The sequence below is a fragment of the Bufo gargarizans genome, chromosome 4 (assembly GCF_014858855.1).
Source record: "Bufo gargarizans isolate SCDJY-AF-19 chromosome 4, ASM1485885v1, whole genome shotgun sequence".
NCBI lineage: Eukaryota > Metazoa > Chordata > Amphibia > Anura > Bufonidae > Bufo > Bufo gargarizans.
The window spans coordinates 333239696-333383874 of record NC_058083.1 but is presented as its reverse complement, the minus strand read 5'-3'; the positions used below and the strand labels follow the sequence as shown (position 1 = coordinate 333383874).

The following is a 144179-nucleotide window of genomic DNA, read 5'->3' as shown; positions in this document are numbered from 1 at the left end:
CCTCGATCGCCCTCGGCAGGGACACCTCCGGGCTAGACATAAATAGTATCAGGTCATCCGCATACAGTCCTATTCTCTCCTCCCTGCTTCCCATTGACACCCCTGCGTACACTGGGTCCTGCCTAATTCTGATTGCCAGGTGTTCTATCGCTATTGCAAACAAAAGAGGTGAGAGCGGACAACCCTGCCTGGTTCCTCTATGTAGAGAGATCTTTTCTGAGTGTGAGCCATTGAGCTGGATGCTTGCAGAGGGGTTATTATAGAGTATAGTGATCCATTTAATAAAATTAGGGCCAAATCCAAAGCTCCTCAGTACAGCTACCAAGAAGGGCCATTCTAGGGAGTCAAAAGCTTTGGCCGTGTCCAGTGAGGCTAAGGCCCACCTTTCACTCCCTGCAGAGCCTATTTGCGCAACCACCTGCGTTCTCCTGATGTTATCCGAAGTGGACCTTCCCGGCATAAATCCTGATTGGTCAGAGTGAATCACAGATGTTATCGCCTTATTCAGTCTGTTAGCTAATATCCTAGTCAGGATTTTATAATCCAAGTTCAGGAGCGAGATTGGACGATAAGATCCACAGTCCAGCGGGTCCTTGCCAGGTTTCAAAATCAAAACAATGGAAGCATCGTACATTGAATCTGGCAATGATCCGCCGGAGTGCGCAGCCCCATATAACCTCAATAACTTTGGCGCCAGTTCCTCCTTATACCTAGAGTACACTTCCACCGGATTGCCATCAGGGCCCGGAGCCTTCCCAGAGGGAAGGTCCGAGATGGCTCCCTCCACTTCCTCCAAAGTGATGTCCTCTTCCATAATACCCCTATCCAGATCACTAAGTCGGGGATAGGAGACCTCAGTAAGGTAAGCCTCCAAGTCCTGCTCAGTATAATTTGCCGCAGACTTATATAGGTCCGCATAGAAAGCGTGGAGACATTTTAATATATCATGGACCGTTTCCACTATGCGACCATCAGTCTCCCGAAGATGAAGTACTGGTGGAGCCATAGTGTTAGCCCGTGCTATATGAGCCAGTAATTTCCCTGCCTGATTGCCTGTCTCAAACGCCTGCTGCTTAAGGAAACAGAGTTTACTCTTGCTTTTCTCTTCCAATTGCATAGTATATTGTCTACCTTTGGTCATCCACTCCACTCTATGCTCCTCCGTGGGTGACTCAACTAATACCCTCTCTGCTTCCTTACAGCTTGCAAGTAATTCCCCCTCTTTACGCTGCGCTGCTCTCTTGACATATGAAATGGAAGACTTGAGGCAACCTCTGAGATACGCCTTCAATGTCTCCCAAAGTATTAAGGGATCAGTGGAAGCATCCTGGACCTCAAAAAACATCTTTAGCTGATCAGGGACTCTGTCTGATGAGCCAAATAGAGTGAGCCAAAAAGGGTGGATGCGCATTTTACTGCCTAATCCAGGAGAGTTAGAGGGTTCCAGCTCAGCCAGTACCGGGGCATGATCAGAGGGACCCTGCGGACCATGTCGAATGTCTACCAGGTCAGTGTAGGCTGCGGGGTTCACCACTCATCCCCAGTCTATCATTCCTACATCTAAATCTATCCATGTCCTCGCTCACGACCTGATTAAAATCTCCCATACATAAAAATCGAGCATTGGGGTATTGAGTCACAAAGCCCACAACTGACTGCAACAGAGAGACAGAGGCAGGGGGTGAATTATACAGGTTGATAATTACATAAGGGACACAGTCGACATGGGCAAATAAGAAAATGTATTGACCTCCTGGGTCAATCATGGAGTGGTGGACCTCGCATCTCAAACTCCTATGAAACAGGAGCACTACTCCCCTAGAATGTGTGCTACCATAGGCGTTAAATAGGTGCTGGGCCCAGGGTTTTTTAAGCCTATGCCCCGTTTCCGGGGTGAGATGGGTCTCCTGAAGTCCCAGAATGTGAGGACTAAAAGAACGCACCTGAGAGAACACTGCAATCCTCTTCTTTGGGTCTCCCAGTCCCCTGACATTTCACGACATAACTCTCAGGGGGGCCATAAGGACGCATAACCCCTCATACAATCCGTGCCTCAACATTGTGTGCATCTTAATACGCCAATACAGCAACCTTACTGCAATAAGGTGATAGACATCTGGCCATACTTGATACGAGTATTCATGAGCGTGCAATAAAAGAACACATAACAATAACATGAAAGACCTGAGTGTGTCAGGTACTGGACCAGCTAACTGAGTGGTCCGAAACTCGGGGACCTGCATGGCGTAGATGGTTGGTAATACCACACAGGTGATGCCCCAACCCTCGTTACAACATAATCATGAAAACCGCCGCCATTTGCTTAATGGAGCGAAGCTCGATAACTCAGTGTCCTGCTATGCAGCCATAGAGCCCCCCATTTAGAAGGGTTGCCAGCTTTTAAGGTCCAGAAACGTCATGGACTGCATAACACTTCACGGGAGCAGGATGACTCGCAGAAACGTCATTAAGCGCTATTAATGCCCCTCTCAAATGGGGAAACAGGTAATACTTGCTGTGTTAACGGGGGCCAACTCAACGTAGGGGCGGATGTGCAGCCGCTCTCGAGACCCAGTCCTCAGCCTCTTTGAGATCGTTGAAGAAAACATTGTCTTGTCACCATCTATCACTCTAAGGCGAGCTGGGTAGGCCATAGAGTCCTGCAGATTCAGCTCCCGGAGACGTCGCTTGACTGCCACGAACGTAGCCCTTCTCTTCTGGAGATCGGCCGAGAAATCCGGAAAAAGGGAGATCCTTGCGTTGTCGTGCCTGATGTCTTGCTTGTGCCTGGCTTGACTAAGGAGTAGATCACGATCCCTCCAGTTCAGGAGACGCGCCAGAAGTGGCCTCGGAATAGCTCCTGGTGGCGGAGGTCTAGCAGGGACACGGTGTGCCCTCTCCACTGCATAGGCCGGAGTGAATGGTGCTTCAGGAAACTGCTCCTTGAACCAGACCTCCAGGAACGCTGCCGGATCTCTACCCTCAGCCTTCTCAGGTAGGCCCAGAATCCTCACGTTATTGCGGCGCGATCTATTTTCTAAGTCGTCGCATTTCTGCTGCCATTGACCCACCGATCTCTCCAGGTCTTGCACTCTCCCCTCAATCGGTCTAGTCAAGTCCTCCAGGGCCGAAACGCGATCCTCAGTTGTTTTGACCTGATCCTGCAGCTGCTGCATGTAATGGCGGAGTAAACTGACATCTACTCTCACCTCCTCCAGCTTCCCGGTCAGCGAGGACTGGCACGATGAAATCGCCACTAGTAGCTGATCATATGCTGCCTTGAGGGTAAACTCAGGCTCGGTGGGTTCCTCCGCCTCTGCATGCTGAGCGGCCTGGCCATTCTGGGCCTCAGACCTGGCGAATTCTTTTAGCCTCTCTGCTGGAGTCTGAGCTTTGCTAGGCCCCATCATCGGTGTGCGGGGTCTTCTCCTGCGTTTTCACACTGTCCACTTTGTGCCTGGGGTCGGCAGTTTGTCAGGATGGAGCAGGATTATAGAGGGTAAGCGGAGCTGCTCTCAAACGCGTGCTCTCATGCCGGCAGTTGGCCACGCCCCCAATGCAACTCCTTTTAAGTTGCATTACTGAAATAAATGAACTTTTGTACGATATTCAAATTTTTTACGTTTCACCTGTATAAGCTAACTATCTAATGTAATTGGATAAGGAATAGGATCCAGATGAAAGCTGCTCTCTCTCTCTCTCTCAGAACTCCCAAAAAACTGAAATGGCTGCTGGGGAGGTTCTTATATAGTAAGGGGTAGGTAACTTTCCTATTGGTGGCTAGGGATGTTGCTAAGCTCAGACAAAGACGTTGGAGCCCTCTCATTGGCCCACAAGCAAGAAGCAGGGAGGGATCATGGGTTCAGTTAAAAAAAATCTAGAATATTCGCGAATACGAAAATATAGCACTATATTCTAAATCTTAGCAAATTCTTGAAGTGGCAATATTCCCATTTAAAATTCACAATTCGAATATTCGCGCCCAACACTGGTCCCCATACAGATTCCTTATTTCTGGGCAGCAGATCCCTGTTTACAGAGCATAATCTGCTGCCCAGAGACAATAATTTAGGTGTCAGCATCAATGATGCTTTCATCCGATGATCAAGCTTTTATGGCAAGAGAGAAAAGGGAGAGGCGCTCATAGGGTAGTAGGCGATGATACGCAGATAGACGTGATGGATTGAATGTGCTCACCTTTGAGTGTTGTGCAGGTGTAAACGCACAACAGGTTTAGACACACGATAGGTCGGGAGGGTGGGGGAGGTCCGTGCTGCCGATACCCGTTCAATCCCTTTGGATGGAGTTGCCAAAAACTCCTTGGGATTGTTAAGGGCGAGAAGAGTGATTTGTGTCTGAAAACACACGATAGGGTACCTCTTTGGCGCACAGGGACGACCACAGTTTCAAGGTTTTTTGGTATAAATAGTATTTATTGTTCAGTTGACAACGCGTTTCGGCGTTTATAACTCCTTTATCAAGTCTAAAGTGAAACAACAGAAAGAAAAAGGGGGAAGAGTTGCCGAAGTCAATAAAACAACAGAAACTCCACAAAAAGGGCCCCCACACGGTTGGGGGGAGGAAATATATATCTATGGAAAAAATACATATATATGCGCATAAAATTCAGTGAATAAATCAATTGATTAAAATTACAGCATATAAAAGTATAAAAATATATATATATATATGTGTATAAAAAAAATATATATATATATTGCACGTTGAATTTTTAACATTCTGGATAGTTGGTGGAACTAGTGCTAGCCCAAACGTGAACGCAAAGACAGTTTCTGACCACTTATATTGGCAAGGGTTTAGTGTACTCCAAACTGTCTGATTTAGACGCTGTTTAAGTGAGGTATATATATATATATGTGTACATACGCACGAGAATGGTGTGAGGGATGTATAACGTTAGACCGTAGTATACAATATGCATTGGTATTATACTGATGTAGTACGTGGTGCTTGTGTGGTGTGATATGGCGACATAAAACGGAGTGTGGTGGATAGATGTCGGTATTATTAGAATGGTGATGTTGGGTGGTCTAGTCTCTGCTTATAATTGATCCTATTGTTTTTATTGGGGAAAAGGAGGGAAGTATAGGGTTTACCTTAGGGGCGCCAACAGCAAGGGGCAACAGGCAGAAGGTGGCCGGGTGGCTATAGGAGAAAGAAGGATGAGTAAATGAATAAAAGGATGATAACACAATTGAATAAAATAATTGAATAAAACAGCCCAATGTCTGGATGTATAAGGATAAGCTGCAGAGGGAAGCGACAATGTGGCTCAAAAGAGCTGTTGGACGGCTTATTAAATGATGGAGTCAAAAATAGAGCATATTCCCCCTTCCCCCCTCTCTTTTTTCTTACTTACACTCTTATCCTTTTTTCTTATTTCTCTTACAATCCTATTTCTTTTGTTCGCTCAAACATTATTTGACATTCTGTTTATGGCTGGTCTGAGAATGTCAATAGCGCACCGGAGTAAACAAGAAAAGAACATACATCCTTTCCTCATCCGGACTATAATTCTCAATAGCCAAGTTGTTATACAATTGGTCACATGTATGTAATCTATGCAACTCTAATTATCTACTATTGTATGATGTATGTACCTAAGCCATAACTGCTTACTTTGTTATGTCAATCCAATGTAATTTGGCTACTTGATTATATGAAAATGTGAAAATAAAGAATTGATAAAAATAAAAAAAAATAGAGTATATGAATAAAGAGGCCCAAAGTATAAGTATAAGTGTTTAGGTATAAATAATGAGGGGAGTTGAGGAGAACCTGTAGAGGAAAAAAAGACATTGAAGTTCTATAGGGCTATTGTATGGCTTACCTGGGGACTCCTTCTGTAGTATGCTGATGCTGCATCTGGCGTCGCTTCACCATGTGTCTGGGAGCACGCGCTTTTGAAGTTTGGGGGGGCGGGGACTGGGTCAGTGACGTCACTGGGGGGAAGCCTCTATGGGCGGCGCTGTTCGGCTGGTGCGCTGGAGGTCGGGGGGGATCCTCCTGCTGCAGTGATATTGTGCCAATCGGGCGCTCAGGCTGGTGATCCGGGGGGTGGCACTAAGTTGGATACGGCAGGCCGAACATGGGGTGGATCAGGCTGATATATTGATAGTGTAGTGTAGGTGTGTGTATATGTTTTGATGGCTGGTGCAGCGCAGCTGGTTGTAAGGGAAAAGGGAGAGCGGGGGCTGGGGGAATATGGTGAGACTGGATGACAGATGGAGGAGGAATATGGGATGGGTAAATGGGTGAATGGACAGATGAATGTATAGATAAATATAGAAATATAAAAAAAAAGGGAAATATAAAATAAAAAAAAATAGAAATGAAAGTGAAATTCTAATTAATATACATATAAATAGATGTAAATACATATATAAATATAAGTAAAAATAAATAAATATAATAAAGAAAAAATAATAATGAAAAAAAAAAAAAATAAATAAAAATAAATATAAATGTAAAAATAAATAAAGGGATGAATGAGTGAATGAAAAAATGAGTGAATAAAAGAGTAAGGTGAACTTTCATTATGCTGGGAATAGATATAAAGTGGTGTGTGGGCGCGTATGAGGGAGAGGGAATTGTGGGACTTGTGGGAATTGATGGTGAGGGTGGCGCATATTGGAGCTGTTGAGGAATAACTACATGAATTGGGAGATTAGAAGCAGTTGGTCTCTAGACATTCATTTAGACCATATGGTTCGATGGTTTGGAGTTTGAAAATCCAATACATTTCTTTTCTCCTCAATTTTTTGTAACGGTTCCCATCAGTAGCTGGGATTGCTTCAATGGGTAACAGGGAGAGTTCCCCTGGATCTTTATTGTGTGCCTGGATGAAGTGCCAGGAGACTCCGTGTTTGAGAAAGCCGTTTGTGATATTCCAGCGGTGTTTGTTCATCCTCTCTCTTAGGGTGAGGGTGGTGCGGCCAATATATTGCAGTCCACACATGCACTCCAGTAGATAAATGACAAATGTTGATAAGCAATTCAAAAAATGTTTTGTTTCGAAGTTTTCTCCTGTTACGTTACTAAAGAACTTCGTAATTTGGGTTGAAATGTTGAGGCAGCACTTGCATCTGCCATGTCCGCATTTGTAACTGCCAACCACCTTGGGAAATAGACTCAAAATAGGAGGGGGGTCTTTCTTTAGAGGGCGCAAACGGCTGGGGGCAATAAGGTTCTTAATTGTTTGTGCTCTTCTGAAGGTTATGTGTGGCTCCGGTTGTATGTGTTTTATTAGAAAAGGATCCGCTTGTAATATCTGCCAATGTTTCTTAAATATGTTTCTCAGAATGTTATGGTTGGTGTTGAATGTGGTTATGAAGGAGGTTTTATACTTCTTGGTGATGTCTGGGTCAGTTTGCTTCATCGCCGGTTGTTTACTTCCTGATGGTAGGCAGTCTTCCCGAGTGTGTTCTTGTGCCTGCCGTAGAGCTGCCTTAACGACAGCACCTGGGTACATTTTTATTATAAAATCTTTTTTCAATAACCTTGCTTTGTCTTTTGAAATCTTCGTCCTTTGTGCAGTTCCGGCGAATGCGCTTAAACTGGCTGAAGGGGATGTTGTTTTTCCACTTTTTGTGGTGGGCGCTCCGGTAGCCTAGATAGCTGTTGCTGTCTATTTTGTTAAAAAAGGTCTTAGTTTCAATGACGTTATTTGTGGTGGAAAGGACTAAGTCCAGGTATTCGATAGATCTCATGGAGTAGTTGGCTGTAAAGGCGAGGTTGAAGTTGTTGTTATTCAGATGGGCGGTGAAGTCGATGACCTCATCCAGGCTGCCATCCCAGATTAGTAGTAGATCATCAATGTAGCGTTTATAGAAAACTATTTTGTTTTTCCATGGGTGTTCATTGTAAATGAGTTGCTCCTCGAAAATCCCCATATATAAATTCGCAAAACTAGGCGCGAATCGCGTCCCCATTGCCGTCCCCCTTGTTTGCTTGTAGATTTTGTTATCGAAAGTGAAGATGTTATGGTTCAGAATAAAATCAATGCCGTCCAGAATAAGTTGTCCTTGTGAAGCCGGGAGGTTCACATCTTGTTGTAAGAAGTGTCATATAGCATCTATCTCTTTTGTATGTGGGATGTTTGAATATAGTGAGGCCACATCGAGTGTGGCCCAGATGTAGGATTTCTTCCAATCTACCTTGTTAAGGAGGGTGATTAGGGTGGCAGAGTCCTTAAGGTAGGATGGTAACTGGACCACATATTTCTGTAAAAAAATATCTATATAATGGGATAAATTGCATGTTAATGAGGAGATTCCAGAAATAATAGGTCTCCCTGGTGGGTTATTGATTGCTTTGTGCACTTTGGGTAAGTGGTAGAATAATGCTAAGTTAGGATGATCTATGGTAATGTATTCCTTCTCCTTTTTACTAAGTATTTTCTGGGATTCGGCTGTTTCCAGAAGGGTCATTAATTTTCTGATGTCATCTTTTAGGGGGTTTACTAAGTACGACCGGTTAATCACCACCAGAATACTTCAATATGAGAAAGAAATAATAGTAATCAAATTCACCAAACTTGAACGCGATAGGACTGATTTCAGCACCAACAATGTCAAATACTGGCTAGACGGAGTGGACAATCTGTCCTTGCCCAATCCAGATAACCATCAAGGCACAACACCGCTAACATCCACAACAAGTAGTACCATCAGTGGCCCCTCCCGCCAACACCAACAGTCTACCGGGCAACCAGAGGCCACTAATTTCCAAAATCACCTACCTTACCCATCGTTTAGATCTCACGACCAACATCCCACCAGAAAATGATACCAAAGAAACAGGTTTCACAATAGCTCTAGACCCAAACCACTCAAACCAAACAATAAACCCAACAACACCGCCGGAAGGGCCTACACCCCTCCCAAGTTACCGTCCCTACATTCTGCTCCCAACCACCATTCCCACCCCTTACCCCCCAGCAAGACCAGTCGTCATGAACCTAAACACCCCATCCCTTCCACCACTCAGAACCATACAGTAAAAGTCTCTTTGGACCCAGGTCCCAAACCATCTGTCAAATGGTCAGGTCCCTATGATTGCGGTCCTACATCTCCCCTGAATATACACCACTTATCCAACAATCGTCTTCAATTTCCCCCCACCACCTTCTGTTCTCCCTCATCCAGCGCGTCCCTCCCCCCCACCTCCATCACCCAACTCCGAACATACGATCCAGATCCAAAACTATTCAGCTCTTTCTGAAGACTCTCTCATCACTATCCATAACAACAGCATCCTGGTCACCACTGAACCCTCAAACCATCAGCCGAACGATTCTATAATTACTGTCCATCACACTAGTAATCAGGACCTCAATGATTCAATCAATCATCATTCGTCTTTTTTTCCCCTCCCCGGGACCCTGACCCCGGAAGCAACATATGCCTTGCGGCATCCTTCTGGGACCACGATGATAACAGATTTCTTCAGGGCAGTCCCAAACAGGGGAACAAAAGACAAACAGACCTAGAAGAGGACGAGGAGGAGGAAGACCCTCAACAACAAAAAGAAAAGAGACCCGGGACCTCCAAAAAACAGAACACAAACCGTTTGAGCCCCAAAAGAAACAAGATGAAACATCAGTGAGAATCTTCAACCTTTCCTCACACAAATTGAATGAAGCCGAAATGAGTCTCCTACAAAAAGGACTGTCATTCTGTCCTAGTGGTAAGTTTAACGAATTCGACCTTTTCGTCGCCCTCAATGCCTATATCCGGAAACTAACACTGGCAAGGCATTTCGAAATACAGACCCTAAACAACTGAACAACCAACTACCAATATCACTCCATCTGATGAGACCACACAAGTCATCGATACAGGACTAAAACCCAAGTCCACCTTCAATCCAATATATCATAGGGGGATCCATATTGAAACCTTTTCCGCCCTTGTGACAAAGGATCTCAGAGCCATCAATAAAGATTTGAAAGTCCCGAACAACCTAAACAAAAAAGAAAAAACTGCCCTTAAAGAACTCATGGATAACCATTCCATTGTTATCAGAAATGCCGATAAGGGAGGCGGCATCGTGATCCAAGACTGTGATGACTATCTGGCGGAAGCACACAGAATCCTAGGTGATAAAGAATACTACCAGATCCTACCTGAAAACCCCCTAAAAGATGACATCAGAAAATTAATAACCCTTCTGGAAACAGCCAAATCCCAGAAAATACTTAGTAAAAAGGAGAAGGAATACATTACCATAGATCTTCCTAACTTAGCATTATTCTACCACTTACCCAAAGTGCACAAAGCAATCAATAACCCACCAGGGAGACCTATTATTTCTGGAATCTCCTCATTAACATGCAATTTATCCCATTATATAGATATTTTTTTACAGAAATATGTGGTCCAGTTACCATCCTACCTTAAGGACTCTGCCACCCTAATCACCCTTAACAAGGTAGATTGGAAGAAATCCTACATCTGGGCCACACTCGATGTGGCCTCACTATATTCAAACATCCCACATACAAAAGGGATAGATGCTATACGACACTTCTTACAACAAGATGTGAACCTCCCGGCTTCACAAGGACAACTTATTCTGGACGGCATTGATTTTATTCTGAACCATAACATCTTCACTTTCGATAACAAAATCTACAAGCAAACAAGGGGGACCGCAATGGGGACGCGATTCGCGCCTAGTTTTGCGAATTTATATATGGGGATTTTCGAGGAGCAACTCATTTACAATGAACACCCATGGAAAAACAAAATAGTTTTCTATAAACGCTACATTGATGATCTACTACTAATCTGGGATGGCAGCCTGGATGAGGTCATCGACTTCACCGCCCATCTGAATAACAACAACTTCAACCTCGCCTTTACAGCCAACTACTCCGTGAGATCTATCGAATACCTGGACTTAGTCCTTTCCACCACAAATAACATCATTGAAACTAAGACCTTTTTTAAAAAAGTAGACGGCAACAGCTATCTAGACTACCGGAGCGCCCACCACAAAAAGTGGAAAAACAACATCCCCTTCAGCCAGTTTAAGCGCATTCGCCGGAACTGCACAAAGGACGAAGACTTCAAAAGACAAAGCAAGGTTATTGAAAAAAGATTTTATAATAAAGGGTACCCAGGTGCTGTCGTTAAGGCAGCTCTACGGCAGGCACAAGAACACACTGAGGAAGACTGCCTACCATCAGGAAGTAAACAACCGGCGATGAAGCAAACTGACCCAGACATCACCAAGAAGTATAAAACCTCCTTCATAACCACATTCAACACCAACCATAACATTCTGAGAAACATATTTAAGAAACATTGGCAGATATTACAAGCGGATCCTTTTCTAATAAAACACATACAACCGGAGCCACACATAACCTTCAGAAGAGCACAGACAATTAAGAACCTTATTGCCCCCAGCCGTTTGCGCCCTCTAAGGAAAGACCCCCCTCCTATTTTGAGTCTATTTCCCAAGGTGGTTGGCAGATGCAAGTGCTGCCTCAACATTTCAACCCAAATTACGAAGTTCTTTAGTAACGTAACAGGAGAAAACTTCGAAATAAAACATTTTTTGAATTGCTTATCAACATTTGTCATTTATCTACTGGAGTGCATGTGTGGACTGCAATATATTGGCCGCACCACCCTCACCCTAAGAGAGAGGATGAACAAACACCGCTGGAATATCACAAACGGCTTTCTCAAACACGGAGTCTCCTGGCACTTCATCCAGGCACACAATAAAGATCCAGGGGAACTCTCCCTGTTACCCATTGAAGCAATCCCAGCTACTGATGGGAACCGTTACAAAAAATTGAGGAGAAAAGAAATGTATTGGATTTTCAAACTCCAAACCATCGAACCATATGGTTTAAATGAATGTCTAGAGACCAACTGCTTCTAATCTCCCAATTCACGTAGTTATTCCTCAACAGCTCCAATATGCGCCACCCTCACCATCCCCCTGTCCCACAATTCCCTCTCCCTCATACACGCCCACACACCACTTCATATCTATTCCCAGCATAATAAAAGTTCACCTTACTCTTTTATTCACTCATTTTTTCATTCACTCATTCATCCCTTTATTTTTACATTTATATTTATTTTTATTATTTATTATTATTATTATTATTTTTTTTCATTATTATTTTTTCTTTATTATATTTATTTATATTTATATATGTATTTACATCTATTTATATGTATATTCATTTGAATTTCACTTTAATTTCAATTTTTATTTTTATTTTCATTTTCTCATTTTATTTTTGTTTTTATATTTCCCTTTTTTTTATATTTCTATATTTATCTATACATTCATCTGTCCATTCACCCATTTACCCATTCCATATTCCTCCTCCATCTGTCATCCAGTCTCACCATATTCCCCCAGCCCCCCCCCCCTCCCTTTTCACTTACAACCAGCTGCGCTGCACCAGCCATCAAAACATATACACACACCTACACTACACTATCAATGTATCAGCCTGATCCACCCCATGTTCGGCCTGCCGTATCCAACTTAGTGCCACCCCCGGAGCATAGAACAATAACCCGATAGAACTTCAATGTCTCTTTTTCCTCTACAGGTTCTCCTCAACGCCCCTCATTATTTATACCTAAACACTATACTTTGGGCCTCTTTATTCATATACTCTATTTTTGACTCCATCATTTAATAAGCCGTCCAACAGCTCTTTTGAGCCACATTGTCGCTTCCCTCTGTAGCTTATCCTTATACATCCAGACATTGGGCTTTTTTATTCAATTATTTTATTCAATTGTCTTATTATCATCCTTTTATTCATTTAATCATCCTTCTTCCTCCTATAGCCACCCGGCCACCTTCTGCCTGTTGCCCCTTGCTGTTGGCGCCCCTAAGGTAATCCCTATACCTCCCTCCTGTTCCCCAATAAAAACAATAGGATCAATTATAAGCAGAGACTAGACCACCCAACATCACCATTCTAATAATACCGACATCTATCCACCACACTCCGTTTTATGTCGCCATATCACACCACACAAGCACCACGTACTACATCAGTATAATACCAATGCATATTGTATACTACGGTCTAACATTATACATCCCTCACACCATTCTCGTGCGTATGTACACATATATATATATATACCTCACTTAAACAACGTCTAAATCAAACAGTTTGAAGTACACTAAACCCTTGCCAATATAAGTGGTCAGAAACTGTCTTTGCGTTCATGTTTGGGCTAGCACTAGTTCCACCAACTATCCAGAATGTTAAAAATTCAACGTGCAATATATATATATATATATATATAAAGTATAAAAATCTACCGGCAGCACCACCTATGGAAAAATTGGGTGCAGAGTCCAAGGATGGCAACTGGAGCTTACCCACAATAGACAATGGAAAAAATTGGACAGCACTCCAGACGGTATCTTCGGTAAAGCAGATAAAGTTTAATCACCCATGTGGTGGCAGCAAAAAAGCAACGTTTCGGCTCTACATGAGCCTTTCTCAAGCCAGAAAGAAAGGCTCATGTAGAGCCGAAACGTTGCTTTTTTGCTGCCACCACATGGGTGATTAAACTTTATCTGCTTTACCGAAGATACCGTCTGGAGTGCTGTCCAATTTTTTCCATTATATATATATATATATATATTTTACACACACACACATATATATATATATATATTTTATATGCTGCAATTTTTATCAATTGATTTATTCACTACAACTAAATTTTATGCGCAAATATATATATATATATATATATATATATGTATTTTTTCCATAGATATATATTTCCTCCCCCCAACCGTGTGGGGCCCTTTTTCTGGAGTTTCTGTTGTTTTATTGACTTCGGCAACTCTTCCCCCTTTTTTCTTTTTGTTGTTTCACTTTAGACTTGATAAAGGAGTTATAAACTCTGAAACGCGCTGTCAACTGAACAATAAATACTATTTATACCAAAAAACTTTGAAACTGTGGTCGTCCCTGTGCACCAAAGAGGTACCCTATCGTGTGTTTTCAGACACAAATCACTCTTCTCGATGAACAAGCTTGTGATTGTTGCCACCTTTACATTGGCTATTTATGGGGAATGAGCTGTCTTTCTTAAAAATCGTCCCAATTATCATCCTGTATAAAGGGATCTTATTCAGGTTGTTATGTTAGGAGGACGTCGAGCAAAAGGTAGGGGTCCCAAGTTAGAGGTCAGTCTTGATATGCATTAATTATCCACACCATGCTAAACTTTTTCACACCAATATAGAATGAAGTGAATACTCATGCTGTGTTATTGTGAAGTTTTAGCGCCATATCGTTTTTAAGAGGTGTACAAATGTAATCTCAAGGATATTAAATACATTTCATTGTTTAGTGAAGCTATGTTTAAACAAAGGGTGTGAGCTATCACCAGGCAAGAATTATTTAATTCCTTGAATATAAAAATGAGTCATGCAATGATCCTTTCCAAGTCTTGCAGAAGGATCTTCAGGATCTTATTGCAAAGACTCTAATAATGACAGTAAGTAGCTACAGTCTAAAGTATGGAAAAATTTTATTTAGTATAATCCCTATTTCCCAGTTTTATTGTTTGTATGTGAAATGTTGCGTTGCTATACCTGTTTTTGTTTGCTTCCTGCATGCTAGCTTTATGAATGTGCACCTGTGACTATGGATGTGCTAGTCTAAACTTTCTTGTAGTATATATTGAGGGTAGCTGCCTTTTTTAGATTGCATTGCACCCGCTGGGAATACTCGCTCGTGTGAAAGGGGCCTTAGTGTTAGGGACCAATCTGCAGAAGCCACCTTGACGCCTGGTAGATGGGTCTGACACACGTTTGATCAAAAATGTGCACAAAGAGCTTCTATTTTTTTCATTTATAGTAGGTATAATACCACTTTAATTTAGTATAATCCCTATTTCCCAGTTTTATTGTTTGTACGTGAAATGTTGTGCTGCCATACTCGTTTTTGTTTACTTCCTTAAAGTTTAGAAAAGAACATAAGTGTTCAGTAAGTGACTGCTTGGAAAAAACAATGAACGTCTTGGGGACTAAATAAATACATGTATTTGATCACAGATTAGCTTAATGATACCCCAGACAGAATTTAATAAAATTCTATATCACAGGTCTGCAAAAAGGTCTGCAAATTATTTTTTTCAAGAGCTGCTTTGGTTATTCCACGTAATCTTTATGTTTTTTAGTCAAAAAAAGAATATAGGCGTGCTCAAACCCTGACACACCAAGCACGGACCATGCCAAGAACCACAGCGTTGCTTGAGTAAAAAGAGAAAAAGGTCCAGCTCGGCTAAAATGTTACCTTTATTTTTCAGTGCAGATAAAAGCCAGTTACAGTCCAGTCTGGACTGTAACTGGCTTTAATCTGCACTGAAAAAAAAAAGGTAACATTTTAACCGAGCTGGACCTTTTTCTCTTTTTACTTATGTTTTTTAGTGCGCCGAATCCGAAAATGACCTCCATTTTGTCATAGGACATCATGTTTCCCGAAAATTTAGGTAACTATGTTAAAAATAAGGCAATACCTCAAAATAAATTGAAATAGACTTATAAAATTAAAGTTTTATTAAATTTTTTTAATGAAAATACTTTTTTTTACTGAAATGAGCTCACCTACACACACTAAACTCAATTATTCTTCCCTGTGAGGCTCCTTTTGGTGCATTTACGCTTGTGAGTAGCATCTGGAATGTCTCTCTGAAGCATCCAACAGTAGTCTGCCATCATTGTAATGCTCTATTTACCCTGGTATCTCCTTTCCATCTCTTTAATGTCTTTGTGGAATAGTTCACCTTGTTCCTCACTCAGAGCTCCCAAATTTTCAGGAAAGCAGTCAAGGTGGGACTGGAGGAAATGCACTTTCAAACTCATCAGACAACTTAAAGCTTGAAATGCTTTCAGCATTTGTCCGACGATCTTTTTGTAGTGAGGATCTTTGTTATTGCCCAAAAATTTCTGTACGACTTATTTAAATGCAATCCACCCTTCTTTTTTAAGGATCCGTCATGGTATTGACAAACTCTTGATTAACCTCTAAGCCAGGGATGTCAAACTCGTGGCCCTCCAGCTGTTGCAAAACTACAACTCCCATCATGCCTGGGCATACTACAGCTATCAGGGAATGATGGGAGTTGTAGTTTTGCAACATCTGGAGGGCCATGAGTTTGACATCCATGCTCTAAGCCTTCTAATGTCTGGTCCGACAAACACACCTTCCTTTAATTTTGGCTCCGACAGGCCTGGAAGCTTGGTGACCAAGTATTTGAATCATTCTCCATATACCCAGCTTGTTGCCCGAGCAGCATGCACAAGACCTTAAAGTCCCCACACACCTGCCAACCATGGTCTTCATATTTAAGTTTATGAAGAACCAATTCCAAGTTCTTGTAGGTTTCTTTCAGGTGTACGGAATGACATACAGGTATGGAAGCGTAAAAACCACCGTTGTGGAGTAAAACTGCTTTAAGACTTTTTTGAAGAATCTATAAAAAGACGCCATTGCTCTGAATCATATTGGATTTTAAATTGACCCATCAGACCTTCGATATCGATGCAATAAACCAACTTGTCTTTCTGGGCGAAGTAAGGAACAAACTCCTTTTCACGATGTCTGAACCATGAAGATGACACTCCTGGCAACAATAAATTCCTGCTTTTCAGCCTTGATCCAAGTAACTCAGCGGCATCTTTGGGAAGATTCAAGTCTCTTACCAAATCAATAATCTCCTCCTGAGAAAACAATTTTGGTCTTGCATCATCTTCAAAGTCCAATTCTTCAGGAAAGATTAACCCCTTCTACCATTAGAAGCACAGACTCAGGGCTGAGGCTTACACATACAGCATGCTTCTGAGTATCTCAGTAGTCAGACATGTCTCTCAGAGCAGCACTTGTATTCGCACCCTTTGCAGGGGGGAGGGGCAGAGATTGTTTACCTGCAAATAATAACAAAGGGCCAAGAAGAGAACTAGGGAAATGAGGAAATAGAATTGGTTTTCCCTAAAACTTGCTTAGCTTATGTATATATTGCTGACCATCAGACTTACAGTGCTATATTTTTTTTACATAACTCGGACAACCCCTTTAAGGTGTTTTTGACATTTTATATCTTAAATGCACTTATGTGAATTAATCAATAGTAATTTGGACTTTAAATTTGGTGAAAAAGCCATAATATAAAAAAAATCCAAAATATTTTTTTTTAAATAAATTTGAAGACAATTTTGCATTTCTGGGCAAATCATGACGTCTAGGAGTTTTTTCAATATTTTATTTGTTTTCAGCGCACTAAAATACATAGAAATTAGATGAAAATAATAAAACAGCTTTTTAGTCGCAGACCTGTGATAATTATTGAAAATATTTAGGAATATTAGTTAGGAAAAGCGATAAATTAACAGAGAATAGTGTATCCATTAGTAATCATAGTGATGAGAGAAATTACACAGATTCCTATGACGAAAAGTGCTACATCTCTCTGAATTTTTGGTAACATCCTGCACACCAAAAGAGGTTTTCTGGGTTCCTATAATGGGCTCCTAATATTCATACCCATGCTGTGCCAGATGCCAACACTGCGGGGACTGGAACATGGATATAGCAGAGGCAGCACGGAAGGCATAAGTGACAGGGAGCAGATAAGTATGAATCTTCTAAGTATTTAGAAAGTCAGGCTGCAGGCCCTTGCTAAAACCTCATTAATACCAGAGAACATCTTTAAGGTGGCTATACATTGGTCTAAAGTTGTTTACTTTTTCAGCCAAAACAATAACTCGTTAAAACAAATGAAACAATAAACAATGTGTAGTTGTTGCTGACCAATGACATTGTCTAGTAAGAGTCCTTTGTCTAGTTTTACTGAACATGTATGGCTAGTTTGAATAACTGTTTTAGCAAATCTGGACTAAAATTTGTATGGATACATCAGTGTAATGATTGTTCAACATAGTTCAACCATCAACCTACTTCTGACTAATGTTTATGCTACCTTTACTCTAGTTTTACAGCTGATGCATCTGCTCCAGACAATACAAGAAAGCTAGAAAGTGAAAGATAAATTTACAGAGCAAGTGAAATGAAACTATCAAAGAGTAAATCCTGAAATATCACAGTTATTTGAAACCCGATCCAGCATTTATAGCTTTTGCTTTCAGACCACAAACTATCATGCTTTAAAAGAATTGTGTACAAATGTTGATTTCACATTTGCATGCATCTTCCCTGAATTTCTTGTATACAAATCACATGTAAAAGATATCTAATGGTAGTAGCAGGTGTCGCTAAGATCTGCAAATGATCGAATTTTCAATCACCTAGATCCAATCTGTGGCATGTGGGAGGGGCATAAAAGCGGGATTTAAAGCAACGTTTTTTGGTCACATGAAATCTAAAAAATGATATCAAGTCACATCCAAGACGAATGTGCAATGCCTCCTATTCATTGACATGCTAGTTATCCCCAGTTGTCACAAACTATGGGGGACAGAATCCTTGAACTGAGAGACCTTGGTTTATAACTTGAGTAGATTGCTACATGCCTAGGCCGAAATGTCAGAACTGCTTTTCCTGGTGGTTAGGAGAACAATGATGAACAGGAATGATATCAAGAGGTGCACAGAGGCAAAGCTCTGCATGAACGGACCGTCTGATTAGAAGAATGGTGCATAGTGATCTATTCTGTAATGCTAGTGAAATTGGATGTCACATCCCAAGTCTAGGGCGTCAAAAAGTGTCTACACAAACAACCATCAGGAAGTGTTTGCATGACACTAGGCTATGAGCCAGACTTCCAACTACAGGTATTCCACTTTTGTTTCGGATGCATTGACTGTAATGGCAGGCAAACCTGAAAAACCTTCAGGTCATATGTGCAGCCACCAAATACTTACTAGCGGTGCACAATTAGTCCCACAACATGGACAGTGACATACCAGAGGGGGATCATTGGTAAAAACTCCCACAAAAAATATGCATTTTAATCAGGGGCCATTTTTATGCATCTTAAACTCTCAAAAATGTGCCCTGCTGGAGCCTAGAGAATTTTTATTTTAGGCCACGGGAGTACAGGTGCCACAAATTAGGCCTTCACCTGACATAAAAGAACTTGTGATGATGTGGCTGGAGGTACATTATGCGGTAACTGGATATAAATTTTACTCTAGGCCACTGGAGTACAGGCCCCCAAAATTAGGCATTCACCTGGCAGAAAAGAACTTGTGATTATGTGGCTGGAGGTACATTAGGCGGTCACTGGCTAAAAATATTACTGTAGGCCAGTACAGGCCCTAGAAATTAGGCATTCATCTGATAGAAAATAAACTGTGATGATGTGGCCGGAGGTACATTAGGCAATCACTGGATAAACATTTTTACTGTAGGCCACTGGAGTACCATTCTTTATTCTGGGTAGTGGCGGATATGTGTGGGCTGGCATGGGAAAATTCAATTACTCGTGGTCATCACAGGTGTTGAATTCCTCCGAGATCCATGCCTCATTCATTTTTAGAAATGTGAGGTAGTCCACACTGTCGTGAGCTAGTTGAGTGCGCTTATCGGTCACGATCCCCCCTGCTGCGCTGATAACCCTTTCGGACAGGACACTTGGCGAGGGGCAAGCCAAGAGTTCCATGGGAAATTGTGCCAGCTTTGGCCACAGGTCAAGCTTGCACACCCAGTAGTCCAGGGGTTCCTCGCTTCTCAGAGCGTCAACATCAGCCGTTAACCCGATGAAGAAGGACACCTGTCGGCCTAGGCGTTCCCTGAGGCTGGATCCAGAGGGCGGCTTTCGATGGGTTGGCTGCAAGAATGATCTCATATCTGAAGTGGCCAACGCATTTTCAAACCGCCCACTTCTTGCAGGCGCGGTAGGATTGGTACCCGTACCTATTTCGCTGTGGGTGGAAATTCCTCTGCCAGCGCCCGCAACAGCAGAATGCAGCGTCTCTCGCAGCAAGGCCGGGAAATGCTGCATTCTGGCAGCCCTCTGTGATGCTGGTAACATGTCTGCCATTTTGTGTTTGTACAGGGGTTCTAAGTACGTTGCCACCCAGTACTAGTCCTTGCCCTTTATGCTTTTTATACGGGGGACCCTCTTCAATCATTAAAGCATGAAGGCCCCTATTTGCACTAAATTGGAAGCGGTGGAGCACCCTGGCTCCTGCTCATCGCCCAAGAGAATGTCGTCGTCAGTCTCCTCCCCCAGGCACGGACAACACCAGGGATCCCCAAAAAGTCCCCCCCAAAGCCTGCTCTTCTTGCTCCTCCTCCTCCCCCCAGCCGCCATCTTCCTCTGACTCCTCTTCAGACTCCAGACCGCAAAGGAAACGTGAGTGTAGTGTATGGTGAACCGATGGGGGTAGTAGTATTACTCACTGTTCTGTAGCTCCCTGGGTCGGCATGCAGTAAAGGTAAGGATGGCACAAAATCCCTCGGGGCACTCTCTATTTGTCCAGGGATCCCCAGCCAGATGTTAGTTGAGGTGCCCTTAATGGTGTAAGGTGCTTTGGGTGCCTTGGTGGCAGAATCCACTCCCTGGTGTTTGTGACGCCAGCACCGCAAGGTGCATTAAGAGATGGTATGGAATAAGGAGAGAATCAGGAGTTGAACCAACAAGAAATTGACTTGAAATATTTGCCTTGAGGTAAGTAGCATCCACACAAATAATGCCTTGGTACATAGGATGGAGGTAAGCTGCAACTCCAGACAACAGGCACAGTGGGACAGTGGTAAACTGCAGGTTCCAACTAACTTTGAGAGAGGGTGATACAGTACTTTCCTTATCTTGCTCAACTTTCTCTGAGAGAACCTTATTGCGGATGCAAAAAGGGGGGACAGGGTGTCATGAGCCCTCAATTGCATGTGCAATTAGGCAGTTGTTATGTTGGATTACTTACCTGGGTTACAGATGCCATGGTGCAGTCTGAGATCCTCGAGTTGGTGGAGAAGAATCTGATTGGAGATTGGCGTAACGGTCAGCACGAGTTACCTGTTAAAAAGAGAAGTAGCGGTTAATTGAGGGGCATTCCAATAAGGCACACTGAAGAATCCAGATCTATGCCAGTCAAGCCATAGAGGAATTACTAAAACCACTAATAGAAAAAGCATCCACACAAGGAGGGGAAGATTGGTTACGCTCCTGCCTACAAAGGGACAGTGAAGCCAGCGCTCTATTAATTCAGTCTGCACTGCTCATATTACTGAGAGTGCAGAGCTGGAAAGGAGGGCCGAGATTATTGCGATACCAGACGTCGGCGAAGCTCCTCCTCCATCACCACCCAAAAAGAGAGTCTGCAAAGCGGACTTTCTCTCCATCCCAGCCTAATATTAAACACAGACAAAAGAATTTTGCCGCTGTGTCACACAGCGTGAGAAGAGACCAACAACATTGGCACCATACTTACCAATGATCTGCAGAGCGAACGTCTGCAAGACAGCACGCACCGGCAACAGTTAAAACAACTGTCAACTTTCAGGAGGGTGAGCAACATTATGCTGCTTTAGGCAGTGAATGTCCATTACAGGGCACTGACAACACAATTAGTCACAACAACAACCAAACTGAACATATTACCCAAGATAACATACAGCTATTTATGGCATTTATGACTTCATGAATCTGCTTGGTCTTCAACTGGGAGTGTTTCTGGGTCTGATTGCCAGATATTCCCTGAATCTTCTAAGGTTCCTAAAGAAATTTATTTTACCATCATTAGAAGGGGGCAGTGGCATTAAAGAAATATCCTTAAAGGAATCCATGCCCTGTCAGATATCCCCATTGGGTTTTCATTTGAACAAACAAACAAAATAAAAAATATGGAGTAAGGAATATGTGGACATTTTTTCACTCCTACCCTCTTCCAAAGAAACACTAAAATTGGAAAAAAAGGAAGATGATGAGAGGAGGAAAGGTCCACAAAAATTAATACTAAATTGGATTCAGGCTTTTTGCATTTATTCTGTAGTCTTGGGCGAAAAACATCCTGAACAATGCAGTGACCTATTTCACCAAATTTTGGAGGCTCTGCATGGCGCATCTACGACGAATCTTTCTGCCAAAAACTTGTGGTTTATCCAAACTTGAATTGGGGTTATAAAGATGTGGGATTGTGGTTAAACCTCATGTTGCCACAAATGAACCATCATTATCGTCCGTAATTACGCAGAAAAAGTTTGTTTCGCATTCAATGAGTCATCTTGCAAATGGCAGGCAAACTGCAAATACAGACATGAATGCACATTTTGTGCTGGGAACCACCCAGCCACAAGGTGTTTCAAATGGTTTGGAAACATTAACAAAGAATCCATTAGAGGCAGTGACTCCATTGAATCTGCCAAGGCTAAATTAATGCTTAAAAACGTATCCAGACAAGGAGAAGGCTCTAGTACTAATAGAAGAATTCTCAAAAGGTTTCTATGCTCCAGCTTTCAGAGGTTCAGGTTGTTCAATAGTTAATAATTTAAAATCCGTTTATCTAAATAAAACAGTTGTTATAGAAAAAATAAATAAAAACATTCCTGAGTATAGGGTTGCTGAGCCATTTTATTCACCCCCTTTTGAAAATTTCAGGATTTCTCCTTTAGATTTAGTACGCAAAGCGTCACCTATGGGTTATTCTCTATCTTGCTACTATTTTGAAGCATTCTCAACATTTCTTCAATGGATGGTAGAAAATCATTATAAAGGAGGATTCATGCTACATTATTTGGACGATTTTCTATTCATTGGAGAAGAAAAATCAGATGATTGTATTAATTTATTATAAACATTCAGGAATATTGAGAGATACTTCTAAATACCTCTAGCAGAAGAGAAAACAGTTTATCCAACTAATTATATCAAATTCCTAGTCATTGACATAGATACAATCAATATGGAATTCAGAATTCCTCAAGAGAAAATTGACACTACAAAAATTATATTAAATAATCATTTAAAAAATAGTAAAACTACTTTAAAAATATTACAGTCAGCACTAGTTTCATTGAATTTAATTTCAAGAGTAATCCCCATGGGGAGAATTTTCTCTAAACGCTTATATGCAGCTACTGCAGGTAAGAAAATGCCTCATGATCATATTCGCTTAAATAGTCAATTGAAAGCTGATATTTCTATGTGGTTAGGTTTCTTGGACAATTTCCATGGCAGATCATTGTGGCAAGAGGAATTTGTCGATTCTAATTCTCTGAACTTGCATACTGACGCTGCTGCATCGATAGGTTACGGTGCTATTTACAACAGACAATCGTTGGCCGAGAAATGGCCTGTAGAATGGTTAGATAAACCGTTTATGAAAAACATATATATTTTTTTTTATCTTCCCAGTATTGGTTTCACTAATGATATGGAAAGAACAGATTAAAAGCAAACGCATATTATTACTTTCAAACAAAGGTGTAGTGTTCGCAATAAATTGTTTATCAGCTAAATCTGAAGGAGTTATTAATATACTGAGACAAATTGTCTTATTATGTTTAGTTAATAACATATGGATTAAAGCAAAATTTGTAGAAGGAAAATCAAACATAATTGCGGATTTTCTATCTCGACAGAAATTTTCACTGTTCAGAAAAGTAGTTCCAGACGCCGAAAGATGAGGAATTCCATGTCCATCAGAGTTATGATGGTCCGTCCGTTAATTGGTCCGTCCGTCATCAGCAAATTAATAAGTAAAGCGTTAGCTCCGAATACATGGGCTGCTTACACAGCTGCATGGAAAATGTGGAATACTTTTTGTTCAATGCATGATTACAAAGGCTTTGACAAGAACCTTATGCCAGCCATACAATTTATTAACAATCTTTTAGGAATGGGCAAGAGAGGAGTTTACATCCAAAAAATCTTGACGGGAATATATTTTTTTCAAAAGCTGTTGGATGTGCCCTCCTTCTCCAATATTTTTTTATTAAAACAAATAGTTAAAGGGATTCTGTCACCTCCCCTAAGCCAAAAAACGATTTTAAAGCAGCCATGAAGCACAGCTTACCTGGATTAGGCTGTGCTCTTTTATCTTGAAATCCGTCCAGCAGTTACTGCAAAAAACGACTTTGATTGATATGTAAATGTGTCCTGAAGGTGCCCAGAGGGGCGTTTTTTTCTTCTTAGAGAGCCCAGTACCGCCCCTCTTTCAGTGCCCAGCCCGCCTTCCTTGTACTGTCTAACCGCCGCCTCCAGCCTGCCACAGCCTCTCCTCCCTCTCCTCCCCCTCCCTCACGCCGAACGAACTCTCGCACAGGCGCAGTACCCACTGAGGGCTGCGCCTGTGCGATCAGCAGGAGACTGAGGGCAGCAGCTTCATCTTCGTCACTGGGCATGCGCCGAGCCCAGTGACGTCCGATGCTCGCTCTTCCCTCAGTCAGCAGGGAAGAGCGAGCATCGGACGTCACTGGGCTCGGCGCATGCCCAGTGATGAAGATGAAGCTGCCTGCCCTCAGTCTCCTGATGATCGCACAGGCGCAGCCCTCAGTGGGTACTGCGCCTGTGCAAGAGTTCGTTCGGCGTGAGGGAGGGGGAGGAGAGGCTGTGGCAGGCTGGAGGCGGCGGTTAGACAGTACAAGGAAGGCGGGCTGGGCACTGAAAGAGGGGCGGTACTGGGCTCTCTAAGAAGAAAAAAACGCCCCTCTGGGCACCTTCAGGACACATTTACATATCAATCAAAGTCGTTTTTTGCAGTAACTGCTGGACGGATTTCAAGATAAAAGAGCACAGCCTAATCCAGGTAAGCTGTGCTTCATGGCTGCTTTAAAATCGTTTTTTGGCTTAGGGGAGGTGACAGAATCCCTTTAAAGGAGCAACCAAAGTCACCCCTAGAACAAGACCTTTATCATTAGAATAGTTATTAAAATTCACAGAATACTTACCATTCATCTGTTCTTCCAGTTATGAAGCTTCGCTATTTAAAACAGCGTTCTTGATAACGTTCTTTGGTGCACTCCGCATAAGTGAAATCACAGCTAAAAACAGGATATCGGAGGAGCCATTACTATTGGAATTATATTATATTCAAATAAAATATGCATTCACATAAAAAGATCAAAAACTGATCAATCTGGTAAAGGAACCTAGATCAGTCTTAACAGGATTCCCAATTTGAAACTATGCCCAGTCACAGCATTAAAAGAATGGGTTAAAATTAGACACAAATCACAGGGCCCTTTATTTATGCACCAAAAAGGATCCTCTTTGACTAAATATTAAATCAATTTCATGCTCTCAAAATGTAAAAACCATTTCAAGCTAGAGGAAGAAAACATTTTAGCTCACTCATTTCGTATAGGTGCAGCTACTCATGCACATAGGATCGGACTTCATAAAAAAAGTTATTAAAAAGATTGGCAGATGGAATTCGGACATGTATAAAATATACATCAGACCTGATTTATTGTATTAATTTTCTTTCAGACTTGAAGATTATTTGTATTTTGGGGTCCGAAATTATCTCGGCAGCGTGTAACCGCTCAACATTCAGGTTTAATTCGGATAACATTGGTTTCAGTAACAAGTTAATTGTATTTTGGAGAGGCATCAAGGACACGCAAGTAAAAGACATATACGATTTATGTTCACATTTCAAAAGGATTTGGCCACTACCGAATTTAGTAATCTTTCATGTAGGTTCCAACTATTTAGGTAAAATCAAAACGCATTTAGTTATTAATGAGTTAAAAATCACTTTAATAAATATTCAAAAATGTCTCCCTAAGGCAAGATTAGCCTACTCTGAAATTATTCCAAATTGGGATTGGAACACTTCTAATTTAAAATGTATGGATAAAATTAGAATTAGAGTAAACAAGAATATTGAAAAGTACATGAGAGACCACAATGGGTTGTCTTATAGACACTGCGAATCGGAAGGACTTGTGTCGGGCTTATATGCCAGTGAAAAACAAGCCCCGTCAGATATAGGCCTGGACATTTTTAATGTCGGATTGCAGAACTTGGTGGAATGTGGCTGCGGTGTAGGCTAGTATTATTAGCCTTTAGGGCGTTGGGGTAATAGTCGCTATAGGAGCGGACTAAATATGGATTGTCATGTTATGGTTAGTAAAGTGTTGGATAATTACAGAATTAATGGTATTAGTTGATAATATTAATTGACATAAGTTTTAATAACATAAAACACCATGGCCAATTATTTCCATTAAAGATTATCAATAAACAATAAAAGTTTAATAAGTAAGTTGGTGGTCTGGTCTTATTTTATTCCCTATCGAGGTATATAAAGATAGGTTAATGTGACACCATGAAACTTCAGCCTTTTGGCACTTTGGATCTTCAGAACTAGCACTTGACAACCAACAGGGCGGTCTCCCTAGTGGCAGGCAAAAACCTCTGCTCCATTATTTTAACAGGTTGCTTCAATGTTATAAGTCCATTTTGTCTCTGACTCCAGAAAAGTGGCACTACAAAAAGAAGGGATCCAGTAGTCATAAGATGACATATACAGAAGTTTGAAGTGTTCCCTTTTCACACGTAGTGGGACACTGCACAAGCTCTATTGGGAGCAGTACGTATGATGATGTCTTTAAAGTGTCGTGGACTATGTCAGTGCCATTTAATGGGCATCTGTCAGCAGATTTGTACCTATGAAACTGGTTGACCTGTTGGTCTGTGTTGGTCCCATGTACATATGAGCCCACATTGCTGAGAAAAATTATATTTAAATATATGCAAATGAGCTTCTAGGAGCTATGGGGGGCGGGGGTGGCTGGACATCGCTACTGCAGAGAAAGCTGAGCTCATTGCTCCTAGAGGGCCATTTGCAAATATTAAAACGTCATTTTATTAGCACTGAAGTGAGTAAAAATAAATAAAAAGTATATCAGTTTCAATTTTGAATAATAAAAAAGCTATTTTCCAAAGTGAGAAATTTTGCTTTAGGGATCAATACCCCAAACCATCCCGAAATAGTTAGAGGTTTCCAACTAAAATGTGACAGATACCATATATTATGAATTCAGAAGTAGAGTAGTAGCATAATTTGTAAGGATGAAAAAGATGTCTGCCTATCCAGTTCAGCTTGTTATTCTGCAAAGCTGATCCAGAGGAGAGCAAACAAACCTCACATGTAGAAGCCAATTTCCCTCATCCTGATTCTAAATCTGGCAATCAGAATAACTCAGCAAGCAAGCAACCTTTTCCACAAATGTAATTGTGACGCACGGCAACGGCCATGGGTCCTCTTTTAGTGATGTAGTAGATGGTACCCAGGTGTAGGGTGGCCTAAATGTCCCTTAATGTTGGTGCACGAGTTACGGTGCCCCTAACTGGATACGCTGGAACCCAGGCGCTGTCGTCCAAAGCAGAGCAAATAGGCAAATAGCCCATCATACACGGTGGTACAGGCAATCCCTGGACGAGTGGCTCCGGGTGAGGCTTGGTACCGAAGCGCAGCATTCCATCCTGACTCCTGTAGACGCCTCACTCTCCCCACAGTGGCTGGATCTTCTGGCCAGCACTCCGGTGCTGACACTGCGATGGGGGGCTTCTCCAAAAGGACAACGGCTACAGCGAAGGGCCCCTGGGGGCCTACCATAGGGGTGTATTCCACCCAATCTCATTTATACAGGCTGTGCTTTGCCTGTGGCAGGTAATGGCGTTTCACGGAGCACCGTCACACAAAGAACTCCTGCCCAGTCCTCTCATCTATGAGTAAGTGGGTGCCTCGCTGAACTGAAAACCAAACCACTGACCCAGTTCTCTGCTCCAGAAGGGGATTTCGGGGCTGCTGTCGGTCCCATACTCGAATGGCCCAGTCTTCTATTGCCCGTTTGCAATCCCACTTGTCTCGGGTGGAGGCACCATTGGGTTAAGGCCTTCGTAAGGGCTTCTCCTCCCGGGCGGTGGAGTGGTTACTCCTGTCGTCCCCCGTCCCCCCGGTGGCACGGGGAATGCGGGTAACTCCTTCCCGGAGCGTCGCTGTAGATCTCCTGCGGGGTGTCCTGTACTTCGGGCAGCTCACTTCCCTAACACATACTGCCCCAGTCTGGCTACCAAGGATGCCCCATCTTACTTCCTCTCATGCTGGTACAGACTGGTAACAAAGGCGGGGCTTCAGGGGATGAGTCTCCACTTCCCTTCTCTTCACTGTGATGTAGCTCCTTGTGGGCAGGGCTGGATTTTCCCACTTTAGATAGGGGCGTTCCTTGCTTCTGGGCTGGTAGAAGAAGCTGCGTCATCACCATTAAAGTGGGCTAATTAACCCTTCGGAAGCCAGCGCGCACAGTTTTGCGCCTGCCACTCTGCAGCAAATTTCATTTTTTCAAAGTCATTTTTAAGTTTTTTTTTGTAAATCCTATAGGCTGTATAATGCAAGGGCACACAGATTTATCCTGTTCGGATCCTGTTTTATAAGCTCTGTGGTACAAGGACATACACGTGAATCCTGTTCGTGACGCTAAATGCTGCGGACGGCAACGGCCATGGGTCCCTTAAAACAAATGTTTTTCGTGACGCCAGTTGCAGTGAAGCAATGAGGGCACAGGCCCCTTTTTAGTGATGTAGTAGATGGTACCCAGGTGTAGGAATGCCAGAGTGGTGTAGGGTGGCCTAAATGTCCCTTAATGTTGGTGCACATGTCACGGTGCTCCTACCTGGATATGCTTAAACCCAGGCGTTGTCGTACGAAGCAGAGAAAATAGGGGGAATAATCGAGAGATTTGAAGAAATAAATTGAGTCCAGGCCTTGTGATGAAGCTCAATAACAACTTTACTTGAATAAATGTTTCTCCAACAGTTTCAGGCTTTGTCTTGGTTCCCAGCAGGCGTTAGCATTAACTCTGGCAGGCAAACAAACTCAACTCTGCTACATCTGTTGCTCTATGGCTCTCCTGTGCTGACAAGCTTACTGTATAACTTTGCTTCTTTCTTTATGCTGCAAATTCTCTCTGCAGTCTGTCTCTTATACGGGGAATCTATACCTCTTGGTTTCAGAGGCTTCGGGCTTTGGCCTCTGTGTACAGCAGAGCTGAAGGTGCTCTAGCTGGCTTAGGCAGGACACGTCCAGCAGGGACGTGTATCTGCTTCCTTCTCCAAGCAGGGGGTACTCTCCACTGACCTCTAACTAACTAAACTCCTCCTTAGAGGGAAAGAAGAGAATGGAAAGAAGGTTCTATCCTCTGAAAATGGAGCTCTGCCATGCTTGCTGCCACCTTCTAGTGAACCAGGTACATTACATGAACATTAACAGTAACATAGGAATAGCAATGCACATTGTATAGGAAGTGCAATAAATAAATAAGATGACACTGTGTTAGCCCATAGAAGACAGTAGCAGGGTGCGGAGTGGTAATGGCACTCTGGGTCATTATATTATAGCTATATAATGTCTATTCTGTAAAGGCATCCTCTGGCAGAGAGTCCCATAGTATTATTGCTCTTGCAGTAAAGAACCCCCTTCTATGTTAGTGTAGAAACCTTATTCCTGAAGATGTAGAGCGTGTCCCCTTGTTACTGTCTTGGTACTTTGTAGAAATAGATAATGGAAGAGATCCCTGTTAGAGTTGAGCGAACACCTGGATGTTTGGGTTCGAGAAGTTCGGCCGAACATCCCGGAAATGTTCGGGTTCGGGATCCGAACCCGATCCGAACTTCGTCCCGAACCCGAACCCCATTGAAGTCAATGGGGACCCGAACTTTTCGGCACTAAAAAGGCTGTAAAACAGCCCAGGAAAGAGCTAGAGGGCTGCAAAAGGCAGCAACATGTAGGTAAATCCCCTGCAAACAAATGTGGATAGGGAAATGAATTAAAATAAAAATTAAATAAATAAAAATTAACCAAAATCAATTGGAGAGAGGTCCCATAGCAGAGAATCTGGCTTCACGTCACCCACCACTGGAAGAGTCCATTTTCATAAATTTAGGCCCAGGCACCCAGGCAGAGGAGAGAGGTCCCGTAACAGAGAATCTGGCTTCATGTCAGCAGAGAATTAGTCTGCATGTCATAGCAGAGAATGAGGCTTCACGTCAGCCACCACTGCAACAGTCCATTGGCATATATTTAGGCCCAGCACCCAGGAAGAGGAGGGAGGTCCCGTAACAGAGAATCTGTCTTCATGTCAGCAGAGAATCAGTCTGCATGTCATAGCAGAGAATGAGGCTTCACGTCAGCCACCACTGCAACAGTCCATTGGCATATATTTAGGCCCAGCACACACACAGGCAGAGGAGAGAGGTCCCGTAACAGAGAATCTGTCTTCATGTCAGCAGAGAATCAGTCTGCATGTCATAGCAGAGAATGAGGCTTCACGTCAGCCACCACTGCAACAGTCCATTGGCATATATTTAGGCCCAGCACCCAGGCAGAGGAGGGAGGTCCCGTAACAGAGAATCTGTCTTCATGTCAGCAGAGAATCAGTCTGCATGTCATAGCAGAGAATGAGGCTTCACGTCAGCCACCACTGCAACAGTCCATTGGCATATATTTAGGCCCAGCACACACACAGGCAGAGGAGAGAGGTCCCGTAACAGAGAATCTGTCTTCATGTCAGCAGAGAATCAGTCTGCATGTCATAGCAGAGAATGAGGCTTCACGTCAGCCACCACTGCAACAGTCCATTGGCATATATTTAGGCCCAGCACCCAGGCAGAGGAAGGAGGTCCCGTAACAGAAAATCTGGCTTCATGTCAGCAGAGAATCAGTCTGCATGTCATAGCAGAGAATGAGGCTTCACGTCAGCCACCACTGCAACAGTCCATTGGCATATATTTAGGCCCAGCACACACACAGGCAGAGGAGAGAGGTCCCGTAACAGAGAATCTGTCTTCATGTCAGCAGAGAATCAGTCTGCATGTCATAGCAGAGAATGAGGCTTCACGTCAGCCACCACTGCAACAGTCCATTGGCATATATTTAGGCCCAGCACACACACAGGCAGAGGAGAGAGGTCCCGTAACAGAGAATCTGTCTTCATGTCAGCAGAGAATCAGTCTGCATGTCATAGCAGAGAATGAGGCTTCACGTCAGCCACCACTGCAACAGTCCATTGGCATATATTTAGGCCCAGCACACACACAGGCAGAGGAGAGAGGTCCCGTAACAGAGAATCTGTCTTCATGTCAGCAGAGAATTAGTCTGCATGTCATAGCAGAGAATGAGGCTTCACGTCAGCCACCACTGCAACAGTCCATTGGCATATATTTAGGCCCAGCACCCAGGCAGAGGAGAGAGGTCCCGTAACAGAGAATCTGGCTTCATGTCAGCAGAGAATCAGTCTGCATGTCATAGCAGAGAATGAGGCTTCACGTCAGCCACCACTGCAACAGTCCATTGGCATATATTTAGGCCCAGCACCCAGGCAGAGGAGGGAGGTCTCGTAACAGAGAATCTGGCTTCATGTCAGCAGAGAATCAGTCTGCATGTCATAGCAGAGAATGAGGCTTCACGTCAGCCACCACTGCAACAGTCCATTGGCATATATTTAGGCCCAGCACACACACAGGCAGAGGAGAGAGGTCCCGTAACAGACAATCTGGCTTCATGTCAGCAGAGAATCATTCTGCATGTCATAGCAGAGAATCAGGCTTCACGTCACCCAACATTGGAACAGTCCATTGGCATATATTTAGGCCCCGGCACCCAGACACAGGAGAGGTTCATTCAACTTTGGGTAGCCTCGCAATATAATGGTAAAATGAAAATAAAAATAGGATTGAATGAGGAAGTGCCCTGGAGTCCAATAATATATGGTTAAGGGGAGGTAGTTAATGTCTAATCTGGACAAGGGACGGACAGATCCTGTGGGATCCATGCCTGGTTCATTTTTATGAACGTCAGCTTGTCCACATTGGCTGTAGACAGGCGGCTGCGTTTGTCTGTAATGACGCCCCCTGCCGTGCTGAATACACGTTCAGACAAAACGCTGGCCGCCGGGCAGGCCAGCACCTCCAAGGCATAAAAGGCTAGCTCTGGCCACGTGGACAATTTAGAGACCCAGAAGTTGAATGGGGCCGAACCATCAGTCAGTACGTGGAGGGGTGTGCACACGTACTGTTCCACCATGTTAGTGAAATGTTGCCTCCTGCTAACATGTTGCGTATCAGGTGGTGGTGCAGTTAGCTGTGGCGTGTTGACAAAAGTTTTCCACATCTCTGCCATGCTAACCCTGCCCTCAAAGGAGCTGGCATTGACACAGCTGCCTTGGCGACCTCTTGCTCCTCCTCTGCCTTGGCCTTGGGCTTCCACTTGTTCCCCTGTGACATTTGGGAATGCTCTCAGTAGCGCGTCTACCAACGTGCGCTTGTACTCGCGCATCTTCCTATCACGCTCCAGTGCAGGAAGTAAGGTGGGCACATTGTCTTTGTAGCGTGGATCCAGCAGGGTGGCAACCCAGTAGTCCGCACAGGTTAAAATGTGGGCAACTCTGCTGTCGTTGCGCAGGCACTGCAGCATGTAGTCGCTCATGTGTGCCAGGCTGCCCAGGGGTAAGGACAAGCTGTCCTCTGTGGGAGGCGTATCGTCATCGTCCTGCCTTTCCCCCCAGCCACGCACCAGTGATGGACCAGAGCTGCGTTGGGTGCCACCCCGCTGTGACCATGCTTCATCCTCATCCTCCTCCACCTCCTCCTCATCCTCGTCCTCCTCGTCCTCCAGTAGTGGGCCCTGTCTGGCCACATTTGTACCTGGCCTCTGCTGTTGCCAAAAACCTCCCTCTGAGTCACTTCGAAGAGACTGGCCTGAAAGTGCTAAAAATGACCCCTCTTCCTCCTCCTCCTCCTGGGCCACCTCCTCTTCCATCATCGCCCTAAGTGTTTTCTCAAGGAGACATAGAAGTGGTATTGTAACGCTGATAACGGCGTCATCGCCACTGGCCATGTTGGTGGAGTACTCGAAACAGCGCAACAGGGCACACAGGTCTCGCATGGAGGCCCAGTCATTGGTGGTGAAGTGGTGCTGTTCTGTAGTGCGACTGACCCGTGCGTGCTGCAGCTGAAACTCCACTATGGCCTGCTGCTGCTCGCACAGTCTGTCCAGCATGTGCAAGGTGGAGTTCCACCTGGTGGGCACGTCGCATATGAGGCGGTGAGCGGGAAGGCCGAAGTTACGCTGTAGCGCAGACAGGCGAGCAGCAGCAGGATGTGAACGCCGGAAGCGCGAACAGACGGCCCGCACTTTATGCAGCAGCTCTGACATGTCGGGGTAGTTGTGAATGAACTTCTGCACCACCAAATTCAGCACATGCGCCAAGCAAGGGATGTGCGTCAAATTGGCTAGTCCCAGAGCTGCAACGAGATTTCGCCCATTATCACACACCACCAGGACGGGCTTGAGGCTCACCGGCAGCAACCACTCGTCGGTCTGTTGTTCTATACCCCGCCACAACTCCTGTGCGGTGTGGGGCCTGTCCCCCAAACATATGAGTTTCAGAATGGCCTGCTGACGTTTACCCCGGGCTGTGCTGAAGTTGGTGGTGAAGGTGTGTGGCTGACTGGATGAGCAGGTGGAAGAAGAGGAGGAGGAAGCCGAGAAGGAGGAGGTGGCAACAGGAGGCAAAGAATGTTGCCCTGCGATCCTTGGCGGCGGAAGGACGTGCGCCAAACAGCTCTCCGCCTGGGGCCCAGCTGCCACTACATTTACCCAGTGTGCAGTTAGGGAGATATAGCGTCCCTGGCCGTGCTTACTGGTCCACGTATCTGTGGTTAGGTGGACCTTGCCACAGATGGCGTTGCGCAGTGCACACTTGATTTTATCGGATACTTGGTTGTGCAGGGAAGGCACGGCTCTCTTGGAGAAGTAGTGGCGGCTGGGAACAACATACTGTGGGACAGCAAGCGACATGAGCTGTTTGAAGCTGTCTGTGTCCACCAGCCTAAATGACAGCATTTCATAGGCCAGTAGTTTAGAAATGCTGGCATTCAGGGCCAGGGATTGAGGGTGGCTAGGTGGGAATTTACGCTTTCTCTCAAATGTTTGTGAGATGGAGAGCTGAACGCTGCCGTGTGACATGGTTGAGACGCTTGGTGACGGAGGTGGTGGTGGTGGTGTTGGTGGTACATCCCCTGTTTGCTGGGCGGCAGGTGCCAACGTTCCTCCAGAGGCGGAGGAAGAGGCCGAGGCGGCAGCAGCAGAAGAGGCCGAGGCGGCAGCAGCAGAAGAGGTAGCAGGGGGAGCCTGAGTGACTTCCTTGGTTTTAAGGTGTTTACTCCACTGCAGTTCATGCTTTGCATGCAGGTGCCTGGTCATGCAGGTTGTGCTCAGGTTCAGAACGTTAATGCCTCGCTTAAGGCTCTGATGGCACAGCGTGCAAACCACTCGGGTCTTGTCGTCAGCACATTGTTTGAAGAAGTGCCATGCCAGGGAACTCCTTGAAGCTGCCTTTGGGGTGTTCGGTCCCAGATGGCGGCGGGCAGTAGCAGGCGGAGTCTCTTGGCGGCGGGTGTTCTGCTTTTGCCCACTGCTCCCTCTTTTGCTACGCTGTTGGCTCGGTCTCACCACTGCCTCTTCCTCCGAACTGTGAAAGTCAGTGGCACGACCTTCATTCCATGTGGGGTCTAGGACCTCATCATCCCCTGCATCGTCTTCCACCCAGTCTTGATCCCTGACCTCCTGTTCAGTCTGCACACTGCAGAAAGACGCAGCAGTTGGCACCTGTGTTTCGTCATCATCAGAGACATGCTGAGGTGGTATTCCCATGTCCTCATCATCAGGAAACATAAGTGGTTGTGCGTCAGTGCATTCTATATCTTTCACCGCTGGGGAAGGGCTAGGTGGATGCCCTTGGGAAACCCTGCCAGCGGAGTCTTCAAACAGCATAAGAGACTGCTGCATAACTTGAGGCTGAGACAGTTTCCCTGGTATGCATGGGGGTGATGTGACAGACTGATGGGGTTGGTTTTCAGGCGCCATCTGTGCGCTTTCTGCAGAAGACTGGGTGGGAGATAATGTGAACGTGCTGGATCCACTGTCGGCCACCCAATTGACTAATGCCTGTACCTGCTCAGGCCTTACCATCCTTAGAACGGCATTGGGCCCCACCAAATATCGCTGTAAATTATGGCGGCTACTGGGACCTGAGGTAGTTGGTACACTAGGACGTGTGGATCTGGCAGAACGGCCACGTCCTCTCCCAGCACCAGAGGGTCCACTAACACCACCACGACCATGTCCACGTCCGCGTCCCTTACTAGATGTTTTTCTCATTGTTATGGTTCACCACAACAACAAAAATATTATTTGGCCCAATGTATTGTATTCAAATTCAGCGGGATATAAATTTGAGGCCTAGTATTTAGGCGCTGGGTGACCGGTATGGATTTACTAACAGAATTAGACTTGGAAATGCACAGTAGCGTGTGTGTGAAGTTATTCTGAATGACCCTATGTGCATCTTGAATATTATATACCCTTTTAGGGATAGATTTCAAATAGCTCTGATATAGCAGAAACCACTAAATTATGAAATTGCTAAATTGGGAATTGTATTTCAACCCAGAACAAAAAATGTGCTTTGACGGACACTAAATAACTTTCCCAGCCACAACAGGACAGCGGTAACGAGAGATTTAGCGGGATATAAATTTGAGGCCTAGTATTTAGGCGCTGGGTGACCGGTATGGATTTAGTGACAGAATTAGACTTGGAAATGCACAGTAGCGTGTGTGTGAAGTTATTCTGAATGACCCTATGTGCACCTTGAATATTATATACCCTTTTAGGGATAGATTTCAAATAGCTCTGATATAGCAGGAACCACTAAATTATGAAATTGCTAAATTGGGAATTGTACTTCAACCCAGAACAAAAAATGTGCTTTGACGGACACTAAATAACTTTCCCAGCCACAACAGTACAGCGGTAACGAGAGATTTAGCGGGATATAAATTTGAGGCCTAGTATTTAGGCGCTGGGTGACCGGTATGGATTTAGCGACAGAATTAGACTTGGAAATGCACAGTAGCGTGTGTGTGAAGTTATTCTGAATGACCCTATGTGCACCTTGAATATTATATACCCTTTTAGGGATAGATTTCAAATAGCTCTGATATAGCAGAAACCACTAAATTATGAAATTGCTAAATTGGGAATTGTATTTCAACCCAGAACAAAAAATGTGCTTTGACGGACACTAAATAACTTTCCCAGCCACAACAGGACAGCGGTAACGAGAGATTTAGCGGGATATAAATTTGAGGCCTAGTATTTAGGCGCTGGGTGACCGGTATGGATTTAGCGACAGAATTAGACTTGGAAATGCACAGTAGCGTGTGTGTGAAGTTATTCTGAATGACCCTATGTGCACCTTGAATATTATATACCCTTTTAGGGATAGATTTCAAATAGCTCTGATATAGCAGGAACCACTAAATTATGAAATTGCTAAATTGGGAATTGTACTTCAACCCAGAACAAAAAATGTGCTTTGACGGACACTAAATAACTTTCCCAGCCACAACAGGACAGCGGTAACGAGAGATTTAGCGGGATATAAATTTGAGGCCTAGTATTTAGGCGCTGGGTGACCGGTATGGATTTAGCGACAGAATTAGACTTGGAAATGCACAGTAGCGTGTGTGTGAAGTTATTCTGAATGACCCTATGTGCACCTTGAATATTATATACCCTTTTAGGGATAGATTTCAAATAGCTCTGATATAGCAGGAACCACTAAATTATGAAATTGCTAAATTGGGAATTGTACTTCAACCCAGAACAAAAAATGTGCTTTGACGGACACTAAATAACTTTCCCAGCCACAACAGGACAGTGGTAACGAGAGATTTAGCGGGATATAAATTTGAGGCCTAGTATTTAGGCGCTGGGTGACCGGTATGGATTTAGCGACAGAATTAGACTTGGAAATGCACAGTAGCGTGTATGTGAAGTTATTCTCAATGACCCTATGTGTACCTTGAATAATATATACGCTTTTAGGGATAGATTTCAAATAGCTCTGATATAGCAGGAACCACTAAATTATGAAATTGCTAAATTGGGAATTGTACTTCAACCCAGAACAAAAAATGTGCTTTGACGGACACTAAATAACTTTCCCAGCCACAACAGGACAGCGGTAACGAGAGATTTAGCGGGATATAAATTTGAGGCCTAGTATTTAGGCGCTGGGTGACCGGTATGGATTTAGTGACAGAATTAGACTGGGATATGGCCAAAAAATAACCACACTATTGCTGGTTAAATGCACTTGGTGACGGGCCCAGCTTGCCCCTGATGTAGTATATGGCCAAAAAATGAACAGACTATTGCTGGTTAAATGCACTTGGTGTCACAGCTTGACGAACCACACTACTGAGGGTTAAATGCACTTGGTGACGGGCGCAGCTTGCCCCTGATGTAGTATATGGCCAAAAAATGAACAGACTATTGCTGGTTAAATGCACTTGGTGACGGGCGCAGCTTGCCCCTGATTTAGTATATGGCCAAAAAATGAACAGACTATTGCTGGTTAAATGCACTTGGTGTGATAGCTTAACCAACCACACTACTGAGGGTTAAATGCACTTGGTGACGGGCGCAGCTTGCCCCTGATGTAGTATATGGCCAAAAAATGAACAGACTATTGCTGGTTAAATGCACTTGGTGACGGGCGCAGCTTGCCCCTGATTTAGTATATGGCCAAAAAATGAACAGACTATTGCTGGTTAAATGCACTTGGTGTGATAGCTTGACCAACCACACTACTGAGGGTTAAATGCACTTGGTGACGGGCGCAGCTTGCCCCTGATGTAGTATATGGCCAAAAAATGAACAGACTATTGCTGGTTAAATGCACTTGGTGACGGGCGCAGCTTGCCCCTGATGTAGTATATGGCCAAAAAATGAACAGACTATTGCTGGTTAAATGCACTTGGTGTGATAGCTTGACCAACCACACTACTGAGAGTTAAATGCACTTGGTGACGGGCGCAGCTTGCCCCTGATGTAGTATATGGCCAAAAAATGAACAGACTATTGCTGGTTAAATGCACTTGGTGTCACAGCTTGACGAACCACACTACTGAGGGTTAAATGCACTTGGTGACGGGCGTAGCTTGCCCCTGATGTAGTATATGGCCAAAAAATAAACAGACTATTGCTGGTTAAATGCACTTGGTGTGACAGCTTCACCCTGATGTAGGCTTTAGCCAAAAAACAACCACACCATTGAGGGTTAAATGCACTTGGTGACAGGCGCAGCTTGCCCCTGATTTAGTATATGGCCAAAAAATGAACAGACTATTGCTGGTTAAATGCACTTGGTGTGACAGCTTCACCCTGATGTAGGCTTTAGCCAAAAAACAACCACACCATTGAGGGTTAAATGCACTTGGTCGCAGCTTGGATGCACTTGGTCGCAGCACCGCACAAGACACAAAATGGCCGCCGATCACCCCAGAAAAAAGTGACTGACAAACGGTCTGGGCAGCCTAAAAACAGTGAGCAATTGAATTTCAGCAGCTCAATGATGCACAGCTGCAGATCGATCGATTAATCAAGTACTTTGGAGGAGTTAATCTGCCTAATCTCGCCCTACTGTCGCATCCGCAACCTCTCCCTACGCTAATCAGAGCAGAGTGACGGGCGGCGCTATGTGACTCCAGCTTAAATAGAGGCTGGGTCACATGGTGCTCTGGCCAATCACAGCCATGCCAATAGTAGGCATGGCTGTGACGGCCTCTTGGGGCAAGTAGTATGACGCTTGTTGATTGGCTGCTTTGCAGCCTTTCAAAAAGCGCCAAGAAAGCGTCACAAAAGCGCCAAGAAAGCGACGAACACCGAACCCGAACCCGGACTTTTACGAAAATGTCCGGGTTCGGGTCCGTGTCACGGACACCCCAAAATTCGGTACGAACCCGAACTATACAGTTCGAGTTCGCTCATCCCTAATCCCTGTATTGACTTTTGATATATGGTATATCCTCTAACATCTACCCACTGCCAGATCTCACCACTTTTCAAAGTGGTCTTAATTTTAGATCAACTATTGTGATTAGACCTGTTTCCTGGAGCATTTGCTATGTGCGACTGTAAATATCGCAAAAGAAAGTCCCGACTCCATGCGATGCAACCTCTTGACATACTTTCAATCACAGTGTCTAAACCACATTACACTTGAGTCAAATACATTATTAGAGCACATGCACATCCAGTTCACATTTTTTGTGGGTCTTTTGCAGACCTATTTACTTCAATGGGGCTGCAACACAAAGCGTGTGCTGTCCGCATCTGTATGTGCTTTATGTGGCATCCGCAAAAATATAGAACATATCCTATTCTTGTCCGCATTACGAATAGTATTGGACTGCTCTATTATGGGCCGGATGTTCTGTTCCACAAATTACAGAATGCACACAGCTGGTATCTGTGTTTTGCGGACCACGAAACAGGCAACAGTTGTGTGCATGAGCCCTTACTGTGCACCATTTGATAAATTAGGAGTACTCACAATAACTAGAGACACCCAAAAACACTGCAAATGATAAATTCCCCCCTGCACGTTTTGCTGAATCTTTTCCCACAAAACTACGGTATATATCAATCTGCTCAGCTCCTCCTGCTCTATAACACACAGCCTGCAGATTGCATTGCGTTTAGTGGTTACAGCTTTTCTTTAAACAGCATCTGTAAGCATGATCTACCCTAGTAAACCATGAATATTGTCTCGTAGGGTTTATTATGTTGAGAAAAAGGCTACTTGTCTTTTGGCTATATAAACAGCTGCTGACAAATTCGTTTTTATATTTATGCAAATAACCTATTTCAAGCACCGCTAGGGCCTCTGTGCTCTATACACCACCTCCTGACCATGAAACTATGGCAAAGGTGTGAGAGAATCAGAGGGGTGGTAGGAAGTAGATTTTCCTGAGGAAATGAGTGGGGACCCAGAGGACAACCAAGACGACCAAACCCTCAAGATGAAGGCTATTCTTTTAGTCTCCCAACCTGCTAATTCCTTCATTCATATGTTGCACTCTAGTCACCCACATACTAATGGTAGGAGGATCAGGATTTCTTCAAAGGAAAGGAAAGGTATCAGAAGCATCTAAATCATTCGCTTTTGAGGAAAATCCACCCCTAGGTAGCCAGAGGATGACATGTGCTAGAGCTAACTGGAAAGAAACAAAATATTTTCCTGTTAAAAGCAACATTAACAATAGAGCCTACATTTAGGCTAAGTCCACCACAGATGCATAAAGGACCCAGAACTCTCTCCACACCTTCAGTATTGTTTCAATGAGACAATACCTTCCTCCACTAAGAATTGGGGCATACTGTACCACCTTGTAAGCAGTTTAAGATTTTTTCTATATACAGATACAGTGAGAAAAACTATGTGAACTGAACAATACATGGCCAACCTCTCTATCTTTCTCCCAAGCTAAAAGAAGCCAGGTTTTTCTACAGAATGTTCAAGGAGTAAGATACAGTTTAGAAGTAGCAATGGACCCACAAAATCCCATTCCTGAAAAGAAGACCAAGATAATCCTGCAGGGGCAATAAGGGGAGATAAGTCTGGGGGAGTGGGTTTATCCAGGATGATAGACTGCCCTTGAGGGTGCCCAGTGAGAAGTTGTACTGAATGGTTTCTTTTCTAAAATGACTGGAGCCCGACTAAGGCCTCTTTCACATGAGCGTGACGGATTAGGTCTGGGTGCGTTCAGTGAAACTCGCACCATTTTGAAAGCAAGTTCAGTCAGTTTTGTCTGCGATTGCGTTCAGTTGTTCAGTTTTTTCCACGCGGGTGCAATGCGTTTTGATGCGTTTTTCACGCGCGTTATAAAAAACTGAAGGTTTACAAACAACATCTCTTAGCAACCATCAGTGAAAAATGCATCGCACCTGCACTTGTTTGCGGATGCAATGCGTTTTTCACGCAGCCCCATTCACTTCTATGGAGCCAGGGTTGCGTGAAAAACGCAGAATATAGAACATGCTGCGATTTTCACACAACGCAGAACTGATGCGTGAAAAACAACGCTCATGTACACAGCCCCACTGAAATGAATAGGTCAGGATTCAGTGCGGGTGCTATGAGTTCACGTCACGCATTGCACCCGCGCGGAAAACTCGCTCATGTGAAAGGGGCCTAAGTGGGGTCAGTGGACAGAGAGAATCGGACGGAGTATGCATGCCAGAGTTTCTAATAATACTTTAAGGTTCTTCTAGTGCGGCTGCTGATTATTTTAGCCATTGGAGAAGGGTGAAATTGGTACCAGAGTAAGGCCCCTTTCACACGGGCGTGAGTTGAACGCTTTGCACCCGCGCTGAATCCGGACCCATTCATTTCTATGGGGCTGTTCACATGAGCGGTGATTTTCATGCATCACTTATGCGTTGCGTGAAAATCGCAGCATGTTCTAAATTCAGCGTTTTTCACGTAACGCAGGCCCCATAGAAATGAATGGGGTTGCGTGAAAATCACAAGCATCCGCAAGCAAGTGCGGATGCGGTGCGATTTTCACGCATGGTTGCTAGGTGACAGTCTATTCACTGTATTATTTTCCCTTATAACATGGTTATAAGGGAAAATAATAGCATTCTGAATACAGAATGCCTAGTAGGTGATCAATTGAGGATTAAAAAAAATAAGAAAATTAACTCACCTTCTCCTCTTGATCGCGTAGTTCCCGGTCTCTTCTTTACTTCTTTAATGATGATCTGTGGGCTAAAGGACCTGTGGTGACGTCAGATCACATGCTCCAATCACATGGTCCATCACCACGGTGATGGACCATGTGATTGGAGCATGTGATCTGACGTCACCACAGGTCCTAGCCGGTAGTTCATCATTAAAGAGGTAAAGAAGAAACCGGGAACTACGCGATCAAGAGGAGAAGGTGAGTTATTTTTTTAAAAAAAAATTTAACCCTCAATTGATCACCTACTAAGCATTCTGTATTCAGAATGCTATTATTGTCCCTTATAACCAGGTTATAAGGGAAAATAATACAATCTTCAGAACATCAATCCCAAGTACCAAACATGCGCAATTTTTTTCATGCGAGTGCAAAAATGTTTTGCACTCGCGCGGAAAAATCGCGGGTGTTCCCGCAACGCACCCGCACATGTTTCCGCAACGCCCGTGTGAAAGGGGCCTAAAGCCTCATTCACACATCAGTGTTCCACGGACGTGTACTGTACATGTTCTCCTTGGACAACACACATCCACATACAGTTTATTGTGTGTATTCACACATCAGTGTTTTATGGCACGGTCAGTGGGTCAATTTTTTTTTTTTTGCATGGATGCGTCCTCTATTTTGTCTGTGTTCATGGATCCATCATGTCCATTATAATCTATGGGTCCGTGAAAACTACAGATGCCTTTTCACGGATCATTAGGAAGGGATGCTTTGAAAATAATTTTTTTAGCTGTTAAGTGTCAGTGAAACACGGATAACACACGGGGAGCAAAAAACAGACACACGGATCCATCATGGACATCTTCACAGGGGATAACATGGATGTGTAAATGAGGCTTAATGCAGAGTATTCTTCCCTGAGAAGATATTTTTCGAATGCAATATGAATATATTCTGGCTTCAAGAGAGTCAGATATAGCTACCTGCTCAATTGAATGAATAGTTCCCCAGAGCGTTTAGCTTGGGGGACGCATGGGGGCACAGGCACCTTATATATTTTGTGTGGAATTGCCTCCTTCCCCCCCCCCTTTCTCTTTTTTCCCCACTCTTTTAATTTCAAAGGTACCTGTAAGTTGGTGCCGAGGTAGCTGGTTTATTCAGGTTCTATTGTTGTTGCTGGCTGAAGAATCCTGAATGCTGATTGGTTGCCGGCGGTTGCTGCGGGAGAAATCCAGCGTTGTGATTTGTCGTTATGCATATGGCAGGAAGCTTGTACCCATTATATTTCAGGTGCTCCAGTGGTTAGGTGGGCCAGTTTGAAGAAGAAGAGCAGCATCTCCCCGCCTTCCCTCCCATTTTTATTTATTTTTTTAAAAGGAGAAAAAAAAACAAAGTTATGTTGTCGCTTCTCTGAGTTAGTTGGGCAGAATCACTTAGTGTAGCTGGGTGGATGTAGTTCTCATTAATTGATTATGCTTATTGTTATTTAATTATTTATTTAATGTGGAATTATTTATAATTATTTAATTAGTTATGATAATTGATTAAGGTAAACTATAATAAAGCATTGCAGACTTTATTTATCCAATCCAGATTGTGGTGTCTTATTTATTAGATATTACGTTTTAGATGTTGTTTGAGGAAGGTGAGATGTGCCTCCATGGCTTGGTAGAATGTGTAAACATCTGGTAGTCTTGTTTTCTCTGCTGTTCTAGTATTTTATAGGCAATGTGAGGTCTGTAATGGTTTCATTCAAAATAGGAGAAAATTATTTTCAACTTATTTAGGTAGGATTGGGGGATATCTAGAGGCAAAACGTGAAAGGTGTATGATATTTGCGGGAGGATGTAAGTCATAAATAGGTACTTCTTACCTAACCAAGAGATACAGTCCTGATCAAAAGTTTAAGACCACTTGAAAAATGGCATAAAAATCATATTTTACATTGTTGGATCTTAACAAGGTTCCAAGTAGAGCTTCGACATGCAACAAGAAGAAATGGGAGTGAGACAAAACATTTTTTGAGCATTCAATGAATTGAAAATAACAATTAAACTGAAACAGGCTGTTTTTCAGCTGATCCAAATTTTAGGACCACATGCCTTCAAAAGGCCAAATCTGTGCAAAGATGTGGATTAATTGTCATTTTCTGCCAGGTAGTGACACGTTGTGATGGCTAAGGCAAAAAAACTCTCTCTTTTTGAACGTGGTCGGGTTGTTGAACTGCTGAGGTGGGACGCAGTAAGGCCCCTTTCACACGAGTGAGTTTTCCGCCTCATGGAAACGCTTGCATCAAGCATGCCGAAACAAATTTTGGAAGTGATAAACAATAACGGCGGAGCTACTTATTACTGAGTTCATGTTTGGAAGTTGGATTTCTGTTTTGGGGGGGTTTATTTATTTTTTTGGGAGGTGTGGTCCTAAACTTTTGATCAGCTGAAAAACAGCCTGTTTCAGTTTATTCGTTGTTTTCATTAAATTGAATGCTCAAAAAAGTCTCACACCCATTTCTTCTTGCTGTATCTTGAAGCTCTACTTGGAACCTTGTTAAGATCCAGCCATGCTAAATATGATTTTTTGCCATTTTTCAAGTGGTCTTAAACTTTTGATTAGGACTGTATGAAGAATTGTAATATTGTCTAAATTGTTTTTTAACCATGGTAAAAGAGTGCCATAACCAACCCCCAGAGGTTTTCTTTTGTTTTGTTTTTCACTCCCTGCTTTTCCAGGCCCATAACTTTATTTTTATTTTTCTATCCACATAGCCATATGAGGGCTTGTTTTTTTTTACAGGACAAGTTGTTCTTTCTCATGGCACCAATAATATTGCATATGATGTAGTGGGGAGCTGGAAAAAAAATCCAAATGGAGTGGAATTATAGCCATTATACAGCTATATGAACAAAAAAAAAAAAGTTATGGCTCTGGGAAGGCATGGAGTGAAAAATTTAAATTCCCGGATCCTCTAGGGCAGTGATGGCGAACCTTTTACAGACCGAGTGCCCAAACTGCAACATAAACCCACCTATTTATCGCAAAGTGCCAACACAGCAATTTACCTTGAATACTATAGTCTAATATAGTATATCTTCCATGTACTTTATCTACAATAGCCTGCCTACATTCAGTGCGCTGCCTGTGCTGTGCATAGTGCGCCCTGCGCTGCTGAATGGCAGGAAAAGTCTAAGGCATATTGGTACACCATAGACTTTTTCCAGGGTGTGGGTGCCCACAGAGAGGGCTCTGAGTGCCGCCTCTGGCACCCGTGCCATAGGTTCGCCATCACTGCTCTAGGGGTTAATGTTGTGGCTGATACAACAAAACAGAAAAAAGTCATTATCTGTAAGTAGAAGACACATAATAATAAAACCATTCTTGTGGCTTGTGATATACCAATATATTGCCATTTGGGGCAAAAAAATCCCCTTTAGACCAGCTGATTTGGGGGAAATAAAACTAGACATAAAGCTAATATGTATACATGTGGGAAAAAAGTGACATGGATCAGAATGGTTGGATTTATATTTCCTTACACTTTGCTGGTCAGCAGTTTCAACCTTTGACACACTGCCAGACGTAATCTTAAAATCCAGTTTTGCAAGCTTAAAGGTTGTTAATATGCAATTTACATAGAAGGATTATGGAGTAAATGAGCAAAATATTTGGTTTGATAATTCCCCAAAGGCCCCTATACATATGAATTTGCGCTGGCATTTTTTGTAAAAGAAAAAAAAAATGAAAACTGCTTGTGTTTTTTTTCCATTTTGTAAGCATTTATGGATTTTTTTTGTAGTATTTTTGTTTCAAAATAAATCTTTGGATGGAGTTTCTTTTTCAGGCATGCAGTACATAAAGCAAATTGGCTTGCGTTGTGAGATTGTGAGCCAAAACCAGGAGTGGAGGCTACATAGAGAGAACTTATAAGTTTTGGCTCACAATCACTGATGAAAATGACTGCCCAAACACTGACTGTGTTAAACAGCATTAGATCTCCAGAGATAATAACCATTTCACAACATCATGAGGTGTATTCTACGTCAGTCTGCAAATTAGGAAGATTCTGTTCCATCTTGGCTCTTTTAGGAATGCCTTATGTATCTTTAAAAGCAAATCATTTGGGTAGACTAATGGTCCCTTTAGACAGGACGACAATCTAGAAGATTGTTGGGAAGGAAGCGTTTCTTCAAGACAATCTGCTGATCTCTAGCGGAAGAGACCGGTGCATTTATATGTAGCGATTTCCTCCATAGTAATGCCATCGCTCTTCCCCATACTGTCTCGTTGTTTCCTGGCAGCAGATCATGTTTACACAGCATGATCTGCCACTGGAAAACTACGATTTATTTCTGATGCACGCTTGCTCATCTCGTAATCAGTGGTGTATTTATACCGCCAGATCATAGCTAATCAGCATTACTAGTAACGCTGGTTAGCCATGATCTGTTCAGATGTTGGCCTGTGTAAAGGGCCCTTTTGTTGATGAGGTTGAAAAATGACAAAGAGACATCAGGCCTGACCTATAATCCAACTTTGAGCCAGTGAAAGGCAAAAACCCATTTCATATGGTCAGCAACTGGCACATGTTAGAGGAAAAAATCCTTCCCAACTCCAAATATGGCAATCAGAATAAATACCCAGATCAGTGTCCCATCTCCAGAAATCTAGTTCCATAACTTGTAATATTATTCATTTCAAGAAAGTCATCAAGGCCCTTCTTGAACATGTTTAATGACTCACTACACAGTAGAGTGACTTGTGACTAGAGTGTGGACTGATGCTTATTGTTTAAGCGGGTCAGAAACTGTCACGCCTTTCCCTGTGAATGTGCGGAGGTATGTCAGACTGGCTGCACATGTCTGACTTCTCTGTTTGTTTTGATTTGGGTTTGAGCTGGATTTAGGCACAAGGGCATGTGCATATCCACCATTAGAGTATGCACATGGGCGCAGCAGTTTAGGGATCGCTAGGAGGTGACCCTTTTCTCCCTAGCTTTTGGGCCTAGTCGCGCTTACCTACCTATCGTGACAGAAACGTATGGGTGTAAACTGTTACTACTACACAGTATCCCACTCAAGAATGGTACACTTACACAAAAACAGCAAGGCTTCCCATGAAAAGCAGTTAGAGCTGGTCATACACAAGAGGTTCAGCAATGGACCGATGGAGTAAAAATTATTAATGCTGTGATATATTAAGCAGCAAGGAAGCAGTCAGTTCTTGCTGCTCCTGTGTTGGAAGCAGGAACATGGGTAATCATAAGGGTATGAGCAACTTTGTCAACAGCCAAATTGTGATGGCTAAGAGACTAGGGCAGAAGATCTGCCAAACAGCAGGTCTTGTGGGTTATTTTCTCCTGAATATAGCAACACCCCATATGTTTTCCGTAAACCATGTCTTGTTGGAAGATGAACCTTCAGTACAGAGAACTCTGATCAGGTTTTTAATAAGAATATCTCTGTACTTTGCTCCAAAAAGTTTAATCTTGGTTTAATCAGACTAGGGAATCTTATTTCTCATAGTCTGAGAGTCCTTTAGGTGTTTGCATTCCAGGCTTTCAAACAATACCAGAATCACAGTATTATATCCATTACATCTGAAGACATAGCTGTTAGAAATCAAGTCAGGAGTGAAATCAGTAAAACCTGTTTTTACTTTCATTTTCAACTGCATTCTCTGATATCCCAAATGTAGCTATATGCTATATATTCTGATGTAATGGATATAATGTGATTTTGGTATTGTCTAAAAGCTTGGATTTTCAAATTTCAAACAGCTGCTACTAATCCCAAGATATGAGCAGGTAAGGCAGCCCTCCCCTCTGCTTAAACAGCTCTGTCAGCCGGATCAACCCTACCCTACCAGGCATATAGCCTGGTAGGATTGATGACACTGATTCAAATTATACTTGTCTCATGTCTGTTGGTGGTAAAAGAAAGCCAAGGGCTGGGCCCACAGGTACAGAGGGTACACGATGCCACACAGACACAAACAACGATTCTTTACCAGCAGTTGAGTTTACTAAACAATGTAGTGAACAAGAAGCTGAGAATATATAACAGATTGGTACACAGAAAATAAACCAACAGTAAATTTAACATAGTCTAACAATAAACCAGTAAATGTGATGTTTTCCCCAAAGTCCATTAAGCAGCACTTGTATGTTCCTGGATGAGTTCCTCGTTGGGGTGCACCCTAAGTATTGCGCAATACTATTTGTAATCCACAGGTAAATGTCTGTCTCTTTAAATAAGACTTCCCTATTTGTAATCCACAGGTAAATGCCCGTCCCTTTGATTGAAGCTGTAATCCTTGCCCTAGCTCTCAGTATATAACACCCTATAAGCAGCCAGTGAGATAGGAAGGTGTCAACATATGAGTCCCTTAGAGCTATGCATTAGCTTGCAGCCCGCACACCGCAATATAATGGTACTTGCAGAGTTATAGCATGTCCAAATGGCACTTCAACAGTGTGGTGCAATGTGACGCGGCAAAGCCGCACTTACAGTTCCTTGAGCAGTTTCTTGGTGCTTTTTCTTATTTCCTGGTCCACTCCAGAACTGGATCCTACAGACACGACACTCCTGGGGTCGTCGCTGCAAACCTCCCCTTCGTGCTTTCACCAGTCTCCACCGTGAGTTGGTCCATTTCCTTCCATATTCAGCAGAGATCTTCTCTTCTGTTTAACAGCAGCACCAAGCACAGCCTCCGTCTCCTCACTTCCTGCTTCCCCAGGAACCTCCTCCCCTTACACAGGGAGAGTGTGATGCAATAAGTCATTTGCTAAGTGCAGTGTCAAATCTGCATATTTAGTCTGCTATCACACTTGTAAGAGTCCAAAACAGCCCATAAATTAGCTTTTTTCCAACTTTGCAAACTTAAGAGATTATAGTATTCCTCTGATAGGCAGCTCTAATGTAGACTTTTATCATCTTTGCTGCCATCTACCAAAGTGAGATGTTACAGTAATTATACAATTCACAACATAGCAGAGTAATACATTTAAAGGGGTTGTCTCACCTCAGTAATCACCATGTAATCACTTCCTTGTAGTTCTAGGATGGTTTCTGTAATATAGATCCATTTTCCAATTTGTCTCTGTCACCTCTTATTCCTCTTTATAGTGCCCCAAATTCCATGCTCGTTTCTAGGGGTTACTGTGCACTGTAATGTTATCAGCGGTGGCCGTGCAGGCGCACAGGAACCCTATCAGCCGGCTGATCTGGTGGCCGGGTTTTACTGGAACGAGCGTGCACAAATTATTGTGCATATGCAGTCACTCCCGGCCCGGCCACCTTGTCTGAGTTTTACGACAAGCTTATAGGATTTACAGGGTGCTCAAACGCACAAGCAAGGGGCAGGGTTGCATTCTCCCTGCCCTGCTCACTGTGCCTTCAGCTCCGCCCCAAGCAAGCAGGGAACTGAGGCCCCAAGAGCCACAAGGGAGCTTGGAAATAAGGAGGTGAGACAACCCCTTTAAGGCCCCTTGAGAAAAATGAACTTTTAAAATTATGCAAATGACCTATTTGAGCACCAGGAGACGGGCTTATGCGGTTCAAGCACTGCTCCAGCAATGCCCCAGGGCTCCATAATGAGGCCCCTCTGCATTTCATCATGCCCTTCTGGACTGCGGTTCACATCCGTAATACAGTGTGCACACAGGCGGTGCTCGTATATTGTGGACCGCTGTTTGCGGGCCACAATACGGGCACGGTCGCACAGGAACCCTATCAGCCGGCTGATCTGGTGGCCGGGTTTTACTGGAACGAGCGTGCACAAATTATTGTGCATATGCAGTCACTCCCGGCCCGGCCACCTTGTCTGAGTTTTACGACAAGCTTATAGGATTTACAGGGTGCTCAAACGCACAAGCAAGGGGCAGGGTTGCATTCTCCCTGCCCTGCTCACTGTGCCTTCAGCTCCGCCCCAAGCAAGCAGGGAACTGAGGCCCCAAGAGCCGCAAGGGAGCTTGGAAATAAGGAGGTGAGACAACCCCTTTAAGGCCCCTTGAGAAAAATGAACTTTTAAAATTATGCAAATGACCTATTTGAGCACCAGGAGACGGGCTTATGCGGTTCAAGCACTGCTCCAGCAATGCCCCAGGGCTCCATAATGAGGCCCCTCTGCATTTCATCATGCCCTTCTGGACTGCGGTTCACATCCGTAATACAGTGTGCACACAGGCGGTGCTCGTATATTGTGGACCGCTGTTTGCGGGCCACAATACGGGCACGGTCGGGTAACGGCCGTGTACATGAGCCCTAAGTCTGGTTTGTTTTGGGCACAGGGAATAGTAAACCCCGCCCAGCCGGGCACATAGGAGCTGTTTTCCAGCTGGATTAAAGGAACTTTTTCTGGACATGGAATAAAGACACAAAGTACACACAGGTATGATTGGAATGTGTTTGCAATCTTCTGTGGGGCAATGCTGTTAGTTATATCAGTGAAAATGACGTGACTAATTCCCTTTTAGCATCAATTATGCACATTTTGCATCCGTTTCAGCCATTTCCGTCCTGAGATCTGTTATTTTAGATAAGGAAAAAAAACTCCTCCATGCTGCTCTCAGACGGAAATGGCTAGAATGGATGACAAATATGCATAAATGATCATAATGGATGATTAAAATACAGGATACATTTTTTTCTTTTTCTGTTTTTCTGACGAATCAGAAGAACTGAAAGATAAACGGTGATGTGAACCCGGCCTCAGCTTGTCAGATGAAATTGAGGGTTTTATCTTTATGCTGTTTCTGCTTTAGTATGTTAGTAACCTATGCAATAGGTGAGTTGTGTAGAAACAAGTCTGCTCCGATGGACACACCCTGATTTCTTAATCCAATAACTAGTGCTCAAATTGTAATAACTCCTTTTTGATGTTTCCTACACTGATGTACTGGTTTCTTCCATTATTCCACCTCTCATGTTGTAGATTATAACTTAATCTGTGCTAGTTTCTGCAGTAAAATGCAAATTCTTTTTATTGGTGGGTTCACATATAGGTTATTGTTGTAGTTTCTCAGCATTTTGGTATTTTTTGTGGAATTTTTTGTGGTAAAAACACTTTAGATCTTAGCTGAAGAGCTATGGTAAATATAAAACACAGGCCACACGCTTTTTTTGCTACTCATATTTTTCTTAAATAGATTTTTTTTGTATTTCTGCCATTCTGTAGCTGTTAGCATTCTTTTAGGACATCACCTTCTTTATGGCTTTGACAGATGCCATGAAGAAAACACTAGTCAGAAAACACACTGGGGGTGGGGAGGACTAAAGACCTGCTTTTTACACTGGTCTATGATATCCTCTAAGCTGCCAGAGGATGAGTATAATTTATGACGAAGCGCATCCTCTGGTAGTCCATGCACCTAGACTCAGCTGCCGTACATTTCAGTCTTGTTCTTTCTGGCATAAAAGAAGATAGTTATGCCGATCCTGCTGGTTCCGCCCCTCCCTGCAATTGCCACAACCCCTTTTTAGAAAGTGCTAAATCTTGAGACACCAGATTTAGCTGCAATGGTGTCTAGCCCCTTCCCGACACATGACGTACTATTACGTCATGGAAGTCAGTGCATTCCTGCTTCTTGACATAATAGTACGTCATGGTTAACTCCGGTCACTGCGCTGCATCGTTCGGTGACCAGAATAAGATGGCTGCACTAATCGGCAGGCAGCCAGCTTAGCTGAGGGCGAACAGGAGTTTTTCCGCCCTCCTGCAGCCCCGATCGCTGCGATTGGCCGGTTAGTGAAGACCGGGCCATTGCAGCGCTGGCTTAGTAAGGTGCTGCAGGGGGGCTTGGCTAGAGGTGGCAGGGGCTGATTACATCAGCTCATGTCACCTCCAATGTCAGGGAGGGGACACTAAACATAGGTGTCCCCTTCAAGCGCTGTGATTGGCTGTGCTATTCTGCAATGGCAGCGCTATTATACAATTAGCCAATCTGTGGTGCTGCAGGGAGGCTTGGCTGGAGGTGATTTCTGCTGATTACATCAGCCCATGTCACATCAGACACTGGTGTCCCCTCCCCGCATTGCTATTGGCAGGAACAACGCTCTAGCCAATGGCTGTGCTATGCAGCTGAAAGAACAGTTGGTGCCTCTCTGCAGGCAGCCATTCTAGCTTGGTGACTGCTTGCAGAAAGGACCCGCCCCCCACTGTGCTGCTGGTTGTTGGCTGGGACTTGTGGTACTACCACATAAAACAGTGCTTTTCAATGCTTTCACAAGAAGAAGAAGAACAACTTCTGGAACAGCTGCATTATATAGTGTTCATTTTAGGACATTGTCAGATATCATAGTCAAGTATCAGAATAATGCCAGTGTGACACCTGACCCTGACACCTGACTTTGACCCCGGACTCTGACATCGAACTCTGACACCGGACCCTGACACCTGACCCCTGACTTTGATATTTAACTTTGACATCTGAGTTTGACTTATCGTCTTCACAGGTCAGGGTCAAAGTGAGAATGAGTTATATGTATAAAGTGTATTGGCAGGCTAAATCACACAACCAAAGAAAGTCTACAGCTAAGATTATAGCTCTGTGTCTGAACTGCTATAAGCTGACATATAAAATGTCATTGAAGCTATAGCTCAGTGGTTTAGATGCTTGCCTTACATGCAGTGTTCTTGGGTTCAAAGCCCCTATCAATCTATATATTGACATTTTATTGAGCCCTAGAAAAGAGACAAATTCAAGTAATGTGTGACCCTGATGTCTGAATTTTCTCTTCTCACTAGTCAGTGTCGCATTGACTTTCAGCTTCATTGTACTTTTAATATGCTCAATCACATAGATAAAGAAAATCCTTCAGTTTGCTGTCTGAAGCTATAGCTCAGTGGTTTAGATGCTTGCAGTGTTCTATGTAATTGAGCATATGAAAAGTACAATGAAGCTAAAAGTCAGGGTCACACATCACTTGAATTTGTCGCTTTTCTAGGCCTCAATAAAATGTCAATTATTTTTAAAGACAGATAGGGGTTTTGAACCCAAGAACACTGCATGTGAGGAAAGCATCTAAAGCACTGTACTATAGCTTCAGTGACGTATGATATGTTACAGCAGTTCAGACACAAAGCTATAAGCTCAGCTGTTGACTTTCCTTGGTTGTGTGATTTAGCATACAAATACACAGTATATCTATAACTCATTCTCACTTTGACCGTGACCTATGAAGACAAAACGTCAAACTAAGATGTCAGAGTCAAATATCAAAGTCAGGGTCAGGTTCAGGTGTCAGGGTCAGGTGTCAAATTGGCATTATTCTGATACTTGACAATGATATCTGACCATGTCCTAAAATAAAAACTGTAGCATTGATCTTTGGCTCATCTGCAGCAGTTTCAAATCCCCATTCCCTGTCCCTGTCCCTCCACTCCCCCACCTTCCCTCCCCTCCATGGCAGACCCCAGGCTGTCCTTTCTTTGTTTGTTTTTTAGTTTTTTCCAGATCTGCACCACTTTTTCTGTGTGCGAGCTGTAACTGGCAAGTGCTGATCAGCACTTGTGTTTTTTTAGTGCCTGCTAGCTATATATAAATATATATATATATATATATATATATATACAGTGGATATAAAAAGTCTACACATCCCTGTTAAAATGTCAGGTTTCTGTGATGTAAAAAAAATTAGACAAAGATAAATATATTGTAATTTAATGTGACCTATAAACTGTACCACTCAATTGAAAAACAAACTGAAATCTTTTAGGTGGAGGGAAGAAAAAAAAAAAAAAAAAATAATGTGGTTGCATAAGTGTGCACACCCTCTTATAACTGGGGATGTAGCTGTGTTCAAAATTAAGCAATCACATTCAAAATCATGTTAAATAGGAGTCAGCATACACCTGCCATCATTTAATGATTAACCCTAGATAAAGTTCAGCTGCTCTAGTTGGTCTTTCCTGAAATGTTCTTAGTCACATCCCACAGCAAAAGCCATGGTCCACAGAGAGCATCCAAAGCATCAGAGGGATCTCATTGTTAAAAGGTATCAGTCAGGAGAAGGCTACTAAAGAATTTCTAAGGCATTAGATATACCATGGAACACAGTGAAGACAGTCATCATCAAGTGGAGAAAAGATGGCAGTGACATTACCAAGAACTGGACGTCCCTCCAAAATTGATTAAAAGACGAGAAGAAAACTGGGCTACTAAGGGGGCTTATCCGTACCTGACTTTGTAAAATATTATAGAGCAGCGAGACTGGCCCAGATGTTTTTGACACTTCTTGATCCAAACATGCATCCTCTTTGGATTGGGCTGGAACTTGACAGTTTTAAACCCTTCTCATGGAAGGCATTGATATGGTCAACCTCAGGCTTTACGCAACGCCTCCATATTGTCATATTACTCAATACTGCTGTGGAGGTCGGTCAGATTTAAGTTTGCATTGCAGAATAAGCCCTCACCACTAGAATACCTTGTGGGTAACCCTGCTTTCCTACCGGGCACTCAATCTCACAATATGGATTGGTGGGCGAGCAATAATTTGTGTTCATTGCTTAAGTTCCTGTCTAAAGGCAAACGTATTTCCATTACAGATTTTAAAGAAATATTCTCTCCTCCCATTAGAGAATACCTCACCATGAACCAGATTTTTTCCTTTTTTAGAGCGATTCTTCCATCTGATCGACCTGTAGAGCTTACGCCATTTGAACGTACAATAAACTTCTCCCTGCTTTCCAGAATGTATGGGGCACTCAACTCAGTTCCTCCTGATCACAAAATGCCTTACATGAGAGCTTGGGAAGCAGATATGAGTCGGGAACTTACACCCTCCAAATGGTCAGATTGCTCCATAACTCTCACAAAGGGTTCATGGCAAATCACATTAGCCGAGACCTCCATAAAAGTGCTTCATAGGACTTACATGGTTCCTGCACGCCTACACGGTATATATCCAGAAGTCTCCCCATTATGTTTTAGAGGCTGTGGCGAGGTGGGTTCTATGATTAACACGTAGTGGTCATGCCATATAGTGAAGAGATTCTGGGATAGGGTGATTCATTTGATTTCCTCAGTCTTAGAAGGTAACTGTCCTAAGACAGTGCCCTTCTGTCTATTACAGACGTGGACAAAATTGTTGGTACCCTTTGGTCAATGAAAGAAAAAGTCACAATGGTCACAGAAATAACTTTAATCTGACAAAAGTAATAATAAATTAAAATTCTATAAATGTTAACCAATGAAAGTCAGACATTGTTTTTCAACCATGCTTCAACAGAATTATGTAAAAAAATAAACTCATGAAACAGGCATGGACAAAAATGATGGTACCCCTAACTTAATATTTTGTTGCGCAACCTTTTGAGGCAATCACTGCAATCAAACGCTTCCTGTAACTGTCAATGAGACATCTGCACCTCTCAGCAGGTATTTTGGCCCACTCCTCATGAGCAAACTGCTCCAGTTGTGTCCGGTTTGAAGGGTGCCTTTTCCAGACTGCATGTTTCAGCTCCTTCCAAAGATGCTCAATAGGATTGAGGTCAGGGCTCATAGAAGGCCACTTTAGAATAGTCCAATTTTTTCCTCTTAGCCATTCTTGGGTGTTTTTAGCGGTGTGTTTTGGGTCATTGTCCTGTTGCAAGACCCATGACCTGCGACTGAGACCAAGCTTTCTGACACTGGCTAGTACATTTCTCTCTAGAATTCCTTGATAGTCTTGAGATTTCATTGTACCCTGCACAGATTCAAGACACCCTGTGCCAGACGCAGCAAAGCAGCCCCAGAACATAACAGAGCCTCCTCCATGTTTCACAGTAGGGACAGTGTTCTTTTCTTGATATGCTTCATTTTTTCGTCTGTGAACATACAGCTGATGTGCCTTGGCAAAAACTTCGATTTTTGTCTCATCTGTCCACAGGACATTCTCCCAGAAGCTTTGTGGCTTGTCAACATGTAGTTTGGCATATTCCAGTCTTGCTTTTTTATGATTCGTTTTCAACAATGGTGTCCTCCTTGGTCGTCTCCCATGTAGTCCACTTTGGCTCAAACAACGACGGATGGTGCGATCTGACACTGATGTTCCTTGAGCATGAAGTTCACCTTGAATCTCTTTAGAAGTCTTTCTAGGCTCTTTTGTTACCATTCGGATTATCCGTCTCTTAGATTTGTCATCAATTTTCCTCCTGCGGCCACGTCCAGGGAGGTTGGCTACAGTCCCATGGATCTTAAACTTATGAATAATATGTGCAACTGTACTCACAGGAACATCTAGTTGCTTGGAGATGGTCTTATAGCCTTTACCTTTAACATGCTTGTCTATAATTTTCTTTCTGATCTCTTGAGACAGCTCTTTCCTTTGCTTCCTCTGGTCCATGTCGAGTGTGGTACACACCATATCACCAAACAACACAGTGATTACCTGGAGCCATATATATAGGCCCAATGGCTGATTACAAGGTTGTAGACACCTGTGATGCTAATTAGTGGACACACCTTGAATTAACATGTCCCTTTGGTCACATTATGTTCTGTGTTTTCTAGGGGTACCATCATTTTTGTCCATGCCTGTTTCATGAGTTTATTTTTTTACATAATTCTGTTGAAGCATGGTTGAAAAACAATGTCTGACTTTCATTGGTTAACATTTATAGAATTTTAATTTATTATTACTTTTGTCAGATTAAAGTTATTTCTGTGACCATTGTGACTTTTTCTTTCATTGACCAAAGGGTACCAACAATTTTGTCCACGTCTGTAGGTGACAAACCTCACAAGCTTCCTTACGCCAAATTCAAGCTTGCCCAATTCATTCTTCTGGCAGCGAGGATTCACATTGCCTTTAAATGGCGCTCGGACTCATTATCCTTCCCAGCTGTCGTGGATAGGGTCAATAAAATATTACTATTTGAAAACCTGTCGGCTATTCGCACTGATACGTATGCTGTTTTTGAGAAGGTCTGGGAACCCTGGCTGGCTTCTCCTCACTCTCCAGACGTTAGATATAGTATTTCCCTTTGATCTGAGCTTATCTCTGTCAGATTGATATATTCTTACTTATTCTGCCATAACATGCATTGCTTATTGTGCTATGTTCCATGTGTAAACCCAAGAGACGTATTTGTATTATGTCACCTGTTATGTGAATTTTTCATGTAATTGCCTTTTTTTTTTTTTTTATTGTGCAAAAAATTCAAATAAATGCTTTTTGAAACTAGAAAGCTGAACATGAAGAGTAACTTTATCTTTCAGCATGACAACGACCCAAAGCATACATCCAAATCAACAAAGGAATGGCTTCACCAGAAGAAGATTAAAGTTTTGGAATGGCCCAGCCAGAGCCCAGACCTGAATCTGATTGAAAATCTGTGGGGTGATCTGAAGAGGGCTATGCACAGGAGATGCCCTCGCAATCTGACAGATTTGGAGTGTTTTTGTAAAGAAGAGTGGGCAAATCTTGCCAAGTCAAAATGTGCCATGTCGATAGACACATACCCAAATAGACTGAGTGCTGTAAAAAAAATCAAAAGGTGCTTCAACAAAGTATTAGTTTAAGGGTGTGCACACTTATGCAACTATATTATTTAATTTTTGTATATTTTTTTCTTTCCTCTACCTAAAAGATTTCAGATTGTTTTTCAATTGAGTTGTACAGTTTATAGGTCACATTAAAGGTGGAAAAAGTTCTGAAATGATTTTTCTTTGTCAAATTTTTTTTTAAAAACATTTTAACAGGGGCGTGTAGACTTTTTATATCCACTGTATATATATATATATATATATATATATATATATATATAGGTAGAAGGATGTGGGCAGCACAGCTGTCTGGACGGTACGGTCGGAGTGCCAGCGGCTGAGGAGGCGATCCACCTCCAGCGATATAAAAGTAGAAAAATCCACAGCACATCCAAGTTGTAAAAAGTTAAAAAGACGACTTTATTCACCAGACACGCGACGTTTCGATCCGCTCAATGGGATCTTTTTCAAGCAGTGACCGTCACTGCTTGAAAAAGATCCCATTGAGCGGATCGAAACGTTGCGTGTCTGGTGAATAAAGTCGTCTTTTTTACTTTTTACAACTTGGATGTGCTGTGGATTTTTCTACTTTTATATATATATATATATATATATATATATATTTATTAGGGGTGCACCGAAATGAAAATTCAGGATGCCCTTGACCGAAAACCGAAACCGAAACTGCCTTTTTGCCCAAATACTTTTAAAATACTTTTTTTTTTAATGATTTTATTAATAATTCTTTCACATGCACCCCACACACAGCTGCTCTGGGTAGGCAGACACACACAGCTCTGCTACATACACCACACACACTACTGTTCTGGATTCACACTATACACCTATCTTTGCTGCATTATACACATGAAGCACCCTCAGCTCTGCTACATGCATCCCACACACAGCTGCTCTGGGTAGGCAGACACACACAGCTATGCTACAAGCTCGCTGTACATCTTGTTTGCAGATTTGACTAAATCTGCAATGTGTGAATGAGGCCATACACATCATCCCTTAAGTACCCGGAATTGTAAGTGCTAGGGTGCTAACCTCATATGTTCAACAGTTCAAGCCAAAGTCAGGAGCAGATGAGGATCATAAAGGGGCTACCAGTCCACAGCCTGGCTCCTCCCACCCACATGACCGGTCACATGGTCATGACATCATCAAAGGTCCTGTAGCTTAGAAGGATCTGGCATCTACACTGAGCTGCAGGGCGCAGAGCCCCTATGTCTGGTATACTGGGAAATGGGGGTGCAGAGCTGAGGGATCCCCATATGTTTAGCTCTGCAGGGATAGACAGGGCACGCTGCCGACCATATTTTCTGCCGATATGTACCAATATCGGCCGAAATGGATTAGGCCCATTTTCGGCCGATATTTTCGGCCGCCTGAATTTCGGTGCACCCCTAATATATATATATATATGTATATATATATATATATATATATATATATCCATACATATACACATATATACGTCAATTTTAGTTAGTACTAGTTTAGATTTTTGAACCCACACACTGCGTGTATGGGTCCTGCACCTGCTGAGCACGGGTCAGTACTGTCAATATATATATATGAGTCCATACTATGAGTCAATTTTAGTTAGTACTAGTTTCAATATTTGAACCCAGACTGTGCCGTCTGCTCAGGTTTATTTATTTTATTTTTTTTAAGCCTTTTTTTTTCAAACTTTTTCTCTTATTCTTTCATCTTTTTCTCTTTTCTTTTTCTCTTTTTTTTTCTTTATCATACATTTTATTTTAAACTCATTAGAAGCCCCTCACGTGTTAAATCTTTACATACACCCCCCTGACATTTTTCACTTTACACGCACCAAGGTTGGACCCCAGTAAATGCAGCCGACATTAACACATTTTGGGGGCTCTTGCTGCATATGGGCCTGGTAAAAAAAAAAAAAAAGAAATGAGACAATATTGGAGTTCAGAGTTCATAGTCTTGTACCACTCTCCAATTTACAATATGGTAATGTCCCTTACAAGATTTGAATCCATTTTGAAATTCCTACATTATTTATAAGGATAAAGCACACTGCCCCCCCCCCCCCCCCCCAAAAAAAAAATGACCCACAATTTGACAATCTATTCAAAATAAGCCCCCTTCTGGAGCACCTCAACTCCAAATTTACAGAGGTGTTCACCCCAGAAAAAGAAATTAGCATAGACGAGTCCCTTGTACATTTTAAAGGAAAGGTTAAATTCTGCCAGTACCTGCCCAGCAAGCAGGCACAGTACGGAATTTAAACGTACAAGCTGTGAGAGAGTACCTCCGGGTACACCTACAGGTTCCGGGTTTATTAAGGGAAAGATTCCAGGATACAACTGTATCCTGAATGTCCCCCGTCCTAGGAGTTACTGGGAAGTTAGTGTGGGATTTATTGCACCCACTGCTGGATAAGGGTTACCACCTCTATGTGGATAACTATAACACCAGCATCCCCCCCTATTCATGTCCCTAAAAGCCAGAGGTACTGTGGCTTGCGGCAGAGTGCACAAAAATCAGAGAGGCCTCCCGAGATCCCTGGTAGGGAATCTTCTCAGAAAAGACGACAGTAAGGCTACTTTCACACTAGTGTTTTAGTTTTCCGGTATTGAGATCCATCATAGGGGCTCAATACCGGAAAAAATGCTTCAGGTTTGTCTCCATTCATTGGCAATGGGGACAAAATTGAACTGAACAGAACTGAATGCTCATAAATGCATTCTATTCCATTTAGTTGTGTTCCCATACCGGAGAGCAAACCACAACAGCAGTTTGCTTTCCGTTCTGGGAGGCGGAGCAAGACGGATCCGGCATGACCCCCAATGCAAGTGAATGGGGACGGATCAGTTTTCTCTGCCACAATAGAAAACAGATACATCCTCCATTGACTTTTTTTTTTTTTTATCAAATATCTGTTTTATTGATTTTCCAAGATGGATAGGTAAGCATTATAAACGCTTTTGTATAAATACAGACATTATATCAGGTATGTAACAGGTATAATACAAGTGTAAAACAAGTATATAACAAATACCCATCAAAACATATGCAAAGTATAGGCAAGAGAACAACAAATACATCCTCGTTAATTGGATTATCTTCGTCAATAGGCCCAACTTTGCTCCGTTAAGACATTATGTTGGGGTAAAACATTTACATTATAACCATGTGCAAATAGTTGAAGAAGTTGAATTTCTTCTTTACTCCATTTACTTTTAATGGAGTTCATGACGGATCCATCTTGGTAGTGTTAAAGATAATACAACCAGATTCGTTCATAATGGATGCAGGCGGTTGTATTATCAGTAACGGGAGCGTTTTTGCTGAGCTCTGCCGGATGCAGTAAAAACGCTAGTGTGAAAGTAGTCTAAGGCTCTCTGCCATGAGAACATCCTGGCAGTCAAGTACAAGGACCAGAGGGATTTCCTTGTACTGACAACCATTCACACTAACACCGGTTCTCCTGCCCGAGTGCGAGGTACCACTACCACTGTCAACAAGCTAGACTGCATCCTTGATTACAACAGGCACATGGGAGGGGTTGATCTGTCTGATCAAGTTCTGAAGCCCTACAGTGCCATGCGTAAAACTAAGGTGTGGTACAAAAAGCTGGCCGTATACATTGTACAGATGGCACTGTACAATGCATACATTTTACATTGAGCTCCAGGCCACACAGGAACTTTCCTTCAGTTCCAAGAGATGGTCATCAAGGCCCTAATTTTCTAAAGTCAGGAAGGGGAGGGCCCGAATACTTCAGGAGGTCATGGTGCCCGTGTTGTACCAGGACAACATTTCGCTGGTGAAGTCCCACAAACAGCAAAGAGGGGAAAGACCCCCAAAAATGCCCGGTTTGTTACAAAAGGGGAATGCGAAAAGACACCATTTATCAGTGCGACACCTGCCCTGATAAACCTGGCCTCTGCATAAAGGATTGTTTCCGAACCTACCACTTATCCATAGGTTATTAATTTCATCCCTTTATGCTCCCTGTAATATTTCTATATCTCTGATTTAGTCCACCTCGCTTGCATACCCACTTTCCAACAACCACTACATATCCTTTTCTGAAAGACAACTGTTCGGTCAAAAGTGCCCTTTCCACCCCTTAAAATGTTTGTACAGGTGTGCACTTTCCAAAATGGGGTCACTTCTTGGGAATTTTTGATTTCTGGGGACCTCAGGAATTTTTAAAATGTGACATGACACCTAAAATCCACATCTGTCAATTCAGGCTTGCGAGCCAAATTCACATGTGACTGTTTGCCTGGTGTGTATCCATACAGCAGGCTACAAGCACATATGGGGTGTTTCCTGAATGGGGAGAAAATGGGGAACAAAATGTGGGGTGCATTTTCTGCTTTAATTAACCCCTTGTGAAAGTGAAAAATTGGGGTCTGCTATTCATTTTTCTTTTTTACAAATGTGTGCTTTGAAATCCTTTGACAAGTGTTTCTGCCTTTTGTGAGACACCTGTTTACTGGAAAGTACCCTTTCCACCACTTAAAATGTTCATACAGGGGTGATCTTTTCTAAAATGGGCTCACTTCTTGGGGTTTTTAATTTCTGGGGACCTCAGGAATTTTATAAATGCGACATGAAATATAAACATAAAATCCATGTCTGTTTATTCAAGCCTGCAAAAACCACATTTTGCACTCTGCCTCTAGAGCCCTGCTGTGCACCCATACAGCAGGCTACAAGCACATTTGGGGTGTTTCGGTATTCAGGGGAAAATGGATTACAAAATATGGGGTGCATTTTGTCCTGTTACTTCCTGTGAAAGTGAAAAATGTGGGTGTAAAGCAACTTTTTCTTGAAAAAATTGCAATTTTTCATTTTCACAGCCAAGTGTTTCCTAAGGCTATATGCACACGACCGTGCCGTTTTTTGCGGTCCGCAAACCACGGATCCGCAGAAAACGGAAGCCGCCTGTGTGCCTTCCGCAATTTGCAGAACGGAACGGGCGGCCCATTGTAGAAATGCCTTTTCTTGTCCACAAAACGGACAAGAATAGGACAGGTTATTTTTTTTTTAGCGGGGCCACAGAACGGAGCATTGGATGGGACTCCCGTAATGCATAGAAAAAACTGGCTGGATGAAATACATGAACTCATCAATAGATACAACACAGTAAAATACAATGTCAAACTGATAAACACACAGAAAACAACTAAATCTGCATCTGAGGACAGAACACTCCCCACTTGACGTTAACCGACGTCACTATTGTATTTGTTGGGTGCAAGCAGCAGAACGAGTTCTCCAACTGGTATGAGGAGCAAGTTGGTCTCTCCCTGTCTCCGTATTTTCAATTCTACGTTGTGTATTATTTTGTCCTTACTTGGGAATGTCTTAGTCACAAGACCTAACGGCCACTAGTTTCTTCGTGACTGGCAGTCTTTCATTAGGACTACATCGCCGGCCTGGAGGTTAGGCTTGCTGGTTTGCCACTTTCTCCTCGGTTGCAGAGTGGGAATCTACTACTTTTTCCACTTGTCCCAGAACGAGTTTAAAAGACTCTGTACTTGTCTCCATCGATTCCTGTAAAGATCTTTGGAATTAAACTCTCCAGGTGGAGCATAAATTTGTTCAGTCTTTTGGGTAAGCAGTATGGCGGGTGTGAGAACTGTTGAGTCATCAGGATCGCTAGAAATCTGAGTTAGCAGTCTGGCATTTATGATAGACGATACTTCCGCTAGGAAGGTAGTCAGGCTTTCATGAGTCAGCTTTGAAGATCCTTCTTGTAAGAAGATCGAGTCGAGGATTCTCCGTGCGATGCCTATCATCTTTTCTCAAGCACCTCCCATGTGTGAAGAGTGTGGTGGGTTGAAGGTCCAAGTGCATCTTTGTTCACTGAAGTATCTTTCTATGTTGCTAACATCCAAGTTCAAAGAGAGTTGTAGTTCTCTCGCTGCTCCGACAAAGTCTGTACCTCGGTCAGAACAAATGTGTTTGACAGGTCCTCTAATGGCGATAAAACGTCGGAAAGCATTAATGAAACAGTAAGTAACCATAGATTCAATTACTTCAATATGGATAGCTCTAATGGACAGACAGGTGAACATAATCTGATGGACAGACAGGTGAACATAATCGCCCAACGATTCCCCTGCGTATGGCCTCCCCTGGTTTTCCGGACAACCACAGGCCAAGGACCGAACACGTCTAGGTCAACATTGGTGAAGGGTGGATCTGTACTTAGTCGGTCATCCGGGAGGTTTGCCATCTTTGGTGCCTGTTACATACCAGGAAGTTTCCAACAGGTAACACATTTAAATATGAATCTGCATACACATCTTTTAGCTCCAACTATCCACAGTCCAGCTGCTCGTAGAGCTCCTTCAGTGAACAGCCAACCTTGGTGCTTTGTCTGTTCATGATGCTGTCCAGGAACTATCACAGGATGTTTCTCTACCAGGCCTACATTGGCTTCCGTAAGGCGTCCACCTACTCTTAAGAGCCCATCTTCATCGATCACTGGGTCAAGTTTCCTTTGGGCAGGGGTCTTTGGCTGAATACACAGTCGATTTCCGTTGCATAGGTTTCACGCTATACAGCTTGTATGATTAAATGTTTTGACCGCTCTAGATCGAGAGCTGTGCAGACATGTTTACAATGATGCCTACCTCTACAGATATTTTTATCTGCCGATGAGGTTGCTTTGTACGACCGAGCAGAGTGAGTCAGGCAAGTGATAGCACGGAAAAGAGATCTCCAAGTAGAGAACCTACTGAATCTGTGGGATTTCAGGTGGTGGTCCAGAGTCTCCGTATGTAACACAGATACCTGAGGACGTATCTCAACATCAGTATGTGGGTCTACTAGTTAAAACATGGCAGTTTCTGCTATGTTGGGCGTCAGCTTGTACAAAAAGGTGGGGCCTGTAAACCAAATCGTATCCTTGAGACAGTCAGCTGCAATGGATCTGGTTGCTTGGTCCACAGAGATGCGTAGGTACATATTTCCATTGTTCAGGAGAGGTAGATCTTCTGATCCTTAGCACTCTGTTGTTGATGTAGACATAGAAGCATCTAGCTTCATTACAGATATATCCAAGTACTATCTTGCTATCGGTATAGAACTCAGAGTCTTTAATCTCCTGGTCCATTTCTGCAGCGATGAGTTCAGCTAGCTCCACCGCTAACACAGTGGCACATAGTTCCAGGCGTGGTATTGTGTGTTCCTGGAGTGCCGTTAGTTTCGCTTTATTCATGACGAACCCTACATGGCATTGTCCGCTGGTATCTAACGTCATAAGCTACAGCCGCAATTGCTTTGACTGAAGCATCGCAGAAAAAACACAAAGTTTTTGTGTCTCAACCTTGGTAGTTGGTACAGAAACATATGGACAAGCTATGTGAAGATCAGATAAGGCTGTAAGAAAATTCTTCCAGGCCATCCACATGGTTCTTTCCTTCATGGGAAGGGGAGTGTCCCATTTCGACCCTTCTCTGGTGAAGTCTCTTAACATAGCTTTACCTTCGATGAGTATAGGAGCTGCAAATCCCAGTGGGTCATATAAACTGCTTATGGCTGACAGTACTCCTCTGCGAGTAAAGGGTTTTTCTTCTGTGCTAACCTGGAAAGTAAAAGTATCAGCTTTTATGTCCCATAGTAGGCCAAGGCTCCGTTGCATCGGAGGTGAGTCAAAGCCTAGGTCTAAATCCTTCAAGTCTTCGGAATGGTCCTGAGAAGGAAAGGCTTCCTTCAATTTCTGGCTGTTAGAAGCGATCTTGTGTAGCCTCAGGTTAGACAGAGAGAGTATCTCCTGGGTTATTTTAAGAAGACTGAGGGCATTGATTTCAGACAGTCATCCACATAGAATCCTTCTCTACAAAGAGTCTGACATCCACTCCGTACTTTTCTTCTACTTTCTGAGCTGCATATCTTAATCCATAGATGGCGACTGCAGGAGAAGGAATATTGCCGAAGATGTGAACTTTCATACGATACTCTGTAACATCTTTAGAGGGATCATTATCCTTGAACCATAGGAATCTCAAGAAATTTATATTTTCCTTCTTAACTAGGAAGCAATGGAACATCTGTTGGATATCAGCCATGAATGCAATAGAGTCTCTGCGAAAACGGATGACATCGCCATACGATTGTACTCTTTAGTCTTGCGGAAGACTGTGGATCCCAGGTGGTCTTGATTGCCATCCCAGATGAAGTCATCGTAGGCAGGACCTGCAAGGGCACCTGATGATGAAGTGCTTTGAGGCAGTTCCTTAATAAAGATATGATTTTCGCATGGTCGGAGAAAAGATGGGTGTCCATTCTCAAGTGTACTGGTAAGCATGCTGTTGACAGTTGTTGGTTTGTGTACACCTCCCAAACAGAGTTCTTCTACAATGACCTATCCTAGGTCAAGTCTCTGGGCGTAAGGAGCGTTGTGAGGTCCATTGATCTGCTGTCTAACCTTGTGGACCTATAGGATATCCCTCCCGAGGATTAAGACCATCTGAGCTTCAGGATCAAGGTTCAGGATCAGGTGTCTTATACGCTTCAGGTGAGGCTGATGCGCTGCTACTTCTGGCGTGGGTATCTCGGGCCTGTTGTCAGGAATCTGGTTACATTCCAGTATAGTTGGTAAAGGCAGACGCACTTGACCATCGCTGGACTCAACTATGTAGCCTTTTTCCCTCCTTCCGGCTGTTTCCACAGTACCAGCACAAGTTCTTAGAGAGTCGAGGGCACCAGGTCCTCTGATGTCGAAGCTATCAAAGAAGGCAGACTTCGCTAACGACTTGTCACTTTTATTGTCGCTAACAACTTGTTACTTTTATTGTCTAGAATTGCATACACTTTGATGGCTTTGTCTCGGTTGTCTGCTGGGTAAACCTTTACTAGGGAGATTTTAGAGCAGGATCTGCCTCCTCTGAGGTCTCTGCAAACCTCTGTACATTTAGAAGTAACTGCCAAAGTGTCAGTATTTGTATCCTTTCGTTTCCTGATATGCTCTTGGGTTTTGGGTATAGCAAAAGGTGGTGTCCCAGGGTGTAGAGCTGTGTTATGATCTGTGCTGTCACATTCGGCACACTTTGCACTATCCTCACAGTCCCTGGCGAAGTGTGAAGTTGAAGAGGAGCATTTAAAACAGATGTTGTTCTCCTTGAGGATGATCTTGCGGTCTTCCAATGACTTTTCTCTTACGGTTCTGCACTTAAGTAGGGAATGAGGCTTTCTGTGTAAGGGACACTGTCTCCTTGGGTCCTTGGGTTTGTCTGCTCCTTGAGTCCATAAAGCTGAACTCTTTATGGACTGAACCTATGGAAGAAACTTTAATTTTGTGGACCTCCACCGTTGCCCTACGAGGTTTACTGACTGAGGTGGTGGCACATGACATCATGAAATCAAAGCTAGGATCATTTCAGATTTTTGCTTGTTCAGAGACAAAATCTACTAACACATTAAATGGAGGAAATGGTACATTGTAAGTCTGTTTATACCGAGAACCATACATGACCCCCTTCTCTTGCAGGTTGTATGGGAGCTTCTGAACTATGGGATTCACACCTCTAGCAGTGTCAACGCATGTCAATCCCACCAGATCCCCTTCTGCCTTTGCTACACTCAGTTCCATTAATAAGCTTTGAATAGCCTTTGTTCGCTATTTTAGGAAAATCCTCAATTCTCTTAAATAAGGCGCTTTCTATGACCTCTGCTGCGCCATAAACCTCATCAAGTTTATCCCAGACCCTTATTAGACCAACGTCTGGATAATTTACATTGATGTCTCTAATCCTTTTAGCATGTTCACCGGACTCACTTCCCAGCCATTTTACCAGAAGATCCAGTTCCTCACTACATGACAGACCTAAGTCTCTGGTAGCATTTTAGAAAGAAGCTCACTAAGCTCGATAGTTCTCGAGTTCCTTGGTGACCAATAGTTCTCGAGTTCCTTGGTGACCAGCTCATGTCGAGTGAGGAACCTGTCAAAGTCCATTGTGGCTTGATTGGCGCAGGAATCGGCTGGTGTTGTGTCGTCAGAGTGAATGTGTGGTGTACGGCCATACCTGTGGGAAGTCTCTGGTTTAATCTGGTCTGTGTAATACCATTCTGAAGCGAAGGGCATCTCTCTTAGCAGGGGCGGATTTCTGATTCTCTGTTCTGGAGAGAAGTTGTTGTAGCCGGTTCCACTCTGATGTGTATTCTCTAGTTTGCTGCAAGGAGACTGATGGTCGACTTTCTGATGATCCGAATAAGCATGTTAGCTTGGCTTGTCAACAAACTGCTTTGTATTAAGCAGTGGCTCTGGGCCGTCATCTGACTTGGAATGTTGATAGACATATTGTAAGGTTCGCTGTTGTGGATCTTGGAATTCAACTCCTGGGTTGACGATGCTGCGATGACTCTTGGTTTCTAGATGTACCGTGGCTTCTAGATATTCTGCTTCTGCAATGTCAGCTGCTGTCTCTTTATCAGCGGTGAGTTTTACTACAGTTGCTTCAAATTGCACTTTCTCCATATTCAGGGAAGCTTTAAGCTGCGTTTTCTCCCGCTTTATCTATATCTCTTCAGTCTCTTTATCAGCAGCGAGTTTTACTAGAGCTGCTTCAAGTTGCGCTTTCTCCAGCTTTACCTGCATCTCTTGTTCTGTGAAGCTGGATTTTGCTTTTGCAGCTTCTGCTCTTGCGCGGGCAATGGCGGCAGCTTCTCTGATCGATGTCCTGTTAGAACCTTGTCTTGACTGAAGATGCTCGACTATTAGATATGTTGTGACTGTTAGGCCCCTTTCACACGGGCGAGTTTTCCGCGCGGGTGCAATGCGTGGGGTGAACGCATTACACCCGCAATAAATCCGGACCCATTCATTTCTATGGGGCTGTTCACATGAGCGGTGATTTTCACCCATCACTTATGCGTTGCGTGAAAAATGCAGCATGCTCTATATTGTGCATTTATCACGCAACACATGCCCCATAGAAGTAAATGGGGCTGCGTGAAAATCGCAAGCATCCGCAAGCAGGTGCGGATGTGGTGCGATTTTCACGCACGGTTGCTAGGAGACGATCGGGATGGGGACCCGATCATTATTATTTTCCCTTACTAACACAGAATGCATAATACAGAATGCATAGTACAATAGCGCTGGAGGGGTTAAAAAAATAATAATAATTAACTCACCTTAATCCACTTGATCGCGCAGCCCGGCTTCTCTTCTGTCTTCTTTTTTGCCGTGTGCAGGAAAAGGACCTGTGGTGACGTCACTCCGGTCATCACATGGTCCATCACATGATCTTTTACCAGAAGAGATGCCGGGCTGCACGATTAAGTGGATTAAGGTGAGTTAAATTTTATTTTATTTTTTTAACCACTCCAGCGCTATTGTACTATGCATTCTGTATTAAGAATGCTATTATTTTTCCCTTCAACCATGTTATAAGGGAAAATAATACAATTTACCCAGCACCTAACCCAAACCCGAACTTCTGTGAAGAAGTTCGGGTTTGGGCACCAAACATGCCGATTTTTCTCACACGAGTGCAAAACGCATTACAATGTTTTGCACCCGCACGGAAAAATCGCGCATTTTCCCGCAACTCACCCGCCTCTTATCCGGGCAAAAAACATGACGCCAGTGTGAACTCAGCCTTAGGAGACTGCTGCGATATCCGTAAGTAGGCTCTGTGTGGATAATGGCGGGCTCCGTATAGTCTGATATTCGGTGTGACTGTTAGAAGACTTTTGCGATATCCGTATGTAGGCTCTGCGTGGATAATGGCGGCTCTGTCTAGTCTGATCTTCGTTTCACTATGCTGTCCTCATACACGTTAGCACGGTGTGTAATCTAACATGTAGCTAAACCTTCTCTGTCTTGATAAGGAGAGAAAACTGTACTGCTTTAACTTTCTCTTTATTGATAGTAGATTGACAGGAAAGGTGAAACTACAGAATAGTAGTATTTTAGAACATAAATATCCAAGGTACATGGCATAAAACACAGAATAATCTGCTATACATACAGTACATGAGCTATCAGATACAAGAAACATATAATAAACTTCTGTAAATGTCACATAGATAGTGCCCTTACCAACTGTGCTTGAAAACAGGCTGAATAACAGAGGATGGAGCAGGAAAACCAGTGAGAGTGTGTGGCTCCTGAGACATAAGATGGTGGCTGCTTGCTATCCCAGCACAAGACTAGAAAGAACCAGGAACTACCCACAATGCCCTGGGACTCCCATAATGCATAGGAAAAACAGGCTGGATGAAATACAGGAACTCATCAATAGATGGTGCTGTTACCATACAATATAATGCAAATGAATTACAACACAGTAAAATACAATGTCAAACTGATAAATACACCGAAAACAACTGGATATGCATCTGGGGACAGAACAGGGTGTATTTTCTCCAGTTGCCATTGTGAAAGTTAAAAATATAGGCCTAAATTCACTTTTGCTAGAAAAAAATATATAATTTTTCATTTTTACAGTCAAGTGTTTCCTAATTCTATTAAACACCTTTGGGGTCTAAGTGCTCACTACATGCCTTGAAAGATTCCTTGAGGGGTGTAGTTTCCAGAATGGGGTAACTTTTTGGGATTTTTTTACTCTAGGAGTGCATCATGGTGTCTTCAATAGTGACATGGCGCTGGTATATTATTCCAGTGAAATCTGCGCTCCAAAATCCATATGTTGCTCCTTGCACCCTGCTGTGTGCCCATACAGCAGTTCACGTCCACAAATGAGGTGTTTCTATAAACTGCAGAATCAGGGTAATAGATTTTGACTTTTGTTTGGTTGTTGTGTTACAGGAAAAGATATATAAAAATTGAAAATTTGCCTAAAAGAGCAAAGTTTTTATTTTTTATCTCCTTTTTATTTCATTCTTTTAAAACACCGTGCCTTAAAATAACTGTGTCCCTAAAACTGATAGTGTAAACATAATGTCCCCCAAAAATAATTGTGCTAAACTGATACTGAACCAGGATGCCCCCTACAGTAACAATGCGCCACAAAGTCCCACCAATAGAAAAATGTATTTGCCAGAGTGCACTTAGTAGTAAGAGTGCCACCACTGTGCCTCAGAAGCAAATAATGCCCCCGTAGTGCCCATACTAGTAATCATGTTCTCCATAGTCCCCCAGCAGTAAGAATTTTCCTTATAATGTGACAGTAGAAAAATGCCCCTAATGTGTGCCACTACAAAAAAATGCCCCATTATAATGTGCACTAGTTTAAAAAAATGACCCCTTATGAATGCCAGTGCAAAAAATCCCCTTAATAATGTGCCTTAGTATAAAAATGTGTGCCAATGCAAAAATACCCTCTTATTGCCCCCAGTTGAGCTAATGTCCCAGATAATGTGTGCCAGTATAAAATACTCCTATGTAGTGCACCCAGTAGATGCTCCCATAGAGCGCCTCTTTCCCCCTTCCCCATAGTGCCCCCATGTGTGCCAATATAAAATACCCCTATATAGTGCACCACCAGTACATGCCCCCTCAGTGCTTCTGTCCTACCTTTCCCCACAGTGCCCCACCTAATATGCCAGTAAAAAATGCCCCCATACTGCTCCTCTCCCCCCAACAGCATTGTGTCAGAAAAAAAAAAAAACATACTTACCTCCATGCTTCTGGCTGAGATGCAATGCAGGCCTCTTCTGGCCTGTGTCCCGCGCTGTACACTGACCTTCTCAGGCAGTGTGACGATGATGATGGGAAGGGAAAGGAGGTGCCTCTCCCTGGCCCCGCCACAGCATCCAACTGTATGGCTGGCCTGAGGACAGTGATACAAATGAATGTAGAGAGAAGAGCGCTTCCACAATGGAAGTGCTCATTTCCAATGGCTTTGCTGACCCACAACTTATGGGGGTTTAGAATGGGTCCCCTCCCACACTGGGCCCCTGTTCAGCTGAACCAGCTGCACAAGCGGCTTGTCCGCCCCTGGGGCCAAGCCATGTATTACACCAGGGATGGGCAACCTGAGGCTCTCCAGCTGTTGCAAAACTACAACTCCCAGCATGGCCAAGCTACCTACAGTTATCAGCCTACAGAAGGGCATGGTGGGAGTTGTAGTTTTACAACAGCTGGAGAGCCTCAGGTTGGCCATGCCTGTATTACACGGACAGCTATTCACTTGTATGGTTAGCATGTCCTGCAGTACTGCATCTATGGCTGGTCACAGTTTCTGCAGTTACCTTCATGAGACAACCCCTCAGGGTGGTTACACACTTAGCCTTCGTCCAGGTTTCCGTTTTTCACTGACGTGTGCTGTCCGCATTTCACATGCTGTTCACATTTGTGCTGTTCACATTTCTGTATTTTTTTACTGACCGTGGGTCAGTAAAAAAAATCATTGGGACATGCTCTACTTTGATCCATGATGCAAAGCATGCCTACTGAAGTCTATGGGTCCATGAAAAACACTGAAAAACCGTGTTGTGTCCGTGTTGCGTCCGTTTTTCACTGACGACTAATAGGAGATTCTTTGGAAATTAAATTTTTAGCTGAGCAACGTCAGTGAATTACGGATGACACACGAATGGTAAAAACAGACATATGGACCAATGACGGATCCTTCACGGATGAAACACATACGCTTTTTTTCACGGATGTGACACTGACACGGAAATGTGGATGAGGCCTAAGGGGGGAATTTATCATTTTCCCTACACCAGTTTTCTGGCGTTTAAAAAGTTAAAAAGCCTGGTGTTGTGAATCTTTTTAAGTCGCAAGTGGCTATTTCACTCAGCCCTTGCCTTTTTTACAAAAACAAGATGTGGAGAGGGCGGGCTGTGGATGGGGCCACTGGTCCCAGCACATTTATCATTACCTGAGAAACGGGCGTAAAAATCTGGGAGGTGGTTCTCTATCTCTGAATAGACATTTCTGAACGTCCATTCAGAGATCGCAGCTGCACGCTAATCGTGCAGCTGCAGATCGGGTTGCCCGCTGTCAGTGACAGCAGGACACCCCAGAGAGAAGGCAGGGACAGTCTTCTAGATTGCTGCATAAATAGTGCTCACCGAGCTGTGTGTATACAGAGCAGGAACCGCTATGCGCTTCCTGTTCCGGCCCAGTCATGTGACTGCCGGAGCTGGGTGAGTGCAGGAGCTGTCAGGTCTTTCACAGATCTCGATCAGCCCTGCACTGAGGCTGTACAGCGCAGTATACTGCTGTACAGCCTCTCTGGAAGGTATATTTCCCAGTTACAGGAGAAATCAATAGTGATAAAAAAAGGAAGTTAAATTTCCCCAGTGGTCTTGTATGACCTTATGGGGGATGCAAAAAAAAATATAGCATGTCCTATTCTTGTCCGTTTAGCGGACAAGAATAGGCATTTCTAAAATGGGCCACCTGTTCCGTTCCGCAAATTGCGGAAGGCACATGGGCAGCTTCAGTTTTTTGAGGATCCGCGGTTTGTGGACTGCAAAAAACGCCACAGTCGTGTGCATGAGGCCTAAGGCCTAGGTTTTTCTGTCTTCAAAATTGCAATTTTTTTTTCTTTTCAGCAAAAAAACCCCTAAAGCTGTGTCCAAAACTGTTTTACAAATTTAGAAAAAGTGCTCCAAACATTGGGGGAGATTTATCAAAAGTGGTGCAAAGAAAAACTGGCTTAGACTACTTTCACACCTGCGTTTAGGTGCGGATCCGTCTGGTATCTGCACAGACAGATCCGCACCTATAATGCAAACGCTGGTATCCGTTCAGTACGAATCCGTCTGCATTACTCTATAAAAAAAAAAATCTAAGTCTAAGTATAAGTCAAACGGATCCGTCCTGACTTACATCAAAAGTCAAGGGGGATGGATCCGTTTACAATTGCACCATATTGTGTGACTTACATTGTAAATCAGGACGGATCCGTTTGGCTCCGCATCGCCAGGCGGACACCAAAATGCTGCAAGCTGCGTTTTAGTGTCTGCCTCCAGAGCAGAATGGAGACGGAACGGAGGCAAACTGATGCATTCTGAGCGGAGCCTTACCCATTCAGAATGCATTGGGGCTGAACTGATCCGTTTTGGGCCTCTTGTGAGAACCCTGAAACGGATCTCACAGGCGGACCCAGAAACGCCAGTGTGAAAGTAGCCTTAGTTGCTCATAGCAACCAATCAGATCGCTCCTTTCATTTACCAAAGGAGCTGTGAAAAGTGAAAGGTGACACCAGTTTTGCACCACTTTTGATAAATTCCCCCTGTTTTGTATTGGCATTTTAAAATTCCTGCTGCAGTTTATCTGAAATTACAGCATGCTCTGGGTGTAGCCTTTTTGCAGGCTTTTTTCCTTCATAGACTTCTCTATAGGAAAAAAAATCATAATAAAAAAAGTGTGTGAATAAAAAATGCCACCCCTGATATAAAATTGTTAAACACATTAATTTCATTACCAAAAAGCTGATATCCCCTGTGCCACCAGCAGATGCATTTAATTCATGACAAGGCACATGCCTCATGATAGGTGCATCCTACAAAAACTGGCATAAATGATGAAAAATGTTCGGGGCTGATGGCTCCGCCGCTTTTTTGGTCAGTGGCAAGAGCTGAATCACCCAAGGTTTGCAACTTTTTCTTGCCTCAGAAAACTGGTGCATGGGTAAGATGGGGAGATTTATAAGTATAGCAGCACCCTTAGCAGAGGCGTATCTATCGCGAGGCAAACAAGGCATTTGCCTGGGGCGGCACTTGCCAATGGCGCGGCAAAATGCCTTGTTTGCCTACACAAATACTTGCCGATCGATCCGATCCTTCACTATGCCGCTGCGAGCGGCAGCATCGCCGGCGCCGCATAGTGAAGGAGTGACTTATTACTTATCTCCTCCCTCCTCCTCCTCCTCCCGACCCCAGGTGTTTCCGGAATTTGTTCCTACCCGGCCTTGCTACCCACGTCACTTCCAGTAGTGACGTGGGAGGTGCGTCTCTTCCCTCTGCTCCTGACTGGCTCTGCTGGGGGTTTGTTGGCGCAGGCCCCGTAGCAGAATATTCCAGCCCAGTGCGCATGCCCGAAGCGCAGTAGGAGGCGTAGTAGCAGAAAATTCCTGCTCCTACTGCGCCATCGCCGAGTCGTCTTATTTGCGCATGCGCAGTGGGTCAGAATATTCAAAACACAAGCGGCAGCCACAGCCGGCCAGGAAAAGTCTGCCCAGACCGGCTCCCTCCTCACACAGTTGGCCACTTTGCCTGACTCCTGGCCTACCTACCCTGCGAGGAGTGTCCAGACCAGGACCAGGTCCAGGCAGAGGAACAAACAGGAGTGAGTGAGAGTGAGACAAGAGAGTTAAAAAGCAAATACTGCAGGTTCACAGTGAGAGTGAGACTCATAAATAAAGGTGGTATGATGTCAGACTGTCTATAGTGGCCCTGGCCTCTCCTTGAGGCTGCCCCATACAGACTGTATGGCCTGGGGCAGCCTCGAGGAGAGGCCAGGGTCACCATAGATAGTCTGACATCCCACCTTTATTTATGACACAGACACAGTGCACTATTTGCTTGTGGCAGCCGGGCAGCCCCCAATCCCCCATACAGTTTAGTGTCTCCTTGTGGCTGCCCCCGGCCCCCCATACAGTATAATGTCTCCTTATGTCTGCCCCCAATGCCATACAGTATGTATAATGTCTCCTTGTGGCTGCCCCCGCCCCCCATACAGTATAACGTCTCCTTGTGGCTGCCCCAGTGCCCCATACAGTATAACGTCTCGTTGAGGTTGCCCCCATACGGTATAACGTCTCCTTGAGGCTGCCCCCATACAGTATAACGTCTCCTTGAGGCTGCCCCCATACAGTATAACGTCTCCTTGAGGCTGCCCCATACAGTATAACGTCTCCTTGAGGCTGCCCCATACAGTATAACGTCCCCTTGTGTTTTTTCTTTTAAACTGGTATTTCTTTCGTTATCGTGATAAATTTCTTAATATTGTTATGCAAAACAGGAAAGGGTGGGGCCCAAAGAGGAAGGGGTAGGGTTTACAGAGGAAGGGGTTTGGCCGTGACAGGAAGGGGGTGGGTCAAATTTATATTAGGGGGGTGCCCGAGTTTAGTCTCGCCTAGGGCAGCACAAGACCAAGATACACCACTGACCCTTAGGCCACTTTCACACGGGCGAGATTTCCGTGCGTGAGGTGAACACATTGCACCCGCACTGAATCCGGTCCTAATAATTTCTATGAGGCTGTGCAGAAAAGCAGGTGATTTTCACGCATCACTTGTGTGTTGCGTGAAAATCGCAGCATGCTCCTCTTTGTGCGTTTTTCACGCAACGCAGGCCCCATAGAAATAAATGGGGCTGCATGAAAATCGCAAGCATCTGCAAGCAAGTGCGGATGCGGTGCGATTTTCACGCACGGTTGCTAGGAGACGATCGGGATGGGGACCCAATCATTATTATTTTCCCTTATAACATGATTATAAGGGAAAATAATAGCATTCTGAATACAGAATGCATAGTACAATAGGGCTGGAGGGGTTAAAAAAAATAAAAATAAAAATTAAACTCACCTTAATCCACTTGATCGCGCAGCCGGCATCTCTTCTGTCATCTTCTTTGCTGTGCACAGGAAAAGGACCTGTGGTGACATCACTGCGCTCATCACATGGTCCGTCACATGATCCATCACATTTCATGGACTGTAAACAGGGGCGGACTGGGAACTTTAAGTGGCCCTGGAAAAAATACTAAAGGTGGCCCCGGTTTTGTAGTCAGGTCCAAATTGATGGAAGGGAGGGCCAGCAATACCATATTGTGGCATGTTATACCACCTCAACAGAGCCAAATACCACAGTCCATCACAAAATACTGTCAGCAGCACAAGATTCATCCCCAAAAACCTTCACTGGCCGGATGTGAGGAGGGCTCCGGCGGCCCCCTGGGCATCGGCCCACCAGGTCTATGGCCACAAGCCGCCCCTGAATGTGAATGCAGCCTAAAGACGTGTTCCCAAGTCTAAACTAATGTTCTGGAATATCTTCTCTCATGCCCAAGTACATGTCTGCTAGTTTATCCTTCAAGTGCATAGATCTGGGGGTACACTGCCAATTGTAGCTGTCTTGGGACCACTTCTTCAGGGGGTCACTGTGGCGGGCAATATTCTGGTGGCTGGAGGCAGTATATGGACATGTGAGGACACTGGCACGTGTGAAATACATATGGAGATTCTGGGGGAAGGTGCAGTTCTTGACAGCAGAATAGTGCAGTGTGTAACAGGTGAGTCTGTATTCTGGAACCAGTCTGCCTATGTGGCACTGCCCACAAATAACTTTCCATACTGGTCAGTACCATCCTATGACAATCTATTGCTGGCTTTGCTATGGCTTCTCCCTGTGGTGACGTGTGGGACTAGAGGGCGAGGCAGGTAGAGTGACACCAGGTCGCTGCTGAGGGAGGGTAGAGGGAGGGACATGCAGCACTAAGTTTGCCAGTCAGCAGCCATATTGCAGTAAAGGAGCACCCGGGGAGAGCAGGGCACCTCGGGCAGTGGCTGGCAGAAGGGTAAGTGCCTGTATCACGATATTCCCCCGCTGGTGACAGCAGGTGGTAGCCGGGTTTAGTCTTCTCATGTACTACAACTCCCAGCTGTGTGAGGGAGCTGCACTTGGATGTGATTTCCTCGCTGGGACTAACAGGTGGACATGGTGCCGTGTATGCTGCAGCAGCGCCTGGCACCCTGACTACATACCCACCGTGTGCACGGGGCATGGCAGGCCTCCGACACTCCAAAGTTGGGGAAAGTGGCAGGACAAGTTGCCAGTGAGACAGGTAGAGGTGGGGCTGCTGAGGCACGGAGCCTCCATTACACACAGCGCTGCCTCGCCGTGAACCCTGCCTAAAATGAGGGTCATTCACCTAGTCGCCACGTTATTTGTGTGACAGGCCGGTCAGTCAGCGAGGTAAGTACCGGCACATGGATACACCTTGTGGCACTGAGAAGAAAAGTGCGATTTTGTTGCAACTGGATTTGTTTGTGCTATTAATATAGGGGAAATCATAGAGCAGAGGCTGTAAAGATTCTCCTCATGCTGGCTAATAGCACATCACCCCCAAAATGGAACTGCACCCCCTTTCCATGACTGGTAATAGGAATGGGGCACCAGTTATTCACTTGCTTCCCCATAGTTTTGCCCCAGGACTTTGGGTGGAGGTCTTTTGGTTCCTATAAGGGTGGATGTTCTTGTAAATTATGATGGCACCAACCTGGGCAGGTAGCAGGACTTGCCATATATATATCTTGTAGATGAGCAGTGGTTGGCGAATGTGAACGCCGAGGCACTGGATCTGATCCGCCTGCTGGGTGTGGTGGAAATGACCTTTCCCAGGTTGTAGTTGGGCTTTCTGCCGCTGCTCCGTCTTACTGACTTGTTCTGATTCATAGACCTTAAATGAGCGGCTTCCTATAATAATCCCTGCATCCTGTATGGCAGGGACACAGCGTCATCATGGTCTTGGAATAGTCGCTTACATTTTCTGTCGTAATTTTAGTCCCTTTTTTTTTTTTTCAGGACGCAGTGAAATATTGATCTTGGAATATTTTTTTTCATTCTGGTGAAAGACTTTTGAGAAAGAACCAACCATGCCAAAACCGGTAAGTCTGCATGATGTCACCTAATGACTTCTCAGTGTTTTTGTAATATCATATGCTCAGATATAATAAGATCTAACAACCTATCGATAGATGAAGAGCTCAGGGCCATTATATTAACTACATGGGTGTAACTGTTGCTGGCGACAAATCCATTTACTTTATTGGAACTTTATGCGTACTTAAAGAGGTCCTCCACCAAAGAGGTCCTCCACCTTCATAACTGGAGGCATTATGCACGCGATTGTATGTATTTTGAGATCCGCAAAATATGGATATTGTCTGTGTTGCATCCATTTTTTTTGCGGAATCGTTGTTATATTCTTTTGCTGAATTAAAATATGGATGCGGAAAACACCTGGATTATTACAAATCTGCAAAAAGATAGGATAGGTCTGCAAAATGCAGACCAAGGACCCAGTCAATTGGTTCACAGAAAAAAAATGCAGAATACACCCGAACCACATCAGTATTTTGCTGTTCCATGGATTGTGGACCGCGGAACTGATACACCAGTAGCTGTATTAGCGATTTACGGTGGCTGCAGAAAACTAGAAATATTTCTGCATGTGGACTTCGGGGGAGGCCAGGAAGTATACAGTCTACACCGGGCATGCTCAACCTGCGGCCCTCCAGATGTTGCAAAACTACATATCCCATCATGCCCTGGTGTAGGCTGATAGTTGTAAGCTGTCCAGGCATGCTGGGAGTTGTAGTTTTGCAACAGCTGGAGGGCCGCAGGTTGGGCTTTCCTGGTCTACACTATGGGGGATGGCAACTGAAAGTGAATGTCCCCAGTAGCAGTGCTTTAAAATGCTCTCCTTTCAAAACTATCCTTTAAAAAACATAGTTGATTTCCTTAAAATACAAGATATTGGTTGCCTGTGATGTACTAAGAATATTTGGCTGTATCGTGTCTGTGTTGAGGTACGGCTACACAGAGGACATTACCAAAGCAGGATTGCTTTGTGACTCCCCTACCACATTATGGCACTTTTGCATTAACCAACATAACATTTACGGTATCTTTTACCTCCTGATTATTCTTCTTAGGGCTCATGCACACGAACATATTTTATTTCCGTGTCCATTTATTTTATTTATTTTTCCGGACCGTATGCGGAACCATTCACTTCAATGGGGTCGCAAAAAGTTACGCCGTGTGCATTCCGTTTCCATATTTCCGTTCCGCAAAAAAATAGAACATGTCCTATTATTGTCCGCATTACGGACAAGGATGGTATTATTCTATGAAGTGCCAGCTGTTCTGTTCTGCAAAATACGGAGTGCCCACAGATGTCATCCATATTTTTTGCAGATCTGTTTTTTGCGGACCTCAAAATACATACGGTCGTGTGCATGAGCCCTTAGGCTTTTTTTTTGCTGGGCTACGGAATGGACATACGGATGCAGACAATACCGTGTGAAAGGGTCCGCATCCTATCCGCAAAAAAAAACTGAACGAACACGGAAACAAACAACGTTCGAGTGCATGAGGCCTTAATTTGAGTATGATGAATCTCTGTTGCACAAAATAAGGTGTAACTGTAACCAAGAAAAACACATAATATTAAAGCACCCTCCCCTGGTTCCTATGATCCACCCCTGTTCTGGACAGGACACAGTGCTTGGTTTCATGCCTCAAGCCATGGTTTCTAGGTAACAAATTGGAAAGATTAAAGCAATTGGAAGCTTGTGTAATCAATCAGTGGATCTGAATGGGGAGGTGACAGTGACTTGCGATTGGCGGAGCTGGGCTCAGATGCCACCTCCGTTTCCTCATTCTGTAGTGTCGCTGTTTCCTGTACAGACGAGCCCGTCTAGTTACTAAATCTGACGTCTATAGAGGGCTGTTCTCTCTACTGTTGTACCCCTCCAAGTCCTCTATTTAGTACTGTAATGCTGGTGTTACGTTGTTACCTTGTGTCTTGTTATCTTTGTCTTGTCGCACACCATTATGCATTATATTTGTGGGCAGCAGAAAAAGGCATGGCTCTACTTCCAGTTGACCCCCACACATGCTGGACCGAGTTTTATCTAAAGTATATGGGTGGTGTCACACACGGCCAAAGGCAGAAGTGGGGATAAGAAATATGAAGGAAGGAATTCTAGAAAACTGTCACAAAGCTGGGGTTTGTTCCCAGATTTAAATCTGGATAGGCGATACGTGCCTCATTGGTGCGAGTTAGACCGCTGAGACCCCCACCAATCTTGAGAACGGGGGTCCTGTGTCCTCCCATATGAATGCAGAGGCCATCAAGCATATGCACTGTCGCGCCAACATGTCATAGGACTGCTGGAGATGGCACGGTTCTCTGCCATCTCCAGCATTCGTATAAAGAATGGCACGCATTATGCAGGCTTACAGGAAGGGTGGGCAACACTGTAGTCCAATACTTGTGATGGTGGGGGGAGCGGTAGGACCCCCACCCATCAGATACCTATCCTGTGGATCAGGAATAAGGAAACCCGATAGCCTTGAGACCACTTTAGTTATTTTCATCCACTCCAACATGGTTTAGTTTTTACCATTTAATCCCCTTTGTATGTGCTCATAGAGGACATCACCCCAGACAATGAGCGCTGACATATAACTCATTTCCTCAACAATAGCTTGATCTGGTAGCCTGAATGTTATCGGGGTTAGCAAGCTCACACAATGCCGCTGTCATCACAATAAGAGTTACGATCGCATGCTGACCAGGGAGGAATTAGTTGGAGACAATGGCATAGTCCAGCAATTACATATAGTCACAAGACCTAGCAATAGAAAGTCATGTTCTAGTACTGGGGCGGCGTGCCAAGTGGCCCATTGTCTGGAGGGCTCTGCCTCCGTATGTGCTGTGGTATGGCTTTGATACTGTACAGTGATATCTACCCATCCACCATGACATGAAAACCACAGAGAGGTGAAATGGCTGAGCAGTGTATGTACCCTACTCATTTCTCTGTAATCGTAGATCACAATGGCAGTACTGACACATGCGCAGTGCAGAGGGTCTAATCTGCAGCATTTCAGTAAGGATTTCTGTAATACATTGCCCACTGATATGTCTAGTTTAGTAACTACTTGCATTCTCCATAGTAGTAAGAGCAATTCTGAAGTATCTTTTCTTAGAACTCTATGTTGTGCTGTACCATTCCCCTTGTCAAAGGTGTGTGTTCTTGCACTGTCTGGTATTGTTCTCACTGATTGGACACCCCCATCTGGTAACACCCAGTTGTCAAGTAAATCATACATTTCTAGGAAATGTAATAGAGGATCGATGCAACACAGAGCTATGGGAACAGAATTGTTACCTCACTTTAGGGGAATAAAAATTCCTTCCCGACTCCAATCAGGCAATCAGAATAACTCCCTGGATCAACGACCCCTTTCTAGTAGCTATAGCCTGTAATATTATTCCACTCCAGAAATACATCCAGGCCCCTCTTGAACTCCTTTATTGTACTCACCATCACCACCACCTCAGGCAGAGAGTTCCATAGTCTCACTGCTCTTACCGTAAAGAATCCTCTTCCATGTTTGTGTACAAACCTTCTTTCCTCCAGACGCAGAGGATGTCCTGTGTTCCAGGATCACTTGTAATGAATGTGTTAATTCACTTCTAAACCATTCCATATATCATTTGACGCTTTTCTAAGCTCGGATGTCTTGTTATGTACTATCCCAGAGAAGTAGCCCCTGGATGTAATCGTATGGTACAGTTATGCTGTAGGCTTTGCTGCATGAATTGCTACTGGTTCTGTGCCAGCTGTGGTACTGCCGTTGTTGCAGTTTTCAGACATGTAGCACAAAAAGTGGCACACCCGCACTGTGTGGATAAACCCATACGGAAATGTAAGTAGTTGTGAAACCTAAAGCTGCCTACACGCTGCGAGGAGCAGCTGATTGGCGGGAAGAAACAGTATAAGGACGAGTGATGGCTGCTGCTATCGCATGTCCCCATACAGAATCATTGCTCATGGGCAGCAGCTTCCTGTTTAGACAGCATAATCTGCTGCCCAGGAACGATAACTGAGATGTCCGCACCTCAGATCATTTCACCCAATGAACGTGCGTTTCGCTCATTAATTGGGTTATATGCTGCACCTTTGCACGGGCCAAATATGGGGAATGAGCGTTGGAATGCTTGTTGCAGATAATCAGCCCAAACATTGCGCTGTGTAACTGTAGCTTAAGGCCAGTTTCAGAGGAGGAGCTCATGCCCGACATCAGCTGTAATGAATAGTACTGACTGCATTATAATGATTTATAACGCTGTGTGTCTCTGACCGACATCAGCTGTAATGAATAGTACTGACCGCATTATAATGATTTATAACGCTGTGTGTCTCTGACCGACATCAGCTGTAATGAATAGTACTGACCGCATTATAATGATTTATAACGCTGTGTGTCTCTGACCGACATCAGCTGTAATGAATAGTACTGACCCCATTATAATGATTTATAACGCTGTGTGTCTCTGACCGACATCAGCTGCAATGAATTGTACTTACATAATGCATTCATTACAGCTGATGTGGACAGGGACACACAGGATTGTAAATCATTATAATGTGGTCGGTACTACTAGGGCTGAAATGATTACTTGATTGAATCAAGTAATTCGACGCAAAAAACTCCTCGATGCTAATTTTTGGCATCGAAGATAAGTTTGTGTTATGTGACCATGGAGCGGGAGTGAAACGCTTGCTATTACTCACCGCTCCGTGGTCACCCACTGGCCCACACCGCTCTGCACTTTCCTCCTGACACATCATCAAGACATAGTGCATGCATACGTGCACTATAACCTGACGCTGTGTGACATCAGGACGACAGTGCAGCAGCGCCCCTACAGGAGAGGTAAGTATTTTATTTCACTGGCGCTGGGGACATGGCTAGGAGGGGGAGATGGTGGCGCTGGGGGGCAAGCTGATGGCACTGGGAGGCAAGCTGGTGGCATTGGGGGACAGCTGATGGCACTAGGGGGGAGCCTGATGTCATGGGGGGGGCAGCTGATGGCACGGGGGGGGGGGGGGCTGATAAGTTTTTATAAAGAAAATTGTTCTTTTAATTAGTTAATTACAAAAATAGTCAATAGCTGCAACCCTAGTCAGTACCATTCATTGCAGCTGATGTTGGGCAGAGACACGCAGCGTTATAAATCATTATAATGCGGTCAGTACCATTTATTACAGCTGATGTCAGTCAGAGACACACAGCGTTATAAATCATTATAATGCCTTCAGTACCATTTATTACAGCTGATGTCAGTCAGAGACACACAGTGTTATAAATCATTATAATGCGGTCAGTACCATTCATTACAGCTGATGTCGGGCAGAGACACACAGCGTTATAAATCATTATAATGAGGTCAGTACCATTCATTACAGCTGATGTCGGGCAGGGACACACAGCGTTATAAATCATTATAATGCGGTCAGTACCATTTATTACAGCTGATGTCGGTCAGAGACACACAGCGTTATAAATCATTATAATGCGGTCAGTACCATGTATTACAGCTGATGTCGGTCAGAGACACTCAGCGTTATAAATCATTATAATGCGGTTAGTACCATTTATTACAGCTGATGTATCGGTCAGAGACACACAGCGTTATAAATCATTATAATGCGGTCAGTACCATTAATTACAGCTGATGTCGGGCAGGGACACACAGCGTTATAAATCATTTTAATGCGGTCAGTACCATTCATTACAGCTGATGTAGGGCAGGGACACACAGCGTTATAAATCATTATAATGCGGTCAGTACCATTCATTACAGCTGATGTCGGGCAGGGACACACAGCGTTATCAATCATTATAATGTGGTTAGTACCATTTATTACAGCTGATGTATCGGTCAGAGACACACAGCGTTATAAATCATTATAATGCGGTCAGTACCATTCATTACAGCTGATGTCGGGCAGGGACACACAGCGTTATAAATCATTTTAATGCGGTCAGTACCATTCATTACAGCTGATGTCGGGCAGGGACACACAGCGTTATAAATCATTTTAATGCGGTCAGTACCATTTATTACAGCTGATGTCGGGCAGGGACACACAGCGTTATAAATCATTTTAATGCGGTCAGTACCATTCATTACAGCTGATGTAGGGCAGGGACACACAGCGTTATAAATCATTATAATGCGGTCAGTACCATTCATTACAGCTGATGTCGGGCAGGGACACACAGCGTTATCAATCATTATAATGTGGTTAGTACCATTTATTACAGCTGATGTCGGTCAGAGACACGCAGCGTTATAAATCATTATAATGCGGTCAGTACCATTTATTACAGCTGATGTCAGTCAGAGACACACAGCGTTATAAATCATTATAATGCCTTCAGTACCATTTATTACAGCTGATGTCAGTCAGAGACACACAGCGTTATAAATCATTATAATGCGGTCAGTACCATTCATTACAGCTGATGTCGGGCAGAGACACACAGCGTTATAAATCATTATAATGAGGTCAGTACCATTCATTACAGCTGATGTCGGGCAGGGACACACAGCGTTATAAATCATTATAATGCGGTCAGTACCATTTATTACAGCTGATGTCGGTCAGAGACACACAGCGTTATAAATCATTATAATGCGGTCAGTACCATGTATTACAGCTGATGTCGGTCAGAGACACACAGCGTTATAAATCATTATAATGCGGTTAGTACCATTTATTACAGCTGATGTATCGGTCAGAGACACACAGCGTTATAAATCATTATAATGCGGTCAGTACCATTAATTACAGCTGATGTCGGGCAGGGACACACAGCGTTATAAATCATTTTAATGCGGTCAGTACCATTCATTACAGCTGATGTAGGGCAGGGACACACAGCGTTATAAATCATTATAATGCGGTCAGTACCATTCATTACAGCTGATGTCGGGCAGGGACACACAGCGTTATCAATCATTATAATGTGGTTAGTACCATTTATTACAGCTGATGTATCGGTCAGAGACACACAGCGTTATAAATCATTATAATGCGGTCAGTACCATTCATTACAGCTGATGTCGGGCAGGGACACACAGCGTTATAAATCATTTTAATGCGGTCAGTACCATTCATTACAGCTGATGTCGGGCAGGGACACACAGCGTTATAAATCATTTTAATGCGGTCAGTACCATTTATTACAGCTGATGTCGGGCAGGGACACACAGCGTTATAAATCATTTTAATGCGGTCAGTACCATTCATTACAGCTGATGTAGGGCAGGGACACACAGCGTTATAAATCATTATAATGCGGTCAGTACCATTCATTACAGCTGATGTCGGGCAGGGACACACAGCGTTATCAATCATTATAATGTGGTTAGTACCATTTATTACAGCTGATGTATCGGTCAGAGACACACAGCGTTATAAATCATTATAATGCGGTCAGTACCATTCATTACAGCTGATGTCGGGCAGGGACACACAGCGTTATCAATCATTATAATGTGGTTAGTACCATTTATTACAGCTGATGTATCGGTCAGAGACACACAGCGTTATAAATCATTATAATGCGGTCAGTACCATTCATTACAGCTGATGTCGGGCAGGGACACACAGCGTTATAAATCATTTTAATGCGGTCAGTACCATTCATTACAGCTGATGTCGGGCAGGGACACACAGCGTTATAAATCATTTTAATGCGGTCAGTACCATTTATTACAGCTGATGTCGGGCAGAGACACACAGCGTTATAAATCATTTTAATGCGGTCAGTACCATTCATTACAGCTGATGTCGGGCAGAGACACACAGCGTTATAAATCATTATAATGAGGTCAGTACCATTCATTACAGCTGATGTCGGGCAGGGACACACAGCGTTATAAATCATTTTAATGCGGTCAGTACCATTCATTACAGCTGATGTCGGGCAGAGACACACAGCGTTATAAATCATTATAATGAGGTCAGTACCATTCATTACAGCTGATGTCGGGCAGGGACACACAGCGTTATAAATCATTTTAATGCGGTCAGTACCATTCATTACAGCTGATGTCGGGCAGGGACACACAGCGTTATAAATCATTTTAATGCGGTCAGTACCATTCATTACAGCTGATGTCGGGCAGAGACACACAGCGTTATAAATCATTATAATGCGGTCAGTACCATTCATTACAGCTGATGTCGGGCAGGGGCACACAGCGTTATAAATCATTTTAATGCGGTCAGTACCATTCATTACAGCTGATGTCGGGCAGAGACACACAGCGTTATAAATCATTATAATGCGGTCAGTACCATTCATTACAGCTGATGTCGGGCAGGGGCACACAGCGTTATAAATCATTTTAATGCGGTCAGTACCATTTATTACAGCTGATGTAGGGCAGGGACAGGAGCACAGTTTGACCAGGAAATCATACTCCCATGCAGAGCGTGCGTCCTGCAGACAACTCGCTCCTCATAAACTGGCCTAAAGATTCTTCTATATGGACTGATAATAAGGCATTTGTAGCAATATAATTGTCCTGTGTAAAAGGTGGTCATACACATTAGATAGAAGTCGGTTGAGGGTTGAACAAACCATTATCTGGTAAACGTTTGCTTCACAAACACGGCCATATACCCTGTAGTCCCTAATGGCTGTTGCAGTTGTTCCGACTGGCTGTACATGTTCACTGAAAGTGGGCGACAGGCGAATGATCTTTCTAGGAAAGTTTTTTTCAAAGCATTTTTTTCATTTGACTGTTGGAAGCCTGACAACGTGTTTTCAGACAATAATGGTCTGCCATTGGTCGGCTAAATGATTGTTTGTTGTTAAATTTCATACGACGTACTTTTGTTTTGGTAGAAATCGGCCATTTTAAGGAACTTTAGACTAATGTGTATGGCCACCTATAAAAGTGCCGGCAATCACCTGTTCATTGGATGATCGTGTCTTTCAGCTGACACCTAAAGGCACCTGCCACAATACAGATTTGTAACCTGAAAATCTGCATGAAATCTGCACCAAAACCGAATTAAAAACTGAAATCCACTCTATTTATCTCGGTTTTATTGCAGATTTTCTGTTTATAATCTCTTTAGTGATTGCTCGTCCAAATACAGTGGAGGGGATTGCTGCCTGTAAATTTATCCCTCACCTCCGCTGACGGTCAGGCGCTTATTCGGAACATTTGGGTTATTCCCAATAATTGTCTGAAACGTTGGTCCATGTAAAAAGAACCTAAAGAAAAAGTAGCTTATGTAGAAAAAAGGTTTGCTAATGTGTGGTTTTCCAGGCTACATCCTAGCAAGACGGCTTATGGGGAACAAAGACTTACATGTTTTGATCTTGTTAATAGGATTAAGGGTGGTTACTAGGGGCCTGACAGACTGCAGTCAAAGGCTGGTCTGTTCTGAGTGGCGTTTTAATACCGTCTTGTAGTGTCTGATCAGCCAGACACCGTCCAAGACCTCGAAGTCTAATTAATGCTGACAATGAAAATCACAGCCATAGAAGATGCCTTCCCTAAGTGGTCCAGAAGATGCTGCAGTACACTGAAGAGCGTTTTCATATGCATTCTCTGATGCAGACAGTTTTTGCCTGTTTTTACCTTTTTTCTATGGGCAGGCAATGAGAGCTTTCTTAGACATCAGTAGAAAACAACCCAAAAGTCAGATGTCAGCAGGAAATTTCTAGTCACGTTGGCTACCTAGTTCCTGTGATAGTGATGGGTATAATAGAACAGTTTACATGTAGTGAGGACAATGCCTGATTCTGAGGGCAGAGAAATGGGCCAGTATAGTGGAGATAGTAGGCCAGAAATACGTATAAGGGCTTGTTCACACGAACGTATGGGTTCCGTTCCATGCATTGGGGCCGCAAATCGTTCCGCAATGCAGGTAGAACGTTCGTGAGCAGTGATGGCCAGTTCGCAGTGTTCGCTGACGAACACATGCGATCTGCCATCTTCACTCCCAAATCCGGCGATGCAGAGGTAAGTCCTTACCTGTGCCTGCGCCGCGAGCCGCTCTGAAACACATGCAGTTCGCATCCCTCCGTTCCGCAAAAAAATTGGACACGTTCTATCTTTGTGCGGAACGGAAGTATGGAACTAAACCCCACAGAAGCACTCTGTAGTGCTTCTGTGGGTTTCGGTTCCGTGCTTTTGTTCCGCACCTCTCCGCATTTCCGGATTTGCGGACATATTCAAGTGAATGGGTCCGCATCCGGGATGTGGAATGCACACGGAACGGTGTTCGTTTATTAAAGATCCTCATATGCGGTCCGCAATACGACAACGGAACCCATACGTTCTTGTGAACAAGCCCTAACATTGAACATCAGCAGCTGGGGTCATGGGCTACTTGGGATCCAAGACTATATGAGTCACAAGAGTTAATAGAAAAATAATTTCAAATCAGTACAACCGGTGTAAGGGCGGTGTCACACAGCTTCTTGTGGCCAGACGCGGGTTGGAAGAGAAGGAGAAATAGAAAGGAAGGATTTATGTCTCCTTCCTGCTGGATCTACCTCTGGCTTTGGCTCAAAAAGCTGTGTGACACCGCCCTTATAAGAAAAAGCCTGATAAATGTCTGTAAATGCAGGATATTATAACTCCAAACGTGTGCCAGCAAGCAGATGGGAGTACATGCAATGAAGAAATTGTATGTCTCAGTACAGCGCACGTTTCCCGTCCTGTTCTACTAGAATCATCTTATTAGAGCAATGACTATTGGGCCTCATGAACGCAATGGTATTTTCCTGTACCCATGTTCAGTGGGGCCAGTCACACATCTATTTTATTATTGGGCCTGATCAGTGAAGCTCTCCGCAGGTTCTGTTGTCCATTTTATGGATCAGAATAGCCGTTTTTGCAGACTGAAAATTGGACAAAGCTTTCCCAAAGGAGCTGTCATGCTATGGACAACTAAGCCGATTCTACTTTACACCAGTTTGATAAAGGACTCCATTAATTATAGGAGCCTATCTGGAGAAATATATAAGATGTAAGGAGCCAATGTTTTTTTACAAGCATTATATTCCACATTTATGGTAGTTACATAAATGATGGGGGTACACACTGTCAGTAGATGAATTTTGAAAAAAAAATATCCCCACTTTATGTGCTGGTTCAGGCTCCATCCACTCATGGTTAGTACACGATGAGGGTCATTTCCTAAAGACCATAGTATTAAAATTGTTGCATTTTCTGCTCTCCATATGCCGGAACAGAAATCTATTCCGGCCAGGAACAGGACATGGAGGTCCTGCCCGTGGGATGCCCCCTCCTGCCCACACCCCACCCACTTTTTTTATGTGTAGGGTGTTGGAAAAAGCAAAAAAGTCAGTCATTTGTTGTCAAATGACACTTGCAACAAAATCTCCCCATCTCCTTCCCATCACGTGTGTGGTAGCTTTCTGGCTGTTTCCACGTTGCTCCATTTTGCTAATGTTAGTAGGAAAGGGAGAAAAACAAAATCCGTTTACTTCCACAGCGCATTTTTTAAATATTTTCAGTATTTTGCATCTGTATTTGTAAGCCAAAACTGAACCTACACAGAAAAGGTATAATGGAAAATTTGCACGTCTAATGCAAAACACTGACTACAGTGTCCTAAGTTTAACCATCTTCAGCCCAATAGCGAGTGCATAGACCGCCTCTAGGGTATGAGGCCATTGATGAGTCATGTCTTGAGTATCTCTGTTTGCGGGTAAGTCTAGGCCGCACTTTTTGTTAAATAATGTTAAAATACCACAATAGAAGGAGCGTTATACCCAAAGAAGTGCAACCCATATTTCCATATAATTTATTATCACATGTAAATTATTAAACAATAACTGTGTAAGGGCTCTTGTCCACAAACGTGTGCCAGCCGTACCCGCATTGGCTGTGCGCGCACCATATCACAGATGCGGACCCATTAGCTTGAATGCGTCCACAATCCAGAAGATATGCAGTAGAAGGCCACGGGAGCACTACGCATTGTGGTCTGTGTCTCCACACAGCAAAAAATAGAACATGCTCTATCTTTTCGGCAGTGTGGACAGATCGTGGACCCATTCAAGTTAAATGCAATTTGCTGGTCCCCAGTGCACGGCTCTGGCGGCACACATTCATGTGCATGAGCCCTAACAGTGTAAGATAGTCCTAATACATCTTTGGGGTTTACCGTTTTCTTCTGCTTTTAGTTACTTCTCCTAACCTGCTACAAACTGGCCATCCCTTACTTTCTATATGTAATATTCTCACAGCAGAGAACAGGTCTCTGCGGGATGGGACGTATTGCTTTGTTGGCCCCATTACTGTAGACTCAATGGGTTGCTGAGCTTTGTGGTCCATTTGGTTTTATGGTAGTGCCCAAAGATTATATCACTACCTTTTTTTAGATTTCTTTTTGCTGATCACAGTGATTCAGACCGGTATCATGATGTCCTAGGTTTCAGTGGAGTAAAGGTGGAGCTAGAGTAAAGCAGTGATACTCTACATTAGTTTCTTCATATGCGGCTAGACAGAGAAGTAGTCATTGCATTATCCGATCCTAGGACGCGCCATGTTTCCTCATGGAGTGCCCATAAATACCTGACATAATTGTCTTATCAGTCTTTGTAGTAGCGGAATGGATTCCAAGAACCAGCGCGTTGCTTAGCAGCAAATCACTGGCTGATTCATTGACTTATAGACGGGAAAGTGACGCAGATAAAGATGAAAGTGACTCCACTTGTAGATTATTCTTGGTCCATGATTCAGTGGGAGGATGGGGATGTGCCCAGCTATTTGCATTGATCACACACCCTAGGTACACAGGAACCCGGTCACTGAAGAATGTGAGTGCAATGTTCACTGACGGCCAATGTAGACTATTATTTCTCAGCCTTGAGGAGTGGGAATCCAGGCAGTAGTGCAGACCTACAGTATACAGTGTGTCAGGTCCCACTCCAAGCCTGTAGTATCAGATACAGATTTCATGCTTTGCTCCTGGCCTAGGAACATCACTGCCCTAAAGGTGCCCTGAAACTCTAGGGCACCGCTAGTGGAAGAATCGCTGGAGACTTGAGGAGTGGGAATCCAGGCAGTAGTGCAGACCTACAGTATACAGTGTGTCAGATCCCACTCCAAGCCTGTAGTATCAGATACAGATTTCATGCTTTGCTCCTGGCCTAGGAACATCACTGCCCTAAAGGTGTCTTGGAACTCTAGGGCACCGCTAGTGGAAGAATCGCTGGAGACTTGAGGAGTGGGAATCCAGGCAGTAGTGCAGACCTACAGTATACAGTGTGTCAGATCCCACTCCAAGCCTGTAGTATCAGATACAGATTTCATGCTTTGCTCCTGGCCTAGGAACATCACTGCCCTAAAGGTGTCCTGGAACTCTAGGGCACCGCTAGTGGAAGAATCGCTGGAGACTTGAGGAGTGGGAATCCAGGCAGTAGTGCAGACCTACAGTATACAGTGTATCAGATCCCACTCCAAGCCTGTAGTATCAGATACAGATTTCATGCTTTGCTCCTGGCCTAGTAACATCACTGCCCTAAAGGTGTCTTGGAACTCTAGGGCACCGCTAGTGGAAGAATCGCTGGAGACTTGAGGAGTGGGAATCCAGGCAGTAGTGCAGACCTACAGTATACAGTGTGTCAGATCCCACTCCAAGCCTGTAGTATCAGATACAGATTTCATGCTTTGCTCCTGGCCTAGGAACATCACTGCCCTAAAGGTGTCCTGGAACTCTAGGGCACCGCTAGTGGAAGAATCGCTGGAGACTTGAGGAGTGGGAATCCAGGCAGTAGTGCAGACCTACAGTATACAGTGTGTCAGGTCCCACTCCAAGCCTGTAGTATCAGATACAGATTTCATGCTTTGCTCCTGGCCTAGGAACATCACTGCCCTAAAGGTGTCTTGGAACTCTAGGGCACCGCTAGTGGAAGAATCGCTGGAGACTTGAGGAGTGGGAATCCAGGCAGTAGTGCAGACCTACAGTATACAGTGTGTCAGATCCCACTCCAAGCCTGTAGTATCAGATACAGATTTCATGCTTTGCTCCTGGCCTAGGAACATCACTGCCCTAAAGGTGTCTTGGAACTCTAGGGCACCGCTAGTGGAAGAATCGCTGGAGACTTGAGGAGTGGGAATCCAGGCAGTAGTGCAGACCTACAGTATACAGTGTATCAGATCCCACTCCAAGCCTGTAGTATCAGATACAGATTTCATGCTTTGCTCCTGGCCTAGGAACATCACTGCCCTAAAGGTGTCTTGGAACTCTAGGGCACCGCTAGTGGAAGAATCGCTGGAGACTTGAGGAGTGGGAATCCAGGCAGTAGTGCAGACCTACAGTATACAGTGTGTCAGATCCCACTCCAAGCCTGTAGTATCAGATACAGATTTCATGCTTTGCTCCTGGCCTAGGAACATCACTGCCCTAAAGGTGTCTTGGAACTCTAGGGCACCGCTAGTGGAATAATCGCTGGAGACTTGAGGAGTGGGAATCCAGGCAGTAGTGCAGACCTACAGTATACAGTGTGTCAGATCCCACTCCAAGCCTGTAGTATCAGATACAGATTTCATGCTTTGCTCCTGGCCTAGGAACATCACTGCCCTAAAGGTGTCTTGGAACTCTAGGGCACCGCTAGTGGAAGAATCGCTGGAGACTTGAGGAGTGGGAATCCAGGCAGTAGTGCAGACCTACAGTATACAGTGTGTCAGATCCCACTCCAAGCCTGTAGTATCAGATACAGATTTCATGCTTTGCTCCTGGCCTAGGAATATCACTGCCCTAAAGGTGTCCTGGAACTCTAGGGCACCGCTAGTGGAAGAATCGCTGGAGACTTGAGGAGTGGGAATCCAGGCAGTAGTGCAGACCTACAGTATACAGTGTATCAGATCCCACTCCAAGCCTGTAGTATCAGATACAGATTTCATGCTTTGCTCCTGGCCTAGGAACATCACTGCCCTAAAGGTGCCCTGAAACTCTAGGGCACCGCTAGTGGAAGAATCGCTGGAGACTTGAGGAGTGGGAATCCAGGCAGTAGTGCAGACCTACAGTATACAGTGTGTCAGATCCCACTCCAAGCCTGTAGTATCAGATACAGATTTCATGCTTTGCTCCTGGCCTAGGAATATCACTGCCCTAAAGGTGTCTTGGAACTCTAGGGCACCGCTAGTGGAAGAATCGCTGGAGACTTGAGGAGTGGGAATCCAGGCAGTAGTGCAGACCTACAGTATACAGTGTGTCAGATCCCACTCCAAGCCTGTAGTATCAGATACAGATTTCATGCTTTGCTCCTGGCCTAGGAACATCACTGCCCTAAAGGTGTCTTGGAACTCTAGGGCACCGCTAGTGGAAGAATCGCTGGAGACTTGAGGAGTGGGAATCCAGGCAGTAGTGCAGACCTACAGTATACAGTGTGTCAGATCCCACTCCAAGCCTGTAGTATCAGATACAGATTTCATGCTTTGCTCCTGGCCTAGGAATATCACTGCCCTAAAGGTGTCTTGGAACTCTAGGGCACCGCTAGTGGAAGAATCGCTGGAGACTTGAGGAGTGGGAATCCAGGCAGTAGTGCAGACCTACAGTATACAGTGTGTCAGATCCCACTCCAAGCCTGTAGTATCAGATACAGATTTCATGCTTTGCTCCTGGCCTAGGAATATCACTGCCCTAAAGGTGTCTTGGAACTCTAGGGCACCGCTAGTGGAAGAATCGCTGGAGACTTGAGGAGTGGGAATCCAGGCAGTAGTGCAGACCTACAGTATACAGTGTGTCAGATCCCACTCCAAGCCTGTAGTATCAGATACAGATTTCATGCTTTGCTCCTGGCCTAGTAACATCACTGCCCTAAAGGTGTCTTGGAACTCTAGGGCACCGCTAGTGGAAGAATCGCTGGAGACTTGAGGAGTGGGAATCCAGGCAGTAGTGCAGACCTACAGTATACAGTGTGTCAGATCCCACTCCAAGCCTGTAGTATCAGATACAGATTTCATGCTTTGCTCCTGGCCTAGGAACATCACTGCCCTAAAGGTGTCTTGGAACTCTAGGGCACCGCTAGTGGAAGAATCGCTGGAGACTTGAGGAGTGGGAATCCAGGCAGTAGTGCAGACCTACAGTATACAGTGTGTCAGGTCCCACTCCAAGCCTGTAGTATCAGATACAGATTTCATGCTTTGCTCCTGGCCTAGGAACATCACTGCCCTAAAGGTGCCCTGAAACTCTAGGGCACCGATCCCACCCTGTACGCTTCACACAGTGTGACTCTGATACGTGCCATCCATACAAGCCATGCCACACAGCGTCTATGGGAATATTGGCAAACAGTGCCCAGAGAAATACCAAAATGAAATCTGTTTTCTGTGCTCATTTTGAATACTGCTGCACTAAGTGTGGTTACTGGGACGCGTAGTCCTGTAACCGGTTGACTCATCAAAGGGGTGATTTCACAGTAATTTCCTAGTTAATGTAATCTGCTCTCGTTGTCTCTACCTGTCCTTGTCGTGAGTCACTCTACTCTCATCACCTAGTGACTAATGCTTAGCTTGTTATGTCTTGCAGTGAGCGCCAGTACGTAGTGTACCTGCACCCAAGGGGTTGTGCAGCACAATTGGTGACCCCAGGCCATGTTCACAGCCTTATTAACCCTTCCTTGACTTATGCTCTCTGATGGTTCTTATTGGCACAGCACAGGCTATCGCTGAAATAGTTGCCGTCTTGCACTGTCTTCCTACTGGCTCTGTTATATGGGCATGATAATGGCGTGCCTTGAAATTGAGACAATGTCACCCACTTTTAAGAGGCCAGATGGCAATGGGAAGTCTGTCAGACATTTAAAGGCGGGCATACATGGGCCAAGCTAACGCTGATTGTTTCCTTCCCGACAGTCGGCTGCTTGTTCGGTGGAGGTGAAGCGCTGTATTTATATGCAGCGATCTCATCCACAGTATGAGAGATGGCTCGTCCTCTTACAGCTGCATTGTATCTAGGCAGAAGATCGCTGTTTAGACCGTACCTGTAATCTGCTGCTCAGAAATGATCATTTATGTGCCTGCATGACCGACAGGATCACCTGAAAATGAGGATAAGTTAATTTGCAGTCTGTAAAAATAGGAGTCCCTAAAGTAGCTTACAAGGAGTGCTTCTAGATTCCCTGAACTTTTTACATCTTAAGTGACAATAGAAAACTATTCTGATGACAGGTCCGTCGTGGAACATAGGGACTGAAATCAATATTGTAGAAATCACGTCCCACCGCCGGTGAGTGGGGGTGTATACACCTTGGCATCAAGCGCTCATTGTGCATTTCAGGATCATGGTGGCAGAACAATGTCCTATGCGCTTGCATGAGATTTCGCCGGGCGCTGGTGTCCAGGGCCAGTCTATAACCACATAGTCGGCAGGATAATAAGAGACTTGCCTCATGCAACGACTCCGCAACCTACGTTTCCATGATGTCAGGGACATTTTCAGACTACATTTTTCACACAAACACTAATTAGGCAGTTCATGAAAACCAGTTTCTGAAGAACGTGACCAGTGCTAACATGAACAGTGACAGGTTCCTTTTCAATTCTCAGCAGCAGTCTTAGGCCTCTTTCACACAACCGTTTTTTTTTCCGTTTTGCGGGCCGTTTTTTGCGGTCCGTATACGTAACCATTCATTTCAATGGTTCCGCAAAAAAACGGAATGTACTCCGTGTGCATTCTGTTTCCGTATTTCCGTTCCGTTTAAAGATAGAACATGTCCTATTATTGCCCGCAAATCACGTTCCGTGGCTCCATTCAAGTCAATGGATCCGCAAAAAAACAGAACACATACGGAAATGCATCCGTATGTCTTCCGTATCCGTTCAGTTTTTTGCGGACCCATCTATTGAAAATGTTATGCCCAGCCCAATTTTTTCTATGAAATTACTGTAAACTGTATATGCTATACGGAAAAAACAGAACGGAAAAACGGAACGGAAACGGAAACAAAAAACGGAACAATGGATCCGTTTAAATCGGACTGCAAAACACTGAAAAAGCCATACGGTCGTGTGAAAGCGGCCTTAGGGTGACCTCACACGTGACCGAATTTTCTGCAACAAAATCCGCGGGTGTGAATTTTACCAAGTTGCAGTTTATTTTGCAGATTTTGTTGAGTACTTTACCACTATGGTAGGGTATGCCACCAGGTGTGGGTCACACCTATCTCTAAGGCCTCATGCACACGACCGTTGTGTGCACCCGTGGCCGTTGTGCCGTTTTCCGTTTTTTTCTGCGGCTCCATTGACTTTCAATGGGGCCGTAGAAAACTCGGCTTGTGCACCGTTTTTACACCGCGCCCGTGACCCGTGTTTCGAGGCCGTGAAAAAAATATAACCTGTCCTATTTTTTTCACGGCCAACGGTTCACGGGCCCATTCAAGTCAATGGGTCCGTGAAAATCACGGATGCACACAAGATTGTCATCCGTGTCCGTGATCCGTGTCCGTGATCCGTGTCCGTTTTTTCCTATCATTTCAATGGCAAACTTGACTTAGATTTTTTTTTCATCTTTCATGTCCGTGGATCCTCCAAAAATCACGGCAGACCCACGGAAGAAAAAACGGGCACGGATCACGGTACAACGGAACCACGTTTTGCGGGACGTTAAAAAATACATTCGTGTGCATGAGGCCTAAAACAAAGCCGTCAAAGTGGTGGCCGGCAGTGCCTGGTCCGGCCATCTCCAATCGTTCCTATTGGCCCGTTTGGCTATTTTTTTTTAAATCTTCATAGAAACAAATGGGAGCGTATTGTGCTTTTGTGGCCACCACCTCGATTTACTTCTATGGGGCTGACAGAAATAGCTCGCCTATTTTTGGCGGCTTCATAGAAATGAATGGACGGTGGCCGCGCATGCTCTGTGCACCTTCCTTCACCTTGCTAGCTGGGTTAACAAGATAGGTGGGACCTGCACCTATCAGAAAACGGGGCATATACTAGCGATATGACCCCATTGTCTGAGATGGGAATATCTAGCAAATGTGGAAATACAGGTCTGTTTACGTGTTCCTTTTTACATAACTCATAAACTCATAAATACCTCCTCATGACACTCAGAGTAGATGACATTAGGATGTACAAGGACTGGATGCCACCATAATGATGAAAAAATTCTTCTTACCAACCTTTGTCCAGCTATGAACTTGTCTGGTGATTCATAGGTAATGATTAGTGAGGTATGCAAATAGCAGTTAATCCGCATTCATTATACTGCTAATGGAAGTTCCCATGGGCATGTCTTCTTCTGCAGAACTTAGCCTGGAAGGAATTTCAATCTATGCATCGTGAAAAATCTGCAAAAAGAATGGACCTGCTAGGGCAGTGATGTTTATTCTCCGGCACTCCAGCTGTGGTGAAACTACAACTCCCAGCATGCTTTATTCATTTCAATGGAGTTCTGAGAACAGCCAAGCAAATGTGCATCTTGGGAGTTGTCGTTTTACCACAGCTGGCGTGCCGGAGGTTAGTGTTACGCTGGGTTCAGACCTGAGCGTTTGCGATGGAGCGCTCTGTATGCGCGATTGTACGGATCACGCATACAGAGACAAGCGAACGCCCATTGTTGCGCGTTCCCGCTGAAGTCTATGTACGGGAACGCGCGACAAGACGCCCCAAAGAAGCTCCTGTACTTCTTGGGGCGTTGGGCGTTTTACAGCGCGATCGTACGCGCTGTAAAACGCTCAGGTGAGAACCATTCCCATAGGGAATAATTGGTTCTTGCCTGTTGAGCGTTTTACAGCGCGTAGGAACGCACTGTAAAACGCTCAGGTGTGAACCCAGCCTTAGGGATTTAAAATCAGCACCACATGTCAGGTTTCACAGGGATATTTGTGTTAAAACTGTGTTCCTACAATGGTTTTTACCCTTTAGTCAGCATAGAGTGCAATCCATGGCAAATCGCTACAAAATCTATGAGAAAATGTGCTTGTAATTTGGGGAGATTTATGAAAAACTACCCATAGCAACCAGCCACAGCACCTCTAGAAAATATAAAAGCTGCACTGTTGTTGCTGTGGGCATCAAAGACAGTTTTTTTGTTTGTTTTTTCTGTAGTTTTCATAACCATCTCCCATGCATTATTTCTTTTTGTACATTGTAATCTACCGGTAATTAATGATAGTAAAATTAGAGGAGTTATCCAACTATTTGTAACCGTTGACCTGTCCTCAGATAGTGGGGTCCGACACCCGCCGATGAGCTGTTTGAGAAGACCTGTCGCTCCTGCTTACCGTAGGCCAGCTGCTCCCTGCTTACTCTAGGCCAGTGACGTCATGTGGCTTGGGTGCAGCTCAGCCCCATTCAAGGTGGATAACCCCTTTAAGGCTTAACTGACACATCTGTGCCTGTGACGATGTGACAAAACGGTCAGAGTTTCATCCATGACACTGTCCATGAAGTATCTGTAGTCGGTCAGTCTCTTTTTTTTTTTCCTGTGCGTGTCATCTGTATTCCATGTGCCACTGCTTGGCTAAAAAAGGCATTTCCAGACCATCTCCTACCAATGGTCAGTGAAAACCACTGACAGAACATAGATGCCATAGATTTCATGGACCTATAGACTTCAGAGGAGAGCATGTTTGCTCCGTAACATGCTTCTGTTAGCACATATGTTTTAATGTTGGGTTTTCAAAGCTACCATTTATGAGAAAAAAAGGGTTGTCCATGTTGGGCAAATAATTTCCCAAGGGATGGGGAGATGAGATAAGAGAAGCCTTACTTAGCCATTCCCCTGTCATTTCAGCCCTTCCTACTGGTTCCTGTGTACTTGGCTGCAGCGGTGTCATGAACTGCTGCAGCCACTGAATTTGGATGCTTGTTTCCTCTTCTGCGTCCTTTCACAGGGTATGGATTTTATTCACCTATTGCCTTGTAATAGGATCTTCTTGACTGTTGCTGTGAAGGACTGTGATTCAAGGACGCAATGATTCAAAAAGCTAATAGACATGGTGGATTTCTTATCACTATTCACTATGCTACCACTTTTCAGTCATTTTCTTTCTGCTACTTCCCCTCTTTCTGTAATCTGTCTGCCCTTGAATGTTGCCACAGTTTGAAGGACTTCATTTGCGTCACAATAGAAAGGAGGGGCATGGAGCATTCCTCGAAGGCCTCCATTTGCTAGAGAGCTGAAGCCTAGCTCTTGAATTTCCTCAAACAATGGTATTTATCTGCATACTCTCTTTTTGACCTGTTCCCGGCCGGACTTCACTCCCAGGACTGCTTTTCTCATGAATAACCTAAATTATATTTTTCTTGAGCTCCCTAATCAAAAAGTACAAAATGCAGCAGATTTTACAGGGCATGTCCAAACTCTCATATACTGTATGTGAGTTCTTCCATAAAAGCAGACATATTGGATTTACAGAACACACTTGCGGTGAAGTATGCATAGTCATAGTGTTTAAGAGCCAGGCGGTACCACTGAGCATGTGGGGAAATGAGAGAACTCTGAACATTGGCTTCCAAGTGCATAGAAGAGAATCCTCTGATCTGGTTAGTAAATGAGTTGATCCCATTTAGTTTTGGGATAAAAGAATAATCCTGCAGTGGTAGAGAAAAGTTAACCCTTGGTTTGGCCCCCCTTTTGAATTCTTTATAGGCATATATTGTATATACTGGGTTAGAAGTTTAGAACAAGTTACATATTTTATACCTTAGAACATCAGACATACCTCAATCTGTGAAGTGGACCGCTATACTAGTGTGAGGTGCGCAGCGCACCAGGGAAATATTACACCAATGTCCTTATGTAAATTAGCTTTCATCAAGGAGGAAGAAAGCTGCCCTATAATTACTTTTCTTATAGAAAGATCCACAATAAAGGACCATTTACCACCAATTCCTGGCAGGCGCCTGCTTGTCAGTGAAGGAGACAGCTGTATTTCTCCAGTGAAGGAGACAGCTCCTCAATATTCTGCAAATATGATTGTGTAAAAGTGGGAAATTGAGGAGAACATCAATGAGGCCTAAATATTCAACTCTTTAAAATGTATAGACGTGTATAAAATAAAACGGGAGCAGCCATGAAAATATTGCCCTACTAAGGCATATGGAGATCATCGAGAGAGCCCTAAACAGCGGCAGTCACTTTCACGGACAGCCATTCATTTGAGTGGTTGGCATATAATACTGAATTTCTTCTGTAGTGTCCACTAGAGCTTTCCTTGGTACTCTGCTTTGACATTATTGGCCTACTAGGGCATATGGACATCAAAGACGGGGTCTCCAACAGCGGTTCTCACTTTGACAGACTTTTCCTATCCAGGTTTTACGCGGACAGCCATTTGTTTGAACGGTTGCCATACTGTATTTCCTCTGCAGTGACTTCTGGAGCTTCCCTCCGAGATCACAGCTAATAAAGATGGACCTTTAGCAATGTGTTGCATGCTGGAGTTATCTTAATGAAAAAAGATCTTTGATCAATGAGTAATGAAAAAATGCTAATTTCTATTATTCTAGTTCCTCCTAAGGGTGCATACAGACCGTAAAGTTCTCCTGTGCTAAAATAGTATATTTGGCCCCTAATTTATCGAGAGTGAAGAGCTCCTCGTGGTGCTGCTTGTCTGTACAATGACTCTAGTATAGTCTTCATCTGGTGGATTAAAATTAGTCAGTCATTTTGAGCCAAGGGAACCTTTTTGTGCATTTTTATTGTAGTATGAGCCTCCTTGCCTAAAGGACTCTTGTGCAGTTACACAGGCAGCCCCAATAGTATATCTGCCCCTGGTTCCTCCCCATTTTTAAGATCTCTATTTGCTGTCAGTGAGTAAAATAATTTTACTTTCTGCCTAGAGGCTAGGTCAGCATCCTGGATTCTAGACTGATATAGTCTGCCTAAACTGATCCAATGGAGCAAATGGAGAGATCTTTATGCTGCTGAAACATATTTCATTCATGAAGGATTGTGAATACTGGACATAATCTTAGGGTACTTTCACACTAGCGTTATTCTTTTCCGGCACTGAGTTCTGTCCTAGGGGCTCAATACCGGAAAATAACTGATCAGTTTTATCCAAATGCATTCTGAATGGAGAGCAATCCGTTCAGTATGCATCAGGATGTCTTCAGTTCAGTCACTCTTACGGTATTTGGCCAGAGAAAATACCGCAGCATGCCGACATATTTTCTCCATCCAAAATTCCAGAACACTTGCATTATTTTACATTGACATTAATGCATCCGGTTTGCACAGATCTTTAAAAATGTGAAAAAAAAACAAATACCGGATCCTTTTTTCCTGATGACACCAGAGAGACAGATCCGGTATTGCAATGCATTTGTGAGATGGATCCATCTACAAATGCTATTCCGGCGACTGAACTGCCTGCAGGAATCCAACAACGCAAGTGTGAAAGTAGCCTTATCAAGTGTCAGATGTGAGAAGTATTAAAGGGGTTTTCCGGGATTTTGATACTGATGACCTATCCTCAGGATCTGATCGGTGGGAGTACGACACCCGAGACTGTATAAGGTATCTCATCGGTGGGAGTCTGACATAAAGGAGCTTTGAAAAATGAAAGGTGGAATCTGATTGGTTGCTATGGTCAACTAAGCCAGTTCTACTTTACACCAGTTTGATAAATCTCCCCCCCCCCCCCCCCCAGTATTTTCATCATACAACAATATTCAATTTTAAATCTGTAAAGGACCATGCAGACGTCATGAGTTCAGAACCATGTCCATGCCAGTTGCATTCCTTGGTAACACAATAACTACAGTATGGTTCCACCATGACGAGCCTGAAAACCCACTTGAATTGTGTTTTTCAAGTTAAATCTGGTTGCATTTGTGCATCCTGCCCGCGTGTAGTGAAGGATATCCTGCTTGTCTTTACTAGGACAACGCTCTTTATGCAGCTTCTATACAAATCCTTATATGTACAGCATGTTGTACTCCTTCCGCTATACCTGTGCCAGAGCTCAATACAAATACATTTGTACAACAGCAAACAACTATCACCTGAAAGAAACTGTATAGTAGGGGCGCAACATGTTCTGGGCCCAGTGCCACGCTGGCATGGTGAACCACTCTCAAGGGGTGCGATAAAACACAGGGGCTCATTTATCAGAAATATGCCTGAATTAGGCTTATTTGTGGCGCAAAGGTTATGATTGTGGTGCCTCTTCATAATTCCAGCAGATCCACTGCCAGGTATAGGGGTTATTAAGATTGGCGTCTAAAGCTCCCTCAGTTCCGCTAGAATTGATTTGTGTCTAAACTGACACCTATAGTGCCAACTGATAAAACAAGTGTGTAGGATAGGTAAAAACCAACCTGATCCAGATTTCCGTGAAAGCTGATGTGGGCGGTTTTCTAGCATCCCCATATTATTGGTACACCTAGTGATAGCGACAGGTTCTGTCCACAGGAGGTTTCTCCAGATCTATGGAAGTGACGGAGATTGTTTACTAGGGCTACATTGCTTCCTTTGTCTACCAGCTTTGTCTGTCAGCATGCTCAGGGCTTCACTTCACCAGGTTTTAGAAGATTGCTTAGTGCGTAGGTGTTTGTAATCCCACTTGGCTTCAGCACCTCTATGGTTTAGTCGGTAATGCTATGGATATGACTTTATGTTTTTAGAATCTGAAAACTATATTGAGGTTTGAAACGTTGTAATACAAAGGAGGACTATTCTCCAGGCAATCTAATGGGGATCATTTTTGTGTGTACTGGCCCAACTGTACTTTATATCCATCTATAGAAAATGGAGGTCACTTAGGGTGTACAGGGACATGTTGGGCATAATTCCAGCAGCTACATTATAATATTATGTCATTAAAATGAAATCTGCGGCACTGGTTAGACCCTGTATATATGCCCCTTTCCTCATGAGCATCTCAGTAGTGGCATAATAATATCAAAGTGCTTTTCCAGTCAGGAGGGATCTCTTATGGCTGTCTGAAAATGATTGCCTAGGGATCCAGTTAGTGAGATCTATGCTCCTCAGGGGAATATCCCTCATACTCCATTCAGAGTCATGTAACCCCTGATAATCCTGTGCAAACCATGATGGATGGTGAAATTTACTTGCCATGTTACCCAAAACTACTACTCATTATTTATAGCCTGTGAGTTACAACGCATTGATGGCCGCCTATGGCTGTGGGCTTTGTCTCTTTGCTTTTAAGAGTAATGTAATGTACGCTACTGCTGCATCTAATGCGGCGGATCACAACGCACAGTCATAGAGGCTGGGTGCCGGGTATGGGATGTGTCCGGCACCCGCAGCCTGCGTTTGTGTTAAGCATAAACGATATTCATTGGTGGCCCAGTGGCCATAGCCCCTCCCCTCCTCCTCCCTGCTATCAGCCCATTGGTGGCAGCAGCAGTACAGGGGGGAGGGACTGCCTCCTTCTCCACTGTGCTGTTGAGAAGGACATGGCACGCGCTGACAGCAGCGCGTGCCATGTCAGTAATTTGAAAGTGGCAGAGGTCTAGGCGCAAATGGCGACAAGACTACAAAGTCTTGTCGCCATTTAGCAATTCTAGGTCGCATTTGTGACCATTTTGGTCACCATCTGGAGCCCTGAGGTAGCAAGCCTTCATCCAGACACAAGGCTCCCAGATCCCCACACAGAGACCTCACTTCTGAACCCAGCTGCCTTTTTAAGGACAGCCAGGTGCTGCCAAAACCAGGACCGGCAATTTATAAAACCAGTATTTGACCTCACCTGCTATAAATCAGCCCAGCAGCACATGCTGGGAGGAAAATACCTGTTTTCCCAGACCAAACCTCTCACTGTGTCACAGTGCCCAGTGGGCAATGTGGAACCCAGCAAGTGCTTGGGCTTTCTTCACTACATATAGCCTGACCTGTGCTACCCCTTTTATCTTGATTGATAGCACTAGCTATCAGACATTATGTAAAAAGGGGCAGGGATTATCAGGAAGGGGTGCGGTCTCCTGTGGTCCTCCGGATTTACTATAATTTACAGCAGAAACTGTTATAAATTAAAGTTTAAATCTACATAAGCTCCCAGCTGGCATGGATTTCCGATTGTGGTGCACAGAGTGGCGGAAGATTTCCCAAATAACTAAGATGTGCCACTTAGTAAGATGCTCCAAATGTATTAAGACTTTTATAGGAAAATACATTCTTAATAAATCTTCCCCTTTGTGTTTCAATTACTCACTATTTTCAAGATCTCTGCTTTGTTAAAAGTATAAGCTGACTAAGGCTACACATCTGTATAATGGGTCCGCATCCGTTCTGCAAATTGCGGAACATGTGCGGACCCATTTATTCTCTATGGGGACAGAATGGATGCAGAGATCACATTATGTGCTCTCCGCATCCGCATTTCCAGAGCGCGCCCCCGATCTTCCGGTCCGCGGCTCTGGAAAAAAGTAGAACATGTCCTATTCTTGTCTGCAATGCACTACGGATGTCTGAACGGACCCTTAAAAGTGGTTTCCATCTTTTGGGGCCTTTTGGGCAGAAGTCCTCCCCTTGGCTGGACCTGTGGAGGGAAACATACTGACAGTACCTGCTCCCCACCGCTGGGTTAGAATGCAGCTGCCGGATGTTGCCATGTAGGCAGCAGAGTTCTGCGCTGGCGGGCGGTAGGGAGCAGGTAAGTATGCTTCCTGGCTATATGGCCCTTGCTCGGTGTTGGCTCCATCTGCTCCCCGGTGCGGCTTCGTGCAGCCGGTCTTTAATCACCGCACAGGACACAGCCGGAGCCCAAACCATGCTGCATTCTTTTGTTAAATGACATGAACTCCAAAAGATTAACCAAAAGTGAAGAAAAAAAAGTGTTTGTGTGTTTTTATGTTTCATTGCCCTTCTGGCTGCAGTTATATGTGATACCACTTATAAATATTTCTTATATTCACAACACATTTCAAGCTGAAACCATTCTCTTTGGTGTAACGTAGATAAAATCTATGGGTTACAATGGAGTTTAAAAAGGCTATCCTTATGGCGTAATGGAGCATATGGACAGTGGTCATCTACTGGGTAGAACAAGACGATACCTGGTACATACTGTAGCACTAGATGTGTAATCATGGGGCACTGAAGGGGTCTGGGGACGGGGTGCTATTCCCATCTTCATGTCAGGCCATTTCTTATTATGTATTGTGGCTGGCAAATTCCTTAGTTATTTTCCACTTGGAGAGCAATCTGCACAAAAGCTGTCAGTGAGTTAGTGACCCAATAACTTTTTTAAGCAGCTTTAATATTAAGTCGAAAGTAATTGTAAGGAATATGCTAGATATAATCACTGGGACTGTAGCTTTCTAGTTTTCCTTCATAAATGAATGCAGCAGACTCCCTGCCGTCCCCCAGCTTTTCATGTTTCCCGTGTTACCTTTTATGATAAAATGTACTGTGTCTTTCACTTTTTCTCAAGAAGTGATTGTAAATGTAAAATGCTGAGTAGAGAGAAAACTGAACCACGCCAGTCGAAGTAACTTATATAACCAGAGGATAGGGAAAGATGAGGTTTGGGAGGGCCAGGATGGGCCAGGCTGATGAACTCCACCATAATGTGGCCACAGGAATGGGTGGGAACGTTCAGTTTGATTCGGCTGTTGAAGACGTTTCTATTTATTTGCATAGTGACTGGAATAATACAGTAGTAGTACACTTGACTATAAGGCCTCTTTCACACTACAGTTTTTTATTTCCGTTTTGCGGGCCGTTTTTTGCGTTCCGTATACGGAACCATTCATTTCAATAAGTCCGTAAAAAAAACTGAATGTACTCCGTATGCATTCCTTTTCCGTTTTTCCGTTCCATTGAAAGATAGAACATGTCCTATATTTGGCCGCAAATCACGTTCCGTGGCTCCATTAAAGTCAAGGGTCAGCAAAAAATCCCGAATGCATACGGAAATGCATCCGTATGTCTTCAGCATCCGTTCCTCTTTTTGCGGAACCATCTATTGAAAATGTTATGCCCAGCCCAATTTGTAATTACTGTATATGCCATACCGAAAAACGGAACGTAAAAAAAGAACCAAAATGTAAACACAACGGAAACAAAAAACGGAACAACGGATCCGTGAAAAACGGACTGCAAAACACTGAAATAGCTATACGGTAGTGTGAAAGAGGCCTAATAATAAAATTGTAGAATGTTTTCTTAAAGGGGTTGTCCATATTGATTTAAAAAAAGTCAGAGAACCTATTAGAATAATTAAAAAACATGCTTATTGGGCCATACTCCCTCTGTACCAGTGCCACCGTTCTTCTACTCCATGCCGCTGCAAGCCATGACATCATGCTTTGGCTGCAGCCATGATATGTGATTTCTTGCTATTATGAGGGCCTTTGTAGATCATGTATCTGGACCGTAAAGTTTTTTTTTTCCTCACTAACAGCACTCGTCTCTATCCTCTAGGCATACATGTCAGATTGTTGGTAGTCTGACCTTTGGGACCCCCAGCAGCCATGAAAATGGATGTTCTGCAGTCCCCTATGGGAAGCAGGACCACCATTTTATTCACTTCTGTGGGACTCCAGAGAGAGCACCGTATTTGGCAGCCCATAGAAGAGAATAGAGCTGTAATGCGTTTTGCACTCGCGTGAGAAAAATCGCGCATGTTTGGTACCCAAACCCGAACTTCTTCACAGAAGTTCGGGCTTGGGATCAGTGTTCTGTAGATTGTATTATTTTCCCTTATAAAATGATTATAAGGGAAAATAATAGCATTCTAAATACAGAATGCATAGTACAATAGCGCTGGAGGGGATAAAAAAATAAAATAAATAAATTTAACTCACATTAATCCACTTGATCGCGAAGCCGGCATCTCCTTCTGTCTTCATCTTAGCTGTGTGGAGGAACAGGACCTGTGGTGACGTCACTCCGGTCATCACATGGTCCATCACATGATCTTTTTACCATGGTGAGGGATCATATGATGACCGGAGTGACGTCACCACAGGTCCTGTTCCTCCACACAGCTAAGATGAAGACAGAAGGAGATGCCGGCTTCGCGATCAAGTGGATTAAGGTGAGTTAAATTATTATTGTTTTTTTTAACCCCTCCAGCCCTATTGTACTATGCATTCTTTATTCAGAATGCTATTATTTTTCCTTATAACCATGTTATAAGGGAAAATAATAATGATCGGGTCTCCATCCCGATCGTCTCCTAGCAACCGTGAGTGAAAATCGCACCGCATCCGCACTTGCTTGCGGATGCTTGCGATTTTCACGCAACCCCATTCATTTCTATGGGGCCTGCGTTACGTGAAAAACACACAAAATAGAGCATGCTGCGATTTTCACGCAATGCATAAGTGATGCGTGAAAATCACCACTCGTGTGAACAGCCCCAAAGAAATGAATGGGTCGGGATTCAGTGCGGGTGCAATGCGTTCAACTCACGCATTGCACCCGCGTGGAATACTCGCCCGTGTGAAAGGGGCCTTATAGGGAGACAAAGCACCTTGGTTTTATTTCTTGCTGGAGGTGGAGGTTAGTGTGAAAACCCTTTAGGGACCAAGCAGTTTTTTTTTTTTTTTTTTGTTTTCTTTGCATTTCAAGAACCATCATTTTTCTTTTATTTTTATTTCTTCATCAATATAGTTGTATATATGTATTTGTGTGTCTTGGCACCATTTTGTGCTACATATATTCTATTGGGTAGCATCTTGGGGGGAGGTGTCGCAAAAACAGCTATTCCACTTGTGTTTTTTTGCATTTATTGTTCTTTTTGCTGTAAAAATTAGTTATTTTATTCTATGGGTAAGGAGGAATATAAGTATTTTTTTTTTATTTTTTTTTTACAAGTCCGTACTTTTGCACAATAAACATGTTTTATGGGGGGGGGGGGTGAATATTATTTTTTTGTGTAGCCACATTCTAAGAGTCCAAACTTTATTATTTTTCCATCAGTGTAGCTGTATGAGGGTTTGTGTTTTGGAGTTTATTGTGATACAAATACATTATTAGCATGAACTTTCACGGGTATCACAAATTTCATGAATTTTAGCTTCATTCTCTGATGCAAATAACTAACGGAGAAAACCCTTTTGGTTGCGTATGTTTATTTTTAGTGAACAAGTATTCTCTTCTATTCCAGGTCAATGTTCGGGTGACCACTATGGATGCGGAGCTGGAATTTGCCATACAGCCCAACACTACTGGCAAACAGCTTTTTGATCAGGTAGGCCTTGTAATATAATTGTCCTATAAAAAAAAAATCCAAAGGTGAACATTTTAAGTATTGCGCAAACATTGATGTTAGTATTGCATATAGACCAATGTAACCCTAATCCAGAAAAATTCTTATTGGCATTATAGCTAAAGTGGAAAATGTGAGCTATAATGCCAGAATTCAAAAGTTATTCACTTGCTGATCTAAACAGCTTCTGCCACAAGACATTTGACTGACATTTTAGTTATCCTCAGGATAGGTCATCAATATCAGGTTGGTGGGGTCCCAGCTCCTGGCAGCCCTTGCCGATCAGCCGTTTGAAGGGGCTGCGGCTTCCAGACAAGTCCTAGTATACCAAGCACAGCAATGTACATCGTATGGCAGCTCCTTGATTAGGACTGAGCTGCATAAAGGCTATCTGGGGAATTTATCATGGGGGGGAATATGTGAAGTCAGTTTGGCTTGAGTCGGTGTTGCACTACCTTGTGCCCCATTTATCAAATGTCACAGGTTGTTTGATACATTTGTCTTGCCCTTAAACCTAACACTTCTGCCTAGAGAAGCTTCTTCACTTTTCCTACTCCACCCTCCTCCTGGAGGGAGATTGCGACTTATAAATCTGGAGTGAAATTCATTAACATGTCTAACAAAATCCACCCACATAACAAAACTGGAGTGATTGGTAAATTTGTGCAAGCGAGTGTAAAAAGTCGCACATTTTTGTGCAATCGTTTAAATTTTGCGCGAGTACAAAGAAGTCGCAAAAGCCCTATTTTGCAACTTTTTGATGCCAGAATTTTGAAGGGAAGGTATGATAAATCAGGGCCTATTTATTTAATGGATGTGATGTAACAAGCTAAGGGCTCATTCACACGACCGTTGTGCGGCCATTCCGTGAATTGAAGACTGCAAATTGTGGGCCCATGATCCGACCGCACTGCAAAAAAATAGAACATGTTCTCTTTTTTGGTGGTGCGGAGGCACGGACAGAAACACCATGAAAGCACTCGGTAGTACTTCCGTGGGGTTCTGATCCGTGCTTCCGTTCCGCATCTCAGTGATTGCGGACCCATTCAAGTGAATGGGTCGGCATCCGTTAAGCGGAATGCACACGGGCCGATGCCCGTGTATTGCGTACCCACTGTATACGAGCACACACCGGCCGTGTGAACAAGCCCTTAGGAAGAGGACGCAATGCTCAGTGCCGCCAACCTTTCTAACAGCTGATTGGGGGGGGATGTCTCAGGTCTCAGGATAGGTCATCAATATTACAGGCCTTATAAACCTCTAAATCTAAGGTGTATGGCAGGCGTCACTTCAGTATTTTACTGGTAACTGTGACAGATAGAGAATAGTGGACTCCACTCCACCACACTACAGTCACCTACCATTGGTGTATTGCTATCAGATGCATATGGTGCCTGTTTTGTCCGTGGGAGACAGAGTGCAGATTTTTTTCTGGAGCATGTGAATAAGGTTATAAAATGCTCATTCATTTGCATTGGATGCAGAATGTGAGAGGGTTTAGTGTTGATTTATCTGCGCCTGATTCTTCATCGAATCCTCAACGTGTGAACATGGCCCTTAAGTCCAACATTAAGTTTCCCTGATATCAGACACCGTGCACATTACATTGGGCTGTTATATTCTTTTCATGGATACCTTAATTATCACAAAAAGGATGGGCGGCATGTACAACAGGACTGTGGATAACATGTAAATATGCCATTAAAATCCCTATTCACGCCTGCCTTGATCGCCCTCTGCAGAAATAAGCGCACATTGTGTACGGCTAATGAGCCTCTCCTCACAAACAATAACTGGCCCCGCGCTCATTTGCAGGGAATCTCTGTGCAGCACAATTAATGGTTTCAGATTTTTGGCTTGACTTACTTCAGAGACCTTGCTTTAATTTTTAACTGTTTGGATGCCAGCCTGCATTATTAACATAGCTGCCCTAATTTTACCAAACCCTCTATGGCCTTTGTGGCAATTTCAGACACAATTTTTTCTTTAGAGAAATATAGAAATGATTTTCCGTTACCGTGGGCAATCATGAATCATGTATTAGAAGCACATTTTCCTATTGCCACTTTCTTCTTAATGTTGAACCATTATCCTAACTTGCCCCAGGCTCCTGTTACTGGAGTCTGTTCACCTGCATCTGTTGTCCTGTTCATGACAGTTTAGTACTTGTGTTACTCAGGTTCATTTTTATTCTATTTAAAATTAGGAGTTTTACTTTACCTTTATGATTGTTTTTCTCCATAAAATAATAGTGAATGTGTGCAGTATCAAGATTATTATTAGGGCTGCAGTAAACGATTATTTTAGAAATCGAGTATTCTATTGATTATTTTTTATGATTAATCGAGTAATCTAATAAGAAAAAATGAATTAATAGACTGTTTTCCTTTATAAAAACTCATCAGACCCCCCTACCATCAGTCCCCAAAACCCTTTGTTTCCCCCTGTTGATCAGCCCAAGTGCATCAGTTCCCCCCAGTGCCATCAGCTCCGTTCCCCCCAGTGCCATCAGCTACACTATCCCCCAGTGCCATCAGCTTCACTATCCCCCCAGTGCCATCAGCTCTTCCCCACCCAGTGCCATCAGCTGCCCCCCTAGTGCCATCAGCTGCCCCCCTCAGTGACCTCAGCTGATCTCCAGTGCCATCAGCTTACCCCCCAGTGCCACCAGCTGCCACCACAGTGCCATCAGCTCCACTATCCCCCAGTGCTATCAGCTCTGTTCCCCTAGTGCCATCAGCTGCCCCCTCAGTGACATCAGCTGCTCCACAGTGCCACTAGCTGCCCCCTCAGTGCCACCAGCTGCCTCCCCAGTGCCACCAGCTGCTCCCCAGTGCCATCAGATTCCCTCTAGTGCCATCAGTTGCCCCCCAGTGCCACCAGCTGCTCCCCAGTACCAATAGATTCCCTCTAGTGCCATCAGTTGCCCCCCAGTGCCACCAGCTGCCCCAGCTTGCTCCCCAATGCCACCAGCTAGCCCCCCCCCCAGTGCCAGCAGCTGCCCACAGTGCCACCAACTGCCCCCCATTGCCACCATCTCCCCTTCCTAGCTATGTCCCCAGCGATAGTACTTACCTTTCCTGTAGGGGCGCCGCTCCATAGCTCCTCCATCTTCTTCTCTGCGCGCTGCACTGTCGTCCTGACGTCACACAGCGTCGGATCATAGTGTGCGCTTACGTGCACTATTACCTGACAATGTGTCAGGAAGAAAGCGCGGTGCGGGCCGGCGGATGACCACGGAGCGGTAAGTAATTGCAGCACTTTACTCCCGCTCCGTGGTCACATGACACAAACGAATCCTCGATGCACAAAATTTGCATCAAGGATTTTTTTGTGTCGAATTACTCGATTCAATTGAGTAATCGTTTCAGCCCTATGCAGCATATAATTCAGGATGCTAGTTACACCAAACTTCCAGGGCTCCTTTAGGCTACTTTCACACTAGCGTTCGGGGCTCCGCTTGTGAGTTCCGTTTGAAGGCTCTCACAAGCGGCCCCGAACGGATCCGTACAGCCCCAATGCATTCTGAGTGGATGCATCAGTTTGGCACCGTTTGGCCTCCGCTCCGCTCAGCAGGCGGACACCTGAACGCTGCTTGCAGCGTTTTCGTGTCCGCCTGGCCGTGCGGAGCCAAACGGATCCGTCCAGACTTACAATGCAAGTCAATGGGGACGGATCCGTTTGACGTTGACACAATATGGTGCAATTTCAAACGGATCCGTCCCCCATTGACTTTCAATGCAAAGTCAGGAGTCCCCATCAGATCGGAGTTTTCTCCGATCCGATGGTATATTTTAACTTGAAGCGTCCCCATCACCATGGGAACGCCTCTATGTTAGAATATACCATCGGATTTGAGTTACATCGTAAACCTCAGATCCGACAGTATATTCTAACACAGAGGCGTTCCCATGGTGATGGGGACGCTTCATGTTAGAATATACTGAGAACTGTGTACAGACCCCCCCCCTCCTCCTGTAATTAACTTATTGGTGGCCAGTGCGGGCCCCCCTCCCTCCCCAGTATTAAATATTACCAGTGCGGCGGCCTCCCCCTCCCTCCCTCCCCAGTATTAAATATGACCAGTGCGGCCTCCCCCTCCCTCCCCAGTATTAAATATTACCAGTGCGGCGGCCTCCCCCTCCCTCCCTCCCCAGTATTAAATATGACCAGTGCGGCCTCCCCCTCCCTCCCTCCCCAGTATTAAATATTACCAGTGCGGCCCCCTCCCTCTATATTTATTGGTGGCCGGGCCAGTGCGGATTCCAAGTATTGTGAGCAGTGCGGCCTCCCCTCTCCCCCCCTAATTAAAATAACCCCCCCCCCATCATTGGTGGCAGCGGAGAGTACCGATCGGAGTCCCAGTTTAAATCGCTGGGGCTCCGATCGGTTACCATGGCAACCAAGACGCTATTGCAGTCTTGGCTGCCATGGTTACTTGGCAATAAATACAAGCATTATACTTACCTGAAGAGCTGCGATGTCTGACCGGCCGGGCGCTCCTCCTACTGGTAAGTGACAGGTCTGTGCTATAGGCAATGCGCCGCACAGACCTTTCACTTACCAGTAGGAGGAGCTCCCGGCCGGTCAGACATCGCAGCTCTTCAGGTAAGTATAATGCTTGTATTTATTGCCAAGTAACCATGGCAGCCAAGACTGCAATAGCGTCTTGGTTGCCATGGTAACCGATCGGAGCCCCAGCGATTTAAACTGGGACTCCGATCGGTACTCTCCGCTGCCACCAATGATGGGGGGGGGTTTTAATTAGGGGGGGAGAGGGGAGGCCGCACTGCTCACAATACTTGGAATCCGCACTGGCCCGGCCACCAATAAATATAGAGGGAGGGGGCCGCACTGGTCATATTTAATACTGGGGAGGGAGGGAGGGGGAGGCCGCACTGGTCATATTTAATACTGGGGAGGGAGGGGGGGGGAGGCCGCACTGGTCATATTTAATACTGGGGAGGGAGGGGGGGCCGCACTGGCCACCAATAAGTTAAATACAGGAGGGGGGGGGGGGGGGGGTCTGCCCCCTGCTGCCTGGCAGCATCTGCCAGGCAGCAGGGGGCAGTCGTGTACACAGCTCTCAGTATATTCTAACATAAAGCGTCCCCATCACCATGGGAACGCTTCTGTGTTTAGAATATACTGTCGGATCTGAGTTTTCCGAAGTGAAAAATCAGATCTGAAATAAACAGTTATGCAAACGGATCCGTTCTGAACGGATGCAAGCGTTTGCATTATAGGAGCGGATCCGTCTGTGCAGACACCAGACGGATCCGCTCCTAACGCAAGTGTGAAAGTAGCCTTAGGAAGGGTTATTCTCATCTGATAAAGTGATGGCATATTGTGAAGATATGCATTCACCTTATAATCAGTGCAGTGACTTTAGCCGCCCCCATTCTATCACATGAGCGACATGAATTGTGTTGAGGTCTGTTTAGCGTGCTGACACACGGTCTGATTTTTTTATGTGGTTTTTGAAGCGAAAACCATGAGTGGATTGAAAAAAGTGAAGCTGAAGTTGTATCTGTCCTTAAAACTTTCTCTCCTCCTGTGATCTACACCTGATTTTGGCTTCAAAAATGCATCAAAAAGCCTGAACGTGTCAGCAGCCTTAGTGAAAAACTGATTTTTCATGCAAGTTAGATCAGTTTTGATATTGATTGTATTTAGTGGTTTCAGTTTTTTTTTCCATCAGGACTGCATCTGTTCTACATCCGATTTTCATACGCGTGAAGTCAGTTTTGTTTTAACTGACCGATTGTCCTGAATAGACCGTTCCTGCGTCAAAAACGGATGGCGATAGAACATGCTGACATTTCTGAACAAACAGATCAGTGAGATAGCCATTAAAATGAACGGGTCAGTGTTCAGTCCAGATGATATCCATTGTAAAAACGGAATGCATCCGGACGGATCCACCCACTTGCCACTGATTGCAGTAGGAAATAAACTGTCAGGCCGAATGCACATGGCCGTGGAACCCGGACGTGACCAGTCCGTGGTATCCCGGCCTGGCATCCTGCGGACAGCAGGAGCGCACGGCGTCATTGGTTGCTATGACGCCGTGCGCTTCATGCAGTCGCTGCACTACAGTAATACACTCGTATAGATCATATGAGTGTATTTCTGTAGTGCAGCGGCAGCATGAAGCCAGGCTAGGATACCACGGACCGCTCACGGCCATGTTCCACGGCCTCAGTCAAAGGCAGGAGATAGACAGGAGCTTATGAATAGTGATAAGTGAACTTGCGTTTTCTAGTTTGGCGTACAGGTTCAGTTATCAAAGAATCCCGTTCTGGATTCCATTACCACAGACCATAAGGCTACATGCACATGGCAGTGAAAAAAGGACATGTGATGTACATTTTTTTAACGTCCATCACAAGAAAAAAACGGACGTCAAAAAAATGGAACATGTTCTATCTTGTCCGTTTTTCACTGACAGACTTCCCCCATACAATTGAATGGGTCAATTTTTAACGTCAGTTTCTCAGAAAGGCATCAGTGAAATAAACGTCCATTAAAAATGTCCGTTTTTAACGGACATTGTTTTTCACTGTCTTGTGCATGTAGCCTAATTGAATTCAATGACGACATACACCACGAAAGCCTATAAGAGGCATTGCCTCATAATTAGCCAGCATAGGCTTCTATTATGACAGAATGCAATACAGAATGCCTCTTATAGGCTTCCGTGGTGCATGCCGCCATAGAATTCCGTTATCGTCCATAGAATCCATAACGGAATTCTTAGATAACCTGAACCTTGTACGCTGAACTTGAAAACACAAGTTTGCTCATCCCTACTCATGAATATCAGGATTCCTGTGCATACGCTGGGGCTGTTAGGACTTAGCAGTTAGGCTGGGTTCACACCTGAGCGTTTTACAGCGCGTTCCTACGCGCTGTAAAACGCTCAACAAGGAGAAACCAATGATTCCCTATGGGAATGGTTCACACTTGGACGTTTTACAGCGCGTACGATCGCGCTGTAAAACGCCCGACGCTCAAAAAAGTACATGAGCGACTTTGGGGCGTTTGACGCGCGTTTGTGGCCATAGGACACTGTAGTCAATCACACAAACGCGCGTCAAACGCGCGTTTACTATTACAAAAACGTGCATAAATACGCGCGAAAAAATCGCGCATAAAAACGCGCGTTTGCGCAACGCTCAGGTGTGAACCCAGCCTAAGGGTAACATAAAACTGGTCACTGCTATCCTAACTGGTCTCTACTTGTATTAGTAAGCATTTTTGGGTCAGTCATTAACCATTTTTTGATGTTTCAGGTTGTTAAGACTGTGGGTCTGCGAGAAGTGTGGTACTTTGGACTGCAATGCACAGATAATAAAGGATTCCCAAATTGGCTGAAACTGGATAAAAAAGTAAGTTTGTCGTTCAGTGGCAGAGTTCAGAAGTCCATACTGAATTCCTGAGATGGTTGTTGATCCTCCAGCTGTAATCACACAGTAACTGTTTAACCAGTGCTGGACATGTTACCTGAACATCAGCATTCAAGAGAGCCCTGTACTGTGAAAGGATCTGTGGGGATTTGCTCTGGTAGTTAGGATTAGCGGGTGCAGCACAGAGGCAAAGTACGAGTTCTTGGTTTAAAACATCAGTGTTTATTCACACGTGAAAGCTAAATAAAAACGCAAGTTGCTTGGTGATCGTTCACACACATGAAACGTTAATATACAAAACAGTCATCTTTTCTCCTGGGTGTTACCTCACACCCTGTTGGAAGTTCTGCCTTGTCAAGTCCACATGCAGGCGTTAGGCGGCCTGTTCGCCCTCACAGGGGTCTGAGCCCTCCAGCCCGGCTCAGGCCGCTTATCCCAACACAGCCTTCAGATCACAGCACACAGACCTCCGGAGCTCCACTGTCAGACGGAGGTAATCTTCCTCACCTGGCAGTGCTGGCTGGTTTTATGCCTGGCAAAACCCAGCCTGGAACATGGGGAGTAGTCACCCACCCAGCACTTTGACTACTCCCAGTTAGAGCCGTTTCAGATCATCTATTGCAGCCATACTAAGTATCAAGGTGTCAAACAGCAACTGCTGCTGACACATTAAAAACTTGGCTTTTACTCCACCAGGGCCAGGAACCTCGGTGACACGTACCTATAATCCACGATGATTCCTTGTACCTTTTTAAAGATCGTTAAAGTAAAACTCCATGTTTTAAGGGAATTTCTATCAAAATGTAGTTCTTCCCATTATAGTGTAACTGCCGTGCCAGAAATGCAGCTAAACCACAGCTTGTTAAAGCGCTTTAAAGAGGAAAAGTTACGCCGGTGTGCCCTGGTAGTTATAATGCTACCGTACATTAGTATTTGAAGGATTACAGTCAAAGCTATTCCATTGCTCATGTTTGGTGATGTTGCTAGTCCTACTGAAATGTCACAATGCATGGTAGTATTTGTCATGGTAGAATATCTGCTGTGTTACATGCTGTGCTCCATATACCTCTCCAGCCAATGACTGGCATCTGCCGTGACGTTCTGCTTGTGGCACCATCACCACCGAAGCCAGTCATAGGCTGGAGCGGTGTGTGTGATCATACCCATAGCCAGTCAGATGTAAACCGTGTTAGGTACCGGAAGATGGAGAGAGCGGAGGCAGTGCCGAGGACTGGAGAGATGTGGACCATGTAAGTGTGAAGCTTCTTTTCAGGAGGCAGGCCAGAGGCATTACTTAAATCTAATTATAACGGGAAAACCCCTTTAATGGAGTATTCCTGTTATATTAAATTATCCTACCCTATGGAGCCCCCTTGAATTGAACAGAGAGGGTGGTTAAGTGTGTGCTCAGCTGCTCCATTCATTTTTATGGGAGTTCTGGAGATGGCAGGGTGAAATGAATGGGGCGGCTGAGCACATGCCCAACCGGCCCCGCCGTTCATTTTGGAGGCTCATTTTAAATCCCACATTTTCCCTTTGAGCTGACCATGTCAGTTTTCTGAATGACCTGTCTGTCATGTATATATTTTTATAATAATTGTAGCTACTTTTCCAGATGACTGGATGATAGTGGGGCACGTATAGGCAGGGCTCACTCAAAGTTCCTTGAAAACAGTATTTGTAGGCCGCCTAACTTCTAGAATGAGTAGATCTGACAATTGGATCAGAGATAGAAGGGAGAGCTTCTCATCAGTGCCCGGGAAGTTACTGGATATAGGATTATTCCTACTTATCCTAGTAATAGGATTAGTCCAAGATGGCGACGAGAAACATTTCTAACAATTGAGACTACATTACATGTGCAGCCTTGTGTACTAAGACATGGTCAGACAAGGCACAGAGTGTTTTATCATTTCAGATGTATATCACCTACATGTGTAGCACTTTAGCTCCACAGTCAAAAACACTAACCTAATAACTACTGTAGACTAAACAACAACATAAGTAACATATTTCTCCAGAAAGCCAGCGGGACTCCTATCTATAATATTAAAAACAATAAAAAATGCTGTAATACTATAGGCAACACGTTTCTTTTGTACTACATCTTTTACATGTGTGTAAATGCTAAGAGTTTCCTACAGTATTAGTCTACTATGTAGTTTTATGGTAGTGATTTGACCACTTTCTATTGAGCAGGTGTCTGCACAAGAGGTGAGAAAAGAGAACCCTCTTCAGTTCAAGTTCCGTGCCAAGTTCTTTCCTGAAGATGTGTCTGAGGAGCTAATCCAGGACATCACTCAGAAACTTTTTTTCCTACAAGTCAAAGACAGTATCTTGAGCGATGAAGTGTATTGTCCTCCTGAGACCGCTGTCCTCCTTGGTTCTTATGCTGTGCAAGCCAAGTTTGGAGACTACAATCGGGAAACACACAAGTCTGGGTACCTGAGCTCAGAACGTCTACTACCACAGAGGTAAGCCCATAAGTGAAAAAGCCTTGTTTAATGACGTGTATATGTTACAACATACACAATGGTTGTTTTCTGCTTCATTGCATTTATTTCAAGGGGTTTATCACATAAAAAGTTTTTAAAGGGGTTCTGTCACAAGAGACCTCCTAGTAAACTGTTTGAATAGACACATAGCTGTGGTTCACCTGATTAAAAAGCATTTATTTTTTTTGTAGATCTATGGTCCATTCCGCAGTTATACTTTTTCTTAATATGCAAATGATGCCTTTAGTGCAATGAGGGCATCACCATTGCTCTTGTTACACCAAAGCACCACTCCTTTCTGTGGCCAGCCCCTTCCTCAACCCTGTCAATCAAATCAGCGAGGGAGGGGCTGGCCACAGGAATTAGTGGAGCTTGGGTACAACAAGAGCAATGGTGACACCTTCATTGCACAAAGTGCCAAATTTGCATATAAAGAAAAAGGATCATAACTCGGTAATGGCGCCTTGGATTAACACAAAAAACAACAACTGTGTTTTAATCAGGTGAACCACAGCTATGGATCGGGAGGGCACTGGTGACAGATTCTCTTAAACACCTGTCCACAGGATATGTGATAAATAACGGGTCATCGGGGAACCAGCTGCTGGCTCCCCTACTGTCATGACAGTGTAAAGTGGACCCCGAGTTCTCTCTTTGAATGGAGTAGTAGTTTACCTGTTTCCAAGAGTTTTCATTCAAACTGAGAGCAATACTCTCTCATTAATGTTGTTAATTTCAGTTCAAGGAGTAGGGTTAGGATCTCCACAATGTTTAGCTGTTTTAGTTCTAGTTACACTACTAGATAGTAAAAAAAGGTGAGGTGACATGCAGGAATCTGGCCCTGTCCATCCAGAAAAAGAGGAGGGTCTTGAAGAGGAAGCAGGAAGAGCAAGGGTGCACAGATTGGCTTAGGCCCATCCTCGGTGCACTTAACTGCTCATTTGCATATGGCTTTAATGGGGTTGCTCGCTTTCCTATATTGATGACCTGTCCTCAGGATCAATATCAAATTGGTGGTGGTCAGTTTGAAGAGAACACAGTGCTGTTTACCTGCTCGCTGTTGACATTGCAGTGGTGAGACAGCTCCTCTGTCCTATTCACTTAATGGGAAAGAGCGTAGTTACTCTCCATCCTTTTCAAGTGCTTGGGGCGGAGGAGCTGTAATTTCACTGCTCACCACTGCAATGTCGACAGCGAGCCCGTAAAATGCTCTCAGGAGCGCTGCGTTCTCTTCAAACAACTGATTGGCGGGGGTGCTGGAGTCAGATTTCCACTGATCTGATCTGATAACCTGTGGATAGGTCATCAATATAGTAAACTGGATAAGACCTTTAAAGTACTTTTTTGCAGACTGAAGCAGTGGATTGCTAAGGGAAATGTATAATTACATTCAGCGGAGCTAGCCCTTCAAATATTATATGTTAGTCCTGAACATGTTAAAAATAGGATGTGACTTCTTTATCAAGTAAAAATTCCTCGTGTGCTGCATTTTATTTATTTCTTTACAGATTTAGTGTTGGAAAAGCTTTGATTCACATATTCATCCTGGTGTCAGTTTATAAATGTCTAACACTTGTAGGAATTTAACTTGTCTGTGAATGAGTGACAGACTAAATGGTGCTTGTTTCTCCTTTCTAGAGTGTTGGATCAGCACAAGCTTTCCAGAGATCAGTGGGAGGAGAGGATTGAGGTGTGGCACTCAGAGCATCGGGGCATGCTCAAGTAAGTCTTCAACCATACAAAATGCATCCCCAGTCACATATAGCAATCCGAAAGTGACTGGCTGATTTGTCTTCACTTCTGCTTTCATTCACTTCAAAATATCTGAAAAACATGTGCAGTGTGGATGGTTAAACTGTAGAAACAGAATCTGGCCCATATAGCAACACATTTTATCCTATTAAGGAGATAGAAATCAATGGTAAAAGACTGCATCCGTTTTCAGGCTGTCGTCAAATAATCATAAACAGATTTTCCTATATTGTAAAATAATGGTATATTGCATTTTATGACTGTGGGTGTTCAACCTCTGGGACCACCACCTATCTTGAGAATAAAGGGGATGCATCATTATTATATTGCTGCATCTCTTCTGTGCAGCGGTGATCCTGACCACCCGAATTCGACCGCACTACAGTTCTCTGTACAGCAGTACCTATGGTCAGGAGTAGGATCCCTACTAAACCATAAAGTGATGGCATATGCCACTTTATACGATGGAAATACCACAAGAAGATCCTTCAATGTATTAACAATGCTATACAGTAACATCTGCAATTAGAACTATAACCTGTTATCTCTTGCTTCTGCCATGCTAATTTTAGGTGATGGCTGCTAATTTTGTGGGTTTCTTGCTTCTACTTACAAGACCCTCATGCATGCAAATGTTCTTGCTTTGCAGAGAGGATGCAATGCTGGAATATCTGAAGATAGCTCAAGACTTGGAGATGTATGGTATTAACTACTTTGAAATTAAGAATAAAAAGGGCACTGACCTCTGGCTGGGAGTTGACTCATTGGGCTTAAATATTTATGAGCACGATGACAAGTAAGTCAATCTCTGAAAAGTACAAAGAAATGTCAAACTTGCCTTACCTATTATCTACTGATGGCTACGTGATAAAAGATATTGTTAAGTTCTGCATGTTATATGTATTTGAGGAAGGTACTGTATCCAACAAAAGACCTTTATCAACTATACACAGGATAGGGGATAATTGTGCAATCATTGTTTCTGTCAGCCCAGTAGACTTTATATAGAGTGGCAGCACACATGCTCGACTGCTACTCCAATCAAACTCCACATACGATGAGAAGGAATTGGTGACTCACTTTGTCACTCCATCGCCCTGACATGATGCGATCATGGGGAGCCACTGTTTACCAAGTACAGAAGCATATTATGCCCGGTCAGATGTAGGCTCTAATAGGGTGTGTGTTAGTAGAATATTGACAGGCAGGATCACATGCACAATTCCCCTTGTGGAATTAAAAAATACAGTAAAAAATGTTTTTAATCGTTGAAAAAAAACCAAATGCACATTTAACCAGAAGAGGCTTTATTATTGGGGAACAAAAATGGAAAAAGTGGTATTGCAACATCCGTACCGAACCATTAGTGGCATAGCATGGGTTGCCAGTGCCTTGCGAAAGCCAAGTATTGTGCCCGCTAACCTGTGGATATGTCCCTTTTTATAGAACCATGCTCCACTGTATTCCAAGACCAACACTACCGTTAATAACACTATATAAAGCAAAATAATACTGCTACACTGTTAGCACATAGAATAATACTGCCAAGACCATGAACACATAATAATTCATATTTAGACACCCACAGTAATAATCTTCATTTAGGCCCCATGCTCCCAGCCGCACTGAGTAATAATCCCTGTTTAGGCTCTCACAGTAAAAATCCATTCCCAATTTAGGCCCCATCTCCATTGAGTAGTACTGTATTCCCATTTGGGCCCCATCTCCATTGAGTAGTACTGTATTCACATTTAGGCCCCATCTCCATTGAGTAGTGCTGTATTCCCATTTGGGCCCCATCTCCATTGAGTAGTACTGTATTCCCATTTAGGCCCCATCTCCATTGAGTAGTACTGTATTCCCATTTAGGCCCCATCTCCATTGAGTAGTACTGTATTCCCATTTGGGCCCCATCTCCATTGAGTAGTACTGTATTCCCATTTGGGCCCCATCTCCATTGAGTAGTACTGTATTCCCATTTAGGCCCCATCTCCATTGAGTAGTACTGTATTCCCATTTGGGCCCCATCTCCATTGAGTAGTACTGTATTCCCATTTAGGCCCCATCTCCATTGAGTAGTACTGTATTCCCATTTGGGCCCCATCTCCATTGAGTAGTACTGTATTCCCATTTGGGCCCCATCTCCATTGAGTAGTACTGTATTCCCATTTGGGCCCCATCTCCATTGAGTAGTACTGTATTCCCATTTGGGCCCCATCTCCATTGAGTAGTACTGTATTCCCATTTGGGCCCCATCTCCATTGAGTAGTACTGTATTCCCATTTGGGCCCCATCTCCATTGAGTAGTACTGTATTCCCATTTAGGCCCCATCTCCATTGAGTAGTACTGTATTCCCATTTGGGCCCCATCTCCATTGAGTAGTACTGTATTCCCATTTAGGCCCCATCTCCATTGAGTAGTACTGTATTCCCATTTAGGCCCCATCTCCATTGAGTAGTACTGTATTCCCATTTAGGCCCCATCTCCATTGAGTAGTACTGTATTCCCATTTGGGCCCCATCTCCATTGAGTAGTACTGTATTCCCATTTGGGCCCCATCTCCATTGAGTAGTACTGTATTCCCATTTAGGCCCCATCTCCATTGAGTAGTACTGTATTCCCATTTGGGCCCCATCTCCATTGAGTAGTACTGTATTCCCATTTAGGCCCCATCTCCATTGAGTAGTACTGTATTCCCATTTAGGCCCCATCTCCATTGAGTAGTACTGTATTCCCATTTAGGCCCCATCTCCATTGAGTAGTACTGTATTCCCATTTAGGCCCCATCTCCATTGAGTAGTACTGTATTCCCATTTGGGCCCCATCTCCATTGAGTAGTACTGTATTCCCATTTGGGCCCCATCTCCATTGAGTAGTACTGTATTCTGATTTAGGCCATGGCTGGGCCAGCCTCACTCACTAAAATTACCTCTCTGCGCCCTTTAAAATAAAAAAAAATAAAAAAAATAAAAGCAATTCAAAAGTTGTATGTACCCGAAATTAATGGGTACCAATACAAAATACAGGCCATTTTGCAAAAAATGCCCTCAAACAACTCTGTTGAAGGAAAAATAAAGTTGTGAGTCTCAGAATGTGGTGACACAGAATTTTTTTTTTAAATTGAGACTTCTTTTTCTTGTACAAAATTAGTAACACACAAAAAAACTATATAAACTTTAATCGGATGAACTCACAGATTAAAGTTAACATGTCAATTATACCACACGGTAAAGGTGTTTTACGGGATTTTCATATTAATTAATGGACTATCCTTAGGATAGGTCATCAATATGAGATTGTTGGGATCAAACTCCCAGCACCCTGCTGATCAGCTGTTTGAGAAAGCTGCAATGTTTGGTGAGCATCGTCCATTGCAGGGGCATAGCTATTGGGGAAGCGACTGCTTTGGGGCCTGACCTCAGAAGGAGCCCACCTAGAATGAGGACTAAAAATCTTTTATTTCAGGGCCGCCTCAACAGTAATATACATTGACATTATATACGATGACACTGTAGGAAAGGGACGGAGCACCTGTGAGAGCCATCTTGACTAGCTGCAGAAGAGGGGGGTTGTACGGCAGGAGGGGTTTGCAAAGAAGTTTTGGGAGGGGGGTTCATTAAAAAATGTGCTGTGGGGCCCAGTCATTTCTAGTTACGCCACTGGTCCATTGAACAGTGGTTAGCCCCATTTACTTTACATGTTTCATTTTTTTTTTTTTTTTAAACGTTATAGTCATTTGCTGACAGCTAGAAACAGAATGAGTATCCATCCATCTCTTCCATGGATATTTTATTTCCAGTCTTCTGTTCCTCTGAAAGAAGAATGGAAAAGTGCATTCCAATGTAAAATCAGTGAGTTATAAAAGTTGATTAATAAGTTATATGTACCCCAAAATGGTGCATCTGAAAAATACGAGCCACCATACAGCTGCCTCACTGCAAAAATAAAAATCTTATGATGCTTGAATGCAATGACGGAAAAAAAAAAAAAAAAAAGGTTCATCCTAAAGGCTTAAAAAAAAAAGCTGGCCCTTAAGGAGTTAAGAATTAAGGAAATATGTGAATATACAATACACGTATATATAATAGCTATGAGTAATTTCTGTAATAGGCTTACACTTGCTCAGTGTACAGTAGTGACCAGCTCCTTAGATATGGCAGATTCTGTACATTGTATTGTAGACTGGTCTACTGCTCAGTGGTATACGGTGCCTGTATGTCTGATTGTACCAATGCCAAATGAGACCTAGGCAGTTTTATGTGGGTCGGGATGCGTGCTGGAAGAGCTCAGTACAAGGTGTGGTCAGCCCCCAACCCTTTCTGGAGAAATAGAAAGGAGAACATGAAGTCATTCTTTCGCAAGCTGCCATCCTTCCAGATTCCACCCTGTGGAGAAACAAGGAGTGCCTGTCTGTGGGTTACGTAATAGAAACTGCCAGGACTTTTTTCATTATTTCAAGTACAGCATACCTACGATGTCACTATGGAGACACAAACAGGTTCTGCAAGCTGCAGGAAGCTCCAAAATACAGCACAGAGCAGAAAAATGTAACTAAATGGCTCAGAAACTTCAAATACTTGGCTAAAGGGCTTTTTATTGGCCTTTGACTCATTTCCTTATTGTAATTGACTGCTTTTCTTAGAGTTTGTGAGCCCTGATGCAGTTTTCAGATATGTGCAGAGTTTATGTCAAGGGCAGTTGGTTGCAGTTCATCTAATAATTTGGCATTGTGCTTTGAGGAAAGTTTTACACCCACTGTGATACTCCTCTACGTTGCCAAGTCCTTTTGTGGCCATCTTCCAAGTTTCACCTGTAAAGCACCTTTGATTTGTTTTATATCAAGATGATTGTGACTGCACATCCTGTACCCTGTGTGTTAGGTATTCCCAGGAAGAAGCGTTTTGCCTGAGCATTGTAAAGCACATTTTATCCACACAACAAAACTGTAGAACTTACTATAAGATCCGCACCTCTCAGCTATTTATGACGTATCCTAGGGCTGTGCCATAAATGTATGTCATAAGACTTCCTCTTTAAGGTCTGGAGTTTTACCATAACTGGCTGCATTATTCAAAGTTATCCCATCTCGCTAGAATAGGTTAGAGCTGCATTGTGAGGCTAAGATGAAACTATTAGGCTAGACACACATGAGTTGAATGCGATAAACTCGCAGCTTGTGTCTGTGAGACGTCCTACTCTGACTTCTGCTCCTCTGAGAGGATCTCACAGCACTATACTCATTTATAATACTGTGTAACCCTGAGGATCCAGGAATCTATTCTATTACACTGACAGCAGTATGTCAGTGTAATACAATAGATTTCAGGACTAGGGGTTACACAGCAATATAAGTCTGTATAGTGCTGTGCGATCCAGCACAGTGTGAATATTGCCTTAAAGGGGTTGTTTGGGCAAGAGACCAGTGCTGCTGTCCCATTTCTCCCCACTGGACTCAGCTAACCTGGCTTCGGTGGTGACGTTAAGGTGACTGCTGCAGCCAATCACCTGTCTCAGTGTGACCTGCACATACATTTTATTACACATTCAATAATATACAGCAAAACATCTTTAAAGGGGTTTCCTGGTCAGATAATGTTTCTCAGATAAGTGGTGTACAAATAAAAGTATCATTATTATCGATGCCCTACCACCTCTGTTCTGATGTCTCATTGGTCTCCACTTCCTGGTCCTGGCTCAAAAAACAGACAATGGAAGGAGATGTCTCCTCTGCCCATCAGTGGGGTGAGCAGTGACCTTCCTCAGCTAGTGACTGGCTGATCAAGCATCTCCTACCATTTTCTGGGTTGCGCCAGGACCAGGGAGAAGAAACCATTGGGACGTGGTAAGAGTTGGAACGGCTGTGGCGGGGGATTGGTAAAGAGAGTAATGATTCTCTAATTTTTTACAAACCCATTCTGCCCTTTTCTAAGAAATATTATCCCAGCAGACAATACTTTAATCCTCCATAGAAAACTATATAAAACTACGTATTCGAGATCAAGGTGAGCAGTGCAGAATTGTTATTTGTGTATGCTCAGCATTCTGCTTTGTGTCATGTGAGGTTCCAAATTGTTGCGCGTTATACATGTGCTGGATTTTTGGACAGTGAATTTAAAGACTTTTACAGAACATGAAAGATGCTAATTTTAATGGTTTTGTTTTCATCCTCCTCTTTATCTTAGATTGACCCCAAAGATTGGTTTCCCCTGGAGTGAAATCAGGAACATCTCCTTCAATGACAAAAAGTTCACTATTAAGCCAATCGACAAGAAGGCACCTGTAAGTATTAATATGTAATGAACATTAAGCAACACTCGTTTCCTAAATTATTTTGTCCAAACCACTTAAATGGATTTTCTTGGAGCGCAACATTGATGACCTAGGTCATCAGTATCAGATTGGTGAGGGTCGGACTGCTGAAATCCCCCACCTAAACCCACGTTGATCAGCTATTTGAAGACTTCTTCCTAGACCAGTGACGTCACATGGCTTATGTGCGGCTCCGTCTCTTTCAAGTGAGGAGGCTGCAACACTCACCAGAGCGAAGCAGCCTCTTTAACCAGCTCAGCTCCCCTAGCTTAAACCACCTTAATGACCAGACCACTTTTTACAATTCTGCACTACACTACTTTCACCGTTTATTGCTCGGTCATACAACTTACCACCCAAATGAATTTTTCCTCCTATTCTTCTCACTAATAGAGATTTCATTTGGTGGTATTTCATTGCTTCTGACATTTTACTTTTTTTGTATTAATCAAAATTGACCAAATTTTTTGCCAAAAAACAACATTTTTCACTTTCTGTTGTAAAATTTTTCAATTAAAACTACATTTCTATATACATTTTTCTCTAAATTTATTGTTCTACATGTCTTTGATAAAAAAAAAAAAATGCAATAAGTGTATATTTATTGGTTTGGGTAAAAGTTATAGCGTTTACAAACTATGGTGCAAAAATGTGAATTTACGCACTTTGACTTTCTGAACACCTGTCATGTTTCCTGAGGTTCTACAATGCCCAGACAGTAGAAACACCCCATAAATGACCCCATTTCGGAAAGTAGACACCCTAAGGTATTCGCTGATGGGCATAGTGAGTTCATGGAACTTTTTATTTTTTGTCACAAGTTAGCGGAAAATGATTTTTATTTTTTTTCTTACAAAGTCTCAAATTCCACTAACATGTGACAAAAAATAAAATTTTACATGAACTCACCATACCCCTCAGGGAATACCTTGGGGTGTCTTCTTTCCAAAATGGGGTCACTTGTGGGGTATTTATACTGCCCTGGCATTTTAGGGGACCTAAAGCGTGAGAAGTAGTTTGGAATTCAAATGTGTAAAAAATGCCCTGTGAAATCCTAAAGTTGCACCTAGGCTGCAAAAAAGTGTCACACATGTGGTATCGCCGTAGTCAGAAGAAGTAGGGCAATGTGTTTTGGGGTGTATTTTTACATATACCCATGCTGGGTGAGATAAATATCTCTGTAAAAGACAACTTTTCCCATTTTTTTATAAAAAGTTGTCATTTTACTGAGATATTTATCTCACCCAGCATGGGTATATGTAAAAATACACCCCAAAACACATTGCCCTACTTCTCCTGAGTACGGCGATACCACATGTGTGACACTTTTTTGCAGCCAAGATGCGCAAAGGGGCCCAAATTCCAATGAGTATCTTTTAGGAGGGCATTTTTAGGCATTTGGATTCCATACTTCTTCTCATGCTTTAGGGCCCCTAAAATGCCAGGGCAGTATAAATACCCCACATGTGACCCCATTTTGGAAAGAAGACACCCCAAGGTATTCCGTGAGGGGCATGGCGAGTTCATAGAAGTTTTTTTTTTTTTTTGGCACAAGTTAGTGGAAAATGATTTTGTAAGAGAAAAAATACATAAAAATGCCCTGGCATTTTAGGGGCCCTAAAGCATGAGAAGAAGTCTGGAATATAAATGTAAAAAAATTGTTACGCATTTGGATTCCGTGAGGGGTATGGTGAGTTCATGTGAGATTTTATTTTTTGTCACAAGTTAGTGGAATATGAGACTTTGTAAGAAAAAACAAAAAAACAAAAAATATATTTCCGCTTTCTTGCGCACAAGATCAGGCCTGATCGGGCGAACACTGCGTTTTTTTGTAGAGCCTATAGAACATGTCCTATTCTTGTCCGCAATTGTGGACAAGAAAAGGCATTTTCTATATATTTCTGGCAATGCGCGGATCCGCAAAATGCGGAAAGCACATTGCCGGTGTCCGTGTTTTGCAGATCCGCGGTGTCTGTGTTTTGCAGATCCACAAAACACATACGGACGTCTGAATGAAGCCTTACAGGGGGGTGATCAATGACAGGGTGGTGATCAGGGGTTAATAAGTGACGGGGGGGGGTGTAGTGTAGTGTGGTGCTACTTATTACAGAGCTGCCTGTGTCCTCTGGTGGTCGATCCAAGCAAAAGGGACCACCAGAGGACCAGGTAGCAGGTATAACAGAGTCTGATATACCTTTCAAGGGTTAAAAAAAAATAGCATCTGCAGCCTGCCAGCGAATGATCGCCGCTGGCAGGCTGTAGATGAACTTGTTTACCTTTGGATCCTGTGAACGCGCTTACCAGTGAGCGCGCGTTCACAGGAAATCTCGCGTCTCGCGAGATGACACGCCGGTGCGTCAAAGAGGAATAACCCGGCCGCCCGCAGGACGCAATCCTGCGTTAGGCGGCCGGGTAGCGGTTAAACAGCTGATCTGCGGGGTTGCTGGGTGTCGGACCCTCACCAATCAGATATTGAGGACTTATCCCGTGGATATGCCATCAATGTTGAACTCCTGGAAAACTCCCTTAATTTACAAGCTACAGTTGGGTATAAGTACAGCTAGAACTATCATCCTACTGCATTTGATATATGCACTGGAACACTACTGTAGCCAATAAAGCCCCCATCATCCAGTGGAGGCCAGAAGAGTGTCCTTTTGGTCTCTGTTAGGGTGATAGGTGTCAGCATACTTTTTTTTCTGCAGTTTCTCATACAATAGGCCACAGCAAAAAAAAATAAAAAAACATATACAGTGAAGTATACAGGTATTTTTCAATTTTTTTTTTTACATTGTGGGCAATGGCCGTTGTATGTCAGAGTTACATCGGGGAATACTCCTGATTTATATCTCTGATGTATAGGCTAAATGAAATATGAACAGAACCTAAGGAAATACAGCTAGTATACCGTTAATAGCAGAAATATTTGTGAAGCTATAATATGATTCAGGTCGATTTTAGATAGTTTGCAGTAATTTAAGCAACCACTAGCCTTCAAAATTGGTAATATTGATCTTCAACTTAGCTTTCACTTATCAATGCACTTAAAGGGGTTTTCCAGGGCTATGTTTAAAAAAATGAGACAGAATGGGTTAAAAATAGCAAAACAAATTATACTCACGGATAGAACAAATAGGTTCCCCAGAAGAAGGTGTTTTGCCAAAACGTGCGTCGGGGTGTGTGATCCTTCTGAGGTTAACATTAACAGCATGGGTAAGCTTTGTATTACATGACCTTGCTTTCCTTTCTGTGTGAGGGCTTTTTTCTGACTTATGTGTTAGTTTGGTGAATTATATTTGGCACTAGGCACTTTAAACTTATGCTGTAACAGAATAGGTCTGAGATTTACATGTATTATGGTGTTTAATACTGTCCCCACACAGTCTTTATATGTGATCTAATTATAATATTGACCCTTTGTCCTTCAGCGGTACCACACTTTTGTGGTTGTGTTTTTCCATCCTTTTATTGTATTATTATTGATTTAATAAATATTATTGTTATTTTTATACCTATGGTTATATAAAGACTCAGTTTCTTGTAGGTTTAAATACTCAAGGATAGCCTGCTGCTGTTCTGTAGCTGTTCCTTCTGCTCTCCACTTCCTGGCCCTGAGCTTGACAGACAGGAAATGGCTTCGACCGCCTGCTGAGCCAATCACTGGCCAGAGTGGAGACCCGCCTCAGCTAGTGATTGGTTGAGTAGGCATTCTAAGCCATTTCCAGTGTGGCGAGCAATGGGAACTACAGTAGTGTTGGCAAATGCAGGGAGGAGTAATGGTTATTTTGTTATTTTTTATCAAGTATTCCCCTGTAAAAAAAAAAACTTAAAAAATGCTTTGCCTGGGTATAATTTATTCTGCTTTTTAATTTCAGGACTTTGTATTTTATGCTCCACGCCTGAGAATTAACAAGAGAATCTTGCAGCTTTGTATGGGTAATCATGAGCTGTACATGCGCCGCAGAAAGCCAGACACCATTGAAGTACAGCAGATGAAAGCTCAGGCCAAAGAAGAGAAGACTCAAAAGCAGCTGGAGCGGTGAGGAGAAGCCCAGTACTTTACTGATTTATGGCTCCCAAATACTGAAACCATATGTCTGTTAGAACTAATGGGAGTTTTTGTACTGTAATTGTAGGAATCAGATGCATGGAAAATACAGTACATTAGTCAGAAATCTCCTACTAATAACAGAAGAAATTCTAACTGATTTTTAGAGGGATTACAACTCGATACACATTACATACATTTCTGTTGAACTGATGCTTCAATTTACTGTAAAACTGAAAATATGCATGTTGGGCTTTTCATCAAATCAGCCTTACAATTAGGCCATTGTGTCTCTGTGACTTTATGTAGTGCTACTGTCCAGAAGACTGTATACCACCTAAAGAATTCATTTGGGCTGCAGCCATGGCTCGATAGTTAAAATCAGAATTATAGTTAAATCAGTAGCGCTACAGAAAATCGCAGTATAGTGTTAGCCTGATGATATGACCCAACCTATAGATTGCTAGCTGGCATTCCACACTTCAATGATTCCTTTTTAGGCTACTTTCACACTAGCGTTTCTATTTTCCGGTATTGAGATCCGTCATAAGGACTCATCACCGGAAATAAATTCATTCATTGACAATGGGGACAAAACGTAACTGAACAGAAGCTATAGCTACTAGAGAGATATCGTTGATCCAGGGAGTTATTCTGATTGCCTGATTGGAGTCGGGAAGGAATTTTTATTCCCCTAAAGTGAGGAAAATTGTCTTCTACCTCACAGGGGTTTTTTGCCTTCCTCTGGATCAACTTGCAGGATGACAGGCCAAACTGGATGGACAAATGTCTTTTTCGGCCTTATGTACTATGTTACTATGTAGAACAGAATGCTCCAACATGCACTACGTTCCATTCTCATACTGGAGAGTAAACCGCACCATGCTGCGGTTTGCATTCCACCCTGGGATGCGGAGCAAAACGGATCCGTCATAACCCCACAAAGTCAATGGGGACAAATCCGTTTTCTCTGACACAATAGAAAAAGCTGAGGAGGGCACACTGCGCATGCGCAGCCGCCCTCCATTCTTTTCTATGGAGCCGCCGAAAATAGCCAGCGCTCGGCTATTTCCGTCGGACCCATAGAAATGAATGGGATCGGTGGCCGTGCATGCGGGGTGCGCTCCCATTCACTTCAATGGGAGAGGCAGGGAGTTGTGCCTGGTGGTGGACGGACCCCGGGGTCCTCCAACCGCAACTCTCTCGGGCTCCGTTCTCCTTGTAGTTGCGGGTCCCAGAGGTGGGACCCGCACCTATCAGACAATGGGGGCATATCCTAGCGATATGCCCCCATTGTCTAAGATAAGATAACTACTTTAAAATTCACGAGAAAAACAGCATACGTTTTTTTTTTTTTACGGCAGACATTTTACATTGCAATTTTAAATGCACAAACAAAACCCTGTGGGGATTCAACTGTAGTGATCAAGTACTGAACATAGCACATTCGTAATACCACTGGGTCATATTAGTAAGAAGAGAAAGATACATTTTTCTTTGTTGATTTTTCACCATACAGGCAGCAGCTTGAAAATGAGAAGAAGAAGAGGGAAGTTGTTGAGAAAGAGAAGGAACTGATGATAAGGGAGAAGGAGGAACTCATGCTCAGGTTGCAGGAGTATGAAGAGAAGACAAGGAAGGCTGAAAAAGGTAAGCCAGAAAAGAGTTAAAGGATTTGTCCAGTACTTTTATATTGATGGCCTATCCTCAATATCTGTCTGACACCCCACACCCCTGCCAGTCAACTGTTCTGCAGTAGCAAAAATGTGGGTCAGATGCGGAGCAAAAATACAGCCAGGTCCATAAATATTGGGACATCAACACAATTTTAACGGTTTTGGCTCCATACACCACCACCACAATGGATTTGAAATGAAATGAATAAGATGTGGTTTAACTGCAGACTGTCAGCTTTAATTTGAGGGTATTTACATCCAAATCAGGTGAACGGTTTAGGAATTACAACAGTTTGCATATGTGCCTCCAAGGGACCAAAAGTAATGGGACAATTGGCTTCTTAGCTCTTCCATGACCATGTGTGTGTTATTCCCTCATTATTCCAATTACAATGAGCAGATAAAAGGTCCACAGTTAATTTCAAGTGTGCTATTTGCATTTGGAATCTGTTGCCGTCAACTCTCAAGATGAGATCCAAAGAGCTGTCACTATCAGTGAAGCAAGCCATCATTAGGCTGGAAAAACAATACAAACCCATCAGAGAGATAGCAAAAACATTAGATGTGGCCAAAACAACTGTTTGGAACAGTCTTAAAAAGAAGGAACGCACCGATGAGCTTAGCAACACCAAAAGACCCGGAAGACCACGGAAAACAACTGTGGTGGTGACCAAAGAATTCTTTCCCTGGTGAAGAAAACACCATCCACAACAGTTGGCCAGATCAGGAACACTCAACAGGAGGTAGGTGTATATGTGTCAAAGTCAACAATCAAGAGAAGACTTCACCAGAGTGAATACAGAGGGTTCACCACAAGATGTAACCCATTGGGGAGCCTCAAAAACAGGAAGGCCAGATTAGAGTTTGCCAAACGACATCTAAAAAAACCTTCACAGTTCAGCAAAAACATCCTATGGACAGATGAGACCAAGATCCACTTGTATCAGAGTGATAGGAAGAGAAGAGTATGGAGAAGGAAAGGAACTGCTCATGAGCCTAAGCATACCACCTAATCAGTGAAGTATGGTGGTGGTAGTGTCATGGCGTGGGCATGTATGGCTGCCAATGGAACCGGTTCTCTTGTATTTATTGATGATGTGACTGCTGACAAAACCAGCAGGGTGAATTCTGAAGTGTTTCAGGCAATATTATCTGCTCATATTCAGCCAAATGCTTCAGAACTCATTGGACGGCGCATCACAGTGCAGATGTACAATGACCCAAAGCATACTGCAAAAGCAACCAAAGTTTTTTAAGGGAAAGAAGTGGAATGTTATGCAATGGCAAATCACCTGACCTGAATCCGATTGAGCGTGCATTTCACTTGCTGAAGACAAAACTGAAAGGGAAAACGCCCCAAGAACAAGCAGGAACTGAAGACAGTTGCAGTAGAGGCCTGGAAGAGCGTCACCAGGGATGAAACCCAGCATCTGGTGATGTCTATGCATTCCAGACTTCAGGCTGTAATTGACTGCAAAGATTTGCAACCAAGTATTAAAAAGTGAAAGTTTGATTTATGATTATTATTATGTCCCATTACTTTTGGCCCCTTAACAAGTGGGAGGCACATATGCAAACTGTTGTAATTCCTACACCGTTCACCTGATTTGGATGTAAATACCCTCAAATTAAAGCTGTCAGTCTGCAGTTAAAGCACATCTTGTTCGTTTCATGTCAAATCCATTGTGGTGGCGTATAGAGCCAGAAATGTTAAAATTGTGTCCATGTCCCAATATTTATGGACCTGACTGTATATTCATTATAATGTAGTTAGAAGACCTTGTCCTTTTTTTCAAGAACAATGGGGCTAAAGACCTGCAAAGCTTATGACAGTGGCTCATGGTGCATGGTAAATGTGGTGCATAGCTAGACACTTTTGTCTAACTTTATACCAACTTATTGGGACAATTTAGGTGTAGTGGTTTTCTTACAACTAGATATGCAAATTTGACCTAAAATGTGCCACATTGTCCCCAATTTTGTTGCATTTTATGAAAATCTCTAAGCACGGTCACAGTAGTAAATGTGTCCCATTGTATCTTGAAATTGAAGGAGGAACACTGCATTCTGTCCATTCTCACATTCTAAATAATGTCCTTTCTAAAAACATTTTAAAGCATTTTTTTAATTGACATTTTTTCAAAGCTATGTGCACCTGAAGTTCACAGACTGGGTTTACACATAAAAAGTATTTGTATAATAAGCTTGTAGAACTGTAGCTATAGTAGCTATATAAGCTAAAAGATCGGACCCATCAGGTTGGGAAATCAGTCAGAATGGGACATCAGACTTGGGTGGCATTCACATCCCTGCTATTTCTTTCTGTTCTGCTCTGTTTAAGGATCAGAACAACAAAAATGAGCGACGTTCCGGTTTCAGCACATAGCTGACCTGAACGTTGCCAAACTGAACCCATTGACCTTAATAATTTTCTTCCGGTTTGGTTCAGAGGTCTAGAATTTAAGTGGAGAAAAATGTTCTGCATGCAGGACATTTTCCTTCTGCATTTTAAACAGAATCTGTGACAGAAGCTCCAAACTGCACCTCCACAGACTGATCATGTATCCATTGACTGTAATGTGTGAATTTACAACAGTTTTCCACGGCTCTTGGGTCCATGGTGACGGTACAGAGGCATGCCCTATTTTTGTCTGCGATTATGCATCCCTCACGCACATTATAGTCTCTGTATACCATCCATGTTTGGTCCGTAGTTTTCACAGATCATTGCTAGGAGGCCTAGCAGTGTCTGAGGACTATGGACACAGAGGGCAAAAAAACCACACACAGATTTTTCACTGACATCTTCTTGGATGAACCACTGGCCATCTTGTCATGGATCATCATGGACACGTGAATTAGACCTAAGAATATATATATGCGAGTTCGGCCTAAATCCAAACAAAGGATTTAATGTGAAAATGTAAATGTGTGAAAAGTTTAGTTTTTTTTTCTGCATTTGTGTCTCAGATCCATACTTTGTTGTTAAACAGAATTATCAGAGCAGATTAGAAAAGCCCGTGAGCTGGAAGAGGAGAGGATAAGAGCTCAGTTAGAAGCAGAAAGACTGGAGTCTGAACGCATTGCTGCCATCCGTGCCAAAGAAGAGCTGGAAAAACAAGCTGTTGACCAGATGAAGAGTCAAGAGCAGCTGGTAATACACAAATTCACCCTTCACTTTTAGGGCTCATGCACACGACTTTATGCATTTTGCGGTATGCAAAAAATACAGGTGACATCCTTGTGCATTCCGTATTTTCCGGAACAGAACAGCTGGCCCCTAATAGAACAGTACTATCCTTGTCCGTAATGCGGACAATAATAGCACATGTTCTATTTTTTAGCAGAAATATGGACATATGTAAACGGAATTCACACAGTACCTTTTTTTTTAGAGGACCCATTGAAATGAATGGTTCCGCATACGATCCGTCAAAAAAATGGGACACGTAAAGAAAACAAGTTCATGTGCATAAGCCCTTACCTGTCACTTTTTGTGGCCCAAGTCTACCTCCTGTAAGCCTGCCACTTGTTTAACTAAAGAGTGTGATGTCACATATAGTTAGGTCCATATATATTTGGACATACATTTTTTCAAATTTTTGTTCTGTACATTACCACAATGGATTTTGAACAAAACAATTCAGATGCAGTTGAAGTTCAGGCTTTTAGATTTAATTCAGTGGGTTGAATAAAATGATTTCATAAAAATGTGAGGAACTAAAGCATTTTTTTAAACTCAATCCCTTCTTTTCAGGGGCTCAAAAGTAATTGGACAAATTAAATAATTGTAAATAAAATGTTAATTTCTGATACTTGGTTAAAAACCCTTTCTTGGCAATGACTACGGTTTTCAGTTGTTTGTTTTGTGGGCCTTTCTGTTTGAAGTTTAGTCTTTAACAAGTTTGGTTCAGATCAGGTGACTGACTTTGACATTCAAGATTTTTCCACTTCTTTGCTTTAATAAACTCCTGGGTTGCTTTGGCTTTATGTTTTGGGTCATTGTCCATCTGTATTATAAAACGCCGACCTATCGGTTTGGCTAGATTGAAGCAAACAGTATGTCTCTGAAAACCTCAGAATTCATCCGGCTGCTTCTGTCCTGTGTCACATCATCAATAAAGACTAGGGACCCAGTGCCACTGGTAGCCATGCATGCTCAGGCCATTACACTTCCTCCACCGTGTTTTACAGATGATGTGGTATGCTTTGGATAATGAGCTGTACCATGCCTTCGCTATACTTTTTTCTTTCCATCATTCTGGTAGAGGTTGATCTTGGTTTCATCTGTCCAAAGAATGCTCTTCCAGAAGTGTGCTGGTTTTTAAGATGTTTTTTTTAGCAAAGTCCAATCTGGCCTTCTTATTATTGAGGCTTATGAGTGGCTTACACCGTGCAGCGAACCCTCTGTATTTACTTTCATGTAGTCTTCTCTTTATAGTAGATTTGGATATTGATACGCCTATATCCTGGAGAGTGTTGTTCACTTGGTTGGCTGTTGTGAAGGGGTTTCTCTCACCATGGTAATTATTCTGCGATCATCCACCACTGTTGTCTTCCGTGGGCGTCCAGTTCCCTTTGCATGGTTGAGGTCACCAGTACTTTCTATCTCAGAATGTACCAAACTGTAGATTTTGCCACTCCTAATAGTGTAGCAATTTCTCGGACGGGTTTTTCCTGTTATCCCAGATGTAGGGTGGCTTGTTTCACCTGCATGGAGAGCTCCTTTGATCGCGTGTTTACTTCTCAGCAAAATCTTCAAAATGCAAGCACCACACGTCAAATCAACTCCAGGCCTTTTATGTGCTTAATAGAGAGTGAAATAATGAAGAAATTGCCCACACCTGCCCATGAAATAGCCTTTGAGTCAATTGTCCAATTACTTTTGGTCCCTTAAAAACAGGGGGCCACATGTAAAGGAGCTGAAACTTCTAAACCCTTCATCCAATTTTAATGTGGATACCCTCAAATGAAAGCTAAAAGTCTGGACTTTATGTCCATTATATAACTATAACTTGAATATGTTTTAGTAACCAGGTAAAACAAAATTTGTCAGTGTCCAAATATATATGGACCTAACTGTACCTGCAACTTTAACATTGTTTGTTAAAAGGGTTATCTGCAAACCTAATATTGATGACCTATCCTTAGGATTGACCATCAATATCAGATCAGTCAGGCTTTGACTCCCATTATCCTCATCTATCAGCTGTGCTCAGCACACTGGGTAGTGGTGTGAATGGGACTGTAGCGCTGTTTATTTAAATGAAGGTCGTCCATCTACTGCCACCACAACTGTTCTGAAATTGATTACCTATCCTAAGCATAGGCCATCAGTATTGGTTCCAGAAAACCCCTTCAATGGGTGTGTCTGCTCAGAAAGTCAGTTTGCATATGATGTCAGCCTAAATAGTTATATTCATCCCTGACATCCTATCTTTAAAGGCAAGTGACACCTGTAATTTGACGTTGTCAGAGCGGGCACATCTTGTGATCACCCTCACCATTGGCAGTCCTGGATAACTGGTGGCAACTATGGATGCCAGATAGAGAAATATGACTGTATTCACTTTATGACTACAGTAATTCTATTAGTAGTAAATGCCTCCTAATGTGTTTGTTTCGGTATGCTACACAAGTTTGCTGCCATCTATTGGACTTTGTAATCATTACATTCACTATCTCTTAGCTATATATGCAGTTTATATCTAAATTCCACATAAAGAATAGGTTAGCTTCCTGTAAAGCTTCAGGATCCAAATAATATTGATTTGTATAAGTGCACCCAAACAGATCATAAAATTAATCTAAAGGTACCCCTTTTCTGCCTGATGTGAAAATATGTCACGATAAATGGTCACAGGACTGTTAGCAAGAAGAAAAATCATATGTGAATGCCTATATTTCCTGTCACTATTTGCTTAGTTTCAGTGGATAAGATGATACTTGCACAGAGATGCCGTAAAGACTTTCCTTTGTCGTTGTCCTTTAGGCTGCAGAGCTGGCTGAGTATACAACCAGGATTACTCTTCTGGAGGAAGCAAGACGAGCTAAGGAAGTGGAAGTTGGTACATGGCAAATGCGGGTATGGAGCCACATTTCTTATTTTACACTATATACACTCTTTAAAATTATAATATGCACGCCCCTAAACTTAGCCATTAGTCTTTTTTTCTGAGCACTTACTAAGGCTACTTTCACACTAGCGCTTGATCGGATCCGTTCTGAACGGATCTGATCATATTAATGCAGACGGAGGCTCCGTTCAGTACGGATCCGTCTGCATTAATAACTTAGAAAAATTTCTAAGTGCGCAAGATGCCTGAGCGGATCCGTTCAGACCTTCAATGTAAAGTCAATGGGGGACGGATCCGCTTGAAGATTGAGCCATATGGTGTCATCTTCAAGCGGATCCGTTCCCATTGACTTACATTGTAAGTCGGAACGGATCCGCTCGCCTCCGCACGGCCAGGCGGACAGCTAGCTGTCCGCCTGGCCGTGCGGAGGCGAGCGGAGGCTGAACGCCGCCAGACTGATGCAGTCTGAGCGGATCCGCTCCATTCAGACTGCATCAGGGCTGGACGGAGGCGTTCGGGTCCGCTCGTGAGCTCCTTCAAACGGAGCTCACGAGCGGACCGACGAACGCTAGTGTGAAACTAGCCTAATATGCTTTTATGTTATTTTGGGCTGTTGTGTATACTGTGCAATGTCCAGTGAGAAAGTGGATTACATTATGCAACTCCATTGTTGTTTGCTGCAAAAAAAAAACAGCCTGTCATTGCCATGATTTGCATCTCATGCAAAGATGGCTATATATTTCAGATAGCTGTCAGCTGACCCACAATACATGCACCTTCTCACTTGGTTCAGCCAAGCATGCATGTGTTTTGAACTGGGGGAGGCTTATGCATATCTTCCCAAGAAGAAAAGGATTGGGCATTTTGAATCCCAACTGCTGGAGAGTCAAATGGTCCACGTACGCATAAGCTGGTTGGCCAGACCCAGCGAAATTTCTAGGTTCAACCACTATCATTAAAAGGGTTGTCCAGTATTAGAAAACATGGCTATTTTCATCCCAAAACAGCACCACCCCTGTCCATGGGTTGTGTCTAGTATTGCAGCTCAGCTTAATTGGAGTCAGTGGGGCAGCACTGCAGTACCGCACACAGTCTGTGAACAGGAGCGGTGCCGTTTTTGGATTAGAGCAGCCATGTGTTTGCAGTGCTGGAGAACCCCTTACAACCTTTCATTCTAAATAGATTTGGGATTTGATTGAAATTTAGAAACCGTAAGATGATGAACCCTGCCAAGGGATGCAAATAGACACGGGTGAAGCCTATTCAGTAAGGCCTGTTTCACCATGCCGACACAGCCTTTCGACAGGCTGTTCCGGCATACAATTTATTTCCCGGGTTGTGGCCGGATCACAGTCGGACCCCATTATAGTTAATGGGGCCGGACAGCATTCGAGCATCGTCCAGTAATGCCGGATCGGTAAACACTAGTGTGCAACTAGCCTAAAGGAGCACAGCAGTAAAACAGAAGTGAAAGTGCTCAGGGCCAAAACAGTTTACTGCAGTATTTATGATGTTATTTACTCTGTCATAATAACTATTATTATTTTAAGGTTCATAGACAAGCTGAGATAACCATCATTTTTTATAATTCTGTAATCAGCCAAATCCTGCAGTTTATGGCATAATTAACCATCAATCAAACGTTAGGAAATGTTTTTCTTCTTCACCCTGCTGCAGCTGGCGTTTGTGGTAGAATCAGCTAAAAGTTTTTTCTTCTTCACCCTGCTGCAGCTGGCGTTTGTGGTAGAATCAGCTAAAAGTACACTTAGACAATTGTCCGTACATCTGTCAGCTGGTTGAGTACATCTGCTCAGGACAGATAAACCTCAATTTACTGTCGTGGATTTGTGTGCGGTAAATCAACCGCATATTACAGTAGTACCTGCAAAGTGGATGAGATTAGCTTATGGTATCCACGTACTGATTGAATTTTAAATCAGCAGCCAGTCAATTTGTGCTGTGGATTTCCACCATGGATTCCTTGTTTTGGCAATAGACAGGGTGAAATCCATGAGAAATCCACATGTAATTCATGCTGATTTTGCCGATTATCCGGAGTAGGTGTACTCTTAAGGCAGCCATAAGATAGAACAGGAATCAGCAACCTTCGGCACTCCAGCGGCTGTGAAGCTACAACTCCCAGCATGCAAACATGTTTGGCTGTTCTTTTCACTCCCATAGAATGAAGCGGGAGCTGTAGTTTCTGAACAGCTGGAGTGCCGGAGGTTGCTGATTCCTGAGATAGAAGATGGTTGATGGTTGAACAAACAATCATCTAGTGAACGATTACTTCACAGACACGTCCATACACCCTGTAGTACATATTAGCCATTACAGTTGTTCAGGCTGGCCGTACACGTTCACTGAAAGCAGGTGATGGGCGAAAGATCTTTCTGGAAACAAAATTTTTGTTCATGAATGACTTTTTTTTTTTTTTAAACTAAGGTTCTTTCTTCCGACTAGGACACAAATATTAAACATGGCTAATTTCTTTTAAGATGATAATGATCTAAATTTATCGGCCCGGACATACCCACAATTTCACCCAGACAGCCCCCTGTTATGCGCAATTGGAGCATTTCCTGCTCTCCTTAGCGCTGAATCATGCAGGGCAGAGACAGTTTATGGAGTTCCAATGACGTACCGGGCTCTCCTTAGGGACTGCTACTGCTAGGAGGAGGCTTCCGCTCAGCAGCGAGCAGGGCAGGCTTTAGCTCTGCCCTGACCTGTAAAATGGCTAGGGCAGCGCTATAACCAACCCATCAGAGCCGGTAACATCACCGAATACACTGCTGAGCGGAAGTCTCCGCCTACAGTGTGAGGAGGTGAAAAAAGAAACCCATGCCCTGCGCAATCCAGGGGCCGGAGGCGTGAAAATGTGGGTATGTCCAGGTTCAGCTCTGAACCCGGACAACTCCTTTAAGTTTTGGTTGAAATCCACTTTAGGCCTCTTTCACACTACAGTATGTTGAATTCAGTGTTTTGCGTTCCGTTTTTCACGGATCCGTTGTTCCGTTTTTTGCTTCCGTTGTGGTTCCGTTTCCGTTCCGTTGTTCCGTTCCGTTTTTCCGTATGGCAAATACAGTATACAGTAATTTCATATAAAAAATTGGGCTGGGCATAACATTTTCAATAGATGGTTCCGCAAAAAACGGAACGGATACGGAAGACATACGGATGCATTTCCGTATGTGTTCCGTTTTTTTTGCGGGCCCATTGACTTGAATGGAGCCACGGACCGTGATTTGCGGCCAAATATAGGACATGTTCTATCTTTTCAACGGAACGGAAAAACGGAAATACGGAACGGAATGCATACGGAACACATTCCGTTTTTTTGCGGAACCATTGAAATGAATGGTTCCGTATACGGACCGTATACGGAACGCAAAAAACGGACCGCAAAACGGAAAAAAAAACGGTAGTGTGAAAGAGGCCTTAGACTAATGCGTATGGCCACCTTAAGAGAGGCTGTAAAACTCCACATCGTCGCAAAAGGATTCGTTTTTTTTTATTCAGTTACTTCAGCGTGATGTAGAAGTGTGAGTGCAGCCCCTAGAAGTAACCCAGTCTCTTACGGTTCACATCACCGTACAAAGATGGACTGATTCTCACAGATTAGCGAGGATCCAGCAGTAAGAAATACCTAGTTATTTGTACGTAGATTGCTAGCAGTTGGGTCTGAACAGTCTGTTTGACATGTTATAAAGGTGTATGGGGAAAATCCATCTCGCTGTATATTAGAAGTATTATTATTACTAGGCATGAGTGAATCAAACCCAATTAATTTGAAAACGTATTTTACAATATCTCCTCCGTAGCATGCCAACATGTATGGTCTCGCGTCTATGACATTACACTTCGATTTTGCGCATATAAATGTATATAAACTACGGTTTCAAAATCTCATTAGCAAAGCAGAGTTCAGCTTCAGATTTTCAAACCGTAATATATGCACATAATCAAAATGTAACCTCATAGACGTGAGACAAAGCAAGTGTCTCGTTATTTGCAGCAAGGGTTTCAAGGCCTCTGCGGAGCCCATACATTTTAGCGTGCTACCGAGGAGAAATTGTAAACAAAATTTTCTAACTAATCAGGTTCAGATTGAGTAATCCGAACCCGATTCGCTCAACACGAATTATTACCATTTATGGTGTTTTAAATTAGTTCATGTGTTAAACTTACTCCAGGCCCAAAGCCTGAAACAGAAAAATGACCTTACTTGAACGATAACCAGATTCAGTAGTTCCTGCATTCTGCCGCTTACAAATGACAGTACTTTGTGTGGACTCAATATGCTTTTAACAATTTGAAATTCTAAGGTGTGGACTAAAGGAAATGCACATTGTTTGGTTAACAGGCAACAGAAGCTCAAAATGATCTCGTTCGGACAAAGGAGGAATTGCAGATGGCCATGAATACTCCCCCACTTCCACCTCCACCAGTATATGAACCCGTCAGGGAGTATGTCAACGAGTACTTGCCAGATGGTGAAGGAGTAGAATACAGTGCAGAATTCACCTATGACAATTTCCAAGACGACCGCAAAGAGGAGACGCGTATCACTGAGGCAGAGAAGAATGAGCGTGTACAGAGGCAGCTAATGGTGAGTGCCGCCTTCTGAGCTATTATATTATTATGCTGAATGGATGTTTTTTTCCTAATAAAACAATAGTTGGTTACTTTGTTTTGTATATATGCCTCCAAGGGGTATTCCAGGATTTTTTATATTGATAGCCTATCTTTAGGATAGCTCCCCCCATTGTATAGTGGACAGAGCTAGTTACTGCAGCACCGTGCCCATTAGCTTTAATGGGAGCAGCGCTGCAGTATCCAGTTCCATCTACTACACAAAGCTATACAGGAACAGCTTATTGGCTGGGTAGTAGAAATTGCATTTTATAGCATACGGTTGTAGCTCTATAGTAAGTCAAAAGAGGACATTAAATACATCTACATTTCTCTCACCAGGCTTTGACAAATGAGCTTTCTCAAGCTCGGGATGACGGCAAGAAGACACACAATGACGTCTTGCATACACAAAATGTACAAATGGGCCGTGACAAATACAAGACCCTGAGACAAATCCGGCAGGGCAACACCAAACAGAGAATTGACGAATTTGAAGCAATGTAATGGACAAACACAGTCATTACACTATTAAGGATGTACTGAAGGGTCCATGTGTTATAACATTTTATAGTTGACTCATGATAGCTGCAAAAGAAAAAAAATGTTTTTCCTCCACTAGAGAGCTAGCAGGTCTTCATAGTTACCGGGGCCAAAATGCATTACGGCTGCCATATGCAACCGCAGCACATTTTTGCACCAATTATTTAAGATTAATAGTTTTTTTGTTTTTGTTTTTAGAAATTATGTTTATCAAGCTACAATGAAATAATATTAATGTTATGGTGCCAAAAGGCTTGTCTTTGTAGAACATTTAAAGAAATGTTTGTAAGGCTTGATTACAATTTGATCTGGTTAGCAGTTTGGCACCTGATTAATACACTGATGCCAATGGGTCATGTTTTTACTATTTTTTTTATGTAAATTGCATTGGTGTATGCCTGTAATTAAAGATTTCCGGGTGAATATTGTGCCATACATTTGATCTGTGTAATTTTCACCATCAAAAATCTGTATTTACTCCTGGCTGGGTAACATTTAACTGAGATCAAAGTTTTAAAGTGTTAAGAACTTCAAATAAAACTAAAACTATGTTAAACCGTTTATTACCATGACCATGTGGGTGAATTTAGGGCTTTTACTGTAAGGCTACTTTCACACTAGCGTTTTTTATGGATCTGTAAAAACGCTTCCGTTACAGTAATACAACCACATACATCCGTCATGAACTTCCATAACCATGATGGATCCGTCTTGAACTCCATTGAAAGTCAATGGGGGATGGATCCGTTTTCTATTGTGTCAGAGAAAATGGATCCGTCCCTATTGACTTACATTGTGTGCCAGAACTGATCCGTTTGGCTCCGCTTCGTCATGCGGACAGCAAAACGCTGCAGGAAGAGTTTTGGTGTCCGCCTCCAAAGCGGAATGGTGACTGAACGGAGGCAAACTGGTGCATTCTGAGCGGATCCTTTTACATTTGGAATGCATTAGGGCTTTTGAGAGCCCTGAACGGATCTCACAAACGGTAAGCCAAAACACTAGTGTGAAAGTAGCCTAATATTTAAGGACAACTCCTTTCACAGTTATTAAGGTTCATAATAACAAAATTATTCCTTATGAGCACTTAGAGGCTGTGAACATCTTTGAATGCATTTCTTTTAATTATTGCACTGTCCAAAAGGTCTTTATTACAACTTTTCAAGCATGGTTTCATATATGCAAGTGGTCCCTCAAGTTACAATATTAATTGGCCTAGTATGACCATTGTAAGTGGAAACTATTGTAACTCGAGACTATAACTATTTAAAACTAGTAACTTGTGCCAAAGCCTTAAAGGGGTTATCAAAGACTATAAAAAGCTCCCCCATACGCCAGGCTCCTCATATTGAATATACTTACCTGGCTCCCCGTGCCGCCGTTCTCCCTGTACGCGAATACAAACACCCAGTGTTGGGGGGGGGGGGGGGGGGGAAATGGCAGAGAGGGACGATCCTGCCAAGCATCACACACGATATTAGGGAGGCTCCTCCCAGTCACCGCCTGCCATTGGCTCCCCCCTCCGACACCAGATGTTTTTATTCACGCACGGGGAGAAGCAGCAGCAG

The 144179-nt window shown here is 43.6% G+C and overlaps 1 protein-coding gene across 1 annotated transcript; it reads left to right on the top strand.

Annotated features, from left to right (window-relative positions):
* The first annotated feature begins 76380 nt into the window (after positions 1-76380).
* On the top strand, positions 76381-143175 carry EZR (ezrin). Its single transcript, XM_044289527.1, has 14 exons — positions 76381-76458; positions 77466-77548; positions 107571-107654; positions 114968-115063; positions 117281-117555; positions 119215-119298; positions 119978-120124; positions 125512-125608; positions 129514-129677; positions 131206-131336; positions 134356-134516; positions 137355-137447; positions 141803-142048; positions 142414-143175. Exons 2-14 carry the CDS (start codon positions 77537-77539, stop codon positions 142576-142578), a joined length of 1755 nt encoding a protein of 584 aa, XP_044145462.1. The 5' UTR covers positions 76381-76458; positions 77466-77536; the 3' UTR covers positions 142579-143175.
* Positions 143176-144179: the final 1004 nt, after the last annotated feature.

Excerpts from the sequence above, each read along its gene's own strand:
- EZR (XM_044289527.1), top strand. Across the intron at positions 117,556-119,214 it reads GAACGTCTACTACCACAGAG|AGTGTTGGATCAGCACAAGC; the intron begins GTAAGCCCATAA and ends TCTCCTTTCTAG. Across the intron at positions 131,337-134,355 it reads GACAAGGAAGGCTGAAAAAG|AATTATCAGAGCAGATTAGA; the intron begins GTAAGCCAGAAA and ends GTTGTTAAACAG.